This window comes from Strix aluco, chromosome 4 (assembly GCF_031877795.1).
Source record: "Strix aluco isolate bStrAlu1 chromosome 4, bStrAlu1.hap1, whole genome shotgun sequence".
Lineage (NCBI taxonomy): Eukaryota > Metazoa > Chordata > Aves > Strigiformes > Strigidae > Strix > Strix aluco.
In genome coordinates this window covers 92,814,713-92,943,701 of record NC_133934.1, presented here as the reverse complement: position 1 = coordinate 92,943,701, position 128,989 = coordinate 92,814,713, and the positions used below count along the sequence as shown (strand labels likewise).

The following is a 128,989-nucleotide window of genomic DNA, read 5'->3' as shown; positions in this document are numbered from 1 at the left end:
AATTTGCTTGTCTATTTCTGGGAAAACACCTCCACCCTACTGAAACTTAGTAACAAGTATTGCAGAGAACCCTGCAGGGAACTGAAATTTTTCTAGTTCCTTTTTTTTTTTCCCCAAACTTCATAACCTTTACTTCTGACAGACACAAAAATTACCTTGCTAGAAAGAGCTGGTATATTAACAGCCTTATTGTACAAATAAATTAAAGAGCAAAATATAGTTGAGATCAGAACTAATATTTCAATGTGACATTGATGTGTGCTGCAGCACTAGTTTTCAATTGAACTTGTCTAAGAAATGAGCTTTAGATTTTCTCCTGTACCTCTATCTCCTCTTGCCAGTGAGGGCAGAGCTGAGGATGCATCCGCTCCACTACTCTTGTTACTTAAGGGAGTGTTTTCACAATTAGCCTAAGCTTATCCAATATTACGCTGTTGCTGAAAGGGACCTTCCTGCCCCTTGTCACATGCTTGACCCGCTATCCTGATTGCAGCAGTAGTGACTGCAAGGCTGTAGAGTCATTTCGGCTCATTTATCCAACCAAAAGCTAAGTCACCAAGTAAAAGCAGCTAGTTTTCAAACAGCTTTTTAGGTTGTTCTGACTTGTGTTAAGACTGTACACACAGTCATTAAAGGCAGCACAACGTAAGGAAGCAGGGCAGGACAGGTGAAAGGGACAGCAGACCCAGCTCTTTCAGCCACAGCCAGGTTACCTTGTCTTGATCATGAAGCCGAGGGGTAACAAAACAAATAGCTGCATTCATGATTTTTGGAGTTCAAATAATAGATGACCAAGATGAAACCTGAAGGACTTATGTTAATGTTAAGACAGCCTCAGTTGTATGCAATACACTTCTGTCCAATTTTGTTTAGGAAAAAAATTATTTAATTCACACAGTGGGGAATTACTATGCTTTATGTGAATGTTGTGCTTTAAAAGTTGTAATATAGAATTTGAGCGAGACATAAGAAAATACAGGTCTCCTGTCTTTCAGTTGTTTGGCACTTATTTTGATCACTGCTGTAGAGCACTGGTAGGTTTAAAGTAGAGAGTTATATTACCGATGGTGAAAACAATGACTTCTGTAGAGGCTCGGGTTGCCTGCTGTAGTGACCTGCCGAGACAGCACCCTGCCATCTTGTGGAACGCCTTGATATTGAACTACAGAGTCAGATTTACTTCTCAAAGACATCTTGCTTATTTTTTTTCCTCCTTCCCCCTTTTTTTTTTTGCCACCGATGATGCGTTTGTTTCTCCAGAGACGATGTGAGTGGCTCAGGAAGCCCAGAGCAGCCAGTGCCTGGAGCTGGGAGAGTGTTGAAACAAAGAAATTGACTCAACAGTAAAGTTTTTTACTGTTAAGCAGGTATTCTTTATCAGCAGTGCTGGGGTCGCCCTGGGGATTCTCCACCATAAGGGCTCCCCCGAGTTAGTAAGGGACATCAGTTTACATATATAAAAATCATACATATTCATTAGATTTCATGGGAAGGGATGTCTTATGATAATGAGTTCTTGGAAGCTATTTACATAAGTTGACACCCCTTTGAGCATGTGTCCTAAGTTCTATTGGGGGCCTTTGGTGGTTGAGGGAAGAAGTAAGTAGTCTTTCTCACGGTGTTCACTAGTTGACCTTCTCTCCAGAGCATGCGCTGTGAAGTAAAGTCCAGGTGTCTTCTTCCTCAACCAGCACAAATCATCCTCCTCATTACAGGGTCTCTGTATTCAAGTCCCTCCTATCTTAGTTTGCACATTCCAGGAACTGTCCAAGTGTCCACTGAAGGTCTTGAGTCTCCGTTATCAGTGATTTACGTAGGAAGCCTAACGAGTATCTTAATCTTACCTAGACAGAGGCCTAGGGAAACAGTTAGGGAGTCTTGGGGAAGCAAAGATACAAATGAAGCAAAACACAAGCCAAGCTTTCATATATCACAGTTTAGTCCTAATCAAGGTCTGTCATTAATTCATTTGTTTGAGCTCTTTCAGTGTCCAGGGAAATGCTCTGAAGAGCCATCGTAGGATTTTCCCATTCTCACAGACTTCTTTTGGCATCTTTTACCAGCCATGTCAGAGACTGGTTTGTGAATGTAAAGATTTGGCCAGATTGGGAAGGCTGTTCATAGGATCAAGGTAAATAGAAGAGTCAGTAAATTTTAAGTTCATATTTCAGTAACTGGCGAAAGGCAGAAGAAAAGAACATTAAGGACTGCTGCATGCAGTATGTGAAAGATGACATTTTAGCATTTGCAAGATTTTTGAAATGGTACAGGCCTTTCTGGTGAACATATAACCTAAATGCTACCCTGGAGGTTTTTTCCTTATGCATTTTCTAATAAGACTGTATATGTTCCCATTATTATTCAGCAGATCTGAATAATGGGAATTAGATTCTCGTTATAACAGAGCCAGTTCTCAAAGTCTGTATCTGAATACAGACTCAGTGCTTCCCAAAGTTTGGATATAGATTTTGTTATAGTAGGTTTAAAAAGGAAAGTCTAATCTGCAAAATGCAGATGCTACTCAGAATGTAGTTCAAACTTCCTCCAAACTGAGAACTTTGGACCAAGGATTTTAATTCAGGCTCATTTTTGCATTTACATTTAAAAATACCCAACAAATTATCAGACAATAAACAAAAAGACCAGTCTATCCCCAGCCCTTGTTTTAAGAAGCTATGGAAAGTACTCTGCTTATTCAATTCCATTATTCATATACATTTAGGATTATCATCTCAGCTTTTGCCCTGTCTTTTCAAGATGTTTGTGCAGACTACTAAACCAGTACTCTCTCTTTCAATGGACGCCTTTCCTCTCTCTGCACTGGACTTAGCAGCTCTATAACAACATGTTACCACTGTGCCAGTCCATAGTTGTAAATCTACACTGGATATCAAAATGTTGGCACTCCAGGCTCCTAGTCTCTGTGAGAGAAAAAACAGAATGCTAAAAAAAAAAAAGGAAGAGGAATGTCCAGAAAGAAGAAAGAGTACCAGCACAGCCCAACTACACCACAGTACTAGAAAAGCACTGTACTTCCAACTACAGCTACAATGAAAGCACATCTGTACCAGCACAGTAAGAAAGTATAAAAGATTAAGGAGATGCTCCTTGGCACATCTGCTTAGTGCAGCTCATTCCTTTTACATCCCGTGGTAATTTATATTGCATCTTAAATTAGCCCAGCACTAATGCTCTCATTTGGCTTTTATACATTTCAGAGGATATATCTCAGCTGGGTTCCATGGTTATATCTGTGGATATAACCATATACACCACTCCGGAGATGTATCTCGTGCCAGTAGACAGATTTGTTTGATCAATTGATGATAATCTCTCCTCAAACAATATAAGCTTCACTGGCAAATGGATTCTTCTGTCATTATAAATTGCCTCTTTGCATGGCGGTAAAGCCGGACTCTGTTTTTTTCCCCACTTCAGAACAGTACTGCTTTGCCAACATCACTTTATGTAGGCTTGTTCCTCGTGCAGGGGAGAGAGGTAAGCCACTGGCAACAGAAGCTTTATGAACTGTGCTGTGCTAGCTAGGAGGCAGGCTGCGAATCTGGGACTTTAGCATCTAAGTCAGTAAAAGAGAGCGCTCTACTCTGCTTCATAAAATATATATGCTAATCTCCCAGATGGCTATATCTTCTTTCTCCATAGAACAGATGACCTGGAAAATAAAAGAAGACTAAAAACACCGGAGAGTGGAAATTCTGGGCCAAAATCTCAGAGCTTCCAGTAGATTTTACAGACATACTTAGCTTCTAAATTTAGTTTGAATTTATTTTGATAATAAAATATAGCAATGATTACGTGACTTATTATTACAGGTCACAGTATAGTTTCACATGTAACACAAAGCATTTATACATTTATCAGCATCCCTATAAGAAAAATAAAACAAAGGAAGACTTTGAAATGAGATTTCTGCCTACACTAAAAGATATACAGCTAACAGAAATAACATTTAACTTTGGCTTAGTAATGACTACCATTTGCATACTGTATATTATCTCAATCCAAGCCACATTTATAGCTCTTGTTCAATTTGTCATTGGGTGAGTTCCTGTAGCAGAACACCAGAATGGCACTGCCACACTGGCAACACTGTGCCACAGTTTTGCAAGTGTGTGGAACAAAAGTTTAACTTATCTGAACCACGGAACTGAGATTAGTGCAATGCAAATGCTCCCACCAGAGTTCAGCTAAGACACTGCAGCAAACTGTGCCAATTGAGGCACAGACTCTCCATTGAAGTGCAGAAGAAAAGTCCTTTATTATTACAATGGTACATACTCATGCTCTCGCTACCTTAGCTCTTACTTCACGATAAGCAAGTCACCAAATAGACAATCATCAACCCTCTCTCCCAGAAACTGCTCCATGCTTTCTCCAAGCTGACTTATCTTTCTTCCGAGGCCTGCTTCTCCTCTAAGCCTTGCTGTTTCTCCAGGCCGGCGCAGAGCATGGCTAACACTTCTCCAAGCCAGCACAGGACAGAACCCCTGCTGGGCTTGCCGAGCAAAGCTCTCCACCTTTGCTAAGCTCCCCAAACAGAACTCCTTTACTGATGTCGATTTGGCTCTTAAGTATTGAATCTCCCACAGCTGTGCAGAGCTGACAGGCCAATGCCGACTTGCCTCTTAATCATTTACCAGTAGCACATGATTTGACTCAACATCTTGAATATCCCACAGCTGTGCAGAGCTGACACTCCCACAGCAAACCTTTTAGGTTCCTGAAATCTTTATAAATGCTGGTGGCCTTGATCTTCCTCTTTATGTTTCAGGTGAAAAACAAAGAAGCAGTATGGTACTTTTCAATACCACAACCAGCATATGGTTCAGCACTCGTTCAGAGAGTTCCACACTGCCTGTGGCACCTTGGCTCCCATTCGAGGCCTTCTGCCCCAGGAATGACCAAGTCTCCCTAGTTTGTGAGGGCAATGAGGTTTTGTTTGGAAATAACAAAAACAAGACAGAAAAGAAGGTATTAGCTAGTCTGTGGTTTTGTTTAGGTTTTCAGTTTGTCAAACAAAGCCTTTGGGGCAGTTTTCAGGTCGCTAAAGCCACCCTTGAATAGCTTCAGAAACACAACACAAAAATGAAGAACCCTGCATCTGAACTCAAACCATAGGAGACAGATGCAAACTTTATTCCTACAACATACAGAGGAATACAATGTCCATCAGATACCAGAACTCATATCCAAATCCTAGCTTTATACCCAAATCGTAACTCTGCTAAATCTGTCATTACAAAGTTACGGACATAAAATAGATAGCCTTTTCATTTGGAGTAAAATAATGCTTTTGTTGATTGATGCTGATGTCTTTTTTTCTCTAATTTGTATTTAGTAAGTTCACTTACTACTCAGAATAATAAACCTCAGTCTAAAATACGACCAACTAGGTCAGTGCAGTAGTAATTTTTTTCTTCCACGTTGTCTTGAGGGAATAGGCAACATTTGCCTGCTGTCTCCTTTTATTTGCAATCTCAGTTTAAATCCTTAATAGAATTAGTTAGAGAAGCCTCTTTCAAAAAATGTATGACTCTCTACTGGAAAATCTTCTGTCTTGATTTTCCCATGTAGCGTCTACCCTCTGCCTGGTGACTAAGCTCAAATACGATACTGTATTCATTTGATATTTCATAAGGCAACTGGAAGGGGATTTCCTTGTACTTACATGGAAATGGACCTAACTCTGTTTTGATCTTTTAGTTAAGTGTGGGCAGAGAGATACATCATGTTTTTATCGTGATGCCATCTCTCAGTACTGGCAGCACCGGGTCCATAGGCAGCCAGAGATACCACCCCATTGAGCAGGGATTTCACATTACGCTGATGCAACCACCTCAAGGAGTCTGCCTTTACACTCCAGAATTAATTTGCATTATCTATTTACTTTTCTTTTTTCCTTTCCCTAATTGGTGGTCGTAATTGGTGGGCTCTGGTCCTGCACACCGTTGAGGCACTGCACGGTTCACTGTACAGCTGAAGCTTTTGTGGAATGAGGGAAGCATGATTCACGGAGTCAGCCTACACAGATCAGTCCCAGACTACAGACTGTTGTGTGTCTTTGACTCTAATTGGTACCTGAGTAGTTTTCAAAAGATAACATTAAACATAATTAACTTCTGAACGATACATACCTCCTTCTTTCTCAGAAGAATGAGTGTGAAATTTTCCCTCCACATTACGCCTCCGAAAGGGCCTGTAAGAGTAAGATTTGTTAGTGTATGAATGACAGACTTCCTGTATATATTACTTAAGCATAAGTCTTCCTGCTCCACTGCTGGTAGAATCTGAAGTTTTGTATCACTGGGAAGCAGAGAGTCTCAGCTTCAATCCCCAAAGGTCTCAGGTAAGACTCTACCTACAATGTTTACGGACAGACAAGCAATAATCCGATCTTTCTTGAAGTCAGCTTTGACCCTTGTACTCAAAGCGAGTAAGACACTTGGCTTTACAGGAAGAGGGAATTTGAAAAAGAGTCACAATAAAAGGTTTTGCAGTTCTCAGATTTTTTCAGTATCTATTTTTCTGTAACTTTATACAGATAACGGGGAACAGGGTAATGATGAACCAGCACTGGAAAGAATGAGCTACCATAATTCACTGACAGCTTTAATGCTCATTAGGTGTTCAACTCAAATTCATGCCAGCAGAGCCCTTCCCTCAGTCCACAACAGTACCTGCTCCCGTGAGACTCCATGGTGCTCCTCGGGGAGTCTGCAAGGGCTGAGCCTGTGCCGCCAGCCAGCAGACAGGTGCCCAGTGGGACTGAAACACTGCACGGAGCGCACCATTTTCTGATCGGCTTCAGGAACACCTAGCGTGCTATTTGCCTATATTATTTTGAATAAAATATGTAAAATATGTTACGATGAGACTGTTCCATTTCCCCATTTTCACACAATTATCTCATCCCTTCTAGTACAGCGTAGCTGCTTCACCACCAGCAAAGAAATACGCTTCCTTTCTGTCCAATTTTGATGTATGAGTGGTTTTGCCCACTTAACCCTGGTAGAAGGTATCCATCCTTAAACTGTCGACACTGCGCCGGAATTTCTCTACGTGGATAATAAAAAGGAAAAGTTGAGGAACTCCGGAGCTGCCTGGGGCGGAGGATCCCTGAGGAGGCAGGTCTCTCTCAGCATGGGGGAGCCCGGGGAATGTCGCCCAGGCAGAGGAGGAGCCGCGGTGCCACCCCTGGGCAGTCTCTCTCCCTCTCCCCCTCCCTCTCCCCCGCCAGCCGTGGGGTGACATTTCCGGGAATCTCCCAGCACTTTTTTTGGGTCATTCTAACCGCTGCAGCAGAGCCGAGACCCCGCCAGCGGCGGGACCCGTGACTAACCTCGCCGCTCCCGCCTAACGCAGCGGAAGGGTGACACCTCTGCCTGGAGGCAGGTAGAAATCCCGCCTCCCTCGGGCGGATGGCGGGGAAGCCCCGGCGGGAGGCGGTGGCGGCGGCGGCGGGCGGGGCCCCGGAGGAGCGCGGGGTCCCGCCGCTCGGCCCGGCCCGGCCGCGGGCGGCCCGGCGGCCCGTGCTGCCGGGAACAATGGAGGCGTTCTCGGCCGGGCTATTCCTGGTCCCGCCGGAGCCGCACGCCGCTCCCTCAGGGCTCCCAGCTCATTGTTTGTGTTCGTTTCGGTGAAACAATCGCGGCCTACGTCGGACGCGTTTGTTTGGCCGTTCCTCCTGCCATTATCACCTTTTCCTGTTCCCCTGGAGAAAATGGACCTTTGATACCCTGCCAGGTTGCATTACTGAATTCCCTGCCCGTTTCAGGGTGCAGTCATGACAAAGGCAGGCGCTTTTACTGAAGGGGAAAAAAAAAAAAAAAATCACAGAAAGAATGTGGAAGAAAACCTTACTCTGGAAAAAAAGCAAGTTGCGTAATAGTGAAGGAATGAGGTAGGGTGAGTCATCCCGCTGCTGAGCACTGCATCTGGTCGAGTTCTCACCCACCCAGGAGCGAGTTTGCCAGGCCCCGCTTACATCCCACAGCCAGTCAGCCCAGCCAGGGTATAGCCCCGAAAATAGAACTGTATCTAGTCACCTCCGAGCACACACAAGAAGCGAACTCACGGTTGCCCTCAGCAGAAGCATAAACTCTCTTTACCTAAATTTTATTACGAACGACACCACTGATCCCAGCCTCATCTAGGTCTGCAAGGAGGTTTGGGAGACTTAGGTCCAGAGGCTCCCCTAAACACGCAGTTCCTCCGTGGAAGACCTCTTCTCATGGTCTGTGCTTCATACTCCTCTTACCATACTTTTCCTCCAGCTTCCCCCTCAGAACAACTGCTTTTATCCTCTGATACTGAAACTGATTTCAGTTCTTTCCTGTTTGCTCTCCACTTTTTAATCTTCTATGGGACTCATGTGTGTCCTTACAAATCCTGAGGGTGCTGTAAGAGTGGGAATAAAGAAACACAGGCTTTTTGGATGTAATCTTCTTTCTTTTTCTTAAAAACTGTGCAGTAGGGTGAGGCAGGTTAATTAATTTTTGCTTAAAGTTTGAATTAGTCTTAATTCGAGTGTAGCTGTACATGCACATCTAGGACTCCCGGCTTTTTCCTCAGCTCTGCTACTGACTGATTCAGAGAACACGACAATTTCCACGTTTGTACTCGCAGAGACCAACTAACTCTCAGCACACTTCTACCTTTATTTTGGATAGAGAGTCTTAGAAAGAAAGACGGATCACAAAGACAATGGTTGTTGCTATCTTCTCAGTGGGAAGAAGACAAGGTGTTATTATAAAGGATAAGCTTTCAGTAATGAAATCTCTCTTCTTCCTGTAGACTACACAAGGCCACACACACTGCCTGTGCAGCCACCTCCTACTGAATTTCCTTGAAGGTCACTCTAGCTAACTGAATTTGGTGGATTTTCTGGAGACATCAGTCCCACTCCTACTAAACACTTTTAGCCTGGAGCTGATGTTCTTCCATCACTCCATTAAACTCAGTCCCTCGTAATTTCTCTGTTGTATTTATGAGCAAATCTGACAATTTAAGAACTTATCTCAAAGTTTATGAGATGATGAGGTTCACAAAACCAGGAGATGCAATTAGCTAGTGAGAACAGCATCCAACAGAAGTTCCTACCAGGCCTGCCAATCACATAGAAGTCTTTTTGAAAAGGTATGTGTTGTTTAGATCTGTTGTAAGGAGTAAGGCAGAAGGGAGGCTAGTGAAAAGTTGGATTGTTATAAGCTCTGAACTGTTTGCTTGTAAGACTCAGATCCTACAGACTTTCTGTGTTAAAAAAAATATCAAGTTGTGTGCAGTTTTCCTCATGTCATAGAAGTAATAGTTGTGAATAAAGACACTTTTCAATATATAGCCTGAAAAATTATGCCTGAAACTTTGACTTACATCTCTTTTTTAAAATTTAAAATGTTTTGCTTGTTTTCCATCATATGCCATTTAAGGTTTTACAAGAAAGCATTTAGTTGCATTGCTACCAATGTAACTGTGAAGCAGCAGTGTGTACCAGAAATTCAAAATTTAGTCCAAGAGTCAAAATACTTTGGCCACCTGTGCTTAATTCTGCTGTTACCACAACAAGACTGTTTTTCATATGATTTGTGTAACACTCCGTATTGAATTAAATCTTGGAAGTACATTTTCTACTGCAAAATAGCTTTTTGTGGTTAAAATACTGTTTGCAACAAAACCTCCTCTTTTCGTGACATGTCACATGCTGAAACAATGGCAAAAAGATAAATCACTCCAAATCTAATTTTAACTGCTGCAAATTTTGCAATAGGTTCACTAATTTTTGTAATGTTTAGAACAGTGTATATGACAGCTATAGGCATATAGCATACAGATTTCTGATGCAACCTTCACTGGCATTTCTGGGTACTATAAGCAGCACGAAGCAGAGTACAAATCTCCCCAAAAGGGTTGCTTACTCCACCCTTCCTTTGTTTCAAAGTCGTTTCTGATTTTTTGCCTTTAGGGTTATTTTTAATGTTAGATCATTTCCATTGTTTATCTTCAGAAAAGTGTTTCCAGGCCATTTTGCAGTCATCACTGTTCTGGGAAGGCCTACAAAAAGGTGAAGGTTATATGTTTTTCTGGCTGATGTGGTCAGAAATATATGACTGTCATCAGCATCATACACCTATATCTAATTCCTTGGCTAACAGTTTTCTCTCTGTTCATTTTCATTGCTTAATCCATCAAAGATTTCCCAAGGGGCTGAATATATCTTTCCATGCTGCAGGCTGATAAAGAATGCACCAATGTAATAAATAGACTAATGCTATTAATATGGACAGTGCTCTGGAGCCAAACCTGGGGCCAAGAACCTAGCAGCTGCACAAGGCATCTATGCAAGTGGCCTTGGGAAACACAGATGCCTCTGGGTGTCTGAAGATCCCTAAGAATCTGCCATGAGGGATTTACAGGCTGGTCCATGATGGGCAAAATCCCTCATTCCTGAGCAAAAGATCAGGAAGAAACTCTGCAAAGGGTTGCTCATGAATCCACCCTCTCAGAGTGTCTCCTGTGGGTTTTTCCACAGAAGGCACGGACCAACAAGCAGTGTTTATAGAAAAACCTTTAGGCTGGCTGAGAGTTGGAATGAATCTGCCTGGGGTTTTCTGATCTGTGAACTCCACCGCTACTGTGCTGCTCAGTATCTGCTCATGATAGGAAGTGGGGAACAATCTCACATGATAAATAAATATAGAGGAATGAATAGCCTTAGTTTTATCCCACTGCCTTGTCTCTGAACCAAGAAAAAGCTCACTTGTACTGACTCTGCAGAAGCTGTGACAGTTTGTCCAGATGCTCTTCATGTTAAACATCACTCCATTTAATGAATCAGGACCTAGGAGATTTGGATGCTGGCTTTGTCAATGGTTTACATCATGAACCAGAGTAAATCACTCGATTTGCAACAGTTTTAACACCTGTACAAAGGAATTACGGATGCCTCCTTTGCAAGTTGCTTTCATCTACGGATAAAAACCCCCCTATATCTAACACATACTTAACAGATAACATGGAGTTGCATCTATTTTTAAGTCCAATTTTCTTGGCTGCACATCGTTCCCTACTCAATATGGTGCCACCGTGCCCCTGCTGTTGTTGAGGACTGTCAGACCTTACCTGTACAAATGAGGGCAAATAATTCTGACGACAGACCTCATGGACACAAGGATAAACGTAAAAAGTGAAACACAGTCTGATGTAAAAACAGGCTGAAGACTATCAGCTAATGAAGCTGAAAGAATATTTGCATGAAAAGTTATGCTGTTTCAGAACCTGTGGTGTATCTATATATGTGCATGAACACATCGGTCTATGTATATGCATATGTGTGCTCCGTGTTCACAGTGACTGTCTTACTGGGTTATAGCTAAGAGCTAGTTGAAAGTAGGGGCCACAAGGAGAGGCTGAGTTGAATGTGTGCATGTATTTCTGTATAGCTATGGGTTTCTTTTACAGTAAGAGCTTCCTCCTAAATCAGTTTAACGTGAAATGCAGTTTACGGAGGGTAGACCGAAATCAGTTGCCCACTGAATGGCTGCAACAAATCTATTCAGCCAGCAGGGGAGGAAGAAGATCTTTGTAGCTGCTGCTGTTTTCCTGATGAATAATTATGCCACCTCCAGCTGGCTGCCAAAGACCCTTTCTTTAAAAGCCATATGTCCTCTCTAATAAAGCTCTCATCACACCTCCTTCAGGCTTCCCTCATTCTGCTGTACTTATGCCTGATTTCATTTGGTTCATGCAGTTGTATGGCTGTAGGATGATGGCTTCCTTAAGCTAGTGCTTAGAGAAAGCAGGGCCTAGAGAAAAAGGAAGGATTGTCTGGGACATCCTGGGTCTGTGCCTCTGTGATTCCTGGAACGTTACTCACTGGGTAGCTCATATGGGTTTTCTTTTTAAATAGCTCTTTAAAGGGTTGCTGGAATCCATGTTACTTTAGATCTGCCATAAAGTGGCAGTGTTTCAGGGCACTCCCCCCCCCGATTAATCATTTTCACATTCTGAAATCTGTCAACTGTACCTTCAGGCACTGCCAATTCAAGCAAATACAAAAATAGTAGTTACAACACCTCAGGGCATGATTTCGTCAGATCTTCTACACTAAGCAGGTCTGACCTGCTCGATATTTATCTGAGAGACCTCCAGAGAACAGAAAGAAGAATACAGGAAGGGGCAGATCTTGTGAGGCAGCTGAGATTTCTTGCCAGTATAAATCATACAACATCTCTGGGAATTCAAACCTTGGTTGTTTAAAAAATAGCACTGCTTCTGCTGCGACCGACCTATATTGGTGCTGAAGCAGCGTGTGACTAGAGATGCTACCTTCCAAAAGGGATTTAAAAATGAGATTCTGCAGTTCTTTTCTCGAATTCAGGTTGTTAACTATGGCCACATTCCATCTCAAGGCAATGAATTACATACTGTTTCCCATAGTCTTGAATGTCAAAATTATTCTTCACACCTCCTACTAAAGCACACAGTCACTGCCATATTCCACTTCAGACAAGGCTGTATTCAACAAGGAGTCTTACATGCACAGTTAGCAAAGGAGTTGAAATCAGACAGAAATATAAAGTTAGTCTTCTGTTTATTCAGAAAGAAGCTGAAATCCAAGAAAGATCTAGGGAAACTACCAAGGCCTGCAGGGCCTCTCAGCTACTCTGCCCGAGCGGACTCTTGTGCTAGTATGAAATACAATCATGTGAAATTGTGACTTATAGCCCCTACAACATTGTGGTCTTGCAATGCTGCTAGTTATTCCACAGATTTCCACAGTCCTGCTGTGGAAATGATGCCGTCACAGTTTTCTTGCAAGAAACACTACAACAACCATCTTTAGGAAGAATGCACATTGCTCTCAACTTCTTCACTGTGGCCATCACCTCAATGTCATAGCTTCCTCCATAGTTCCCCGCAATAATCTCCCCAAACCATGTTTCCTGTGTACACATTTTTGGCCTGCTAACTGTGCAAGACATGGTCCGTACTGTGGATAATATGAAATCACATCCCTGTTGATAAGCCAGCTGGTTTAAGACTATTCTTCAGATTCTGCTCACATTTCCCCTTTGGGAATCCTAATGTCGGCCTCTTTTCATTACCCTGAAATTGGAAGGCATTTAATATTTAAATTCTGCCTCTGACAATGTACTTGAAACAGAAACCCTCTCCTAGACAGGGACTTACCAATTCAAAATTTCTTAGAAGAAATGGCTAAAAAGAACCACAAGAGAGAGGAAATCCTTTAAAATGGAGAAGATGGTCTTGGGGACTCATTCGCATGCTATGGGAACTTTGTACTTCAGACAGAGAGTTTTAACTGTGAACAAAGATCTTAAATAGGAATTTATCCCAGTGGCATCATGAATCATTGTTTGGTAAAAATTTCTTACAGTGAGGCACCACTGTGCTGTACTTTAAAGAATGCGGTATAAATGCTGCTAAAATACTGTCAGCTTGGTGTTTGGATATTCTAATTTTAGCCTTGTTTATTATGTTTCATCTCCATGGTGTTTTTAGGCAATTCTTGTACCAGCAATGCTAGAAAATTCCTCTTTTTCAGAGAGAGCTTGTGGTCACTGGGACACTGATGATGCTTCTCTGTGTGATTTCTGTATGGACACGTTCACACAATTAGGTCCTGTAATATGAAAGTGGATGATGCCGTCACAGTTTTCTTGCAAGAAATGCTACCAGAACCATCTTTAGGAGGAAAGTTCATCTTTAAACTGCACTCTGTCTCTAGCAATGGGAGCATCAAGCCATTCCAACTGATTTTTCAGCCATGGTGAAGCAGCTGCAAAAGTTTAGTATAGTGAGACTGGGGCCCACGTAGCTACTAAAAATGTACATCAGAAAGCTGTATAGAGACAATTCCTAGACAACAAAGAAAAGGAGTGGAGTTGAAGATGCTGTTGTTCTAATGGCAATTTACAGGAGGTTGCTATCAACAAGTTGGTAAGATTTCTTTTTTCTTAGCTGTCATGGGACTTCTTTGTCTGCATGGATCTATTTTAAACAGTTTTCCCCTTTCAGCACTCCCTGGTAATAAGAAACTTATGTAAGTGCTCTTCTTCAGGGAGAATCTCGTTTTGGTCTGGTTGTTTTGCCTTGTGAAAACCACAGGGCTTAGAGAGCATACAAAAAGAGCTTACATACTCAAAAGGTGCAGCAGGCAACTGAGACAAACTGCAAGGGCAGGATTAATGGGACTGTGAGCTTCATGGTTCAGATGTTTGCAGATCAGTAATTAGCATCCTCCACCCAGTGAATTGATCTCTGCCTAAGTAGCACTGTGTAGAACTATGGAGAGCTGTATTAGACATAGGGATAGTTGAAAAAAATATAAAAAAATACAACCAAAACTCAAACCTTTCTTCCCCTTTCTTGGTTTGTGAGGGCAAGAACTATGTTCTCCCATGCTGGGAGAGAGGGAATAGTTTGGCCCACCCCACAAGCTGTTGGGCAGGGTGCATCCTGAAAGGGCAGGTGGATCTGGGAGTGCATTTGGTGCCATGGCAGTGATAAAGGTGGGTGCGGGCTGTATTGAGTGCTCTGAGCAGTGAGCCTGCCAGCACAGCAGGAAGAGGAGGTCTCTTGCTACATAACCCTCCTGCTAGTAAATTCATGCCTGGTCTGTACTGAAACCCTAAACAACAGGCGTTTTTTTTCTTGTTGTTTCTAACGGCTATATTCCAGTTGGGAGTAGGGGTAATATACAGGACTGGATTTCACAGAGTAACTTCGTAGCAATCTCTTAGTGTACAAGGCTGAATCTGGTGTAACTTCTCTGCTAGAAAGGGAGTGTGGTCTGTGAAAGGGCCTGGCCCTTGTTTAGAAGTGTGTTTAAAAGCTGTGCAAATAGCAGGTAAGTTGCTATCAGATGCTAATGTGATGGCAACATGTTCAGTAGAGTCCTGCAGTTGTCAAAAAACACTCTACTGTAATTAAAAGCAAATCTAGAACAACTTCCTGACAGGTTTTATAAGAAAATTAGCTATCTTACAGTGAAACCAGGCTAACAAATATCATTGCAGAATGACTTTCTGCTTTGTCTCACCCTTGTAAATAAGCCTAGTTCTTAATTCTCATATGAGATAATAAAATGCATTTGTCATCATTTATGACAATAAATAAAATTAAATATATGAATAAATATATTAATAAGTAAGTGAAACAAATCCTTTTTTAACTAGGTTGTGACTACAGGGGAAGGGTGGGGGGGAAAAAAGTCAAGATTTAAAATTATGTAAAGACTCTTAATGCCCAAGTAGTAAGTATATATTATAACTATTCCTTCTTCAGGAAATCAAAGGTAGGTATACTTCTCTCCTAGGCTGATCAATTATATAGAAACTTGACTTTTGTCTTTTTCTTTCTTTTTGGAGACAAAGTTGCTGCTTTTGAGACTGTATCCAATCCACCGAAAGTAGTATGTGTCAGCAGGATCCAAAAGTTGGGGTTGAAATGCTGCTGCTAATTATAGATCCTGAGACAAGAAATCAATACGAAGAAGTAAATAGAAGTTGGTAGTGAGCCACCAAGGCCTAGTTTGTCAGTCTTTGTCTGAAAACAAATGCAGCATGGAGAAAGAAGTGCTAACCCTCATATCTGTAAAGTAAGTAAATCAGTGTTTTCCTTATTTTCTGCTGTTTGTTTCATTAGCTACTTACAGCTTGGTATCATACTGTGATTACTGTAATGAAAAATTACAAGGATGTGCCAATCATAAGCTTGTTTCTGGACATAATAAACTTCACCCAATTTAGGCAAAATATTCTTTTAAACTTTCTGTTTCACCTCCTGTCCTAATTATCTAAGTTATGTTCTCATAAAACTTAGGAATTCTTTTGATAACTAATTTAAAAATGATAATTTTGGGTATCCCGCAAAAGATGTCTGGAGGGAAAGTGTAGAACTTCATTCTGAAGATAAGAGGCACAAAAGTAGTACCAATGCAGCAAAACATGCTGCAATATTAATCTTAGAAATGGCAACAGGTGGAAGAATTTTTGTGGCAGGTTTCAATGTTTTGTTACTGTTTTGATTAACTTCCTCTTCTTGTTATATCACAAATCAGAAGCAGTGTGCTCACAAGGCTGGTGAAAAAACTGTGATTAGTTTTAACCACCTGAGTATTTGGTATAGCCTACGTTCCACTGTGTACCACAGATAGCGCTGCCCTGATTTTGCAAATGCTCTTTCAGCCCACTGGAGTGTGGCATGAAGTAAAGAAAAATGTTTCTCAATATGATTACAAGATAATTCTTCCTTGGCCAACTCCAAGTCAAAACAGCCATATCTTTAATATGATGGCATACCTGAGAGAGTCAGTAATACTAATTTGCTGCAGAAGTGTCCCCAATAGCCTGCAGTTGTAAGGAGGGCACCTGACTTGTACATATATAAAGAACATGAAGAAAAATGGAATTGAAGTATTGTCTGGCCAAAATAAAAAAGTTACAGTTTTGAGTTGGTCTCCTCCTGTGTAACACTAGCTTATGTGGCAAATTACTTCTTTGCCTTAGTCTTGGCATACTAAATTATAAGAGAAATAAATGCTGAAGAAAATTAGGGTGATCTCCAATCATTTGATTTAATGCCCCCTCTCTTAAATATTTTATCTAAAAATTGTTCAGTCTTCACTGGTGTCATGCTCTGTTCTTCCTAGAGCACATTCTTTTCCTTACAGAGAGTAGTACCCATCCTAAAGCAGAACTGTAAGGCTAAAGTAGAACACAGAAGATAAGCTAGTTATTTGTTGGATTGCAGAGGTTTGATGCATAGGTTGAGTCTACAGCTGTTACTTTCTATCTGGATATGGATTGTTTGTTTGTTTCCGTTAAAAGCTAAAACTGATTTTTTTTTCTTACTTTGTTAATGATGCCTATGACTGGGCTTGTTATCAATTTTACCTTCAGGCATGGATGGATTCCAGTAATATTATTTCCCCATCTTGTGTCCTAATGTTTTCAGCCTGTCTGCATTTAAATAGCTAAACAATGAAATTTAATTGTCCTCTCAAGCACGTGATATTCTGTCGCTTATTTTACTGGACACAGACTAGATCATGCCATGATGAAGTGCTCTTGAACAGGGCTATCTGTGCTAAACTAGGTTACGCTGATTTGGATCATGGTTGAGCCTGTAATATTCATGCTTTGTTTCCTCTGTTTGTTTTTTGCTTTAACTGCCCCCCTTCCCCCACCCTCTGAGCCTCTATCACTTCATGGCTGGTCCAGTGACTTCTAGGAGCAGGCTGGGGAAGCAGCCATAAGCTTCCACAGCATCTAGTCTCTCACACCGGGGCACTGTTTAACATGTATCATTATTATGAGACTGAGGCTAAACTGCCCAGATTTAATCAATGGCTCCTAAACAGAAGCATAAAGGTTTTTAAAGCATTTACTGCAGCCTTCAGACATGTTATTTATGAATGTTATCCCTCTTGCCTCCTTTTTTGTGGAGAAGGTGAACAGCTTTTATGTAACATTCATAAAACAGCTTCTGGAAGAACTGCTTCATAATCCTGATCATTACAGTATCATAGTTAGGGATAACACATCCTAAAAGCTTCATCTTTTAACAGCTGTATTTGTAATTTCAGTTTTTAATGGTATTTTGGCAAATGATGTAGTTGAAACAGGCTTAACAGTTTTATTTTTTCTGAGCCTACTGTAACTGGTGAGGCTTGTCATGCTTGGCTTTACCCCAAAAGGATAAAGGGTAATCCCCCTCCCCATCTATGATAATCCTCTGTTGGTTTTTCCCTCTTCTCCCCCCACCTTCTTTTTTTCCTTTCATATCTCAATCCTGTTTGACAGAGTGAAAAAATGCTCCTTTGCAAAATATTGCTAGCATTCCTGTATTTGAAAATGCACTATCCAAAAAAATAAAGTTAAAAATGGTTTATTTGTTTATAGTGGGGGAGTGAGCCATCATGGCTGGGGTTTTCTGTCCATCCCTTCTCCCTACTTTCCCACTGGGGAAACAAAAAATAGATCATCTACATCTGCTTTGAGTCAGTCACTTCTGTCTTCTGGTTTTCCAAGAATAGCCAAATGCTGCCATTGGTTCGCTAACTGTCAGGGAGAAAAACACTGTGGAGACTGTGGCATTAACGCAGCCTCTTGAAAACACCAGCCCAAATGCATGCTCATCATGAGTCATGACGGGGTGCTCGGGTTATTTCATTCCTGCAATTTCTCTGCAGCAGAGCCCCCGAAGGTGCTATGCCCCTGTCTCGTATCTGCTGGAGTTCCCAATAACTTGTTTTCAGGCTAGAACCTATATGGGATCCTTCTGCCACCACAGAGACAGTACCATAATGTGCCCTCAAAGCTACTTTTCCCAAATATGACTGGAGAGTTGGGTAACTTAATGGGGGATCCTCAGTGTTACTCATTCGTAGGGTTTGAAGGAAGAGACCTCCCCTTTCCCCTGCTTGACAGCACCCTCAAAACTCCTCTCGTGTCCCTTTCTATCTGACGTGTGACTTGTGGAATGTGATTGTCTAAGGGGAAAGCCTGAAAAGCTGGGGATTGATGAGAACTAGTGAGCTTCTGTATAAATAGGTGTATGGGGAAGTTGAGCCTTAAATTTGTGAGAGACTTGTGGCATACCCATGGCCTGCTGTGCTGTGTTCTCCTTTCTAATAAATCCAAGTGATTCTGCCTTTCTATGTGCTGAAAGCAACAATAAAATAAAGCCCATGGTGGGGACAGGCATGGTAAAATCAGGTATTGACAGTAAATGGAAGGACTCCAAAATCAGCAAGGTTGTTCTCTTGCTTTAATTTTAAAGCATTAAAGCATAGAAGGGACAATGTCCTCCTGCCTTGCCGCAAGAGAAGGACAACGCGCCTGGCCAGGAGCAAGGCCCTCAGAGAGGGGAAGGAAAAGCCCTTGGCGACGGCTGCGTCTCCCTCCATTTTCTAGGCGTATCCTACCAGGCTACGAGCCCCGAGAGGCACCCCGGCCAGGCCGCAGGCACGAGCCCGTCTCGGTGACGGGGGGACACGTTCCGCCCGGTACTCCGGGCGGACCCCGGCCTGCCGCCGCCGCGTAGGTGGGGTCTGGGCCCGGGATGCGGCCCGGGGCTGGCGGCGGCACCAGCAGCTCTCCCAGGCGGCCGGCGCCACCCCAGCCTCCTCCGCGCCGCCAGGGGGCGCTGGCGGCGGCTCTGCCCGGCGGGGGCGGGGGCAGCGGGGAGGCCGCGCGCAGGCGCGGGAGGGGGCGCCCCCGCCGCGTTGTCCCTCCCCGGTGGCAGCGCGCGGGGCGGGCGTCCCCTGCCGCAAGGGCTGCCGGTCTATCGGCGGCGCGGGGGCGGGCGGCCGGCCCGGGGCCCGGACATAAGATGGCGGCGGCGTTGCTGGGGAGGCGGCGGCGGCGGTTGCGGCCGTGCGGGCTGTCGCGGAGCGCGGGAGGTGCGCGGCTCTGCCCGGGCTCGCAGGGCGGATAGAGCGGGGCCGGCTCGGCGGAGCGGGGCCGCCATGGGCTCCCAGGTGCTGCAGATCCTGCGCCAGGGCGTGTGGGCGGCGCTGAGCGGCGGCTGGTACCAGGACCCGCACCAGGGCGCTGGGGTCAACGCGCTGCACCTCTACCTGTGGCTCTTCTTGCTCGGCTTCCCCTTCACCCTCTACATGGTGAGCGCAGGCCGCCGCCGCGCCCGGGAGATCGGTGTCGGCCTGGGCCTCGGGGCGGGCGGGCCTTGCGGGGGGCCGCCCGCCTCAGCGACGGCGGGGAGGCTCGGGAGGGGGGCGGGAAGGGCCGCGGGCCCGCCGCACGCGCGCCCCCTGCCCGCGGCGCTGCCCGCGCGCTGCCGCCGCCGGGTTGCCCCGGGCAGGGGCGCCCCGGGGCCCGCCTGCCGCCGGCGCTCCCCGGTCGGCGCTCGCCACCGCGAGGGGTGGCCCGCGGCGGGCCCGGCAGCCGCCGTCGAGGCGGGTCGGGAGGCGCCCGAGGCTGCGGCGGCTCGGGAGCACGGGCCTGTTACCGGGAAGGTGGGGGTGGGCGCTAGCGGGGCGCACCGGGCGCGGCAGGGCTTCGGTCGCTGGCACTTTGCCATCGTTTTTCTGTTTGCTTTCCTTCAAAATTGGGCATAACTCTGCTAGCTTCCGCTGCAGATCTACGGGTATTGCAGGAAAAAGCGCAGTTTGTGTAGAAGCTGTCAGATCTAGCCAGTGTTTCTGCCTGGCAGCACTGTCACTTTGTCTTCTGACTTTTGAGGCTGGGGAGGGATGTGCTTTAGGGTCCATAGCCTAGAAGTTTATGTGGCCCTAGTGCAGTGTACTGTGTGCTGGCTGGCACCGTCTCTGGACTGTGTGTTACTGATGAGGAGTTACTTATTTTTTGCTCGAGTCCAGACTTTATTGGACTTGGTCTGGGAGAATGCCTGTTGAATATATCTTTGTATCTGACACTTGAATCAAAGCTGTTAAAATACTAGCCTTTAAACCTAGTAATCTTCTTGACATTTGGACTTGGAAACAAGTATAGGAGAGGTATGGTCAGTTATGAGAGAAGGGGGCAGTTTCCTGTTGGCTGGTGCTTTTCTTTCTGTGTAAGTTTTGTGTAATTTGTGATATACTAATATTTCACTTTTCTCAGTAGAAAAGTATGGTCATACTAGGTGTGTTGTGAGCAGTTTTGAGCATATGAGGTAGAAAGTAATTTGCAAGTCTGTCAGGTCCAGATGCTGTGACAACTAAAAGTAGGAACAGCCTTGTGAAAAAATGTTAGTGAATGAAACCTTGGAGGAAAACTGCGTGAGTGCAGTTGCAGAGTCTGAGAGCTCTGGGGTCAGGCATTTGCTTTGTTAAAAAGCAATTTGTAAGATTGTAGTATGAGACACTTCATACTAAGAAACAGGTAATGTGGAAGAGGAGGTTGCAGCCCTGTATGGTTAGTTTTTAATTCATATTACTGTGTCTCAGAAAAGGTAGCTCCAAGGCTTTGTGTTTGAAAACTTTAGACTGCTGGCAAGCAAACCGCAGGCTGAGACAAGCTGGTTTTAAAACCAAAGTTTATGTGACAACAGCTAGATAAAACTTTGAACTAAGCAGATCCTCTCTATAAAAACTGTGAATCTGTTTCTATTTGGAGTTCCACTGAATATGGGAAGAGGAGAGTCCTTTTGGTCTCAAACAAACAACAAAAAAAGCTACATTTAAGTACTGCTCTTCTGCTTTGATAGAATATTTAATTAGTATTGCAGTGCTGAGAAAGCTGTTCATAAAGGTGTGGTGAGCTGTATCCTGCATGTGCAGAAGGCTTTTGGAGGGGGGGCTGATCGATATTGTACATGGGTCTTTTGACAACTGTTAAATCTGGACCAGCATTTGAGTCTCCTGCTGCTCTAAAGCAGCAGTTAAGCTTCAGTTGCCCATACTATGGGGTAAACTTCAGTGTTGCTTAAACTTTTTTCTTTTCCTGTGCAAAGGGAAAAGACAGGCAAAAGCAAGCTGCTTTGGGTTTTGTTGAGGTCAGAGAAATTGTCTTGCTTCATAGCTCTGGACAAGTTAAAGATGCCACAACAAGTGCCAGCTTCCCTGAGAATAAGTAGGGAGATTAGTCACAAGTTAAAGCAGATTGAATCATATTTGGCTGTTTTCCCTCTTTCCACCCTCTGCAGTTTAAGTGTTGTCTAGACATAAACTAAACAGGCAGAACCGTGATGGTCATCTTAGCTCTTTAGCATCTCATAAGCTCATTTTAAGAATAAAAAGTAGTAAATGTTGCATTACTGTAGAACATACGTAAATAAGCAGAACTTGCTTAAAAAGTCTTAGGTAATCGTAATCTGAATTCTGAGCATGGCTCACTGGTGTGTAGGAGGGAGTTTCTAAGCTAGCTTCAAATGACTTGTTGCTGGCAGACAACCCTGTGTGTTTAAAAAAACAAGGTATATAGAAAGTCTTAGAATGCTGTCAGGTTTTATATTACTTATAAAACTTTCTCACATAAGCAATTCTAAGATCATGGTGTTGCTTTGCGTTGGGGCAGCAATAACTGCAGTTATTCCTAAATTGGTTTGTAGCAACAAAGGCGGAAGGATCCCCCAAGAACTTTGCTTGTAGCAAGCTCTCAAGGCTGAATGCATTTTGCAGGAAGCTAATCACTTTTTTCAGATGTTATTTAACCCCCAACAGGAATGGAACACTTAATCGCTTTTGAATATGGTAATTTAGATGCACTTATTGCTTGAAGACTTGGTTTATTGCACCCAAAGTTGCTAATCTTTCATCTGTGCATTCCTTCTATTGATCCTGTATTTTCAGAATGGAATCTGGGAATGGTTGTGGTCAGCGAGTAATACCATAAATCTGTGTGTTTCTTTGCCAGGGTTGTTAGGGTTGGTGGGTTTAACGCATACTGCAAACCAACTGAAGAAATGAGAGAGAATTCAGCTAGCCTTTCTTCCTTGGTCCCTCATCTGCCCTCTGAGCTTAAGCATGTGAAAGTGAGGTCTGTGCCCTGTGTGAAGAAGAGACATACATAAATGTATCTATAATACAGATCCAGATACTTGTCTTTTTCTTGTGTATTTATCACTCAACCTGTCCTTGTCGGAAGTGTGGCAAAAAGAAGAGTGTAGATAATGGAGGAATTGGGGTAGAGGAAGAGAAATGTCTGCTTGAGTGAAGCTGCTTGAGTCTGTGCTCTTGGATCTGTGGCTTGGCAGCATGCATACAAAGATACTGCTTTCTAGACTAGTTAAATCTATCCTGTTTGGATATTTGTATTCAGTAACAGACTCAACTGTGTTTGTTGATCTGCATATCTGTTGTAAGAGCTGATCCCTGTTTTTACTTTAATCCAAAACTCAAGTTGTGAGAAGAAAATATGCTACAATATGGGGAAGCTGTACAACTGGGTTGTAAAATATAGTGGTAGAGTTGGAAAAAATACCATAAATGCAGAGGCCAATGTTATGCATCAGTGTTTCAAGGGGGAGGGGAAGAGCAGAGGCTGCCAAAGCACTTCCCCTGGTCGGAATGCTGTTTCAGCCCCACCACGCGCGCAGGAGGGGGTGAAGTCTTGGCTCCGGCACTCAGGGAACTTTGCCAGTGACTGAAGAGGAGCCAGGACTGTACCTTGCTTGGGGTGATGGGCTTGTATGTACCTACAGAACTTGTCTGTCAAAGTCAAGCTCATTTAGACAACAGTTCACTTAATACGCAGTTGATTTTCTGACTTGTGTACATAGTTATAGAAGTAGGTCATATAAATGTAGCTTCATGTGAATGTCTCTTTCCAGTGAAGTGTCTGAAATAGATTCTGTTTCTTAAACTAAGAGTTTAAGTACTTGAATTTGGATGTATGATGAGAATCCCTGGTATCCCACATTCTCTAAGCCACATCTAGTTTCTTGGCTACTCGAGTTTCATTTGCACAGCTTGAGGTTTCAGTCAAAAACTAGATAACTCATAACTGAATGAGCTTCCTGATAACAGCAGTTCTTAAGGGCTCTGGCTGTTCATAAACAAAAAATGGTGACAAAAATACATCTACTGTTTCTTTATCTTTCCTCGTCTCCTGGATGAATGCTTCTATAAAATACTGGCCTCAAAATGTTTGAACTTGAAGTCATTTTACAAGACAACTGTTACTGCTTAATGAATGTTTGATTGATATCACTTTTACGTAAGGGCTTGCAAATCTGATTTGGGTTGGGAGACTTTCCTGTGGATGTTCTCAACAGGTAACACCTACACATCTCTTTTTGAAAAGAATCTGGAAACCTCATTGCATCTGTAGTGTCTAGCTAAAGCTAGATATGATTAGCTAAGATCCATATAATCTTTGGTTCTTAGTAAGTATGCAGCACAGCCTGTGATCAGTGAAATTCCCTCTGATTCCTGGCGTTTAGGTATTTGAAATGGTGAATCAAGATAGAGTGACCTTTGTAGTTCAAATGGGAATATTGTAGTCCTGTAACTAGTGGTCTGAAATTTCTTTTCTGTTCTAGGTTGACCACTGGAATCTAGGAATGCTTAAAGCTTTCTCTACCCACTCTTTCACAAAAGATGTGCTGTGATACAACTGAAATTACCTAAACCCAATATGACCTAATAGCCAGCAGCTTCCAGAAGGGACAGTCCCACTCATCAGCTGTGCATTCCTGCATCTTACCTTTGCTGTGTGTATAGTATGGATTTCATATGCTGTCTTGAAAGGTATAAATTTAGAAAGTAACCCCTGAGGGGAAGGTGGTAGAAAAATCAATGTCCTTCCCCTCTCTCTATCTTGGAGTACTACTTCACTTTAAGGTTTAGGGAAATACTTGTAGTGAAGAGTTTATCTAATGATTGGGTTTGTTCACCATTAGATGACTGAAGTTTTCAACAGAATGTAATTAAAGCAGGCAGTTTTTGTATGGTCATGTCTAGCTCTTTCTTCTACAAGAGCTTCAGTTTTGACTACTGCTGTTCAGTGTGTTTTCTTTTGGTGTTAATGGAAGTGACTGGAGATGTGCAGTTAAATGGGATGTTGTCTGAAATGTTGTTGCAACTACAGACTTGTAGCCAGCTGGTGTCTGCTAACAAGCTCTAACCTGAGGTTTTTCATCTGTTGTGCCCAATAAAAATGCTTTAGTATTTGTGAAGAGAACTGAAACGAGATCTAACTGCAAATTTGTAGGACTTAGATTTGTATTCCAATCTTGAAAATGGTAATGTATAGGATACTCAGTTATGCTGGTGAGAGACCTGTCTCCCCTCAAATGTGGTAAAATGTCAAGCACAGTTTAAAGTACTAATTTCACTTGAATTTGCCTTGGCTTGTGGAGAGAAGACCCCAAATGGAAGTTGAATGCTTCTAAGTTTGGCAAAGAAAAATAGAGAAGGCAGCAGTGGTTTAGGTTAGATTGCAGTAACTATTCCTCTTGAGGCTGGAATGCAGACAAGTTGCAGGTACCATGGGTAGCACTGCTGTGCCACAGCATGGGACTTAGTATAAAGTATCATCAGACAGCAGAGTATGCAGACATGCTAGAATTTCTTCTATTCCCAGAATATATGCCCTATCCACAGAGGAGCAACTACTAATGAATATGAGGAATAAAAAGTAGTGAGTTAACTTATTTTTAGCTTTCTGCAATCCTGTGGAAACAGGACGTGAAGAAAAAGCACTCTTTAATTCTTTATTGGATTTGCTGCAAGTTACATGAGGTGTTTCACCTTTTTCCCCACTTGTTCTCAAAGCTTTCCTTTGCAGAACAGGATGTGTAGATTTCACCTTCCATAAGATAAACTGGATACACTGTGTGACCTCACTGCTGAGGGAGTGGAAGGGACAAATTGAAGAGCTCTCTAGTCAGAAGAGTATAGGCTTGCCTTTTATACACTTAACTCTAGCTTTTGTCATCTAGTGTTAAAGTGACTCTTCTGGTAATGGCTTCTGAACACTGGGTGCTTGTAAAGGAGAAGGTAGTTGTAGTTGTGTTTGTGATTGGGTAGCAGACTGCTTAGCAGGTACAGGAAGCTCACCTATTTTGCCAAAGTTAACGGGCTTGCCCTTGCCTGCAGGGAGCTAGCTGCCTCTGAAGTTCTTGGACGGGAAGTGTGGTATTTCTTGAGGAAACCTTTGTAGCATTACTTCAGGGGTTGTGTGGATGCCATTAGCATCATTGTGGCTCCTGGTTGCTTACTGATGCTGTTTTTAAATAGCTTTGTTTCCTCTTTGTCCTCCTGAGGTGGTGCTTGGTAAGTGAATCTCCGTGTCCATTAGGGTCTTGTCCAGCTCAGCATGCAAAATCTAAGTGAACATACCTCAGCTTAGTTTGCCTGTCCTACTTCAAATGTTATGTTAGGTGTTGACTTAACTTGTTTTGGTGGAAAAGGTAGGTTAAGCTTGATCTCTTTAAGAAAATAATCCTAATAAGTAAGCTGCCTCCTGATTGATTCCAGACTCAATTATTTATACCTGTTCGGCTTTAGAAATGTTACATTGATTATTTGTTTTTTGCTTACTGCCAGAAAGCAGCCAGATTAAAGATTGGTTTTGTTCTGAAATCAACAGTCAATACAATATTCAGAAATGTTTATTCTTTTATCACCCATATTAGTCCAATATTTTGTATTTGGAGATCTCTTAAAATGGTGTTTTTGCTAAACTCATGGATTAAATTGTGTGACAAGCACTTCCAGTTCTTCTAGGACTAATAAGCTCTTGTATATGTAGAAATATTAATGTTGTAATCAGATCTCTTTTTAAATGACTAAAACTAGCTTTATGTGCAGAACAGAGAGGGCTCTCTGTTTTATTCTCCAGTCATGTTCCCTTTCTAATTCTGCAAAATGTGCATGGTACTTTTATCACCATAAAGACTCTTCTCTTGCAATGGTCTGTATAGGGAGGGAGAACTAGGTGTATGAGTCAAGCTGGAGTTTAACTTAGGCTAGGAGGTCTAAAAAGACAGTTCATTTATTCTCATCTGCTAAATTAATGTTTGCTGGGCAACAAATGCTGTTTAATTCTGACTGTCCTATGTCTGTGTGTGTGTGTATATATATGGCTGTTGGAATTTGGTATCAAAGTACACCATGAGTGGAGTAAAAGTAATGCAGCAAGATATTTGAGAACAGACTCTTACTGCTTTTATGAAGAAAGTGGTCTATTTGTGGATGAAGACTAAGAGTTAATATTTCATTTTGTTTAGTGACTACTTAAGGAAATGGCAAAATTATGAATAAAAGGTGAATTAGAAGGGTGAAAGCCTTGAAATGAAATCTGAAGTTTAACTAGTACTCCGAACACTTCTTTTAAATAGCTGTTAGGCCACACTTAATATCTGTTGCTGAAGTGATCGATCTCTAAAATCATTATGGGCCTTGGCAAAAGTTGCATGAGAAGTCTGAACTCTGAGTGGAATTTCAAAAGTTGGATTCAGTGAGGTTTTTCACATGGCTTCTGGCCCCCTTTGACACAGCTGAAAAATTCTCTTTGGAACATCTGCATTGGCTGCCTTTCCATGGGCATGTAATAGTGTAGCACAAATAATCTTTGCAGTGTGTGGTCTTGCAGGTTATTGTGGACTACTGCTCAAATGTGTAGCAACAAATGTAAACAGCCTTTTTTTTTTTGTATGCAGGTAGGGAAAAGTTTGACTTTTGACTGATCACTATTTTGTTATGCAGGAGTAGCTGTTGGAAGCTGACAAGCTAAGTCAAAATGTCTATGTTGGGTAGTTGAGCAGGTTTTCTCCCATCCACCATGCCGTCAAACTCAAGTCGATCTTTCCAAAGTGGACTTGGTGCTGTGTACCAGTCCTGAAATAAGGTCATACCCTGTGCTTGGTTTAGTTTTCAAGTTGCATAAAATCTTCCCATCTTTTTTTCTTCATAACAACTAATCAAAAATATTGGGTGTGACACACAAAATCATGCTAGCTCTAGTTTTCCTAGTCTAGGTCTTGCATTCCAATAGCCTGGAAAAAGAGAACAAGAGTTGAATTTGGATCTCGAGCTTCAGTGATAGGTCTGCTTAGCATGCTGCTGCGGTGTTTTGGTATCTTGTCGTTCCACTGTTCCTTTTTTTCTAGGTTGCTAGATTTCTAACAATCTCCACACAAAGTTTGACTGTAGGGGATGTGTGTTTAACCTTCGTTTTCAGTATGATCAATATTTTCTGTATGAAAGAAACAGTTGAACTCTAGATAGCTTTATGTACTCTAATGGACATTTGACCTTGTGTTCATTAACTCTTTCTTACTCTCTTTTGAAAGGCTCTTCCTTCTTCCATGATGATAGTAGCTGTCTACTGCCCGGTGATAGCAGCTCTCTTTATCGTTTTGAAGATGGTGAATTACCGTTTGCACAGGGCACTGGATGAGGGAGAAATTGTGGAGAGGAATGCCAGTGAGCATATGGACAGAGGTGCAAAACCAGAACAAAGCAATGTTTCAGCCAAGAGGAAAGACAGCAATGGGCCCAGGTAAGGTGTCTGCTGGTGCTTGTCTTCTGCTTCAGATGATAAACAGTCTTGTTTTCATCAGATGTATAACTGGAATGGTGGTTGAAATAAGAGCTGAGGAATATAGATGCAGTCCTCTGTAGTGCTGACAGACTGTTTCAGTCTGGTCTTTAAAAGCAGACTTATTTATGTATTTGGTTTGAAATGATGGATTCATGTTAATTTCCTGGTTCCTTCCCCAGAGGAGTTCCAGGACAATGTCGAAAATGCTGGAAGCGCTGAAACAATAGTGTGGAAAATGTGTGCTGATTAGGTCACTAAATACTTAATGAACACAACCAGTACATGTAATCTTATTTCAGCAGTAGACTTAATTTTAAAAATTTAGCTGTCAAAGACCACATACTACATGCTAAGTCATTTATCTCTAAAAGGATAGCTTTGCAAAAGCAGGAGTCGGATACAATGCTTGACTGCAGTCATAGTCTTACTCCAGGAGAACACTGTCCTGTGAATTTAGAAATTCTGAATTGCTCAGCTCAGTAATGAAGACGACGATTCTGAAGTACTTGAATAGGAGGTGATTTGTTTCCAGAGATCTTTGCTGTCACTAGCATAAAAAAAACCCAGAGGTTTTCCTCCTTTGACCAGACTATTTGGAGAAAGAAGAGCAAAAGATGACTCATCAAGAAGGCCAGCCTAACCAGTCTGATCAGGCTATGGATGTGTTACCAGCTCTATTATCAAAGCCTCTGCCTGGCTCCAGATAATTGAGGCCATCTTGAGAGTTAGACTGCATGAAATAAATCAACCTTGAATTTTTAGCTTTTACAGAAGACCTTTCTCTTGTCTGTGAGTTTCTGGTACTAGTAGCCATGAATAGTTTTCAAAGTGAGGCAGTTAGTATGCTCTCCTGACTCTTAAAAGGTTGTGTGTGTTGTCTTAAAAAAAACTTAAACAAAAACCCCAAACCTGAAACTTCTACATGGACACATATGCTATAAGGAAGTGTAGTTGAAAGAAGCCTCTTAAGTCTGTTTATCAGGATCCTTAAAGAAAGGAAGTGTGAAAGTGATGCTCTTGGAAATGCTGAGCCTGGAAGTAAAAGGACTTCACTGTGCATATGGGGTAGCTTCTTAGGAGATGGGTCTTAAGTTCTTCTGTATCTGCTCTCAGCTCAGGTATTGTTAGCAAAAACAGTGTCTTAGATTCCTTTAAAGTTGATATACAGTAACTTCTTGTATCAATCTTTTATAACCTGACCCTTTTTCCATGTTGTGTTTGGTAACTGAACCTGCTGATTTTAATTGTGACTCCATTTAGATCACCATATACCTTACTAAAACTGTATTGAGCTGTTTTGGCAGAATGCTTGCCTAAATGTATGTTAATGCTTATTCTGCTTAATAAAATTCATGAAAGTAAACTAGTGGTCTGTTCTGTTTCAATGCAACCTTGCTAATGCATGTTTTAGCTGTGATCCTTAGATTCTGTTTTGTTTTGTGGGTTTGTTTTTTTTTTTTTTAGCCATATAGCTTTTGCTTCCAAAACAGTAGCCAAGACTTGGCAAGGGACTTCTTTCGACTGGTATTGTGAATTACTTCTGGATGTTTCAGAAGTTCTGTTTTGTCTAAGGAGCAGCTGACATGGGACAAGTTACTACATTATAAACATTTGTGAGCTCAGAAGTAGAGGTTAGTTTGCTGTGTGTCCTGCTTGCCAACTAAAGTTTCATTAACTTTTATATGATCCTTGTTCCCACTTTCAGGTCTCTTAACTAGAACTGGGAACAAGGTCAATGCAGAAATTACGGAGTTACTTTTTGGTAAGTGGGATGTACAGTATATACTAATCTTTGCCTGGAAGCTTACAAGAACTCTGGGGTAACATTCAAACCAGTAGAGGGGATGTAGAATGAGTGTTTAATATTGAGCTGTCACCTTCTTAGTAAGTTAAATTGGAACACTAATTAAAAAAAACAGTCTTGGAAGAAAGTGTGTATGTGGGGTTTGTTTTTTTTAAACTCTGCTCCCCTAGCATAAGGTGGAGGTAGTATGTCTGCTTAGATCTCCCCTACCTTAAATATTTGCATAATCAGAATATTAATTTCGATAGCTTAGGGTACAGCATGTGGTACCAATAAATATGAATATATAGTATAGTGTGCAAAGCTGACCTAGAGTTTTTACCCTGCCCCACACACCCTTCCTGAGACCACTTTAGATGTGAATATTAGTATTTTTGAAGGATTCAGCAATAGTCTGGTTTCTATTCAAAAGTTATGTTCAGGGTTCTGTTTAGCTTCTAAGAACCGCTGTTCGTTCTTTCTGAGGATGTTTATCTGCAAAGTGGAGCTTTCAGGTATTGGACTAAAATTATGTGCTGTCATTTGTAGGTTTACATGAACTGCTCATTTATCTTTGGTTCACACTAGTTTGTGAATAGGATCCAACTCTGAGGGGTTTTATTCTTTTCATAAAACTTTGGCATGCTTAAGCGAAGAACAACTTACTGTTCCGTAAGAAGTGCCTTATTTTTCCTCATCATCTTTTAAAGCTGAAATTCTCTAGTTAATGTTTTCAAAAGAAGCTAGCCTTAATTTAGAGATAGGAATGTGAGTTGTCTTCTGTAGCTTCTAGTGCAGTTGCTGCTTTCATACTTAAGGGTGTAGTGTTAGTAATGCTTTTGTGAGGTTTCACGAGAACAAGTAATGGGGATTGTCTCCTAATCTCACTTAAAAGGTAGAAGGAACAGTACAAGTGTAATCTTTGTTGGGTATCAGTGGACCCACACAGATACCTTAAAACACTTAAGTCTGTCTTGCTTTTGGCAGTATGAATATGGCTTCTTTCTTGTGTCAGTGACAACTATGGTTCAAAGTGTCATAAAGCATTAACCTAGTGACACTGCTGTCCCTGATCTTCATCAGCATGGGGGACCTGTAATCATGATGCTATGTGAATTTCACATGTACTTCTACAAAATAAAACTGACAGTTGGGCAATGTTACATCTTTGAGTTATGTACAGTCTACTGAAACAAGTATGAGCTAGAGAAATTAAAGAAGTAATCTCTGCAACTCATGCCCTGCCTTTGCTATTTCTTCTTGCAGTTTTCTGTGGCTGGCAGATGTGTCCTTGAGCTTGGAGTTGTTTTGCCTATTTGACTCTATAATTAGTGATTCAGGCTTTAACGAAAACTTCTCTTGATACTTGAAACCGTCATGGTCTAGTATTTGCAGTATGTGCTGTAGTTCTGCTGTGTTTTGAGAGCAGCCTCCTGACTAGTTATCCTGCTATTTTAGTTGGAAATTAAGGACAGAAGAAGGTATTCAAAAGAAAATAATAAAATGCTTCCTCTGCTTTATCCTGACATCAGAATTGCTCATTCCAAATTATCTCTAGAAGTTCTACTCTGAATATCAGATTGCTTTAGTCAATCAGTGTAAGTCAGGTTTTAAACTTCTGAATTCATGTAGGCTTACAGCCTCTTCAGACTTTTGGTTAGTCTCTGACACACTGATGTAATATAGCTGCAGATAATAATTTCAGATAGGACAGTTACTAATAATTAGAAATATTAGTTTTAATTTGTTTTGTGCGGTCTCTGAATGCCTCTTCCACAGCAATCTCCATTTCAGGTAGCTGGACATAATTTATTCAAGTCTTCTCAATTTGTGTAGTAACTTCAGGTTTTTTTGCTTCCAAACTGAAAAGCATAGCACTTGCTCTAGGGTATGAAGTCAGTAAACTGTAAGAAACTGATTGTGGAACTTAATAGCAGAAAGGAATGGCCACAACACTAGCAGAAAATAGCTCCTAAAGGATTCTACATGCTGTTGTAGTGCAGGTTCTTATGCATACAATGATTAATCCTAGAAATCTATACTTCCCGCTTGTTCCTGCAGACTTTATTTGTTATTGTTTGTTATTAGCTTTTGTTAATCCATTAGTTTGTGTGTGCTGTCACAAAATATAGCAGCTGTGAGTAGAGTGGTGGTGTTGGGTTGTATTGTTGCTTATGCTGATATATGTTGGTTCACTTCTAGACAAAATTGCCTCTTTCTCCAACCATGGCTAACTACCCAGTTCTCTGTGTGAGAGCTTATTCGCATTGACTTATTTTTCTACTTCATAGGACATACTTTAATCATATGCAGTGTCTCTCAACGAATTATTCAAACAGGAAAGGAATTTCATTTTTCTGTGAAAGGTATTCTTTGTTATATCTTCAGTTGTCATCATAATGTATGCTGAACTTAAACATTAAGTGAGAATTTTTCAGTTTAGTCTTTAACTTCATTTTACGTCCTTATGTGTTCTTGAAGTGCTTACATAAGGAATACTTTGGCTAAAGCTGATGGAAGTTATTGAAGATAAATTTTTTTTCTTCTCCTTACCTGGTTGTGCCTTAGAATAATTGATAATATCAGGTCAGAGAAGGCTCTGTAAACAGCCATCAATAAGAGCATGCTTATGTGTCACTGCTGTACCAAAATGATGGCTTTTCACTTCTTTCTTCAATTTGCTGGAGTCAGACCACAATTGTTCTGCTAACTCATGATGGATTTGTCTCTTAAGTTAACTTATTTTTACTGAAGTAATATATTCCTAACTTCAAATAGTCTTTTTTGTCATCTCTTTGATGTAGGAAGGTTCAGGGGCCTTTTGTATGATCTAGAATGGTTCCCAAGGCTGTACCTTTATGCCTCTCTGAGATGACAAGAGCTTGAAATGTCAAGCTGCAGAATGAATGATATTTCAGGTCCTTTAGTCTACTGACAGCTTGTTTATAATATCCTAGATCAATGTCCCTATATAAAAAACATTATTAGGTGTAGGTCTTATTGCATGAGACTTTTCTATGAGACTGTCTGTTTCTATGAGACAGTACTTCTGTCCACTTCTGTTCCCTTCTCCAGAGAGGCTTCATCTTTAGTTTTAGTCCAGCTGGAGAAGGATTGTGCATATGTTCTTTCTCCAGTAAAATGTTGGAGTGGACTTGCCACAGCTCTGAATCATTGATTGTTGGGAGGGAGTTGTTTATCTTTGGGAAGGAACAGAGAGGGTCAGTGTCAAATTAGACTGCAGTTACTTCTGTTCACAAGTCTCCTGGATCACGATGGTTGAAGAGAACTGTATTGGGAGAGGAAAAAGGATGCCTCAACTTCTCGCTCTTTGCAATGAACAAACAGTGCTAGGTTGGATCTCTGAATTGTAGTCCACAACTCATTTCACAGCCTGTTGTCCTAATGGACAACTCCAACTTGCTATTCCATAAATATCTGCCTTTGACCAGCTGAATTATGTTGAATTACAATTTGGTGATGTTGATCGAGAAAATACTTTCAAACCAATACTTATGAAAGGGTGAAATCACTAGGACATAATATAGATGTTTTACCTCAAAATATTTCTTGGTAGGGCCTGTAAATTGACTGAAGGGAAGTTATTTTCTGGTAGAAAGAAGTGGTTTGCATCCCTGGGAGAGATACCATGTCCCTGTATGTCTCTGCCATTCTGGTAACTTTTACTGACAGTGTGTGGCTTTCTTGGTTAACCCATCCTTTCTCTTGCTCCTAGATCCAGTCTAAGGGAAAGATCTGGAGTCCTTTCCTTGCTCTTTGAAAGAGATTCTATTTAGTACTTTTTCTGTTGATTGATTTCTGGGTATTGTAGTTGAACAGATGATCTGAAAGTTACATGTGTCTACACACAGACAGAGAATTTCGTATGTGAGCATTTCAAAATGCTTTGTAGTTCCTAAGTCTTCAGGGTTTGTTGGCTGGTGACAGTGGACTTCACAAGGCAGCAGCTTCTGTGGCAGTATATAGGGTGCTCCTGCTCTGACCGAGCTTCCTGTGTCAAATGGGCAGAGTTCATCTGAGATACTGGACTATACTTGAGCCCCTGATATTTGAAAAAGGAAAAATTGTTTTGAATCTGTGCTCAATGAAGACAGACAAACTTCCTTTTAACTGGTAGGTTAATGTTTTGGGTTTTTTCCTTGTATGTTTCTCTCAGTGACCCTGGTGGAGGGATTGAGATGTCAGAGTTCATACGAGAAGCAACTCCCCCTGTTGGCTGCAGTTCACGCAATTCTTATGCTGGGGTAGATCCAAACAACCAGGTAAGAATTAAAGCTACTGCAGTTGTTCCCTTAGTACTGCTGGCTTTGCAATCTGTGGAGTAATCTTTGATATATTTTTTTCTTGTTATTTTAATTGTTTATCCTAATACAATTAAAAAACCCTAACAACTTACCTTTCTGTGTTTAACTGCCTTATTAGGGTGGCATTGCACTCTCCCAGCTGCATAGCTCTTGCTCTTCCCATCTTGTGTTCATTTTAGGAATGGCTGAATTTTATAAGGGAACCCACTGTCCCATCAGAAAGTATTCCCTTTTGCTCAGGTAGTTTCCTTCTGATTTAGTAAATCAAAATGGCTCTGAGCATGGTCAGGTAAGTACTAAGACCCACTGTGGTGGGCTTCCTTCTTTCTTGTGACATCAGTGAGCCATTAGATAGCTCAAGCTGTAACTTCATCCTTATGTTCCAACTTCGGTTTCCTCACTTAGTTTTGTGTGATCTGTCATTTAAATGCTTAACTGGCAAACTTCAGTTGTCCTGAGTTTGGGGAGGCTTCTGTTAAGTCTTCTTAGAATGTATCTGCTGATGGTGATCTTTTGCAATGCTTAAATGGCTTTCTGAAAGTTGTTATTCCTGACAGTTCAGACTCTGCAGTCAGAAATGTTAATTTGCTAAGGTCCAAAGCAAGATAAACTGGTAGAAATGGAAAGACTAAACCGGTTTATTTTTGGATGACCTCTGCAAGATCTTCACTATTTTGACACTTCAGTAGGGGTGGGAAGAAAGCAATAAATAGGGGCTGCTGTGCACCAGATGGAAGTGCTGAAGAACTTGGCTTTATTAGAATTTAATGCAACTTCATTATGCTTTACTTGCATTGTGATTTCACTGGGGAGGTTGTTCCGTTTCCTTACGATGTCTGCTAGATTTATGCTTTCACCTTCTGTAGTGCTGTATGTGCTGTTCCTTCTGTTTGGCTTGTTTCGTTTAGCCAGTTGTGGCATACTACTTCTACTAACTCTTCATGAGGACGAGTAGATTGATTGTATGGTTACGTTAACAGTGAGCAATGCAGCATCATATTAAAGATACAGAAGCTATGTTTGAATGATGTGGAAATCTGTGGTGTTGTATTACAATATCAAGTCCTTATTAGCTCTCTGAGCAAGCAGTATATAATGTAGTGCAGTGTTACGGTAATGTTGTTGGTTTAGCTGAAAAATGCTTCATTATGCAGCATAAATAAGAGATTTTCTTTGAAGAGAGCAGGTATTTGGTAGTGTTCAGAGGAATAGGAAGCAATGGTCCATGTAGGAAGACAGAACTAGACTGGGAATCATGTTTCTTTGGATTTTGGAAAAAAAAAAAATCCCAAACTATTCCAAACGTACTCATAACAGTTTCAGTGTTAAAGCATGTGAAGAAACTCTTGTGCTCTTTCCTGTGTGCTTTAATGCTGACACTAAAACACAGTTAAAGCTACTGTGAAAGCTAGTATAGTGCTTAAAATGTGTTTATGCTGATAAAATTAGTGCTCACTAGTCCTCTGTAATTGAATTTGCAGCATCAAAAGGGTACGTGAACAATAAGCATGGGAGTTCTGTTCAGTTTTTTGTGTGAAATAGCTTTCCTATGCTGATGCATTTGCATTCAGCTACAGTATTCAGCAAAGCATGTTACTGAAGGGGAAAAAAAAGTTGAAACATGACAAAATTACTAAGTAAAAGTGTGCATGACAGTGTAGTAAAGAAAATGTATTAAACAAGTTCTGACTGCTTTTTTTGCATTACACATAGCAAAGCTATTGTTCTTCTGTAGTATGGCTGAATAAAATCTGCACACATCTTCAGATTGCTTTAGATCTGCTGTGCTTACAGAGAAGAATTAATAGAATTATGTTTTCTTTTCCCCAGAGTTGTCTGAACTAGGGGATTTTTGAAAAACAGTATCCCAATAAGTATACAATAAAGTCAAATTGCCATCATTTTTTGTATCTTGGGTTCAGATTTTGCCTTTGAGTGCTCTTCTGTCTTATTTCTGAGTGGTTTAATTATTTGACACATGCATTTTCGTGTGCTATTCGAAGCTCTTAGAGAGGTGGTATTGGAAATATTATAGAAGGAAAGACTAAATTCTCTTTAGCACCTCTGTAAAATAATCTGCTACAGATTACAGGACACATAAAGGCAGACTGCAGACCTAAATTGTGAGTGTGTTTTTGTATGAGGAAGTACATGCCTGCTGGTTGGTCATTGAACATGGCTGAAAAGCAGATACTATAAATTTGAAATGTGAGTGTAACTAATACCTAAGAATAGATGAAGCAATACTGCAGTCTTCCACTAACCAGTTTACTTGCTTTGAGGTAACTATTATCTGTGTACTTGGAAACTGTCTTCAAAAGAAAAATTGCATTTGTAGGAATGAGAGGGAGGAATAAGATACAGTAAAATGATTAGGTTTAATTGATTGAAGTTTATTCAGCTGCCAGCAGGGATCATCCTGCCGTATTCCCTGGTCATGCTGCTGCCACTTTCCATGTACCAACACTTAGTTCTTGTGGTTACCCAGTCATTGGATCAACTCTGAGACAGACCTGAAAACTAATCCTGGTAAAAATATGTATCTTTTCCAATGGGAACAGTTTCTGGTTTTAGTTTGGTGTTTACTATGTTGAACAGAAGAGTTTTATATTAACATGGTGTTGTCTTTAAGCATTTCAGACAACCATGATCACTGTGTTAAACAGTTAGCTTTACAACAGCAGTTATTACTATACCATCACACTAGTAGTTTGTTTCCACATTAGGTATTTTCAAGGAAAATTCCTAGAATAGAAACTGGTTTTAAAAGCAGCATAGTAAAATCTCCAAGTACATTTGCTATAAAACAGAATAATTCAGTGATATAGTTGGATGCATAATTAGATGGCTTGTCATTTCTGTTTGCAGTAGAAACTCTTTTGAGTTAGAAAGGATTTTACAGCACTATGCTGTTAGATGGTTTTGTGCCTTTGAAAATCTCTCCTAAATATGTAGGCAAGTGCATGCATTGCAGTAATAGTAAACAACAGTTGGGTAATTCCTGAAAGTTTACATCTTTTTACATAATTCCCTGTTTCTAGGTTGGATCTGGGTTATCTCGTCTGGGAACAGCAGCAACCATCAAAGGTGAGATTTTTTTGACTATTTCTTAAAATTACCTTGCAGTAGCACTTCAGATCACTATAGTTTACTATGTTGTTTCCAAATACTGTCTACCTTGTTCATTTTCAAAACTTTTTTGTGAGCTATGTACAGCATACAGAAGAAATCTTCCTTGGAGTTACAAATTATATGCCTAAAATACGAGGAGAGAATATCCTGGAATCCTGCTCTGTTTTCTATGTCAGAACAGGTTTTTCTTTGGCTTGTGAATGCAGAGCCAAGGGATTGGTTTCAGTGGACTTTTCCTTATTATTTTGAGTTCTGTGCAACCAGTCACCCTTGCGGTATTGTATTTCAATGACTGGATTATTTCTAGTTGCTTGGCATCTAGTGAAAGTATTGTCCAGGACAGCCCTTGAGAACTGCCCCAAGGCAAAAATAAATTATTTGTAATATGAAAAGTTGCTATCTTGTAAATTTGTTAAGCCAATAAGACAACAAAAGAAAATGAGATGTGAATTGTTGTCACCTTCCTGATTTTTCCTTAGCTATCTTTACACGTATTTTGTTACAGTCTACCCCTCATTTTTATTGGCATGTAGGCAAAAAGGAATAGTCAAATAAATATATCTTGAAGGAAAAAAAAGGAATTTTTTCCATTGGGTTCTGTGTAACATGCTTTTCCAATTCTTCATGGCAGATCTGTTCAGTTGAATGAAAACTTTCTTATATATGTAATAAAAGAAATAGAGCAGACAATGCTTATCTCTAAAAGATAAGATAAATCTTGTGTTACTTGTAATTATTATTTACCTTCAAATGAATAAATAAAAGCAACAGTCTTTCATGACAGGCGAGAAATTTGCGTGTATGTTGATGTATGTGTTAATACTTTGAGCACTAGTACTCTTCTTTCTTTAAATTCACAGGAGATACTGACACTGCCAAGACCTCTGATGATATCAGTTTAAGTCTTGGCCAGAGTTCTAGCCTATGTAAAGAAGGGAGTGAAGAACAAGGTAAAATTTCTTCTTCTGCATATTAAACATGGTATTTTGTTACCAAAGATCCTTTGCTTAACATGCTAAATAAATTCATGCAATTTGTTGATAGACTCTTAAGAAAGGGTATCTTGAAGCTCTCTGTTTCCTTTCTTAATTAATCCAAGTTCCTGGGATGCATAGCTTGAATACTATAACTTTATTCTTGGGCTGTGTGTTTCTTGTTCTGGCATCTTCCAGCAGGTAATAAATATTTACTGTCTCCTTACTGCTGAAAGATCGCTAGCTTACATGTTTCTAGATAATCTCTCTCATACTGTAAGTGGCTTGGGTTTCATGGACTTAATTATAGACCAATTTGCTTTGCTTTCCAGTACAGCCAAATGAATTTTTTTAAATCAGGCATGCTTTTACGTAAATAATCCCATACAGAGTTCTGTGTTTCTGGAGCTATAGACTACTTCTAATACGCAAGCTATCAGAGTTCTGTAATTGTTTTTTCCTAGTATGTAAGGAAACTGCTAGCTTGTATTCTTTAGTTATCCAGTTTTGTTTCAGATCACATTTTTCATTTAGCTTTGTTGCCAGGAAAAAGTCTGCTCAGACTAAAGCACCATAAAAGTTAAGGGAAATCTCTTGTTTACTGTTTTTAAAGTATGTGGTGATTAGCAGGAAGTTAACTCTGGGAATACTGTAGTTCATTTTGGCCAGTCTAATCAGACTGATGGGTTCCTTTCAGTCCTTAGTGTGATTCAGTGCAGAAAATATGTTTAAAATAGAAGATTACAGGTGGTTGTGCTGTTGTAATAGGCAGCAGGGTTCTACTACTTTCAGCTGAGTAATGGAACTGTTTGTGAAGTCTCTTAAGTTACACATGTGCAAATACCCTGTACAAAAACCCAGTAATTGTAGTAACTTAACTTGGCCTCCAGATCTTCTATTTTTAGTGACAGTACCAAAAAGTAGCCTGACTTGCAATACTGCCTGCAGGTGGACACTTCTATAGGAGGCCACTTGTGATGGATACAGAAACAGTTGTTCTGACCAAGAACTAACAGCAAATCCTCATGATTTTCTTTAACAACATCAGTTTTAGAGGTAGTAAAACTCAGTAACTTCATATGGATTTCATTATAGTACCAGTAGACTTGTGTCAGTGCCTGCATCCTTGCTAACTGTGAGCTTACTTGGTATCTGGTAGGAAAGGTGGTTTTTTTTTTTTGTAGGTTTTTGGACTGCAAAGTTAGTGGGGTTTACTCTGTTTTCTTTAATAACTTTAAAGTTTATGTGAAACAATTTACTGCAAGTAGGAAATAAAACAAAAGGCAGGGTACCCTTTTATAATGAAAGAACTTTGGGATACATAAAAAACATTAAGTCTGAGAGGCATGAACAATAGAGGAGGCTGACGACTTGTCAGAATCATGTTGTCTTTTATTAGCTGCTAAGATTAAGCTGGTGTTCATTGTTTCTTTTTTACAAAAAACCAGTCTCTGTCAGGTTTGCCCAGATGCTAGGAATTCTTTTAAATGGTAATGTGATGCATAGTACTTGCAAATGGATTTGTCAGTTTATTTACTTTATCTGACATAAACAAGCAGTTGTAAAAGCAGATTGTGTAACTTACATGAACATTCTACATGAATATTTTTAAATATGTACTTAAACAGATTTGGCAACTGATCGGAAGCTTTTTCGTCTGGTGTCGAATGACTCCTTTGTCTCCATCCAACCTTCATTATCCTCTGGACAGGATTTGCCAAGAGACAACAGTGACAAAGTGTGCCTCTCGAACAACCAGCTTGTGGACCAGTCTAAAACCAGTGCATGTGACACAGAAGTAGCTTCGCTTGTAACTCTGCATTCTCACTCCTATAGGAAGGATCATAGACCACGAGGTGTACCAAGGACTTCTAGCTCTGCTGTTGCTTTTCCAGATGCTTCACTAAATGACTTCCCTCTCTATCAGCAAAAACGAGGACTAGATCCTGTCAGTGAGCTAGAAGCTTCCAAGCCCCCTTCTGGATCCAGAGAGTCCTTGGCTGAGAACTCTTGCATTTCAGGAGTTTTTCAATTAGATGACATTCTGAAAAGTAGCAGCCCTCAACCATTGGCTAAGAGCGGGAAGAGCAAATCCCTGAAAGCAGACAAAAGTGTGGACAGTCTGAGAAGCCTGAGTACTAGAAGCAGTGGTTCAACAGAAAGCTACTGCAGTGGGACTGATCGCGACACTAACAGTACCATCAGTAGCTATAAAAGTGAACATACGAGCTCGACACATATAGAAAGTGTGTTGTCGGAGCATGAGGAGGAGTCTCCTAGAGAAGAGAAAAAGGATGGTAAGAAAAAAGACTGTGGTATTGACTCAGAGGAGGACAGTAGTTCTACTACTGACAAAAGGACTAGTAGCGAAAGGACTGCTGTGGAAGTGAGCACTACCAGTGGTGTTCAAGAGGTGAAGGGTTCAAATGTGTCTGATGAGGGGCACAGCCAGAAAGGTCTGGGTGCCTCTGCTTCAGAAGAGGCCAATAAGAACCCACATGCCAATGAATTGACTACGCAAGCTGACAGGCCACCGGGGAAGGCTGCTGAACAAAGAGATGAGCAGAGTGAGAAGCTGGCTGTGTTAGTAGATTCAAGAACTTCTAAAGAAACAAGTGGAAAACAAAAAGAAGGAGATGTTCGACCAAAATCTTCTAGCTTAATACATCGAACAGCCTCTACCCACAAGTCCAGCCGGAGAAGGACAGGAAAAAAACGGGCTAGTAGTTTTGATTCAAGTCGGCACAGGGAATATGTTTCCTTCCGAGGTGTATCTGGTACTAAACCTCACAGTGCTGTGTTTTGTCACGATGAGGACTCCAGTGATCAAAGTGACTTGAGCAGGACATCAAGTATGCAGTCAGCTCACCAGTTCAGCAGTGATAGCTCTTCCAGCACCACTTCCCATTCATGCCAGTCTCCTGAGGGGAAGTACAGTGCTCTAAAGACCAAATACGTTTCTAAGGAACGTGGGGGCACAGACCCTGAAAATGCTCACAAAACCCATGTAAGCTCTGAAGGAATTAGCAAAAAACGATCTACACGTCGGACTTCTAGCACAAACAGTGCCAAGAATCGTGCCAGAGTATTAAGCCTGGACAGTGGTACTGTAGCTTGTTTAAATGACCCAAATAGTTTAATGGCACCAGGTAACATAAAACAGTTAACCACTTCAAAATCTGATTTGGAAGCCAAAGAAGGAGAGGTGCTAGATGAGCTATCTCTGTTGGGAAGGGCTTCACACTTAGAGTCAGTCACTCGTTCTAGGAATAGCTTACCAAGCCAGGCTACATTTCCTGAAGGGGAAGAGCAAGAATCAGCAAGTGGAGGTAAGTAAATGACCTACCAGAAGTACCTTGCTGTTAATGAGTCTGGTATCTATGACTGAAGTTACTATACTTAAGCGGCTTCCTGTTTCTTCATTCTTGCCTAGTAAAACTGACAAAGCATTTCCTTCATAATCTCTTGGAAGATCTACAGAAGTAGGAGTTGAATTCAAACAAATGTTACGAAATCTATGGGTAGAGGTGTTACGGGTGTGACTGGCAGTCTTTGTTAACCAGAGCTGTATCTTAAAATTGTTATTTGTGACCAGATCAGACCTGCTCCAAGCTTTAAATTGTGTGTACTATTTTAAATTATCTGTACTATTTCAAATCATGTGTACTATTTAAAAAGTTAATAATAATAAGAGAGGCTGTTGGGGTTTCTTTCTGAAAAATTGTGCAGTTTAGAAAATTTGGAACCTGGAAGTGATTGATTGTTACTGCTGCTTCTTAGATGAACTCTCTGGCATGGCTTGAGGTGGTATAAAAAAAAATCACAACAAACAACCCTTACCATGCTGCCTTGAATTGTGCATTCTTACAATGGTCTAGTTACTAAGCTGAATTCTCCTGGGGATTTGATTTTGCTTAGCCTTGCCATTGTTGGCTAGACAGTGTTGTTTACTTTGGTTTTGTTTTGGTTTGTGGTTTTTTTTCCTTCATTATGAGAACACAATAACCTTCCTGTGCTGGAGAGAGGAAGGTAGTTTCCTCTTACTTTCTATAACTGTTGCTTTGCTTGGTGTAATGTGAGTACTAAGCTTACCTGTAGTAGCTGGTATTAATATAGGTTAATAGGGGCTTTCAAGAAAAGAATTTGGAGCTCTTAATCATGTTTTGTTTATCACTTCTTATGGCGTTTCAGTCTCTTTTCTTGGTTAGCCATATTGACTGCATTAACTGGAAGGCTTTTTGTGTCATGGAAGATAAGTGGGTGTAAAATATGTTTTCAGAGCAGTATGGGATTGCTGATTACCTCAGTCTGATTTCTGGGATTGAGGGGAATACCTACCAGATAATCTGGATCTTGTTAGCTAAGCACACAAATGATTCATAAAATTGTGTTTTAGATCAAGGCATAGATATTTTAAAGAAATTGTAGCAAATTTACTGTCCTTGTTATTTAGATTGCCTAAGCAAAGTAGTAACTTCCATCTTAAAAGGAGAGACTTCCAGCTCACAGTGAGATGAAATATGACCAATAGTTCTTTCTTTTTTCCCCTGACACTGACATAAGAACAAAGTCAAAAACCAGTACAGTTAATTTTGGGAGGAGGGAGAGAGTGTGCTACACTCAAGTTCAGCTGTGTATGGATTACTGATCAAATTTGGCTGGTTTACAATTAGTTCAGACATATTTAGATGCCTTCTTAAAAAAAAAGAAAAACCTGCATATTTTGGTAATTTCTGTCTTAGTTATTGCTAGCAACAGGGTTCTGCAGTAGCTTTAATGAAAGAGTCCAGGTTGCTTTTTTAGTACTAACTCTGCAAGCTAAACACTTAACATACATTCTTAACATGCCTTGTAAAAGTGACAGCTCTTCTTTATGTCTACTGAGAGTAATTTGACAAATAAAAGTTCTGCTTTATGTATTTACTGTTTTGACTCTGTGCTCTCCTTAGCACAAGATTTAATTTAATTTTGGTACAACTTTAAAACTGTTAAGGTTCTCTCCTTACGTGCAAAGGAGACTTAATATACCTTACGTTACAGAACATGTCAGACTTTGTATGTGCTCACCAGTCATTGGTGGTCTGAAAGAATCGGTGCATTACTGGTGCTGTATATTGCCAAATATTTTGACTGCTCTTTTAAAGAGTGAAATGGTGGGGAAGACTAAACCTAATGCATTTAAAAGCAATCTTAAAGATCCAAGTCTGTAGCAGCTTAAGCAGGAAGTCTTGTCATTCTTGCTGGACTATTCTCTTCAGTTTCCCTTTGAAACTTTGTTTAGATAATGATCATTTTGAAGTTGATAGTATTTCTAATAAATGGCTTGCACCCAAGTATTACTTGCCCATGGGTTTCTAGCTGACTTTAAGAAGCAATCTGGATTCAGGTTCTCCAGATTTGATGACATCATAGGATTAATAACACTCGCCATATCTTATGTTTCTTATTACCAATAGAATAGGAAATACTTCCTTTATGATTGTAAGAAATTAATGTTATTCTGCTTTTTTGGAAAACAGAACAAAAACAAAACTTACTTTTCTTTTAGCATTGCAGAAGTATTTATGCAGTCATTTCTAGCATCAAGCCATTTTGAATTTATCTGTTCATGATCAATCTGAATAATTCCTTTGTGTTGTCCTCCTTTTCTACTGGTTTTTCTTTTGTGTGTGGTGTTGTGGGTTTTTTTCCCCAGATTTATAGTGTATATTACAAGTTTTGTAACAGCTATGTATTTAACTGTGGCTTTGTTCTTTGGGCTTACCTGTGACTAATAATAATCAGAGAAAATGTTTTAACTTTCTAGAATCTGAGTTGCTTTATATTCAGTATTTCTCAGTATTGACTTGTTTTTACCTTTTGGGAGTGTTTCTAAAGACATGTGTAATACACAGCATACATTTGTATGTGTATAGAAATTATTTGAGAGGATTAGGAAGTTATTTACATGTAGCAAATGAATTGCAGAATAAACTTGGTTGAGATTTTCATAAGATCAGAGGATATTGGTTGGATGAGACTTTTAGAAGTTGTCTGGTCCAACCTCCTGCTAAATGATTATTTTATAGTTTTATGTAAATATTTTTTAATTTCTGTGATTGCTTATGACAACTTTCTGAAACAATTAACAGATGCATGCTGGGATAACTAAAAGACTCGATAGTAATACTGCCTCTTTTTCAGTCAGTAGCTTTCAGTTCCTATTTTTCAAATACGACTTAAATCAGTAATTTTAACTCGATTTTATCTTTAAGTCTTCAGGGAGTAAACTAAAAAGTACATTCTTACTTGTTCATGTAATCACTAAAATGTGTTTCATAATGCATAGGGCCTTTAGTAAACTTTTACGAAGTAGGATGCTATACAAACCTGTATATCTTGTACTTCAGCAGATACAATGTAGCAGTTTCATTTCTCTTTTTATGCCAGGAAGTGGTGAATGACTCACTCTTTACAAGATAACTTGTGCATTTGAATAGAAATTGCAGTTCATTTAAAATGCAGACAAACAACACTTGAAAATTCTGTAATTAAATACATGTGGTGGATGTATAATAAAAAAATGGAGGATGTCTTACAATAGTTATCTTTAACTACTCAGCCTCTAAAAGTAGCTAGTGAAATGATGGATTATGGGTTAGATGAAGTTGTTTAGATGTCTAAAGTTTGCCTAGATGTCTAATGGTATTTTGGAAATACCACCATAATATTCTCCTGTGCCTGGTTTCTGTCAAATGTACGCTGTTTCTGGATTGCTGTTTGTAAAGATTTAAAGAACCAACACGCTGTATATGACAGAGTGACGTTTTGTAAAACTTGAGCTGACCTGAAAAGTCAAGTGTTCTCCCCCAATTTCATATTAAGTATAAAAGAAGTACCCTTTAAGTTGCTACTCTTTTACAGATTGCTGTAAGTTAAGATTCATTTATTTACTTTAAGTTCTTGAGTTACATACCCTTTTGTAAATAAAACTGCATGCATGTAATGTAATGCATTTTTCCTTCTGTGCATTGTATAGTGATATCGAAGTAGTAGCTCATTCTGTCCTTCTGTGTTTTGTGGTCTGCAGTACATCTCTACAGGCAGGCAAAATAGGGTTTTGTGTTTAGATTAGAATCTTGTGTTTCATATGGCATATGGAAACCTGTTAATCTCTTCAGTCTGCCTGTATTTGTACATTTATGCTTAGCATATCTGTCTGTAATCATTAGACAGTATCCTCTCCAAAATGAAAAATACAATTCAGTTCTCTGCTAAGCAGCCTGTGGTCATGTCAGCTCTTACCATTATACCACGTTTTCCCTACTATGCTTATGTCGTGTATGGCCTACAGTCATTACTTTTTTTGCCTGTGTTGTAGAGCTGTCCATGCTTCTGATGGCTTTAGTTTGATACGTTTTCTGCAGGTGGAATTAATACAGTTACAGAAGATGGGGCTTCTGGTCTGTTTTCTGGGAGTCTATCCAGTTCACATTCAGACTGCTAAATGAAACAGTTTTGCATGAGAAATCAAACTCTGAAAGAGTTTAGAAATGGTAGAAACTGAAAAACCTGTCAAGTTACTGTAATCTGGTTGCGTGTATGTTGGCTATCTCTATTCATGTGTTCAGTAGGAGTCCTCCTGTAACTGGATCAGATTAAGCAGATTAGCCAGTATAAGGGGCTCTCTTCCATATCGGGTTCTTCATTGGAACCAAAGGACTGTATTCCATTACTTGATTGTTATGCATCAGCTAGCAGTGTCATAATGTACACAGCATTTGGTTCAAGGATGACATAGAAGTTTTGATGTTAGCTCTCCCCAATATCTGACGTTCTGTCCCAGCTTTGGTGTGTAAAGGTTGAGTTTTACAGAATTACCTCTAATTTTGGATGTCTTGTCATCTCAGCAGAGGTGGGATGTTGCCATTCAACACTTAAAGATGTAAACAGTGTTCAGGGTGATGTGAGGCTGAAACGGAGTTAGTTCTGCAGTTTTGGAACTTAACAGGGAAATAACACTTGGCATGAATCTTGCATCTGCTGATTCTTCATCACTACCTACTAAGGCAACGTAACGTTGCGTGGGGATTCCTTCCTGCCTGTGTTGTCCCCTTTCTGGTTTTTATGGATAAAAAGGGGCTTCCATTAGATGACTTAAGACCAGAATAACTACCACCTTCCTGATACTTTGTGGTTCCATAAATATGGGAATGGGGAACATTCAAACAAACAAAAACCTCAGGTTTTGTCCAACTTGCAGCAGTGGCTGTTGAGAGCCAGGAATGTGTGTAACGGCTTGGCAAAAGCCCAGAGAACTACTGGTAAGGGGCTTCCTGTCACCTGGTAGAAACATGCTCCTTTTAGTGTGTCACCTACAGAGTAGTAGGTATTTTACCTAAAGTTCTGCAGGGCTCCATAAGGGAAATTAGGATACTTGATGAGAAATGTAAGCCACAGCATTACAGCATATACCAAAAGTTAAAAATGAAGCAAAATACACTTCATATAATTTTTTTGTTTGTTTTTTCCCTGGGAATATAATTTATAAAACTTAATCCTGGTTAAATTCTCTCAAACATCCCAAAGAAACCAGGAGTAGTAGTTCTTTTAAAATACTTTGCATTGCTGTGGAAGAGAGTTATTTCAATGTCTTAGATTGGTAGTGTTTGTGCAACTACTTCTCGCAATAATTTTTACTTGATTTGGAAAGAATGGTTCCATTTTGTTGACAAAATAGCATGTGTTGTTCATAAACTTGCCAAGTATTCATCTCAAACAGGAGTTGAATAAGAATTTTTGATGCTTGGTATAAATGAAGCTGCATCTACTAACTTAAGTTTATAAGCCACATTTTTCATGCTCCTTTGTAGATGTAACTGGATTTGTTGTTACGCATACAGCTGAGAAAGTTCTGAGAGCTGTCTGAACTGTAATGGAAATGCTCACATTGCTGCTAGAGGTAGCTATGAGATGTAATTCCAGGATATATTGAGGTTGGCTACTAATTAACATTTGGTGTTATAGTTAATAGAAGCCCATTCAAAGCAAACATGACTTTCTGTGTATGATACAGTAATATGGAATACCACTTATGCTGGAAGGGCTGTGTGTTCTAAAGATTTAAAGCATCTTTTTCTTTAAGGTGAATAAATGCAAATACAAAGTCGTAATTACGTTTCATAAAGATCAGTGTAGGTTATGAACATATGTCTGCTGCATGAACATACTACCAATTATTGATACCCAAATCCCTGGATATAGGGACTCTGTTGGGCAGGGGATCAGATTAGGTCATAGCTTTTGCTCTTTGACTCCAAGTCCATCAACGTTATATTCAAAAAGTATGTGTGAGTAACACCTAATGTTTTTAAAAATGGAATAATTCAAGTGGGAAATACAGTGAAGTAGAATAACTGAGACTCCTAGTTTTATCTTTGGCATTAATATAGAAATTTGTCTGTCAAGCTGATCTGTAAAAGTGTTTGTTCAGAATTCAAAACAAATGGTTTCATTGTCCTGGTTATTTCCTGCTTGACAGTGTTTTGCTTTACAGATTGTTGTAGTGGCTGGTTTGATGTAATAGTAGATATTCCCCTGGCCTAGGCTCAAACTTTTTTTTTTCTCCATACATTCAACCACAACACAGAAGTTTTGGGCTTTACTTCCCTTGTTTATCTTTCAATTTTCTCTCCTTTTCTTTGATGACAAGCTTTCCTTCCTAAATTGTGTGTTCTTTTTTCTCTGTCCTATTTTCTAGTAAAAGTTTGTATCTTAGAGATGTCCCTTCTGTTCTTCATTGTTTTTCTGCCCACATCTTGATTCTTCAGAAATTAGCAGTAGTGATATTTTTCATTAAATGTCCACAGTAAGTTATAATACTATAAGCCAATACTTTTGCTTTTTCATCAGATAAGAAATCCCTGCAGTTGTAGATTTTACAATGGTGCATAATCCATGGTGATTAGTAACAGTATACTGAAGATACAGACTGAATGGACTCCTTTGTACTTGGGTATCTTACAAGTATGGTTTTTAAAATAGTGTTAGGGCACATGAGAATAAACTATGAATGCCTCAACTGTGAGGAGAGTGGTGGTGTTAATCCATAAACACATGAGAGAAGTGTGGCTTTTCTTAGGTTTTGAACACAAATGAGATACAGAAGAGCAAGATTTCAGCTATTTGGTTCGGCAAAGTAAGTTTGGTCTTAGAAGACAGATTTCATTGCTTATGAGAATGCATGAGCCACAAACTATTCATTTTGTGTCTCATTGAGAATTTGTAGGGTTGGTCATTACATGTCTTTGAAAATAGATCACAATTTTCAGTTTGATAGGGAGAGAAATGGCATGTCAAAGCATCGCTCTGGTTCCCTGCACACGTTTAACCACGCTTAACCTGACTAATGTTCCAAACCATCTAGGCTTCAAGTGCTGTATTTTTTTTTTCTTTCCTTAGAAGACTGAGTGACACTATGCTTCCATTGCTTGTGGGTTTTTTGGTATTTTGTTTTCTTTCCAGTCAGACTGATGTATGCAGTTTTCATCCTGAGAACTCTGTGTCCACACGGATACTTTACCTCCATACCGCATCTTTCCAGGAGTATTCTTACTTGAGAAGAATTTATCTGTATTTGAGAATTTCTGAGGCACTGGGTTTAGTGTTTTTGCCTAGCAAAAATGAAATGGCACTTGTTGATGCAATAAAAGTTGAAAATTCTACTTTTTCATCTCATGCTTCTTCAGTTTACATCTTCCAAGTTTGGGTTAGAAGCAGTGGTACCTACATGCAGAGTGATGTTGTAAATGTTTTGGCCTGTATGTGTAAATGTTCCTGCTTGAAAGAAAATATTTGTGTATTACATTTCTTCAAACTAGTTGTATTGTACAAAAATTGTATAGTTTTCCTGTAAAACTTAGTCTTCAGTTCTGTTTAAAACTTTGAGAAACTATAGAGGTTTACATCAAAAATACTTGTGTAGTATAGAACAAGAAGTTTTGGGAAGGCATACCCTGCAGGCATGGTGGTTCAACCTATGTTCAGATATTCCCAGCTGTTTGGCAAAGGGATGTGAATTATTTGTTACTCTAGAATTTTCTCTACAATAAATTTTAGTCCTTTTATTGGGAAAGTATCTTTCCGAATGTATGATGATGAAATAATACCCTCATGACTTTCTAAGTGTGTAACTGCTAATGTGGCTTTTTTCCAATCAGAAATGTAATGAAAGAAAAAAAGGATGAATTTTAATAAATATATGTTCATATGCACAGTTGCATTAACAAATACAAAAGTCAAATTATTTCCTCTTTGAAATCAGATGTATTACAGTTGGGAATAGGTGTGGGAGGGTTAGGTTTGCTACAGAGTTGCCATTAGGTCTTCACCTCTTATTTTATTGATCTCTGGCATGTAAGTTTGTATTTCTAACTTCTGCACTTTGAACTTCAAACCTGATTTTTCTGTTCTTGAGAACAGATAATGTTGGGGGCTCAAATTCATATGACAACATGCAGAAGAAAATTCTACTTAATTTTTTTGACATTTCTGTTAAAACACTACACTGAAGTTTAGAATAAAACAGAAAAATAGAACAGGCTTCAACAATAAATGCTATAACCTGAAAGGCTAGTCTTCCTTTACTGATTCACTTTAAGCAGGAACTGTAAAAGAAGAGCCTATGTTATTTCTTCATGTTATATCTAGATTTTGTACGTGAGTGTGGATGTTGGATCTTACCTTTCTGGAATGTAGAGTGAGTGAGTGTAAGTAACAGCATCAGAGAAGAGTGAGCGATGTTCTAAAGATGTATTTTTTTAAAAAAAGTTGTCTTACAGGGTATTTTTATTTAGTTTTGTTTTCAACATGAAAACATAATGTTACTTTGTAAATATTGAAGGAAGCTTATTTATGTTAAAACAAAGCAATCTCTCTCAAATTGTTGTCAGAGCATGATAGAGGATAATTTAGGAGCTTTATCTTGCATCCTACTGGTGAACTCAAAAGCAGCTGTACTGCTTGTCATTAAAGACAAGTAGAAACACAAATAATACATATTAACATCAGTAGCTTTCCATGCTGGTATATATTTTTTTAATCCTGTGTGTTATGTAAAATAAGGGGTTTGTGTTTTGTTTTTTAAAAGAACCAAAACAACCAAAACCAAACTTCACTCAGTTTGGCTTTCCACATGTCAAACTGTAATCCCTTTTTTCTCAACTATTTTTTTTTTACTTTCTTAGTCATGGTTTCAACATGTAGCTTCTTGAGATCTTGCGTAATGTTAGTAGACTTGGAGCTTGTTGGCCTTTTTGAAAAGCTCTGCAGTCTTTTCAAAAGAACGTATAGACTTGCTTAGTGATCCTGAATGTTACCACCTACATTCAGGAAGAGTGTATATAGAAGATATGCATTGAACGTAAGTTTCAAGATAAATCAAAAATTCCTTGGTAGATAAGTAGAAAGCTACACCAAAACCTATTTTGATTTTTTAAAAGTTAAAAGTGAAATAATAAAAAGTTAGCAAATGTCAGAACTGTTTGTGCAGCTTGGAATCTAACCCCCAAGTACATACGAATTTTGATTTTAAATTTCTTTTAATTTTCAAACATGTCTATATCTCTATTTTTCTCACAGGACATGGCCTCAGTGAGTGCCTGAGGTAGACTTGCTTTAGTAATAAATTGGAGCTGTGTAGGAAGGACCTCTAGTGTTTCCATAATCCGGGTTTCAGTTATTGCAGAAGGTGATGTTTAGTGAATAAAGGATATGAAAAGAAAACCAGATGTTGTCAGTGTTAAGTATGCTGCCTTGAAGAATTGCACTTGAATACTGCTTTTGCTAAGTAGTTGCAAATGGTAATTAAGATGTAATGCTGATGTTTACCATCTTAATGGTAATTAGGATGTTTACATTTCAGTTAAGACTAGTCACTGTTCTTTATTTCGTGGTGATTAACTATGGCCTGATTAGCAGAAACGTATGGAATTGCTCTTGCATCTCAAGTCAGTGGAAACTGTGTTGTGAATATATGAGTTTTCATATGCTCATGTATACACTGGAAAAATTAGAGCTTTACAAATTGGCACCCAAAATTAGTGGACAGTTTTGAACTCTTGTGTGTTAACTTAATCCACCAGAAAAAAAGTCAGGATTCATACTATCTTGTTTAGTGTGTTTGACTTTCCCACTACTTCAAGTATGAGAGCTATAAGGAAATCCTTGGAGAAATTAGGCTGTGTATTAAAATAAAGCGTGAAGCTGTATATTAAACCACAAGAGAAATGTATTGAATTCTTGATGAAATACACTGAAAAAGAATCATCTATTCATGCTTAGAATAATAAAAACAGTTGTGGAGAATGGAGGAGAAAGTGAGCAATCCCACAGTTCTCCTGAAAGTATAGGAAAGGACTGAATTAAGGATGTCCTTAACTTCTGACATTTTGGTAATGAAGTGCTTGTAACTTTAATGTCGGTCTTAAAGTATATCTCTTCATGTAGCTTCTTAGCTTTTAAACCAAGCTACAGATGGAAGTTTCATATACAGGATTCACTTGATAACCTGTGGTTCATGGGTGGAATTATACTCTTGTTCCATGCAGTCTATTGCTTGAGCTATGGCAGTCATACACAGCAGCAATAGTAGTAGGTTGCTACTCTCTGCAGACCAGCATTAGAATCTTTGCTGGTAAGTTTTGAAAGCTTAATGACAGCAATGTTGCAACTTGATACGTGCTTAAGGGAACATGGACTACTCTGCCTGTGATCTTTCTGCCATAAAAAAAACATTGCTCCCTTAGTGTTTTTTCTTTTTTTGTTTTGGCTTGACACAATCCTTGGTTTTCTCACTCTAGTAATAGGCTTCTTGGCTACCAAGTTGTGACTTTCTCTTCGAGATTGTGATTCTCCTCTTGTACTGACTTCATGTCAAGTTGGTTGGTTGGTTGGTTTTTTTCTCCTCCTTCACTTGCCTGCCAAAACCTGTTTTCTCTGTGACCCATTCATTTGAGCTCTCTAGTGCTCAGCATTGAAACTGGTTAGTAGATTCCTTGGTTCAGGAGGAAGACTTGAGACTGTAGACACACCATGAAGTAGTTGAAATCTGAAGTTGTTCAGACTGTGAACCTTAGGGAGCACAGGTGGATTCTGTGGGGTAATCTGGGGAAAAATCTCAGACTCCCATGAGTACATACAAACTGTTTTTACAGGGTTTGTTGCTTTATAAGTGGGCCAAACCTTTTGTTTGTTTGTTTTTGTTTGGGGAGTTGAAATAACAAAACCACCAATCCTTACGAAGAAGTTATTCTCTCACTTAATCTCAACTCCTTGCTTCTCCAAATCATAGTGTAACTAGTCTAAAATGAGCATAACCTTTGGTGCTTATGAGGAAAAATTGAAAAGCAACTTTTTTTTTTCCCCTGAGGAGGTGTGATGAGGTTAACCTCAACCCTACCTGTTTGGCAGAAATTATAAAATTGAGAAAGGTATATTATGGTGAGGAGTGGCAGACAATCCTTCTAGGTTGTCCTTTAGGCTTCTCTTTTAATTATCTGTTAAATGAGATGAAGGGTGAAATCAGTCTTGTCTCTTCCTGCCCTGTGTAAATGGAAGAGATTTGGGATATCCAACTTTTTGCAATCTGGCTATTTGGATCTGGGGGTAAAAAAAACAAAGGCAAGCTGTATATTCAAGAACACACACTCCACCCCCCAAACACCCAATCACCCAAATTTTTACTGATAATTGTGTGTTGTGATCCTTTCTTGAGGCAGGTTATTTGAATAGTCAGTGCATAAGCTACTTTATTGTTGCAAGTCAAGTTCATTAACTTGGGGAGGGTCAGGGGGAAGAAAGGAGTCTTAAGTTACTGTGTACGTAACTAGGATGGGTTCTTATTTGACCTAAAGTCTGTCTTGATGCAGCAGCACAAGCCAGCGAGGAGACTGTCACATTTCGTCGTGAACGCAGCACATTTAGGCGTCAGGCAGTACGACGCCGGCACAATGCAGGGAGTAACCCTACCCCTCCTACATTGCTCATCGGATCACCCCTCAGGTAGGGTATCTAAATGTTCCACCATATTTAGCATGCATGCAGCAGACCACTTCTCCCCACACCCACCAGTGTTGCCAGAAAAGCACTTTTTACTTCCTTCCCCACCATAACCTCCTTGAGCTGTCACTGCATGTCACTGTGGGCTTGTTGAATTGTGCATGTATATGTGGCACTATTTTCAAAATGATCAGGATAGCCAGTCTCTTAACATGTTATAGCTGATTTCAGATTGATAACAAAATGAACTAATGCTAACAAACTTAAACTCAGTGGTTTTTTTATCTGAAACTTTAGAAACTTTTACTTTCAAGCAAGGAGAAAAAACCAAGAAAATACTATTCATGGCTCCTCATTTTGGTTGTCTTTCCTTTAAAAAAGTAAGCATTAGGGACTAGTACTGTAATCACTTTTCATGTCTGTAGATAGAGAGAGATAAGCATAATAACAAAATGGCGGAACATTATAAAGAGCTAAATCATAAGGGCAAAGGTTCTAAGTCTAAAATACAGGTAGACCATTGTATGAATATCCTGCAGCTTTTTACAGCAAAAGAAATAATGAAGTAGCAGTGATGCTTTTGTTGCAGAATGCACAGTATTGCTCAGTATTCAGTCTAATTGTGTGGCACTTTGCATGCCTTGGTGATGCTTACAATATAGTACATGGAAGTATCGCAGGAGTCCCCAGCCTCTACTAGGCCATTTGTTAACAATACTGAGCCTAGTGATATGTTACATAGAGCAACTCTGGTCTGTCTACTTGAACAGTAGATGCAGCAACCACAATAAGTTTTTAAACTTGCCTTTTAAATCTTTCAATCCCGTGGCTGCCTATGGTGTTGGAGAATCTGGCAAGCAGAACATTACATGTAGAGGAAGGAACACTCCCCTGTACTTATCAAAGTAATTCTTCCTCCAGTTATATGATAAATATGCAGGAATAATTGTATATGTTGTATATTCTTAATGGTCTTTATTCGTATGCTAAGGTACCTTTTAATAATAGGAGCAGTCTGCTTTTGTGTTTCATGAATACTTGTGTAGTTTTTTTAAGTGGAAAAAGCTATAGAAACTGAGCAAATAAAACCAAAATACTTTATAATAGAGGATGGCGAAGGAATTGTGCCATCTTTCTGGCATCACTGAAATAATCCAGGTCTAAGTTTATACATTTTCCTCAGGCAGGAGGATTGCAAAAATGGTAAAATCTAACAAATGAAGGATTGGCATCTGCTACATCAAGGACTGAAACTAGTTAGATGTGGTTTTAGTGGCTAGTGCAGTATGTAGCAGTAATCACATCATTTCAGATGATTTTTTTTTGTTGTTGAGCTGCTTCTTGTCTTGCTGAACATGGCTTGTTCGACTTCTAGTGATTTTCTTCATAGTGAGGCATACTGAAACTTTGCATTCCCTTAGATCACTTTTGCTTTACTCTTCCATTGCATTCACTTGCTTCTGGTATTTTTTTGTATGTGTTTTCCTTTATTTTTTTTAAAAGAAGGGTGGTATAGTTTTGTGTATTGGCTCCTAAGAGGCTGTGCAGACTAATCAGCACCTTAACTGTGCATCAGCCAGGAAACTGAGTTTTCTTTCTTTTAGACAGGTAGAAAGTAGGGCAAAAGGACTCTGTTTTAAACTGGGACTGACAGCTGCCTCATTTTCTCATGCTAGTGCAGTCATTAAGGTTCCCATGGTTTAAGCTGGACTTCAGTGAGATATCATGAGAAAACGGAAGTTGGTGGAAGTAACTTTTTAATCAGACGAGATGTTCATGGGTGAAAAAGCGGATCAAATATTCTAGCCTTGTATTTCCTCCAAGCATCTTTGAGTTATCTAAATTTGTTCCTCTCTAAATAAAAAAAACCCCAAAACTCTGTTCTTTCTTAAAGAATGTTATTAAAACCACTTGTCTTACAAACATGTTCAGAATTGAATACTTAGTGAGGTTACTTTGCTCAAGGCATTGTTTGTGATGCTAAATGACTGTCCCTTGGAGTGGAGTTAAATTGCCTTAATTCAACCAAACACCGAAGTGCTTTCAGAGATGTTTGACATAAATTCCATTTGAATTACCAACTGTGGAAGATATCTGAAAAATTGTATTTATTACTATTCTGATTTCTAGATGAATAGGCTGAAAAAACTTTCTTTTGTATGGGTAGCTTAATTTTAGTGTAACTTCTATGTGTTGCTGGAAGAAGAAACCCTTAAGAAAGATTAAAAAAAGAAAATTTTGCATAAGGAAGAAATGTGAAGAAATGCAGATTTTTTTTTTTTTTCAGCCAGTCACCACCTAGTTCTTTTCAAAATATCACTGCAACTGTACTGGCATTACTTGTATATACTAGTGGTCAGCTGCCCCAGTCTAGTTCCTGATACTGCTAATCTGTATGACTTCAGATGTTAAACTTCTAACAGTATTAGATTTACTAATCTTTAGTTGCCCTGATGTTACTTCTTTCTTATTCTTGCCAGCAAACTTTAATCTCCTAATCTTCTAACTCTGGCATAAAATTGGATGTCGTGGGGATGTTCCCTTTGAACCTGTTGAGTTCAGCCTGATTATGTTTTTAAAAATTCTTGTCATTATTGCAATTGCTTTTCACTTCCTCTGTGAAATGTTTAGTAAAAGAGACAATGGCATTACATATGTATGTGTTTGGTAATAGTAGATACTTAAGTAAAACCCGGTCTAGTAAATTCTGCTGGATTGATGTTAAATTAGACACAAGAGTATGTTGCCTGGTAACTTAAAACAAAACAAAACCACCAAACCCCGAAACCCACCACAAAACAACCAACCACCCCTGCTTTTGTCCTGCCTAAATGTCAACAATGTTTTGGGTACTTTAAGCATAAGTATGCACTGACATCCTATGTACTCAGTGCTGTATGCATGTATGTCTGATACAAGATCGTAAGTGACTGTCTTGAGCAGAATTTTATTTTTTGTAATTATTACTTAGGCAGAGAATAAATCTATCTTTATCTGTGTAATCTGTTAATGTCAATGTTTTGTTTTGGTTTTTATTGTGATGGAGATGGATAACCACTGAAAGGGCAACTTTGTATATGCCTTTTGATAGTAGCTACCACTTAAGGGAAAGCAGTATTGTTTAGCAGTGTTTTGGTGATGCTGATAATACTTAAGGGAAACAATGAAGGCTGGCACATCTGTGAGCTTCCTTAGGGTTCTTGTTGCCATGTAGCTCACTGAAAGCCTTGTGTACAGCAGCAAAACACCAAATTTATAGTTCAGATTAAAATATGTTAGAATACGATAAATAATGAGTTGCTGTTTTTACCTTATGAGCTGTGTGCATGTCTGCTTTATTTTGCATGAGCATTTCTTAACACCTATTTTTATACTTATATCCATATTTTGTTTTCCAGTGGTGCTCTAACAAAAGATGAAAAGTAGATGTTCTAGAAAATACTGTTAAAAGCAAGTACATCAGATCTAAGTCCTCAACTCTTAGTAAGATCTTGCTTTTTCAGTTGCCTCACTTGCCAACTATAGCATCACACTGTAAACAGTGAAATGTTAAAAGCAACAGGTGATAAAGACTGTTTTCAACAGTGTTTAAGGTACTTTCTGTAATCTTTAAAATATAAATTCTTATATTTGTCTAAAAATAATTTCTTAATTTTATCACGTCTCACAACTAATGACTGTGACATCTTTGAATGCACAAAATAAAGGGCTATAAAAGCTAATTTCACAAAGTAGGTGTGATATACAAGTGCAAACAACTATTCTGACACTTTACCATGTTTAATATTAAACAAGCTATTAAAAATATCTACCTTTGTTAAATAGCTTTATAAAATAATTTTGCAATAAGAAGGCTGTGAAGAGGAGAACTAACATCTTCAAGCACTGTCTACTCATGGCTGTAAACTTACAAATTTCTCTGAAGCCCAAGTTGACTTTTAAAACCTGTGTTTTGGTGCAGGTATGTGTCTGGGTATAGGAAAATTTCTTTGAGTAATAAAGTTTTTGCTGTACTGTCAAAATAATTTCAAAACAGACTTAAAAATTTTGCCAATTAATAATTTGTTATAAGCATTCTTAATACATTAAAAAAAAAAAAAATCTGAATCCAAGCATTTAACTACAGTTATCTAGAAGGTCTGTGGTAGGGTATGGCTACTAATAAAGCTACTAGGAAAACTTTTCTAGTAGATTAATAGCAAGAAAGGTGGTGTTATTGTGACCAAAAAAACCCCAAATGGCCAACTAAACAGTTGATCGAGTGATCTCAATGAACAAAAAGGGCTCTAACTATCGTGAGAAGACTGGAATAGTCACTACTGTATGTTGGTGATACCTCAGGTTAGTCTAATTGTAGACTAACCACTAATAATTAGCTTTCGCACCCACAAATTAAGGCTTATAAGAATATACTTGAGGGAGACTTGGGGAGATTTTAGAAAGCAATACTACTTCTAAGAAGTGGGACAGGAACTGTATCTCTAGATTACTGAGGAAACTAGTGTCCAAATATGCCATTATACAGAACTCAAGGGTTATCTTAACCCTAGTACGTGGCTTCTTAATGCTGTACGCTTTAAAGTTTTCCTCTTTAAACTAAAAAGTCTTGTTTTGCTTCACTTCTAGCTATTTTTCTCTTCTTCCTGGTAATGTGTCCCCAATCCATGTTTTCTCGTAGCCTTCAAGATGGTCAGCAAGGCCAGCAGTGCTCCTCCCAGGTCAGAGTGCAGTCCCGCCCCCCTTCCCAGGCAGCTGTGCTCGGCGCTAGCGCCTCCTTGCTGGTGAGAAATGGGAGTGTCCACTTAGAAGCATCACATGCCACTGCATCTGCTGTAGGCGGTAGCAGTTTGCACGATGAACTTGGTATGCAGGCCTTATGTAACCTTGGTGACATGGAAGTTTTAATACGGCAGATATATCGGTAATAATGCGGTGAAAAGCAGCTAACTTTAGCTTTGTTTCTGAATCTTGTAGGTGCGTTTCTTAGAAGGCCATGGTGCTCATAAATTCCTTGCCTTTCACAGTTGCCTTTCCTGGCACTTTCTCTAACAAATGCACGATGGGAAACACTCTAAGAGCGCATAGATACAAGTGATGTGTGAGAGTGCATAGCTACAAGTGATGGTGTGGGAGAGCTTTCATGACTTCAACAATGTAACACTTGTAATGAATAAGTTTTCTCCCATTGTCACCAGTAGTTGTGCAGAGATTGAGACCAACTTTGGGGATCTGCTGTTTCCTGAAAAAAATACTTGTTATGGTCCTTAGGAATTCTTGATCTTACTTTTTTTAGATGAGTCTTGCTTAGCTGCTGTTCAAAAAATAAATCCTTGTGTAAATGAAAGTGCTTTACTTTTTATGTACGTCTTAATTTAGGAGCTTGATATTGGAAGAAAATCTGGAATCTTATATCAAATGTCATATCATTTCATGGAGCCTTATAGTGCCTTTTAGTTCTTCATGGTCCATTTTATTTAGTATTCTTAACTATTCATTAACTTCTATGCAGCTAATAAAATTACTCGGGAGAAGGAAGTTAAGATGGTCATAGTAAGTGACTGATCTCCTGTGACACAGTAATGCAGAGGCAGAAGAATTCCTGGCAGGGATCTTTGCAGCTATCTATACATGGCCTGAATGACTTATGACTTTAGCATTAATATGGAATTCTTCCTTGAATTATTAAAATGGGCATCTTTAGAACTGACAATTATTTTTGACAGTATTTTGAGCAGCTGTCAGTTGTAATAACCTAAAAGTACAGGTTAGCTCAGAGCACTGACAAAACACTTGTTTCAGATCTTACTGTAACCCAGTACTAAAAGATAAGTGAATTGTCATCTTGTTCCACTAATGGGGAAGACTTCAGGAGTTGCCAGGCTGTGGTACCCCTTTAAAAATGAGTTTGGCTAACAAGTTGCCATTTTTTTTGCACCATCTAGCTGCAATATAAGGAAAACTTGAATATAAGCAAAACTGAAAACAACCCTGACGTTCTCTGAGATGTTCTATAAAATTTAAAGACAGATGTGCTAAATACACACAATCTACTTACCTGATAATTTTGTTTTAGCTTCTGTGGCTCTACTAGTTTCTAGATAGAAAAATTGAGACTTCTGTCTCACCGCTTGTATGTGTCTCTGAACTATGAAAGCTTATCACATGAAACTACAGATTTCTTTAGTTTGGACTCTTATTTCTTGTTTGAAAAAATATTGGAATATAACTGAAATTCAGGGGTGCTGGTGGTATCAGTCCAAGGTTAAAGTTGATATTTAATCTTAAAGCCACCATTATTGTATTTGAAGGATTGGGTTCGTCTTACCCAAAATAATACAATTAAGTTGTATAGAACTCAAGATTTAATACACATTCTAGATAAATCTGAGTTATTTAAGAACTTTGTCTACTACAACATAGTAATATAAGAGGATCATTTCAGAAATAAAACATTGCATTCAGGCATTCTAAAAAGGCAAGTTCGTTGCACTTGGCATGTATTGGAATCTTCTGAAATGTATATAGCTAAGTTCTTTTGAAATTGTCTGTACTGTGCTTACAGTTGTATGGGCCAGCACATTGCCTTTGGGAGGCACAAAACTTCCAGGATCCGCTCAGTTAAAAATCTGATGTACAGTAGGGATTTATTCCTGATTTAAAAATCTGAGCATCTGTTCAAAAACCTTCTATGAGTGAAAGCTGCTATTATAGGCAAAATCTGGTTTTATTATTTTAGGAAAATCAAATTTTCCAGTTTGCATAGCAGGCTTTGTGTGACAGGTGCTATCTTTTGATAGAGTAAAATAGTTGGCAAAATGGTGCAAGCTCTCCCATGCGTGATTCCTTTATCAGCCCTGACAAAAAAGGAGACTATCTTTCCTTATAACTGGTACATGGTTTGTTTGGTGTTTTTGTTTTGGTTTTATCCTCAGTCATGGATGAAGTAACACGACTGCTCTGTTCCCCTTAACTCTAAGGCTGTTGGTTTTTCTCTGTTGTCCCAAGATACCTTACAGTGAAAGATGACCCTGTTACTTTAGATTATGTATGGTTTGGGGGTGAGAGAGTATAGTAGTTTGTTTTTTCCTTAACTTTTATTCTGATGCTGATCAAAGCAATGCAGGTGATATAACCAACTCTTTGTCACTGTGGAAATCACTGTGACTGTCCAGGACAGAATAAATATTAAAAATAGAGGCTGGGGAAGAGCTATGGAAACAAAACTTGATTTACAGGAACTGGACATATAAGTGACAAATTCAGTAGATGTGGTTGTATTGTCTCTGTACAATGCATGTAAGAATTGATTTTCTTACTGAAATTCTATTAACATATTCCAGCTAGTCTGGAAGACAAACAGAGCATGTGTTAATTTACATTAAAAGCCCCCACATTTAGGACTCCTGTTTTTGTGTACCAATGCAGTATCTGCTTCTGCATTTTTTTCCACTTGTGTGTTGATGTCAAACTGCAGCTTTTAACAAGACACCCAATTTTTTTTTTTTTTTTTTTTTTTTGCTTTAAAGATTCATGTCTGTTAGCTTGATTCTGGTGGCTTATTTTATGAAGGGTCAACCTTGCTGTATTATAGCTAGCCTACATCTAGTCTGGTAACTATAGCCATCTTTAACTGGGCATTGTCCTGAGAGTAAGGGAAGAGATGCTTTGAGGCATTATCTTTAGTCTTCCAGATTTGAAGTAGAAAGATTTATATCAATTATGTTGTTGTTTCATGAGGGGTTGGGGGAAAGAACTTGAAAGGATGGAAAAGGAGCTTAGTGTGGAGCAGTAAACGTGAGGTAAATCGTAGGTGGAATGCAGGACAGAAAAGAAAGGTGGCAGACCAAATGCCATGATTATAGTCAGGATTAATATAATAGGAATCCAAAAAAGCAACGGAACATGTACCATGACTTAAGCGAATGACAGTCTTCAGAGCACAGTGTGGCAGGACTGATGCCTTTTATTCTCACCAATGTCTGATTCTTGAGACATGTAGGTGATGGGTAGGATTCTTCAGTCCTTGCTGTGAAGGCTGTAGGTGTTACAATTTGTGAAGCAGTTAAGCAGTTAAGAATCCAAGTACTGAGTTACTAGAACAGTTGCCCAGTTTCTGAAACTGGGGTGAAATAACAACCTCTTGTCCTCTGCTAGATGATTTTTATTATTTTTTGAAAGGAATATTTCTTTTGTGATTTAAAGGGAAGTGGTCATCTGGAGCTTTACAATACAGTTACACTGCAATGTTGGACTTCTGGTTGTATCATATGTGCAAGTGATGATCTTTCAGATTTATTGGAGTACTTTATGAAGGCAGTTGGATGCTCTTGAAGATCAACTTCTCTAAAGATAAACAAATGCACTGATTACTTATTTGATTAAAACCAATTTAGAATCAGTTCCTCAGTACCTTTTTATAATTAAGTAGACATAATTTATTCGGGATGGATGGGGGAGTATTTTCAAAGGTACAGGTAGAAAATAAATATTCTTTTCCCATTGTTCCTATTGAAAATACCCTTCTTGTAGTCTGTGGAATAATAGGTAAGTTACTCTTCTGACAAACTTCATGTAGAAATAAGAAATGAACCACTTATGAACTGTTCTAACTGAAAAATTATAAGTTTTCATACTGGAGCTGAAGGTAAAATTTTGACGTTTGGAAATAACTCCTTGCACACTACAGAGTATTCAAATTCTGGTGGCTTTGGTTTTGCTGACTAGGTTTAAAAATACTGTCAAGTAGTAGATGAATGTACCTTGATCTAATGATGGTATAGACTTCAACATGTCAAAAGGTGTTAGCAATACTCAGAACTAGTTTATGAGAAGTTTGAAACAAAGTAATTATTTATTAGATGGAGAACCAGGAAATGGGCTGAAAATAATTTAGCTAAAGAAACCATCAGAGTACCATTGTAGCTGGGACCTGAGCAACTTGAAGTCTTCCAGGTTTCATCTGTGTAAGCTCGTCAGGCTGTTGCTTTCACCGATTCCCAAAACTGGGAACACCAGTTCATACAATGTGAACTGTTACGTGGTTGTCTCTGGATTTGGTGATGAAATATTTTTGTCTTTTGAAACAAGGAAGCTTGTTTCAAAGGAGTGCATTCATCTTTTCCTCTCCATGTCAGAGTGAAGATGTATTTTGGATTTGTGTGCCTGAGTATCAATGACTTGGTTTTGTTATTTTTGTAACCTGGTCCAAATAGAATATTGTTTGAGTGACTTTAATTTGCTAAGAACTCACAGCTCTCCCGTTGAGGGGTGGGGTAGAAGTTACAAGCGTTTCTGTTTAGTGGGCAAACATGCCATTTGCTGTATTTCTTGATTTGTAAAATAAGTTTTTAAGTCTGCTATTTGTTCACAACTTGATGAAACTACAGTCCTTAGAGAAAGAAAAAATCTTCAGCTTCTTCAGTGTGATGCTATAAAAATATTTCAGAGAATGCTGTGGCAGAGCTAGGAATGGGAGAGAAAATTACTAGGGTAACTGAAAATGCTAGGTATATCCATAGATACTGAATCTTGTGAGCACTGAAATCCTTCATTAGAGTTTGAATGTGCTGAGAGGAAGCTGCTGTTATCTCACACAGTTTAAAAAGTGGGATTTTGGTGCTTGGTCATAGATTCTCCAGTCACACCTTGAGGTTTGTGTCCTCAACAGCACTGAATAGTCCTGTCATTTTTTTCTGTTTTGGCTGAGTTGAGACTTTTCTGGAGAGCTTTTTGATTTAAAACAACTAAACAAAAAAAACCTTCCAACAAAACAAAACAAACAAACAAAAAAAAAGGGCAGACAACTTGGTTTTACTGAGAAGCCATGCTTTTCTTGACAGAGAGCTAACTTTCAATAGCAAGTCTAGATAAGTAGGGGGATAAATTGCAAGTATGGCAAAGCGTGAGTCCAGTTTGTAGTTTGTGTGTAAACAATTGGAATTAAGTGTTCTGTTTGCTGCCTCTCTATTAAGCATGTTTATTTTATCTCACCACACCCATGTACTTATATCAACAATACAAATACAGTAAATTTTGACAGATTCAAAGGTGAGTTGGATGTGAGGGAACTGTAGATGTTTTCTAATGTGAAGTGGTCTATGCTACATGTTTTCGTAGTTTGAGGCCCTTTTCAGACATTTCACATGAGTGTAACAGTTAATAAACTTCTTCTGAAACTGTATCTGACATTTTATCACAGCCCAAGAGAATGGGAAGTTATATCTTGCAAGTAGTATATTCTAATTTCTGTGACTAGAATTTCATTAATTTAGAAATCAAAAAGTTTAATTTTCAGGCTCCCATTTCAGTAGTGCAAAATCATGAAGAATTTAACCTCAACTTCCTTGTCTCTCTTAAGGATTGGTTTCCCATAAGTTTTTTTCCATAATAAGTTATGCATAATTTTGTCCTGACTAGAACCTGAAGTGTATTATCTAATACTTTCATGTTTGCTGTTGAAATTTTTTTTTACTGATGCAGTTAAGAAATAGACCTGTGTAACTAAGGTTATTTATTAGTTGTGGGAATGAAGATCCCTAATGTCTTGTGCTAGTTTAAATTTTAAACTTCAGTAACAACTGTTTACTACGCTATGCATTAAAAAACAAAGGGTATTTAACAGAAACTTTCATTAAATCTTAACCATTGAGGAAAAAACCCTAACAAGTGAACTTTCTACTTGTATTTCCTTACAAATGTGTATAGCGACTGTAATTAAATATTGAGGGAGAGCTGTTGCATTGCTGAGCTCTGACACATGCTGTACTTGACTCCTGAATTATGTAGCTGATTGTCTTGTCAGAATGGTTGGTCTTACCATGGCTGCAGTATGTGCCTAGTTGGTCTGAAGTGCCCCCTCTGAGGATAGAAAGCTTTATGAAGATATTTTCAATATGCCAGTATTGTTCCTTAGTTTCGCTGGTTTTAATCGTCCAGCTTGATGTTTTTAACCTTCTTGCTTTCAGACACTTCTAAATTGAACTTAATTGTCTGTGGGTCTGAAGAAAAGTTGGAGCAGGATCATAGTGTGGTTTTTTAAAATAAAATATATCAAAAAACACTATCAGAAGCAGGTTATGTTCTCAAAGAGAGGGAAGAGAATGGAGAATGTTAGGCATTTCTCCTGGGACTGCTTGTTACTCTGTATCAACAGAAGAAAGCTGCAAGACCTGCAGTAGAGAGGTGTATACAGTTTTTGCTTCAGATGCTCCAAAGTAGGATACTTTTTTTTGTTTTGCATAAGCAGATACTAAAATAGTGCATGCTTTGCATCATGGCTTAAGAAGAGTTTTGAGCTAGAAGAGATGGAGAAGTTGGCAGAACACTTCATATGAGATCACAATTTCAAAATCAGCTTCCTGTATTCAGAGCTGAAATATATTGAACCTAGCCTTCGGGGGAAATTACAATGCTTATCTCTCTGATTGGACTATTGTGGGAGAAGGGCACTGTAAAAACATCATATTGTGAGTAAGGTAGTTTATAATTTGAGTTATAATCTCTAGCTACTTTTTTCTTATTTATATATATAGGAATAACTTGATATTGTTCATTCACAATGTTTTTAATAACAACTTTAGGAAATTATGTTTAATGGAGTTCCGGTAACTCCAAATGGCTTGCTTGAGAAGTTAGTTTGCAGTCTTCTGTTCTCACACTAAAGTGTTGGCTTCTGACTTGTAGAATAAAGCTGCCTGCCATTCCTTTTTTAGTTTTTCTAGAGGTATGACTTACAAAGCATCTCTGGCCACTTCTTTCACTCTTTGTGTTTCTTTTGAAATAGACATGTGCCTCTCAAAAGAATTTTATTCAGGGCCCTTGAGGAATCTCTGCCTTAGTTAAATGCCATGGTTCTTAGATGCTGATAGGGAATGATGTACTGATTGTTCTCCTGGGGGTGGGGAAGAACTGAAGAAGCTGGTCATGGCAAGTTGTTTGCCTGGTTATTCTAAAAGGGGGGGGGGGCGGGGAAGGGCTTACATTGTGCTGCTGTTGTGTTAATGGTGACATCTTGTAAACACAAACTCTTAAAATTTAATTCAGTATTGCGGTTTACTGTATATATGTCATATAAAATGGTATGGAAGAGGACTGAGTAGCTAATGTCTTGTCTGCACTGGTGACACATTAATGTGTAATCACATTTTATATTTTGACACTGATGTAAATTTAGATGTCTAACTTGATCTCAGTAGTAAGTTAAATAGAAAGTAGTGCCAGTGGGATGAAACATGATGAAATCTTGACCTGCTTTTGACCTTTTCTTTAATAGGTAAGTTCAGTTCTACACTCTACGAGACAGGGGGCTGCGACATGTCGCTTGTGAACTTTGAGCCAGCTGCAAGAAGAGCATCCAACATCTGGTGTGTGTGAAGGCCAGTCAAGAGTGATGATTCTTGTCTTACTGCAAACAAATCTTTGATTTTAATTTTAAAAGGTTATTTAGTATGGACTACAAAAAATCATTATAAAATACTATCCATATACTTCTACTTTTGAAACCTAAGTGATTTTTACTAGAAAATGACACTAACTGCATAAATTATCTTCTCCACTTAAATCTCAAAAAATGAAGACTACTGTTAGCTTAAGTAATAATTTTTTAAAGTAATAGATGTCCAAACCAAGAACTTGACAAAATGCATTTTTGATTGGCTTATAGAAAGTCTTTCTTAAATGATTTAACCCAGGTTTTGGGAAAGTAGGTGGCTATTGACCGTAATGGCTATTAACTTATTTACAAATGAACTTCCAATTGTGAAGCAAATGTAAACTGATAAATTTATTCTCAAGTTCATAGATGGCATGAAACAATACATGGAAGTGTTAACATGCCTGAGGTTTAAATTTGACTTAGAATTGAAATGGCCAGCTACATACTGGATAGTTCCTCTGCTGTTGGAAAGATGCCCTTTCTTTCTCTGAAGGGACAGGAGGCAGAAGAAAGAAAAATAACCGAAAACCTTCCACCCCCCCACCCCCCCAATCCACTCCACTACATAGAGGTGCTCTGAAGCTATTGCGTCATGCTGAATGCTACAAACTCCCACCACGTGTAGGTGGAACAGCTATTGGAATTATGGAGTAACGAATATAAAAGCTCCCATCTTCTAATCTTTCTTGTGAAAGTGTGCAAGTGCCTTTTGTAGAGTTGAACTTTGATAAAAAGTTCTGTATTCCTTGCACAAAGCTGCCAGTGCCTGCCTCTACAGCTTGCATGTTCCAGATGCAATGGCTTTGCTGATGGCTGCTGTGATGAAGTTATATGTGCTAGTGGAAGGAACAAACTGGCCACATCCAAATAATCTGACCTCAGCTTTAAAGAATACTTGAGTTTCAGTGAAGTAAAATTGATAACAAAGAATGTTTTTATCTTAAGGCAAGGAACTGAAGGAAAGTTGCATAAATTTGATACAAGTCTTACAGCCATGTGATTTACATAGAAAACAAACATCCAAAAGCAATCCAAAATTGGGGAAAAAAGCAATGGTTGGATATGGACTCTCATACAGTAAGAGAAATTTCTCGTCATCTCTAAAGAATGGAAATCGCCAAGTAATTTTGCTCTTCTTACCAGAGGTTTAAGTTTATGTAACGTTAAGTTTTTCAAAAGCAATTTGAGATTAAGTAACTCAGTATACTTGTGTTATGTGTGTACTATTTTTGGCAGTTTTGGGACCTTGGTAAAAACAGTATAGAATTAACAAAAACTCTGTATGTGAACACAAAGCGGACTCTGCGCTCCTGTAGAGATGTGATGTGTGTTTACCCATCAGTAGGTAACAGATAATAAAACATCTTTGTTTTCTCAAGTGGAATAATTACTATCATGATAATCCGTGTTACACAATTTAAGGACTAGGTGTTGAAAATTATACCAAGGATAAGGGTAAAGAGTCTTCTGACATACTATAGCTACAGAATTTACTATAGCACACAAGACTAAGTGGATACTTGTATTTAACGTATGTGATCAATGGAGAAACTTAAAGATTTTTAGATAAAATTTGCAAGGAGTCAAAATTAATTTGGGATGCTAGAAAATTAGAGGGGCCTGTTGAAGTAAAATGTAGTTTTATAATCTGAAGTCTTTCCCCTGTTCTTATAGTGACACGGACTCTCACGTATCGAGTTCTACCTCAGTTCGCTTTTATCCACATGATCTAGTAAGTTTTTCTTATTTATTTTTAAAGCATGCAAAAAATCAGAAGACTTTCCAATTTTATAGCACTGATTAATCATCCTATGTGGTAGTTCTTAAAAAGGATTTTTGCCTGGGTTTAAATGACGATAAAGTATTTCTTTATTGTTGCAGTGTCTTTATATATACATACAAATTCATTTTTCTGCATAGCGCTTTAAATATAAATGGTTTCCTCTGATCTAAAGCATAGTGATTTTCTAAACCACGTGGAAATTGGATGTTCTGAGATACCTTGTAAAGGTTTCCAGAGATGACTGGACAACTTGGACAGTTTTCCTTCCGTGCATTACTAAGATTAGCAGGCAGCAGAAAGAATAAATTTTGTGTTCTGACCAAGAGAAGCTTCAGTAATTTCCCTGAAAGGAGTTTAAAAATCTGTTGTTGGAATCTGTTGTACAAAAATTGAATTCATATGTGAGGAGTGACTGGGGAAAAAAGGCAGAGGCTTATGCTATTTAATTCTGCAAACAGCTTTAGAATTCCTTAGTTTTGTGATCTCAAACCTTTTATATTGTTGTCAAGTCCAGACATATCTGCACTCTTAATTCTGAAGTCTTATATTGCTGTGTCATGAAAACAGTGCAAATGGTCATGATTCTTAAGTTAGGAAACCAAAGTAAGGTATATTGAAGTACCTAATGACCTAATCAAGAGGGTAAAATGAAATATGGTTTCAGCATTTGGCAGCGGAGCAAGAGACCTCCATTTGCTGACCATGCTTTTGATCGGGAATGTGCTTTTCAAACATGGTGTCTGCTAGAGGAAATTTCTTTGCTTTCCACCATCCCCCTCAAAAACCTTCAAAAAGGAGGCTGCATTACCTGTTATGTGCTGTTGGTTTGCCATTGTGATCCCATTGGACGGAGGGATTCTGTTTAAGGCAGACTTGTATTTGTAAAAGCTTAGCAGGTGTGCCTAGATGGAAGCTTCCACTGAAGTTTATTATTAATGAGATAAATGTTATGTTATGATGATGCTACCTTTTAAGAAATAAAGTTCTTAAAAAGCTGTCAAAAAAGCACCTGTTTTCTGACACAGCTTATCTGAGGTAGTATGGTTTGTATTTTTGAAATGCCTTTAGAAAAGGAGTGTTCCTGCTTGTTGTTTTTATTAGTATTTTTCTAGGAAAGAAAAGCTGGCTGAGAATAGTTACAGTAAACTGCTTTAAGGAGTCATGAAAAAAATTTTTAAAAACAAGAAATCGAATGTTAAACTTCAAGGCAATTGTAAAAACAAAACCAGCAAAGCAAAACAAAAGGGCAAACAAAACCACCTATAACTTTGACACTTATAGTAACAACATGAGTATTTAAATTTTACTCTTTGCCTTAAAAGATTGTAAAGATTTTTTTCATTAAATGTCATTTTAACGATCATATTGTTTAAGAATAAAGGGCAGTGTATTAAGATGTTTCTTGGCCTGTTAATGAAATATATAGGGTGGGTTAGACAACACATACACACTGTAGTAACTTTTTAACCTTCTGAGTACTCTCCTTAAATGTCCTTTATGGTTGTTAATATTACCGTGATTTCAAGAGCGCTCTAGAGTGACAAACTACAAAACAAGTGGGAAATGTAGTCAGTCATAAATAGTACTTGACTAGTTAGGACAGAGCTTTTTTTTTAGTTTGTCTCTGAGTGTATTCTTAATGTAGTGAGCTTGAATTTGACCAGTGACGCATGCATATGTTGCTTTGTCATGCAAAAGCAACCATTTGGCATGGATGTGCATGCAGAGTAGCTGACTAGAAGAAAAGTGGTGTAGTTTATTTAAATTCACTGTTGGATTATTCTTGTAGTATATGTTATTCCTGTTCACATATCAGTTTACTTGTCTTCAAATTTGAAGTTTTCAGAGTAAATGGGATAATGTGCGTGGAAGACATGTTCATACTTCATTTGAAATAAGGCATATGCTAAAATGCCAAACAGATGTGTTGTATGCAAATTATTATTAGGTCAGGAAAAGTAAGTAGAAGCCTGAGAACTGGCAGTGTTTAACATATAACTTCTCAAATGAAACTAAATAATTCTAGCAATTTTTTCCAAAGCTGTTTTTGGTAGAATACAGTAATACAGTAAAAAATGAGCTTTTGTTAATACTGACTTTCTTTTAGCTTTCTCTTCCTCAGATCAGGTTGAACAGGCTGCTAACCATGGATACAGATCTACTGGAGCAGCAAGATATTGACCTGAGCCCTGACCTTCAGGATCACATGCAACCTCAAGAGGAAGCAGCTCAAAAAGTCAAGCAGTACTATCGCTTTTGGATCCTGCCTAAGCTTTGGATTAGCATCAATTTTGATAGATTAACTCTTCTGGCTTTATTTGATAGGTGAGATCCTCATATATTACTAGACCTCAGAAAGTAATGATTAAGAACTGTACAATTAGAGAATTGTACCTATTTACTGTACTCTGAAAGATGAAAGAATAATACAAAGTGCAGATTTTCTAAAATAATGAACGCTACTCTCCCTTTTTCTTTGGCAATGCTAAAAAAGAAAAAAAAACACTTCATGTGAGTGGGGTGATAATGTATTTGAGTGGTCAAAGAGAGAGATTGTTGCTACTCTTTAAAGCTAGAAAATAACCTTCTTCAGAAAATTAATTGAAAGGGTCTAGAATCTGGCATACACTTAATTTTTTCAGCAAGCAGAGAGAATTTACCTGCTGTTTTTCCAAGGGTCCTCTAATACTGTAATCTGTTGTCCCTACTGCATTTACTTAGTGAAATAAAAATGAAGGTGACTCCCCACAGTTACCAGCTTTTGGAATATGTAGAGTATTTAAATTTTGGTAGTGAACTTCTTTGAGATAAACAATCCAGTAGTGATTCTGACCAGGCAGAAATACTATTAATTCTGCACTACCAATATCACGGAATTCTCTTTACTCCACTTGACCTATTTTAGCCAAGTGAGAGTATTTTTTGTTTCTTCATTACAAAATCATGAATGACAAATTATATACAGATAAGCTATCATGCATGTATTTTTTCACAGGCTTGTAATCATCCTGTGTGAACCTTGAATATAGATTTGTGTTATAGACCATGCTTCTGGTTGAGCATTTGATTTATTTCTGAAACTGTGTTCTGTTTAAAGTTCAATTTCAGCTATCATTGAAATGGTAGCTTCTGGCTTTGCTAAAAGACAGTGTGCTAGTATAGTCTGTGCAGGTTCAAATCTTAACGACTTTGCTACCAGCAGCATAATTCTTGTTAACTTCTCACCCTAACTGTTCCTTTGCAGCCTTTTTTTAGACATAGTTAGCTTTTAATACTACTTTTTTTAAAAAAAAAAATTTTCTCTCCCTCTAATACAGGAATCGTGAGATCCTTGAAAACGTGTTAGCTGTCATCCTAGCTATTCTAGTTGCATTTCTGGGCTCTGTACTTCTTATAGAGGGCTTTTTCAAGGATATTTGGGTCTTCCAGTTCTGCCTGGTAATAGCCAGTTGTCAGTACTCGCTGTTGAAGGTATTTTCATTTCTATCTTCCCTTTCTATAAACAATAGAATTAACTTTGGGGGTTGCAGGTTGGTTAGAGCCTTAAGGAAAAAACTGCATGTTTATCATTTAAAAACAAATGAGGAAATTTCAGCTTCATGGAAAGTTTGATAGATGGTCATACAAGGTCACTTCACTAGAATGGTTCTGTGTATGTTTGTTAAACAACCCTTTATTTGTTGTTCTCATGCACTACTTGTTTTCCCAAAGAGGAGCAAATTCTTACTGGTTGAAAACAGCCTACAGAAGGAACTTGAAGTTTTATTGTTTTGTTTTGGTCTTGCTTAGTTGGGTGCACCTCAGTGCATTCATACAAAGCAATTAGCATCTAAGCATACTTAGTTTTTATTAGACAGTTGTTAACGGTATTTTTGTAATTTAAGAATGATTGCTTATTTCCTTATGATTAGACTACTAGGGTGGAAATTAGATTTAAAATTAAAGTGCATAACACATTTCATGGTTAAAAAGGTAAAAGTTCTAAAAATCGGGGTTTTTTAAAACTTTGGCTGTAGACATATTCTTTGAACAGATTTTATGGTTTAATACATTGTGCTATTTAAAGACTGTAGAGTGGCTTGACAATTGTAGGTAATTATAGATATTATTAAAAGAACTTTAATCAAGAAATTGTGGGGGGTGGGAGGTAAACGCACTTATCTGTAGATGGGGTAACTTTTTCCATTTTGGTTTCAGAGCGTTCAGCCAGATTCTTCTTCCCCTCGACATGTAAGTCATGGGCATGTAACCCTGCAGATGTAGAACTTACACAGACATTCGATCTTTTTGGCATTTCTCTTACGTGCCTTCTCATAAGGCACAAGAGGCTTATGTTGTCTTAGTGTGTGAGAAGGGAACTGATACTCTTTTTCCCCCCCATAGGCTTTGTTTCTATTCAGTAAATCATGTCTTCCTTGTTTTAAGCCTAGCTTTTGCTATAGAGCCATATCACGATAGGTTTTTTGATTCATCTTTAGTATTCAAGCAATTATACTGAGAAGTATTCTTAATATTGTCATTTGCCATACTGATATGAACTGACACAGCTTTGTTCTATTCTGGTCTTGTAGATCATTCAGTTGTCCTAGTGTGTGCACAGCCTTATTTTTTTTACTCTGTTAAGCTGAGTATGCAATGCTCTAGTGAGCATTAATGTTTGAGTATGGAAATGTTAATGTGCTAGTGTTGCACAATATGTCTATATTCTATTGTGCATCTGCTAGATTGCCAAGACAAAATATTTCTGTTGTGTCCTAAATAAGAAATGAAAAACCATTATTCCTCTGCAGCAAGTCAATCATATTATTTTAGGTAATAAGTTGTATGTTTTAATGAACACACAAATTGTTTTTTTTAATTCTAGCAGGAGCAGTATCTGAGTAATAAACTTGATTTGCCTTTTCTTCAAAATTAATATATTCTGTCTTGCTTATGAAACCTAGTCAGAGTTTCTCTGGCATTTAGTATTACAAGAAATGTACTTTAAAGCTTAATAGACAGTAAAGGTAAATATAGTTTAGGCTACCTTAATTTAACTGTTGTGTCCTTGTTATATCAAAGCCACAAAAAAACTTATATCACTGCAAGGCAATGCATTAAGGATTTCATGAATAAAACTTAAGTATGTGCTGAGGTGACAGTATGTTATTTGATGAACAATGATTAATTTTAGTTATGAAATTGTTTGTAACAGAAGAATAACAATTACTTTTTCTGCTAATAATGAAACAAATGTTGGTTTGTTGTTTGGTTTTTTTTGAACAGGGTCATAATCGTATCATAGCCTATAGTAGGCCTGTATATTTCTGTTTATGTTGTGGTCTTATTTGGCTGTTGGATTATGGCAGCAGAAACATATCTACAACAAGATTCAGGTTGTATGGAATGGCTTTCACCAACCCATTGCTGCTGCTGTCAGCCAGGGACTTAGTTATAGGTGAGTGATTCTCATGGATTTTAATTGTTTTCTTCACCTCGGTAGAAATTTTTTTTTTTAATCACTCTGTATCTTGTTACGACTGTTGCATCATCGCCTTCTAAATGCAGTTCATTTAGTTTCCTTTGGAAAGAGTAGTTCTAGCTTTGCTGAAGTTTATGGGAAAATTTCCCCCCTTCTGTAGATTTGAAACAAACTGCAGAGATGTCAACTAATATGGTGTCACAGGAAAAAAAATGTTTTTAGCTTTTTAATTATTTAGTATCTTAGTCCCCATAGCTGAACCTTCTGTTCTTCTGTCTTAACTTAGACCAGATATGATACCCTGTGCTTGGATCTAGCTGCTCAGTAGTTAAAAAAACTTTTTGATTTGGACTTTTTTGTGCTCTCTAGAGGGGCGTGTGGCAAGTGAATGGAGTTCTCATAAATCAGGTTATTTTTGTTTAGCCATCAGGTAGAACAGTACAGACACAATTTTTAGAAACATCATAGACAGATTAAATCTAATTTAATATGTCTCTTCTCAGAACAGGCCTATCAGCAATACCAAAAATGTATTTTTAGGCAGTATAAGGTACTTTGATTATATTCTGAGCAGTACAGTGCATTCACAATTCTGCTGGCATTTAACACCCCCTCACCCTCCCCCTGCAAAAAACCCATCCCAAAGAACAAATAACACCCCCACCCCCCCATCCTCCAGCAAACCTTTCCCCTGTTTACTTAAAAAATTTATTGAAAATAGTAACAGCTACGTAAACTCAGGCAGAGCCCATGGAGAGGAGAGAGAGAGAATGTAAATGTTTGAAGACCATCTTCTCATGGGAACTTCGTGCATATTCTTTAATGGGGCAAAGTTATTTGGGTGATCGTCTCTGGAGGGGGAAGAAAATCTGTAAGAACTTGTCTAAATTGAACACACTTGTTCTTCAGTTGTAGCAAAATATCTATGCATGAAGTACTACAGCAGTTAAACGTTACCACTGCACACCTCCTGTTCTTGGACAGTCTTCTGTCCAAGAAAAATGAAAACTTGATCTTGGTTTTGATTTTTTTTATTTTATTTTTGACTTTTAATTGATTAGTAAGAATTACTGACTCAGGCATTTTGGGAATTAGTTTTTATTACTTGATTTTAGGAACATCCTGAATTTTATACCTCATACTGTTTCCCCTTTTGACTTTCTGGTAGCAAATCTGTATTTAAATGTCCAGAGGGAAGAGGTCTAAGCCACTTATTTACAAACAGAGTGTTGTCCAGGCATTTCCAAAGGTGCTTTTCTACAGATTCTGTGGATCTATTAATGCACTGGCATACTTCATTCTGTAGCTGTGATGAAAGAAAAAGTTAACACAGAAGATAATTTTAACTTACTCAAGATACAAAGTTAGCTTCATTTCCCCTTGGTTATGCTCTGTCAGTCTCTGAAGTCTTTTCTTCTGTTTCTGGTCACCTTGAGTCATTGCTGTAATGTATACCTATATCCCCATAAGTAATACATAAATGTATGTGTAGGTGGTGTGTTGTTTTGTGAAAGTGACCTACTTTTTTAAAGTACTTAACAGTCTTTTCCACGTTTAAAGACATACTGGCATCTTCACCAGGCTGTGTCCAGTTTGGGATTCATTTTTAAAACTTCTCAGTTCAAGAGTTCTGAATGCTTTTTCATCCTTTATGTTTTACTGTTCTTCTCAATTATCTTGCATCAGCTTATGTGGTTCATATTTCTTAGCAGTTCTACCAAAAAAAATCGGATTGCCAGAACAGCTCTCACTTCTTAATAAAAACCTACCCTGCTCCACCCCACACAAATACACACCCTTGACTTTGCAGCAACTCTTAATGTTGCTGAAGAACTGTTTCAAAAAGCTTTGTGTGTATCGCAAAGCAAGCTGACTGCTAGCAAACATACTTTGTTAACACAAAGTAAAAAGCTTGGTTGCCATTTTTTCCCATTCCCAGGCTTCTAGAACAACACAGGTGCAGGGCAAGGCAAACTTTGTGTTTAGATAACGCAATTGCTGAGTCCTTGCCAACAGACAAGTGAGGACTGGTATAAATTTTTTATTTATTTATGTCCCACATACTGGACTTGATCAACTGGTTTAACTCTGCTCCACATTTGTAACAATTATTTTCTGTTTTCACCGAGGTGGTCCCAATTAGAGAGCAATTCTGCTACAGACTTTAAAAGCCATCAGAAATGTTGGCTTTTTGCTGGACTGCACTTTTAAAATTGTATATTCCCAGATCTATTTTGTTTTCAGTGGACTCAAGATAGTTCAACTTGCAGGCCTTCACAACAACTGACAACTTTTTAACCTGTCAGCGAGAGAACACTTTATTTGTCTCCTATGTAGGCTTCCTTGAGTAATGAATTGAGATAAGGTTTGGCTTGAGAACTCTGAAAAGTATTTTCTTCAGGTCCTGAGTAGCTGGTCCTTAGTGTTGTATTTCCTAATTCATATCAGTAAAAAGATGCAGAACTCATTGTTTTTCTCAAGCCCTGAACCTCCATGCTTTTAAACAATGTTTCGTTATTTAACAAGGAGTAGGAAAAAAAAAAAATCAGATTCTCAGTACCTACCTCACTGTAAATATTTCTAATGTGATATCCTTTAGTATCCAACCATTCTGTGAATATAAAGTTGGAAACTTAAAGTTGAGACTTGTGATTCTTTACAGGGTACTTGAAAATTGGTTTCTTCTTTTGGTCACTGAAGCTACAAGTCAATAAGGTTATAGAAAATCTTCCCAAACTGTCAGATTTTGTCTGCTAGGGATATTTTCATGGTTTGATCCTTCTGTCCCTCAGAACCTAGAACTTACGGTATATTGCCGCTTGTGAGTCGTATCTGAACTACTTAACAGTTGTGTAAAAAATAGTTATTTATGCATCTTTTATGAAGATGGAAAGTAAATTATATGTATGGGTTGGGATGTACCATTCTCTGTATTAACATTAAGTGGCATTCGTTTATCTTTGCATTGCTGTAGTTTGCAGAGGTTTTAATGGTTCATAGTTACCCATTTTCATTTAGAAAAGTCATTTAGTATCAGAACTTTTCAGAAGTAGTGTGGGAAAATGAGTAAAATCGTCAGACACTAGTGGCAGAAAACCCGGAGGTGAAATGCTTGGCCTCTTCTACATCAGTGTGGCTGGTGTTAGCTTGCTCCTGTAACTCCAGACAGGCAGTTAGGCTCAGATAAGCCTTATTTACAATGAATGAAAACTTACAAATCTTCTAATCTGTAAACACTCTTGGCTGATCTTTGCTAAATAAAAATGGAAAGCATGAATTGGCCTATGTCCATTTCTACAGCAATTAAAACAGAAGTACAAGAAATCTTCTGACTATTGGTCTATAACTTCTAAATTCAGTCACTTCTGAGTCATTGAAGTAGAGCTTTACATAGCGGGTATTTTCCTTAGCAATAATAGTAGAAACACTTCAGTGATGTTGAGTTAAATGGTGTGTGTGATACCCTAGAACTTAAAACTGAAGAGTACATTACCATATATATTTTTCATATTCACCACTCTTTCAACTATTTTTTTTTCTCCGTAGTGTTTACACTATGTTTCCCCATAGTATTCTTCATTGGTCTCCTGCCTCAGGTGAATACATTTGTGATGTATCTCTGTGAACAGCTGGATATTCATGTCTTCGGTGGCAATGGTAAGCATTGCTTTTTGTGTCAGCGGCAAAAGCATTACATTAGGAGCAGCCATCAGATCAGTAAGCTAGTTAAAAAATTTAGTGATTACACTATTTGTATTCCTACCCTCTAAACACAGAATACTAACTGTATTTTTAGAAAAGCTAAAGGTCTTCTGATTGGTTATTGAGAAAAAGAGTTACTGTCCTTGTAAGTCTGTCAAAAATATACTTTCTTTCTCAACTAGTTTCTGTTGCAGTTGTTAACCATTCCCATGGTAATGCTGTTGAATAAATGAGGAGGTAAATCAAGTCACATAAATGGCTCTTTAAAAAATAATTTGTAGGGGAAAATATAAGTAGTTGCTGTGGGTTGGCTTTTTTCTTATATCAGAGGGGTGTTGCAGCTGGGGGGCTGATATCTTTCTTAATCTGAAGTATGTTGTATTCTAACCTAATTACATAACAAATGTTTAATTTTTCTTTCTTTTCTATGATATTCAGCTACCACAAGCCTGCTTGCAGCACTTTACAGTTTTATCTGTAGTATTGTGGCAGTAGCATTGTTGTATGGACTGTGCTATGGTGCCCTGAAGGTGAGCAAAATTTTAGGCACAGCATACATTAATGTTTTGGGTTTTGTTCTCTGCTTCCTTGTATCTTAGATACTTAAATATGCAGAAAGTGAATTAGAAATATTAGTCTGATTTGGTAGGGTTTTATACTTGCTCAGCTGTGATGTCAATAAAGGAGATGCAATGGAGGAACAGAGCAGATTTTTTGCTTTTGAAAGGTATGATTTGTGCCTGCATTAACAGGCTCTCTTTTTGGCTGAAAACACATGACACTTACCATCAGTTCCATTTTACATTGGTTTTTTGAAAAAAATCACATAAGTGGCTTGTTTTCTCGCACAGTCTTGATGTATTTGCTTATTAACCTTGCAAAATGGCTCATGTGAGTACTTTTTCCAGTGCTGCACAAGAAAGTCTTTTCAAATTAATCTTTACTTGAAAAGAAACCAGGAAATAGTTTGTAGTGTCAAAGTGAAGATGTGTGCCCATCTAAAAGGTAGAGTTAGCTGTCAAAGAGGGGGGGGAAAAACACCCCAAACCCAACAGCTTTTTGTTTCTTGAAATGCAGTTCTGTTTGAAAACAGTGTGGTGTTGGTTCTGTTTGTTGGTTTCAGGCGTGTGTCAATAATCAAATGCTCTTGGTTCACAATTAATTGTAGCATGTGCACCTTCCAACTCAGAGTTGCCTGGCTTTTTTCCATTCTGTCACAGAGAGTAAAAAGTTGTTAGAGGAAATACTCTTATGGTGCTATTGCCCACAGAAGATCATTAGCTTTCTGTGAATTTGTACATTTGTCTCATTAGCCTTTTGTAAACACATCTGTTCAAGATAAACAAGCTTTAGTAAAGAATCACTGTATAATCTTTGCAGATCCAGTATAGATCATGAAAATGAAAATAAACCCACTGGTTTAATCTGAATTCAGCACTTTAAAAAAAATAAGTCTGAGTAAAAAACATGTAACTTTCAAAATTTAGAAGTGGTTAAATGCAACTCAGGAATCTGTGGTCTCAAGGAATGCAGGAAATTCTTCATAAGGGTTATGAAAACTGATGACTAATGATTAAGATGGTGTAGGCTTAAGGGATGTATACACTATGTCAGAGTTTCTGATCTATAGTTAGACACAGTTAAATACTGAACAATATTTTTGTACTAATAGTCCTGTGTCATTTTTGTGGAATTGTAGTTAATGTTTCCATTCTCTTATTATGATATACATAGTTCTTGCATGTCAGATAAGTGTTATATACTTCGTCTCCTTTTTATTAACATTTAATTTCTGTCTCCAGGATTCTTGGGATGGGCAGCATATTCCAGTTCTCTTCTCCATATTTTGTGGTTTGTTAGTGGCAATATCGTATCATCTCAGCAGACAAAGTAGTGACCCTTCTGTACTTTTGTAAGTAACTCAATTTGTGTCCCTTCCCCAAGGAAGAAGCAAGTCACAAGGGGGCATTATTTATAATGTTAGATGTTAGTACTGTTTGAACTGGTAGTCACCAGCATTATGAAAAATAGTACAATATTGGTTCAGTAGCTGGAGAGAAATTCTCAAATTTTGCACCTAGTTCCTTCTCTAACAATAACCTTTCTTTGTGACTTCTGGCAAATCGCTTATATGCCAGAATCTGATTTAACTGCCTGCTGGTGTTCTCCAAAATGCCAGTCAGGTGCCATCTTTCTGCTGGTGTGTGTGTGCTGAACAACCTGCACCCATTCTGTGTGTAGAGAGGTGCTCAAAGCTGAAGGCCACATGTGGATTTTTTGAAATGTTTCTCTCAGTCTGTTACTGTGTTCTTATCTTGACTTGTACGTTCAAAGCAGTTGTTCAAATTATTTCACCTCGGATGCAAAACAAAAGGGATCTGTTTCAGTGATGAGTGTTCCCGTCTAGCATGGGGGAACATGTATTCATGTTGCTATTCTGAGTTGGAGTATTGATCTGATGGTGAGAGTATTTCCGATTCAGTTAATAATTATGTGTGTAAAACAAAATAGTTCCAGTAGGAGAAACACCTCCCACGGAATAGCCAATAGAAGCTCAGTCACATACCTGGGTTAGGCAGAGCTTGAACTCGGATTTATATTTAGCCATAATGTTGGATGAATTTGATAAGCAGTAGTCTGGGGTAGGTAGTGAGGGGCCTCTTCTGTTAACAGGGAGATTAATGATTCTTGAGTGTTCACCCAGAAGGAAAATTCTTATCTTTGGGTTGACAGCTAAACCTTGTCCTGCTACTCTTAGTTCAGGTGACTTTACTTGATAGGAGGTCCTTGTGCCTAGATACCTGTTCTTTTGTTCTTTCCAAGTACTATAGTCTCGATGCTTCAGTTTGGTCTGCAGGTTCATCTGTTTAGCCAGATGCAGAACAGTTAAGAATTGCAATACATTGCAATATGTAATTGCCTTTGAATATCTAGGGCTCTTTTTGTAGCGAGCTTCCTGTCCGTAAAATGAAGTATTATGTATTTCTATACCACACAGGGTATTGTAAGAAAAATCACCTTGAGGGGTTGTGAGACACTTATGCAGCACTGCTAGCCATAGCTAGTGTCTTCTAAAAGCTTCAGCATAAGTTTTTTGGGCTTTAGTGCCAGCAAGGTCTGCTAAGAATTTAGTAGTTTGGTCAGCATGGCTAATTGATTAATTAATCAGGGTAGTACAGATTTTTTTTTTTTGTTGAAGCTTAAATTAAACCAAAATTGGTGTTGACAAATAGACTGCTTCTAAACTTTGCATCAAGTTAATTTCCTGTGCATTTATTTATGAACTAGAGTTTTGTTTCACGAGTACTAAGAATTCCACTTAAAATTCAGTATTTGTTCAGTTACTCCTGTTTGGTACTAGAGAAACTGCTGTTCGAATAACATCTGGCTACTTGACTTTAATGGTGGTCATCGTGTGCAACCAGAGAACTAATTCTTTTATAAAGTTGAGATCTCATCTTTATAAACTTGCTCAGTCATATCAAAGCAGGATTATTTTTTCTTGTAATAGAACTTTTGACTTTGTTATTCTTCTAAAAACCACATAGAAAAATACATACTTTTCAGTGGGTTCTTTTTTTGTCTGTCTTTAAGCTCTTTAGTGCAATCAAAATTTTTTCCTAATTCTGAAGACAAAAACCCTGAGGATCCTCTGTCTGAAGTAAAAGATCCTTTACCTGAAAAGCTTAGAAATTCTGTGGTAAGTAAGCTTTTCATTTTTTTTAAATTCAATCTAAGCATTTACTTTATGTTAGTTTGTATAGCATCAGTCTGTATCTTACTTAGATCACAACACTTGTTAATTACCATGGTGTTGATTAGCAGGCATGTCAGAGTGATTCCTTCATCTGCAGATGAACCAATGTACTACACTAAGAGTATAATGCTGATACTGCAATTTAAGTTATTTCAAAGGAGGCACGTGAGAGTATTGGAAGTCCCTAGTGTGAATTCAGCGAAGTAGTATTGAGGATTTTCTTCTAGCTCATAATGATAACAATAAAGACTTGCTTTTATGCAGAGGTCAGTGGGAAAGAGTTAATGGTGGCAAAACTATACTAACTCAGTATTTCTAGTAATTGTGAGCAAGAGGTTTGTGTGTGCTGTTCCAGAAGCAGAAAATAAAAATGGTGGAAAGTGTTGTGGGTTTTTTTGTGGTTGGTTTGCCTTGTTTTTTAAAGAGCAGATATAACCTGTTCCATTTACTTTAGCACATACTTTGAAATTTTAGGACAAAGTAGTAATATTTAAGCATTACTCTTTTTCACACAGTGGAGCAGTAAGTAAAAGACTTAAGAAACTTAGTATGTTTGATTTGTACAGAAGTAGGTTGAACATTTAATCTAGTGTAGGGAAATAGTATAGATGGGGTTTCTTCTAGTACAGCAGGCACAAGTGTGACAAGGTGCAGTGTGTGGAAACATCAAGTAAATATTTAGAGCAGAGAATCTTCAATTCTTTTAAGGTTTAACGCAAACTGTTTTGTTAGTCACCAAGGGGACAGGGGAACTGAGAACTATGATACACTTCTTTCTTTCTGTGTTTTTTAAATCGGGCCTTACTGATTTTAAGAAAGTAAGCTGTATCACAAGAAGTTAAGGCCTTGCAGTGATAATTGCTGTGTGTAATGATTTGGCCGATTTTGGAGTAGTTAATCCTTTAATGATTTTCTGGGCTGAAAATATTAATACTGTATTTACAGAGTAGGGAACAGGTCTAAACTTGGAGACTCTGAGTTTTGGTGGCCTTAAGTACATATTGCCCCCTTGTGACTGAGCCTGGCATTACTCGTTTTGGGGTTTTTTTTTTGCCCATTATCAACAGCTTGTCTTTATTTTTTTTTTTTAGAGGTAACAGAAAAATTCCTCAGGGTCTTTCCAAAGCTATCTTTTACCTTCTGCAAAGGAGGGGGAAAAAGGGTTGAAGAGACTAGTTGTTCCACCTGGTCATTAGCTTTGTCTCGGCAGCTGTCTTCCAGAGCTCTTAATTGCTCCATAGTCTAAGCTGTTCTTAGATCATAAATAGGAAATTTGGTTAGCCCTTCCAGCTCTTTTGGCAGTGCTGTAGGGGGGGTTCCTTATACCTCCTCACAGTCCAGAATGAGAGAGAATATATTGGGTATATTAATTTCTCCTACCCCACTTTGGGTATGCGTCTTTCCACTTAACCCATTTGAACTAATGCTCTTAGCTCTAAGATTTATCTTGTGAAATTTCTGATCATTTCAATGAAAATAATTAACACTGGCATAATTTGAAAATCTTTAATCAGTTTTAGTGTTACTGCTGGTGGGCATTAAGAATCTGAAGAGGACAACCAAAGCTGCTATTTTCTAAAATTACTTTGTTTTGACTCCCCAGAGTGAGCGACTGCAGTCTGACCTGATTGTGTGTATAGTCATTGGTGTGCTCTATTTTGCAATTCACGTCAGTACAGTATTTACAGTTTTACAGGTAAGGTGTTCCATCATGTCTGCCATTTGTCTTCTATATACAAATACTCTAATGTGATATAATGCTTATTCTGGTAGTGCACTGAGTCTCCTGACTAGATTTAGATGGTCTTTTATAGTGAGAGAAGTACATGACTGAAGGTCTTCACATTCCAGTTTTATGTGCTCAAAAGCTCTTCTTCCCCTGCTCTTTCCTAGTTACTTCTTACATTTTGGATTTTTATTGTAGTCTCTGACACAAGATGCCCTCTTTCACGTCATCTATCTTGGTTGAATAGTATCAGGATCATTCTGGAGTAAGGGAAAATGAAACATTTTTTTGTTTAAAAAAAAGTTTAAAAGGTTTGATTCTTAAAGATTGCGGGGCTGAACCTTGACTCAGCAATTGCATGCTAGCGTGGCTGTTTATAGATTATAGTATAGGGGAGTACCCCTTTACTGGAATGGTTATTTACAGGTCTTCAAAGAGCCTTTGAGTTCCAAGTTCTTTTACTTGTCAATCTAGCTAATATTACTGCTTCGGATACTTTTAATGTGTATATATGACTCTTACTTGATGATGATGACATGGAACCAGATCCTGTGCTTGAATTCAAGTAAAGGCATTTGCCTAAAGCATTGAAGTTACTGAATTTCTTATTTTGGTATTCCTGTAATGGAACCATTGGTTAGTTTATGAACAGCCTTATGTCAGGCAAATGAAAGTTTCTTGCATGTATTTTAGAAGGATTTTACCCTCCTGTTGCTGCCTACAGTTAAAGTAAGAAACTAATTTTAAAAAGTATATGTGTTTAGGTAGCTTGAGGTTTTCAGGTGAAGTGTCCTAGTGAAGCATGTGTACTATTTTTTTCTAAGGAAAATCTCTTCTATTGTATGGCTGGACTTCAGCACTCCTTCCAAATGTTGTTTTCTCCCATGTTTGAGAAACATGGCTATATGTTCTTCACCAGTTGTATAGTTCAATAGCTTAGGCTTAGGCTTCACAGGATTTCTGAACCAAGACCTTATAACAAGGTAATTCAATCCTAATTTTGCTGTGACATACCTAGAAATCTAGAGAAAATTTTAAAGTATAGAAAGTGTTACTGTGAAATCCAGTCTCCATACCATGTTAATAATAGTAGTATTTTATGATTTCTGTGAAGGAGTTTAGTCTTGGTGGGAGGCTTCTTATTCACCTTCTTCTCAAGAGAATATAAGATTAATGATTTGGTTTTCCTTATGCTTACACCTCCTTTTATCCAGCAGATTAAAAATGTAAATTGGGTTCAGCTTTTAGAGGATAATAGCTTTGTAATTTATAAAATGAAATGCAGATGGGTCAGAAGCAGTGGACTATGAAGGAAGATTGGTGTACTATTTTTACTTTAAAATATTTCTCAACTTAGTGAAAATTTGTTAGAAATAGATGGTTTGTTCTCTCACAGGCATTTCTTGTTTGATCTTAAAGTTGGTAATACAGCTTCTCATGAAGAAATACATTCCCAATTTACTATTACAGGAGCAGGTGCCTAGATGCTGGAAAAGGTATTATTACTGTATGATTTTAGTTATAAAACACAAACCTTAATTTCTTAAATTCTTCTTTTTAGCCTATTTTAAGTTATGTTCTCTATGCATTGGTGGGTACAGTAGGCTTTGTGACCCATTATGTTCTGCCTCAACTCCGAAAGCAACTTCCTTGGCATTGCTTTTCTCACCCGCTGCTGAAAACCAAGGAATACTATCAGTTTGAAGTCCGAAGTAAGTATCGTTCATGACACTATTTTTAAACTTGCTCTAGTTGCTGACCAACTTGGGTTACCTATTGATATACTTAATCTCTTTTATTATTCTCACCACTGGAGTATTTAATGATGTCTAATCTAGAAATGTCTTTGTTTCCCAGTTCATCAGGCTTTGATTCCATGACATTTTATGTATCTCCTGATGATGATAGTATATTATATGTGCTCATGTTATCTCAGAGCAGTTGCATTAAAGCACAGTCTTCAAAATCTGAAGTTGCAGTTTGTGCTAATGATTGCCTTAATTTTTGTATAGAGTGTGCTTCAGTATGTATTTCTTCAAGATACTAAGTTTTCAAATGTTTTAGAGGATTAAGTATGGTAAATGCTCTTGGAGACTTCGTCTTGGCATGGATTTGATTCTTAATGGTATTGTTGAAATGTTTAACAACAGAAAGTAGTGCAAGTAGCCTACTAATGCAAAAACACACTGAGGAACCAGTCTTGCTAGTTGATCTGCATAGACACACTTGCATCTTGTGCTAAAGTCTGTGTTTCCATGAAATTTTTCCCTGGAGACTGCAGAAAATATGAAGTTAGTTATACTGTTGATCAGTTTTCCGGTATGGATAAATATAGTGGTAGATCGTGAGGAACTGTTGGAACATTTCTGTTAGCAGCAGACTTAAGAAGTGGAGGGGTGGGCTTTTTTTTTTAAGCTCTTTGAAGTATACCTTTAACCCTTTATGTATGCAGTAACGTTAAACATAACTTCTGATGTAGACTCTTCCAGCCTATGTTTGTACTGCCTTGTAAAATAAATTTTCTCCTTATCTTCATTTGCATTAATTTGAAATGTAGAAATCCTGTTACATATTTTGCAATTATTGTAGAAGTTTAAAAGAAGTTCTTAAGTCTCAGACATTTGTGTTGGCAGCTTACATATGCTTCTGTGCATTGTAGTGTCAGAAACCAGAAATCGTTTTGGTTCAAATATGGTTGGAAAACATCCATGAGATAAAATGTGTAATGTCAAACAGCTTCATCAGTATCAATGTTGAAATTATTGAAGAGGTGGCAACCCAGTTTGTTTCCTGCTGTGTGCAGTAAGCAAGTAGCTTGCAAACTGCTTATTGTAATACATTTTGTATAGATGCATAACAGTGCAACAACTCTACTGGGGCTACTGACAGTAGCTTAGAAGGAGCTTCTCTTTATTTCGGCTAGATAAAACTATGACAGTCGAGTATGAGACTGCAGTTAGTGTTTGGCTCTACAAATTACTTGGATCAAAAATCTTTATTCTGTTAGCTGAGTTTGATAGCACAATCTGATTTCTTCTTTTTAATATATCTTGATAGATGCTGCACATGTTATGTGGTTTGAGAAACTTCACATTTGGCTCCTTTTTGTAGAGAAGAATGTTATCTATCCACTGATAGTCCTCAATGAGCTTAGTAGCAGCGCTAAGAATATTGCTAGTCCAAAGAAACTGGATACTGAGTAAGTAGAAAAGGCTATCAGGTAATCTGAGTATGTCAGCTGTGGTGGGAAATTAAATAGTGAGTTCTGGCCTCAATGCGAAGACAATGCTATTGTCTTAAAACTAAGGCAAGGAATAAATAAAGTTTTTCTTTATTTGAAAGCTCTTGCAGAACCAATTCACCTTGCTGGCTTAAACTGAATAGAGTGTTACAGTGTTAAACTAGGAACCCCCACAAAAATCAGTCATTCAATTCATAGCATATACTATAAAGATTGTAGGTTGTGGAATTATCTAGTAGTGTGATATGAATTTCCTTGCTGATCTTCATAGTCTCTAATATGATTATCTGGACTGCAAGTTCAAGATGGTGACAGTACATTCTGGTATTTTGTTAGGTTTAAATTTAAGACTTGTGTAACGATCCCCAAACTGGTGTGCCAGCTTGCAGCCTCTCTACAGCTTTCTGCTCTCATCAAGGAATTCCTCAGGCCTTTCAGCCCCTAAGTATAATCTGTATCCAGATGGAATTGCACATTGCCTTTTAAATTGAGCCTTAGTTATAATCCATCAAGCAGTGTATCTGACTGTCTCAGCAAATGAGAGTTCAGTCATAGGCTCTGCATTTTTTGCCTCCAAGAACAGTGACCAGGTGGCTTTTTTTGATTTGAATTTCTACTGATTTAGAACAGAAGTGTTATAGAGAAAATAAATCTTGAAACAAAATGAAATATGTATTGGGGGGAGGGGGTATGTTAGATTTTTTTGGGGGGTATGGGTTTGGTTTTCTAAGTTTAATAGTCCCTGAATGTAGTAAATTCTTGCTTTAGGTTCATTACTCTTACCACTACAAGATCTTTGGGACGAATATTGTCATTACATTAATTTAATGTTATTTTTGTAACTGGTTCTTAGATCTGTCAGTTACTATCTCTGAAAAAGAATATCACTAAGTGTATCATTAAGGTGCAGTTCCCCTGATATAAGCTAGAACAATATAGTCATGCAGGAAATAATGATAATCCAGTGTTCCATTAACATGCTCTTGCTGATTAATATACAGCACTTCTAGCATTTTGGCATCTCAATATTCATAACGTAAATTAAAGACCCGGTTTCTGTTTGGAGTGCAAGGATATTTCACCTCCGGGGTTTTTTCCTGTATTTTTTTAGTGAGACTCTTACAAATAATGCTGATCCTTGAACATTGATTGGCTTGAGAATACTGATAGAAAGACTGTGATAGTAACATTTGAAAAAAATAATAAATCTGAAGTTGTCTTCAAAAAAACAACCAAACACTCACCACACCCCCCACTGCAAAAGCTAAACCCAAATCTAAACCTTGAGTTTGAAGAGATTGGCATTGCATGACAGCAACAGTTTAGGTGGTCTTTAAACTCCTTTCAGACAGCAGATAAGTAACTGTTTTGTGTGAATTTTTTACACAGGTTGGGTGCTTTAATGATCACAATAGCTGGCTTGAAGTTACTGCGTTCATCATTCAGTAGCCCAACGTGCCAGTATGTCACTGTTATTTTCACAGTGCTCTTCTTTACTTTTGATTACAAAAGTTTTACTGAGACCATGCTGCTAGATCTCTTCTTCATGTCCATACTCTTCAGCAAGGTAACTTTCACTCTCTATTTCTAGGTGTTTCAGGTCATCCAAAAGGGAAAACAGTCTGAACTGATAGGTGATTTTCCAGATTGTCAGTCCTATTGGTGCTGTAATCAATATGTGATAAGACCGCTAAGACTCTCCTTCCCAAAGCACTTATGTTGGCTTGAGAAAGCATGTGTAACTTCCTAAACATCTCATGAGTTTCTGTTAGTAGAACAATGAAGTGCATATTATGTTACTTGCTTCATTGATACATCCTTTTTGTAAGTCTCAAGGCTTCTGGTATACCAGTATGAACTCTAGGGTGACCAGTAAGTTCCTCAGGATATTTGTGTACTGCAAAGTGTGTTGATTCTGAGCCAAATCACTAAAGTTTTCTTCTTTCTTTTTCCTTTTTTTTTCCTGTAGCTTTGGGAACTCTTTTATAAATTGAGATTTGTATATACCTACATTGCTCCCTGGCAGATCACATGGGGATCTGCCTTCCATGCTTTTGCCCAGCCCTTTGCTGTGCCACGTATCCTTTGAAAATGCAGACTTTTTCCTGAAGTCGTGTATTTATAACTTCTGAATGTTGCATTATAATGGATTATGTGTTATGGGCTAAATCTAGTGAATGAAGAGGTTTGTCTAGTGAGTAGTCATGAAAAACTGTGCACACTTTCTGCCTTGCTGCAATGCTACAATGCTACAATTGTACAGTAGGAATAGAATTCTGACATAAAAGAAACATGGAGGAGGAGTTAGTTCATTCTGAAAATGACACAACTTTTCTTCTGACAGTCATTCCTTTCTTTTCCAAGAGTCACTAACTGTGGTTTTTAGTACTTGAGTTTTGCATTTTAAGCTTCCATAGGCTGGTTTGAATGGAGTGTTGTCAGTATTCTCTGTAGAATTTTAAGAAAGAGAATGACCACCATGTCTAGTGCCAATTTTTTGAAATTTTTTTTGTTTTTAAAAACAGAAGTAATCCCCTTATTGCAGGAGATACTGTAAAGATACTTTGTTGCATAAAAAGTCTTAGACATCTTGTTTTGCTTTTAACTGGTGTTGTGTCTATTTCAGGTACTATCACAGAAGCCTGAAAAACAGTAGTTGTTGCTTCGCTTTCCTTAATTCTGTTATCCTACAGATTCTGCAATGTTGTTTGTCCAAGCAGCTGTGTCAGCTTTCTTCTCTACTCCACTGAATCCTTTTCTGGGAAGTGCAATATTCATCACTTCATATGCCAGGCCTGTCAAATTCTGGGAAAGAGACTACAAGTAGGTGAAATAAGACCTTTAAAGTTTGTGTCCTTTGTTTTTAATAATGTAACTGTGGCTAAATGTGTTGGTTTGTTTTTTTCATTGTGGTGGGGGTTTTTTGGGTTGCTTTTCTTTTTTCTTTGGAGTGCTGCTCCCCCCCCCCCCCGGAGAATACTAGTTTATAGCACTGGAAGTTTTCAATGAGCTTGTTTCTGAAATACTGTAGCAACTGTTTTTTATACTAGCAACACTTTAGCTTTTTGGGTAATTTCTAATTAGAGGTATGCCATCCTGGTAATTTTTTTAAAGATAAAAATTCTAGTATTGTGAACTGCAATTTTAATCAGAAAGTGAATTTATGTACAAAAAGGTTTGGGGGGCAGTTCATAACTGTATTTGACCCGTGTTCATTATTGCTCATTTTACAGCTAAAACTGGTTAACCTCAATATAAAAATCTTTAAATATTTTTTGATCAAGGTGGGATCAATAGTAAAAGATCCTTCATGTCGGATTATACCTCCCTTTGTTTTATTTCTCAGAAGTCCACTATTGTTGATGGAGTATCAGACCATCAGAAATGTTAGATAAACAGCATAGGGCAAGATAAGCAAATAGTTCTGGTGTTGATGGAGAATTAATTTTTCAGTTCACTGCTTTATTGCTTCTTTTCTTTCTAACACTAGAACAGTTTAAATAAAATGTTTCAAATCGTATGTTAAAGAATTAAGGTTGTAACTTCAGCCATAATGAATTTCTGAAAATTGCCCTTTCAGTAAAGTCTACTGGAATGTTAGCTGTGCCGATTTAATTGGTTTTAGGTTTGTCACATCTAAAACTTTGATATCTATGTAAGAAAATATATGCACTTATATCTAAAGCTAAAGATTATTCTATGGCTACCTACTGTGGACAAACTTTATTAGGTATTGGATTATAATGCTATTATAGGCAGAAAATACTTTTACACATAGCAGTAAATTTGCATATTAAATTATTTTAAAATAACAAACTATTTCAGTAGGAATATTTTTCTAACAATTTTTATTCTGTTAGTAGTTTCTTCCCTTAGATTTTCTTACAGTAATAAATTTTGTGCTAAGTATGTTTTATTATTTTCAGCACAAAGCGTGTGGATCATTCAAATACAAGACTGGCTTCGCAGCTTGATCGAAATCCAGGTTAGCTGTCTTAGTCTGACATGGGTGGGTTTTTTGGAGTTTTGTTGGGTAGGGTCGGATTTTTTTGTAGAGTGGTGGTTTTGTCAAATGGCTTTCGTAGGATTCAAGATCAGTTTGCCCTCTGATCTTCTCCAGCCTACCCAAACTTTCTGTTGTTCTGTCTACTGTTTTCTCCTCCATCATCTCTCACTTGCTTTATTCCTTAGTCTCTCCTATCAGTTTATCTTTTTTGCCCCCTACCTTTATGTGTGTCTGCGTTACTTCTTTATTTATAATCATAGTATGCATTAAGCTGTTGTGATTTTTATTCTTCTTAAGTAATTAAAGTAAGCCAAACATTATGCGAGGGTGTCTCAATGTCATGGTGATGAGACTGGTACAACAGTCATTACTGGGATACTTCTGTGCTCATTGGCTTTTGCACTTTATTATGTGGAACAGATTGATGGGAGATGCATGACTGGAACTGAAGGAATAATTTGGAAAGTGGAGGAGTGACTAAGAAGGGAAAAAAAGTTGATCAAAAATACTAAAAGTCTCCTAGCATACTTTTGGAGTAGTTGTCCCTTAAAAATGGGAGGGGGTGGAGAATGACCTTGAAACAACATTGCTGTTAAGAAAAGCGTACGATTTAATGTGAAGTGATAATTGACATTCAAGCTTGATGTTTTTCTGCTGCAGATTCAGATAATAACCCAAATTCAATCTTCTTGCAGGTTCAGATGATAACAACCTGAATTCAATCTTCTATGAACATTTAACCCGTTCCCTTCAGCACAGCCTATGTGGAGACTTGTTGTTGGGTCGGTGGGGAAACTATAGTACTGGGGACTGCTTCATCCTAGCCTCTGACTACCTCAATGCACTTGTACACCTTATAGAGATAGGAAATGGCTTGGTCACCTTCCAGCTGAGGGGGCTTGAATTCAGAGGTGAGTGTGTTACACCCTCTTAACTGTCTGTACTAAAAAGTAGACTTGTGCTTTGGAAACTTAAGTTATTTTCAGTTCCATACTGTAAATTAATTGCTTTGAAAATGGGCTTCAGGGCCTCTTTATGCCCCCATCACTTGTGAGAAAAATAGCTTGCTCTAGCAGAGTTGATGCTAAGTCTCTTTTTCCATTTTAGTGCGACATGGCTACCACAATGGATTCTTACAGACACCAAACTAAAATGTGATCCTAGAGTGGTAAATTAAGCTATCCAAATCTTTTGTGTTCATTGGCAGATAGTTCACTTTGCAATACAGAAACATAACTGGAGATGCATTGGATTCTAAACCCTTCTTAAACACAAGTCAACATTAAAGCAATCATATAAAGTGTTCAACTCTTTCTTCTTTTCTCTATTTTCTCCAAAGGAACTTATTGCCAGCAACGAGAAGTAGAGGCCATCACTGAAGGTGTAGAGGAAGATGAAGGTTTTTGTTGCTGTGAACCAGGCCACCTTCCTCACATGCTTTCCTTTAATGCTGCCTTTGGGCAGCGTTGGCTGGCTTGGGAAGTGCTCGTGACAAAGTATGTTCTGGAGGGTTATAGTATCACTGACAACAGTGCGGCTTCCATGCTTCAAGTCTTTGATCTCCGGAAAATTCTCACCACTTATTATGTGAAGGTATGATCTGGATCAGTACAACCCTTGGGGGCAGCTGGGCTGGATTACATTTAGGAACTGCGTAATGTCTTGAATGTCTAACGTCTTCCGCATGAGGATCATAGACTGTGATACAAACAATAGACGTATGAACACCTTCAGCAAAGGAGGACAGAGTTTGCTGTACTGATGATCACTTGATACTCTGATGCATGAGCAGGATGATGACCCTGTAGTGTAGAACAGAGAGAGGACACTTCCTAGCTGAAGCTGGTGTAGAAACTTGAAAGCTGTTACCCAAATGTAATAGCTCTGTTGTAAATGAAAAGTTAAATAAATAGTGTGTTTCTCTTGGAGACAGTCAAGCTGTTTCAGTCTTCAAAAGCTGTCCAAACCCATCCTTGTTTTTAAATAAATAAATAAATAAAAAGCCCTGCCCTTCAGTTGTAGGAGGACTCAAGGCCTCAGAATCCCTTCAGATAATCAGTTTACTAACTGAGATCATTCATAAGCTACTCTCCTTTAGAGAGGTGAAAATTTTCATGTTGAAATATTTCCAAGATACTTATTCACACACAAGTTGTTGTGTGGTTCCCCCCTTCCCCCCTCCAAACACAAGGGTGTTAAACTGTCTTGCCTTTTATTAGCATTTGAACTCTTTAGAAATTCAGTATCTAGGCCTCCATGTTAACTACATAAAAATTCCTATGTATTTGTCTGTTTTCCTGCAAAATTACAGTGAGAGTCCTGTCCCATCCTTTTTTTCCTTTCTTTATTCATTCAGTGCATGCTTCAGAAATCTTGACAGTCTTTGAAAAATATGCCTGTATACAAACTTGTATTGTGGCTTCTGTGCAAATTTGTTGCCTCTGAGCTAAATAAATGCTACCGTGTATCAGTTTTGTTCATTACTGGAAAATAATGCAAATGAGTTGAAACAATCGACACTGCTGACTTTTTTTTATTGCAAAATACTGACTCATATTTTTAATGACTACTGTTTCAGGGGATCATTTATTATGTCACAACATCTCCCAAGCTAGAGGAATGGTTAGCTAATGAGACCATGCAGGAAGGACTGCGGTTGTGCACAGACCGCAATTATGTTGATGTAGACCCAACATTTAACCCCAATATTGATGAGGATTATGACCACCGTCTAGCAGGGATCTCAAGAGAGAGTTTCTGTATGATATATTTGAACTGGATAGAATACTGCTGCTCTCGAAGAGAAAAGGTAAGTATGATCATGTGGGGAAAGCCATTTGCTATTCTAGAATGGTCTCATTTTTTTTCCCCTGTTGGTTTGACTTACAGGCTGGTTTATTTTTAAAATATTTATATTTGAAATATTAACTTATAGTTTACAGGTTTTGATCTTCTGCTCTAGAAATATGAATTTAAATAAATTCTCTAAGTAGTGTATGATTTAACCTGTTCATAAATGAATCATCATTTACCAACTCAGATGAATCGAATCTTAGTCAGGCATTTATCTACATACAAAAGGGTAGGTTTATAGAATTGATGTTTTGTGCTTAGATGTCAGTGTTTACAAATCAACCTAAACTAAAACCCCCCAAAACCAAATACCTGTTGCCAGCTTATAAGACTGACCACTTCTTTCTTAGTGGTCATACTCTACCACTCCTTTGGACCACTGTGAAAAAGATCATCCCATATTCAACTCTTTTCCTCTCTCTAAATCCTTCCATCTTTTGAATAGAAACATTAATATGTTTGTAGAGGAATGCCTTCACTTCTTACTGTTTATGAAAAAACTGTATGTTGTGTAGTCAAAATAGTGTTGCCTTTGAGAATAAGCAGAAATTGATTGAGATTAAAGAGACAGGAGTATAACTGGAATGTATGGGTTTAATGAAGGATCTGACACTTCAGAGTTCAGTTTTACTTTGGAGGTAAAAGATTAATTAGAAGCTCATTTTAATGGGTGTAAGATTTAGTGTTCTGCAGTCAAATGATTCTCTCCAAGTCACAGTCTTGTGAAATATTTTGTGTAGGTATTGAAAATTGAGTTTAATCACTTGAATGAATGATACTATTGCTTAGGGTATTATATACCCTAATAAAGCTACTACTGGCTTTGAGCTGAGGATGAGTTTCTCCCAAATAAAGCTGTAGTCCAGAACTCAGAATTATATAATCCTAACCAGTAAATGAGAATTCACTTTATTCAGTAAAAGTATTTTTGTCTTAACCCCATAATTTTGCTAATCAACAGTTTGCATACAAGATACACAGTATCCATGAGTAATGTTGCATGCATCTGTTTAGTTTACAGTTTACTACAAATAGAGTATGTGTGTGTCTGCCTTTACAAGTATTCTACGTACTTGCAAAACTTTTAAAAAAGAATTCCTATTGAAAGTCTGAGCAAGGATAACTAGTGTGGTAGGTACATAAGCATGCTTGAATTTGTGTACCTGTGTATGCGTTTGGGTCTTCTTATTCCTCCCAGCAGAACAGTTTTTCTGTGGTGACTTCTTTAGTCTGTTCACCTGAATATTCTTTTCTTTTTTCTTATTACAAGCCACTGGATTCAAGTAAAGATTCACCCCTGGTGACATTGTGTTATGGACTGTGTGTTCTGGGGCGGAGAGCGTTGGGAACAGCTTCACATCATATGTCTAGGTAATAAAATACTGTTGTTGTAAGCTTCCCTTCCTCAAAATCCCTCTGGGTTCCTAGGTTAGGTATTAGATGAGTACCTCTTCATGAAAGAAACAGGTATTTAATGTCATCTCTCCTTAAACTGCACAAATATGCATTGTAACTTGTCTTCATTATAACAGCCAGTGAAACGTAACCAAAGAACAGCAAATGAGGGAGAACTTGAATTTGAGCATTTTGTTTTATCGAACTAATGCAAGGAGAGAATTCTGGTAAGGATCAATTATAACTGGTGAAAAAAACCAAGAATGGGTTGAGTTCTATAAGTAAGCTCCATTTCCTGCTCTGCATATGTGCCCTATATGGAAAAAGGGGAAGAGGACAGCTTCTTAAAATGAAGAATATACATGTCTTAATGGAAGTCAGATCAGACCATTATAATTAGTTTCACAGTTTAGCTGGCTCTGTGGCAAGCAGTTGTGTTTTGTGCAAATCTCCTTCAGCTCAACTCTGTCATCATACGGCAACCTCTTTCTCACAGGCTGACAACCTCAACTTACTTTAGAAAGCCAATGTGAAATATGGTTGTATGTTTCAGGAAATCACAAGGTGATTAAAAAGAAAATAAAAAGAAGCTTAATTGGATGTGGAAGCTATTGGTCAGCTGGGTGCCAACTGTAAAACTTGTTTTACTTCACTTTCAGGGAAACTGTTGACTAATTCTGAGTACCAGCCAATTGACCCCTGAAGGTCCTGCGGATATGCAGTCACAAGAGTGATCAGAGCATATTTGATTTTTTCACTCTTAAGTTAGCTTTGTAAAAGGAAACAATGCCTTTAAGCATGAGGAAATTGTCAAGATTTTTATTCTGTACTCAAACGTGCACAATTGAAGCTACATGTCTTCCTTAACTGGTCCATTGTGGTGTTATATTTCCTGAAAAGTATTCTGGAGATTTTTAAAGAGAAGCAAGTCAGGCATTCCTCACAGTGTTCCTGTTTACTTTAGTCTGTGTAAATAGTCTGTTGCACATGTGGTTTATTCATTACCTGTTCAATGCATGTAGACATCTTGTGTCCAAGCTTTGCTTACACACACATTGTTACTCATATGTTCTGTTCTCCCTGTCTTATCTTGTAAGTTATCTTTATAGAGAAGAATTGTCTGCCTTTCTGTACAGCTCAGTATTTTCTCCTCTTGTCAGTCGTGATAATTGTAGATATGTTTGTATTTCTGTTAATATTTGGGCTGTTTTCTTTTTTTTTTTTTTTCCTCCTTAACAGTAATCTGGAATCTTTCTTATATGGCCTGCATGCCCTATTTAAGGGTGACTTCCGTATATCTTCAATTAGAGATGAATGGATCTTTGCTGACATGGAATTGCTGAGGAAAGTAGTGGTTCCTGGAATACGGATGTCACTGAAGCTACATCAGGTGAGAGATTACCCAGGAGGATGCGTCCAGTTCTTTTTATTTCTGTGCGTTTGTTCTTTTAAAAATAAGTGGCTTGGAGACAGCAAAAAGAGGAAAAGAATAAAAAGCCATGTGATAGAGATGGACAGCTGAAAATGAGGGGGTATCATGTCTTGTCTTTTGTTTTATTATAGCTCGTGTGGAAGGTAATACAGAGGAAAAGGGAATGGAGTTGATGCTTAGAGCTTGAAAATTGCATCAGATGTAGATCAGAGAACATGTCAAGCCCTGTTTCATATCCATCTAGAGATAATTCCCTTATGAGCAGCCTCTCTGATAGTTTCCCTCCCTCTTCCACTCCCCACATATATGTAATTGGTTATCATGCCATTCAAAGTTGCACACCCCTCTCCTTCAGTGGGAGTTGTTTTTCTTGTTCGTTTTTTTTCTTTGAAGTATTGTAGTCACAGAGACTTTGGCATTAATCATTGATCCCATCAGTAAGGTTTCAGGTGAGTATGAGGTTGCCTTTCAATAAGCTGAAATTGGGGTTGATCTTTATAGTGAAGTGGGGGGTGAAGATAAACAATCTCAAATTCTGTCCGGTGCATCTATTAACTAAGCTCAGCAAGTACAAGAAAGTATGTACCAAGTGATAAGCGCTCTGAGAGGGGGGGTAAAGTGTTGGTGCTCTAGAAGAACAGATTGCTTGAAAATCATATTAGATAGGCAGATCTTAGTTGAACTTTTTTGATAATAATTAAAGTTTCTTTTTTGTCTTCATTGCAGAGTCTAGAAGTCCCCCAAAGCTAGCAGTGGTTGAATAAATGCCTTCATGTAACACAAACTGCCTAAACTTAGCAGAATGCATATGTTAGGAGTACATGTAGCAAAGCAGAATAATTACAAAATCATTGTTGAAACCAGCAGAGATACCACTTCAGCAATTCTGAAGTGTTCTCAGTATATTTGGGTTACTGTGTGCAATGGGCTTGAATTCATTCAGAGAATGAAAAGTGACAAAAATCCAAATATCTCTAACAATAAAATATGGTTTTTTTCTGAACATTATTGTATTAATCAGTAAAGGGTGACTTTATTCACTTGAAGTGCAGTAGCATATCAAGGGTTCAGCCAGTGTTGGAAATTTAGCTATTAATGACTATCCTTTTTTAACCAGAAAGTAGTGTGACCTAGTACTGAATTGAACTTACAAATTTTGTGTGTATTTGACTGGCAGAAATGTAAGTTGTCTGATAGTATCTGATGCTGAAATAGTCTGTCATCAAGTACTAATGTGAACTTTTTAATACAAAGTACAGATAAATCTTACTGGTTTTCTTCCTATTGCTATTTTAATATAATATAATACAGTCTCAGTGAACGATCAGTGCTTTACTTAAGTGGTTTTTACAGTTGAAGACTTGTGAATAAGCAAAGAAGCTAAAACTAAAATGCTTCTGCAGGCAATATAAATATATAAATCTAGTGTAAAATTCAACTAGAATCAATAATAGGCATGTCATTCAAATCATTTTGATTTTAAGTTAAAGAAGGCAAACACAAGCAAACAACTAGTCTGTTGGAAAAGCAGTCATCTTTACCTATGTTCTTTAGTAGGTATCTGATGTTTTTTGATGTCTTTGTAATGCACTGAGCCTTTCAAGAGTTTGAAGTGTAAAATATTTGATTTTTAGATGTAGTTACATCTGAAATGTTAATCATATCTTACTGAACATGTGTTCTTGGAAATAGGATCACTTCACTTCTCCAGATGAATATGATGATCCCTCTGTCCTTTATGAAGCCATAACAACCCATGAAGAAAATCTGGTTATAGCACACGAAGGGGACCCTGCTTGGCGGAGTGCAGTTCTTTCCAATTCTCCCTCTCTCCTTGCTCTGCGTCATGTGATGGATGATGGCACCAATGAATATAAAATCATTATGCTGAATAAACGGTATCTCAGTTTCAGGGTCATTAAGGTGAGCTTTGTGCACGTTCTACAATGCGACAATATGTTGTAGTGTATTTGAGTAGTTATACCGAACTGCCACTTCAAATTGTTACTTATTTATTACTGATCTGTCATTGCTAGGGCTGATTCTTCTCATATAGTAGAAGTATTTAATCAGAAGACCAGGTCTCATCCCATTCTTAGATTTGCTTTATTCGCACTGTTGCAGCCTGTGTCCCTAAGTTCAGCCTTTTAAAGAAGCGGATATGAATGCTTGCCATTCTGCAGTGCGGTATTGCGTACACTCACAAAGGCCTAGCTATAGCAAAGCAGTCATCACACTCTCTCATTGTTTCACTTTCTGACACAGCCCTTTCTGCTTGGTTTTGCAGGTGAATAAGGAGTGTGTGCGTGGCCTGTGGGCAGGACAGCAGCAGGAGCTTGTCTTCCTGCGTAATCGTAATCCAGAAAGAGGAAGTATCCAAAATGCAAAACAAGCTCTGAGGAACATGATCAACTCCTCTTGTGACCAGCCAATTGGATACCCAATCTACGTGTCACCTTTGACTACTTCCTATTCAGATAGTCATGAACAGCTGAAGGAGATTCTTGGGGGAGCTATCAGCTTAGGAAACATCAGAAACTTCATAGTGTCTACATGGCACAGGTGAGCTGAGGAAATGAGCTCTTATTAGTATGTGTTAATGCTCTCATAACCTGTTAACTAGCCTTGTACATGCCCAACACAGCATAATTTATAATATTCAGTCACATAAAAATAAATAAGCCTTGACTTTTATTTCAGGCACATCTGTAGCATATGGCAGTTGGTTTGATACAGGAATAATCTTCAAGGCATGTAAGTAACATGCCACAAACAATGTAAATGAGAGCTCAGAAAAAACAGGACAAAATCTAGATGCAGGGACTACAACTTCAGTTCTCATGTCAGCTCTGATAATAAGAGACAATACAACTTCTGTATCTTTTTCAGTACCATCACTTTTGCAGTCTGTAATACCATTTTACAGATTCAGGACTATTTCATAGGGTTCCTGTCTGTCAAATATTTAGCATGCAAGTGCTGATACTAATGTTATTAGGGTATGCTCACACACAGTAACACAATCTTTAGCTGTTGTTCAGAATTTCATGAGTGCTTATAAATACTCTGTATGTCAGAGCCAGAACAAGTAACTGGAGTGATAATAATATAATCCTCCCTCCACTTGACCCCTCAGTAACCCAGTACAAACTCTTGCTGTGCTGTGTTTTAACAGGCCATGAGAACTTCTACTGCACTTCTGGCCCCCTTATGACTGTGGCTCCAAAAGCAACAGTGGCAGCTGTGTGTGGCATTCAGACATGTATGTCCCAATTCTTACTAGTTTCAGGAGCTGGTGCCACAGTTGGAACAGTCCTGTAGCTGTTCTGATGGTCATATTTACACTTAAACATCTACAGCACATCAAACCAGAATGTGCTTCACCCCAGAATATGCCACACTTAACTACAGTCTGTGTGATTGTCTTCTGTTGCCATTTGCTTGTCCGACATGTGGATAGAATAACAGGTGAAAGTATGACACAGAACAGTATTTGGATCCAAGCTGTGTATGCTTCAGGATTCTGGATCCCAGGGGCAGATGAAATTAGGAAGGGAGTACTCAGTGTATTTGAGTGCAACAGAAAGAAAGGAATAGTAAAAAGTAGCAATTGAAGGGAGGAGGAATGTGTTGTGTTTTTTGCATCCATCTGAAGTTTATTAATGCAGACAATGTGGTGAAAAGCCTGTATGGTTATATACACTGGAAAATGTTGGCTAAGCTACTGTCTGAATGTTCAAACTTCACACTAGAATTTATGATTCAAATAATTGCAATACATGCTTCAAACAACCATGAGTAGGTTACTGAAGGTAACAAGAAACCAAATACATGAAAAAAAACCCAAACAAAACACCATGCTCTCTTCCTGCTCATCTGAATAGACAACGATTTTACAGTATAAGAATACATGTACAAAGGTGTGTTAAGGAGCATAAATTTTACTAAACTATTACAAAAGAACCAGAATGTTCTACCAACATTTTATATTTAGAATTTTATCACTTTGTTGTGCTTCAGAGGTGGCTTGATTTTTTTCAAAAGCTATTTTGTATGAGCATTTGGCTTATTATAAGTAACTGTTACTTAAATAGCTGTCATGAAGAAAATTGTAATCTCTTAGAAAACAGCATTTGTATTTGCAAAGCGTGTTCTGAGAAAATAAAGTCAAGTTTTATCTGATTTTTAGGGAATGCTCTAGGTTGTGCTGAGTAAAGCCTGTCATCATAAGGCATTTCTTAGAATCCCGGTGATTTGGAGGCCTGACTTAGTGTGTCAATTGCATGTGTTTTCAGACTAAGGAAAGGCTGTGGAGCTGGCTGCAATAGCGGTGGAAATATTGAAGATTCAGACGCTGGAGGTGGAACTTCTTGCACAAGTAACAATCCAACTATCAATGAGTCACAGGGCAGCATGTCACAAGGAGGAGGGAATGCAACTACAGGGCAGGGACCTGGAGCAGTACAGCACCCTCCTGTTGCAGCTCATCCCACAACTCTTCCTGCAGCTCATCCACCAACTCATCCCTCCACTCTGGGTAAAGTTAAAATAAAACAAAGCAACCATTTTATACAAGTACAATCCTGTAGCCAGAACTGGCTTTTCAGGTCTTTGAATCAGGGCTAAGTTAAAGTAAACAAAAGTGACTTGGTTATGTAGTGTTAACACCTGCTGGATTCATCTCAAACTACAGTGCTGTTTTATGCAACGCAAGGTTTCCAAACAGAGATTTGAGCAATAGGGGTATAGTTGTGCTGGCAAAATAGATTAAGTAACTTTTCATAACACCTCTTTTCACTTCTGTTGTATTGCCTGCAAATGCTAAACTTACCATATTTTGTGAGTGTCTTTATATTTCTTATTTATACAGTGGAATGGATTCTCTATTTCCATAGTATTTTAGCTGAATCCTATCCAAGAGTCCATAGTGATCTGTAGTTAGGGAGGTGATAAACAATAAAGCTGAGAAAGGTTTCCAAACACTGCCTTTCCTCACAAAGAATACAGAAGTTTACGTAATTGAATGAACTTTTTTTTAATGCAGCATAATTAGGTCTGTCAGCTATGGAGAGGTATCTACAAGTACTTAGTATAGGAAAAGCAGTGACACCAGTGCTCATAAACTGCAATTCCTGCTTTTCACTTTAAGTGTATTAAATATTTTTGAACTTGTTTAAGAACAGCTTTGGCTCTAACAAATTTTCTGACTCAATCTCTGAACATCCAGTCAAGCATATTAAGAAAGAATATTTAGCAGTTTGAAACACGGACATATCTACCTGCCTTAATGCCTTAAGTATGGGAAACTTAAGTGTTAATATTAAGAAGCAAATTGTTAATGTGGGAAGAGCAATTGAAGCATTTTTCAAGATACTTGTCTTGCAGGGATTGTGAATTGAACAGAGTATGAAATTCCAAGATGAGATGAATGGAATGTATTCAAATGCCCTGCTATATGAAATGCAATGGAGATCATCTGCAGTGCAGCTGTTTCAGATGATGTTGATTAGACCCACCAGTTTTGTATCTAGGCGCTAAAACGTTTGTGTGTTGGCAATCTAATGTGTGTGGGAGGCTTTACCAAACTCTCCTGATTCTGTATCTTTTACTTTTAGGCACCAGTCACAGCTCTCACTCTGTGCAGTCAAGCCTTGTCAGACATTCCCCTGCCCGTGCCTCAGTAGCTAGCCATTCATCTTATTGCTACGGCAGTCGTCATTCATCTCTTCGCACATCCACAACAGGCTTTGTGCCTTGTCGGCGCTCTTCCACCAGTCAGATATCCCTTCGTAACCTCCCATCATCCATCCAGTCCCGCCTATCTATGGTGAACCAAATGGAACCTACTGGCCAGACTGGGGTCAGCGCGCAGCATGGACTGCCCTCTTCTAGCAGCTCCAGCCAAAGCATCCCAGCCTGTAAACAGCATGCCCTTGTGGGCTTTCTAGGGACAGAAGGAGGGAGTAATGCAACTGAAACTCAGTCAGGTGGTAATGCAAGCCCTGCAAATCAAATGCAAGCCAAAAAGGATGACGTTATTTACAGAATCCAGGTGAATAGTCCAGAAAAACAAGTTAACCTACGCTTCCACGTGCTTTGTTAGTGTTACCTTGTATGTTGTTCAAATCACTACTTTTGAATGCACACACACAGTCTGGAATGTCTCAGCATACAACTATTGTGCAGTTACATTGGGAAAACTAATGTGAGGAAAAGGTTTTCTGGACAACCAGCCTTCCTGCATGCTTAGACATCCTTGTTTACATTACTTACATGTCTTGCTGTAGTGCAGCTTTGAGAGTGTCAGCTGAACTTGGGTTCCACTCATACTTAGTTTGCCTTTATTCATTACAATGTGTAAAGCTAAACAGCTTAATTTGCAGGCCAGAAAGCAACTAGTTTTTTTCTTTTAAACCAGGTAGATTTTCCATAAAAGTAAGTGTAAAAATACTTTCATATGTATTTATTCATTTTCATATGTATTCTCTGGTTATTGCCCCAAGTCTGGGTTTACTGACCAGCAAACAGTACACCATTGACTAAGTTAAATCATAGCAGCCTTACTTGTTTTGTGAAAACCCAGAAATTTGTATTCTTGATCTTCCAGCTTTTATTAGTCCCACATACATGTCTGGCAGGATCTTAGTGGGAAACATCAAGAAAGGTATTTAATAGGATAGATCATAACAAACGTGATTTCATTGCTGATATCACCTCATTTTAGAGTAATCCTAAGTAAACTTAGTAAACTGCACCATAGTGGGAAAGTTAACAAATAAATTTTGCAGGTGTGTGCTTAGTAGCTTTTGTTTACAGGCAAGGACCATTTTATGAAACCGTGTAATTCCTCTGTGTAAGGAGGATACAGGATATCCATGTGCCCTTGGATAGTGGACATTACGCAGTTGTCTCCTTAAATAGGAAGAAGTTTTCAGGAGTTTTCTCCTGCTGCCCCTGTGGAAAGGCCAGTTTACTCCAAAACACGGGGTGGGTCTCAACTAACCATGCTAGTAGATAAGTAATTCTTCAGCCTAACAGCAAATTCTCCAAGACCATGTTTCTTAGAGATGTTCTGTAAGAAGTGATGAGCCAGTTTTAAGAGCTTATCATCCCTTAACTTTTCCCTGCTACTGGACCATGATGTGCCAGCTCCTCAGACCCTGCCATGAGCCAGTGTAACAACTGAAAGAAGGGGTGGGAAAGGAAACCAGAGCTGCTGCTTCAGACAGCAGTGAACTGGTATATTGTCAGCTGTGTCTGAAACCACAGTCTAACTTCCAAATTCTGTGCTGCTCAGGCTTTTTCCTAGCCTGGAGCTTGAGTTTCCAATATTGGAATTGGTCAGAAATCGATTTCTGTGGGTTTAAGCCAGTTCTCTGGAAGTATGCAAAAGGTTGCAGTTTATCTGTTTCTTTTAAATTTTGGCTGAACTAACAGTCAAAACTCAATTCCTACTTATAGTTAATGGATCCCAGTCAAGTACTGGAAGGGATCAACGTGTCAAAAAGGAAAGAGCTGCAGTGGCCAGATGAGGTGATACGGCTAAAAGCTGGAAGAAACAGCTGGAAAGACTGGAGTCCTCAGGAAGGCATGGAAGGCCATGTAAGTTTTACTTAGCTGACAAGCTACTTCTAAAAAAGGCAGTGTCTTGATTCTATGGCAGTCTGCCTAGATGTCAAGGCCAAAGACACATGCAGTAGTGAGTTGGATCAGCAGCTGTCCTCCAAGTCACTGTTGCTGGAAGAGCAGGTCTAGAATCCTAATTTGAAGCAGAGGAATGTTTCTGCAACTGTATCCAAAAGATTTGGGATGGTGATTCAGATGTTGTCGACCACCTCTCCTTCCTTGCCTTCTTCCAGCTCTTGTCATGAACTCTCAGGCATTGTGCTCATTCATCCAACCTTCATTTTCCTTTCATTAAACTGAATCCTTGAGCAAATATGGAAGGTCAATTTACCAACGAGTCCGTAATTGAATGGGTAACAGCATTTGTTTTTAAATTATTCTGATAAAAATAGAGCCAAGTAAGATTGTCTTTAGATGTCTCTATTATATAATAGGTACGTGATAGGTGTTTACTTTCATTTAAGAAGGAAATCTGCTGTAAGTAAAACTTGCGAAAGCCTGTGACTTGAAAGTCCATCCCCCTTTTTCCTAGGGGTGTTATATCTGCATTTTATAAAAATTCACTGCATTAGTTAGAAAACTTACCTCCCAATTTAGGCTCTCCTTAGAAGGAAAAACCACAGCTCTGTCTTGAGACTTCTTGGATATTACCAAGGCATATGTTTTGTTTTGTTTTTTTTTTTTTTAGACCTTTGTGTCTAAAAGGATGCTCCAGTGAGTATTCTTTCAGTGATAAATAGTGAAAGGGAAGAATCACTGACATTGTGTCTGCATTGGTTCATTGATATAATTGTATTTGCATTTGGAATATGTCAGTTCTGACAGTTCATAAGAATTTGCTTTGACTGCTTACCACAGTTGGAGGTGTTAGTTATAAATTGGATTCAGGGGCTGGATTTTGCTGTCTGAAAGTCCACATCACTGTGGATGTATGTGCAAACTTCAGGTAAGAAATGGCAATATGCTGATAACACAGTGTATGCTAAAACTACTTTGATGTTATGTGTATGTGAAGGAAGGGCCCTGGAAATAAATTCCTTCCACAAATAATTTTATCATAGTTGACAGTCCACTCTTAAGATAGTAGGGTTACCTTGTAGGTAACACCTAGGAGTAGAATGCTGTTGTAAACATTCATAGTTATGTTGGGTTTAGACATTATAGTTTTGGCGCTTCCTTATTAACTATTGCAGATCAAGAATGTCGTAAAGATGGTGAATGTAAAGGGTTATATCAGAATGCGTTTTGTTGCCTGGTATCATTGGACACATTTTTCTCAGGAGTTCATGAGTGTGTTTTGCAAATTGCAGCATGCTGACGTGTACAGTGATTGATGTTACACAAACATTAAAATGAGGATTTGAAGGTCAGAGTAAGCTACTGTTCTGAATGCGCCAGATTATTCTTGCATTCTGAAAGCACCAGGTTATCTTATGTGTGATTAGGAGGAGAGGATTTAACTTGATGACATAGTTTCTGCTGCCTGTGGTTAAACTAATATCAGTAAAGCCATTAGCTCTTAGGACAGTCTTCCCTTACTGATCCTGTAGCAGGCAGAAGTGATTCTTACCTCCTGAGATGCTGCTTGTCAAGCAGTTTAGCAGCCAAAGCCTTATGTCAGTGCTCTCAGTATGAAGTTCAGCATTTTTCCTAACTTTGCTTTTTATTTTGCTGAGTGTACAATACAGTATATATAATACGCAAAGACATTATAGGGTTTCTTCAAAAAAATTAAATTTAGCAATCCTCTTTGTATTGTAGCTACTTCTTCCAGGACTTTGAGATTAAGGTATACTCTGCACTGTCTTTCTGTGATACCTGACACTGGCATGCAGAAGAACCCTTTTCCCCCCAAGAAATTCTTATCACCTCTTAACTATCTAATGACATCATTTTGCATGTTAGCAGTCATTTATGGGCATCAAATAAATGTCAATCATGATAGAAGAGATGTTAAAACTGAGTGTGGGGGCATGGTTGCAGTGAGTTATAATCTATGTGCAACTTCTGCATATACACAGCTTTTAAGGAGCCACGATACTGATGCCTTGGAGTCAGCCCTCATCTACCTCAAAGGCACCAGTTGTAAGTTGGACAACAAGGATGTAGTACTTCCTTGTACATGGTTTATGTGTCTGGGGATAGAATATTCCTGGCCTCACTCGATACAGCAGCATAAAAAGTTTATCTGGACAGGCTTTGATGAAGACAGATTTGAACAGACCGCTTAAATATCATGCTGTGGCATCAAGCAAAGGGGAACTAAGGATGCCGTGCTTCCCTGGCTGAAATGCTCTCCCTGTGGATTATCTGTGGGTGTTTTGTCCTTTTTTCCCCACCTGTATCATTAGAACTCTTGAAAACTGTACTGTCCTGGGTTTTGTAAAAATTAACTTTATTTGCTTTTTACCTTACCTTGTCTTGAATTTAGGGTTCTTGTCCCACAACTGGCAAATTTGAGATAGTTCTGTGGAGCTGGCAATACTTAAAACCATGTTACTGGAGCATCCTTGTGGTTCCTTTGGGGTACCCAGAGGTTAAGGGTGTATTTTTATAGAGGCAGCTGAGCAGACACATACAAGGTCATGCAAGGGCCTGTATGGAAAAGGGACCTTCTGGTGGTCAATATCAGGCAGGATCCTTGGAAGCAGCATCAAAGTACCCTGAATTCTGTAGATCCAAGTGAGTATGGGACAGTAGTTTGTGGCACTGTTTCTGAAACCCTTCCTCTTTCTAGTATTTTTTCATTTAAAATTATCTTTGAACAGTTTAATTTAAAAGATCAACCGTGAATTCAGAGTAGGGAACAAAATTAGGGGAAGGAATTTGACTTAGAGGAGATAGTATAGTAGTTTACACCTAACTCCTGATGAACTACAGTTCTGTGCTATTATGTGCTGCGCAGCACTGAGGCAATTTAAGACTCTTACAGCTAGACCATCAAAATATCCCAAATCTGTACCTCTACACTTTTTTCAATTGTTATTCACTTTGCATGAACTGTTTAGTTCTGATTTGGGTCAAATTATTTGCTCCTGCTGAAATTCACATCAAAGGCTGGCTATTCACAGGTAAGCTGCAAGACTTCAATGATTAGCTTAGCTGTGGGTATGCTGTCACTGAAAAATGAGCAACTAAGTCAGTGTAGCACTTGTTATTGCTCTTTTTGCCCTGTAAGTGTCTTGAATTATCAGCCATAACTTTGATATGGCAGCTTTCCCTATGGAACTTACGTTTTATTTTACTTTTGTTTCCCTCCAGGTGATTCACCGCTGGGTGCCTTGCAGCAGAGATCCAAGTAGTCGGTCCCATATAGATAAAACCATCCTGCTGGTTCAAATCGAAGATAAATACGTTGCTGTTGTTGAAACTGGAGTCCTTGAACTTGGGGCTGAAGTGTAAATCTCTTTGAGACTGAAACTTCCCCTTCTGCAACGGTTCAGAAGAGAGAAGGGTCCAGAAGAAGCAGCTCCCAGGACATGAAACTTTGGTCCAGTTGTAGGAAAGGACTTGAAACACAGATTTGTCTAAGTCCCTTTCCCCCAAATAAACAAGTGTAAGAAATTTTTTTTTAAGTTGTTAGCTGCTGAAGAAACATTTGCATGAAGGATAGATTTGTTGAGACATATCTTTTTGTTTATAAATTTTGTTTATGCATTGCGTAATGCTTTAAATCAACAAACTTTTCAGTTCTAAGATCAGAGCACCTCATATTTTTCTAATTGTTTTGCCAAAAATTGCCATGTCTTGTCACAGAGTGTGTGGAATTCATCCACCTTATTTTAAAGAAATTGACTACAAACCTTCAGTTTGGTGAAACAGTGTAAGGGTTTCAGGTGTGGCAAGAAGAGACTGAACAGATGTATAGATTCTTATTCCTTATGAGCTAAACATTAATGAGAACTGCACTAATTTTTTTACAGCAATGCACTAAAAACAACCCTGAGATTGCTGAGAACATTTATTTATATATATAAATATAAGTATATAAAATACCATTATTTAAATTGCCTTTGGGATTAATCCCCTCCCTCTCCATATACATGTTGATGGTAAGGGCTGTGCCATGGGTTTGGTTCTATGTTCTGTATTTCGTACAAGTGCATTTGCTGCATCCTCTTCACAATAAATGGTAAAATAACAAATATGTAGAAAAGCACCTGAGTATCCCTGTACTACATCAGACTCTACTGTGGTGGCAGTGGTACCTCAAATCTGTACAACATGTCTAGCTTTAAAGTAGACCCAAATATACTACCTTTCATCTGTCCTCCCTTCACTAGCCATGGCTACTTTGCTTCTTTACACCCAGAGCTGGCTATGTTGTTTCATTGGCTCTTCTCTGGCAGAGACAGTTTGAGTTTTGTAGGGGGAGGTGCTGGTCCGTGATTACTTCATGGATGCTTGAAGGTTTTTGTGATTCCATCCAATTTAAAAAGAAGAAACAGCAACAACAAAACCCAGAAAAACCAAAACAGAAAAAACCCTAACAAAAAGTTGAGTTCAGCTTTTAAAGAGCTTTTATAGAAGGCACAGCCCTAAACTTCTATCACTTTTACCACCTTGCCTTTTCTTTCCCTTTAGTCTTCATTCTTTTCTATGACTTGAATTTTATTTTCTGTGATTATATATTCTATGTAAGTATAATTTGAGTATTTATAACTGTGAAGTTGAATTATTCATGTGTTACATATCCTAGGTTTTATTGTATTTTTTTAAAAAGTGTGTATTCAGGGAAACAAGTAACTCAGAACTATCATGGGAGTGTGAGAGGGAAACTGGTTTGTTCTTGACTTGCAGTTCCTATGACTCACTTCTCTTAATCCGTAAGAAAGAAATGTACCTGTTGTGATTGTTTCCTGTTTCTGACCTGTAATTATGTAGGACTCTGTGGGGAAACTGCACACAGTCCTAGCTTTTGGGAGCAGCCATCTTCTTCCCAGTCACCTCCGTTTCTTTATATGTAACGTAACCAGAAGAGACTTCTGATACACCACGAGAGGTTATTGTAATTATTTCTCTGACATCAGAGAAACTTTGTCCATTATGTACCTAATGTAAGTGTAAAATTATATGGGATAAGACAAAACAAAGGAAGAAACAGCTACCTAAGAAATACTGATATTCTGACTCAAGTCACCGTATGCCATCTAGCCGTGTAAGGGTAAGTCTGTGTGCCTGGCAGCTAGTCAGTTCTTGATATTGTTCCCAGTGAATTATACTGGGACCTTGCTTACATCATAGACTATGCAAACTTGTACTCAAAGTACTGTGCATCTTACAGTTGCATATTGCTATTTGGTTTATGCATATGTAGTCCCATTTAATCCTGGTATAAGTGCACAGTTCTGGATCTGCCACCATTGAAACAATTTTGCTGTTCCACGTAGGTTATCACATGTGCACATTATAGTATAGTTGAATTCATCTCCTGCATATCTGAAAATGTAGTACAGTAGATGAACCTTCTTCAGCAGTCTGGTAACGTTGCTGTTGGGAACAAAGAAAATCTGTAAGTTTTGAATTGAAGGTGTTTTCGTTAAGGTTTTATTCTGTGTCCCTCCCATCAGGTAATTACAGGGTTTCCTGTATCACTAGGAATATTGCTTCGTCTTAGAAAGAGGAATTTGTTTGAAAATAGGCCCCCATTGATACTAGTTGCATGAGGTTTTTTTCCTGTACTGAAGCCTTGAGGTAAACAAATGACTGAAAAACAGAAGACCTAGTGGGTTTTGATTTTGTTGGTTTTACTTTTTAAACTTGACTGAAGCAACTTTCAGTATGTTAACCCTGGCTCTTGAACAGTCTCTTTCACTCTCTTCAGGGCAAGATAATGATAATGTCCATTGCTGGTAATAGACATGATGGGAATTAATGGCTTGTTAACATAAAAATTCTAGAGAATATGTAACTGCCTGGAATTAGATCAGCAAACAACACATGAGGAAAAAGAAAGGCTTTTTTTAGGGGCAAAGAGAATTGATGGATCTTTTTTTAATCTTAAGGCTTTTGGTGTGTTTCCTTCAGGAGATGGATTTTCATGTGTCCAGTTACCAGGTTAATACCTTCTTTCAGATACTCAGCAAACACCTGTTTGAAGCCATTCACATGGTGCTCGTACCTATTCCAGATTTGTTCCAGAAACCACCTAGTTGAAATTTCACTCTTGCATAAGGTTTTGGAAAACTAACTTTTTCAAAAAAGCTTTTCCTGCATTCAGAACTCATATATGATTTTACGTTGGTTTGTGCAAAGTTTGTCTTGGTTTCCACTGTGCAAGTGACAAAACCGTGTTTGTTTTCTTCTAACTCCCCACAGGATAGATCTGTCTGTGGAAACCTCTGTTCCCGATGGAGATAATTTCATCTTTTGTTATCTTTTATTTGGCCTTTGTCTTGATGCATAATATTTTTCTCCTGCTTTGAGTATGGAAAAGATGGGTATTTTCAAATTAGTTCTGTCAGTCCAGATTGAGCTCAGCATAGAGCAGGGGTTTGGTTGTGGTTTGGTTTGGTTTTTTTTTTAAGATCTTTCTAGGCTTTCATGAAAACCCTTTATAGATGAGTGCTTTAACTCTGTCCACTTGCATTGTGTGATATCCTTTTGTCATAAGAACATTCCAGTTGAGTCCCATTGTTTTAGCTTCCAGGTAGATCCCAATCTATTTTGTTTCTTTCAGATTTCTTGAAAGGTGGTATCTGTGTGTACATATGTCCGAACTTACTGCTCCCTAGAACAAATACTCAGTTACAGAAAACTGCTGAAAATCCTGCTAATCAGATTATGTTCATTAGTAAAAATGGCTGCTACTTAATTTTTTTAAACCTCTTCCCATTTTACCTCCCTGTGAAATCTTTTAAAATGTTCTGATTAAAACAAACAAAACCCTAAAATATTATGTGACACCTCTGAGATGTCTGTGCCACTTGCACTGCGTGATACTTGTGATGAATTCTGGAGATCTCTCTTGTGATTCAGCATTTATGACATTATTTCAGAGCTGGGGGTAGAGCGAGGGGGAAGATGATGATGATTATTTTTTTAAGGTAATTCCATGTAGGTTGGATGGTCCTACAGGCACTTTGCCTGGGACATGTGGCATGTGTCTGAGTGGTGATCTCAGTTTTCCAGTCCGCTGTGTAGTTCGTCACCAAGCATTCCTTACCCCCATGTTCACAGCCCCCACGGGAACTAAAGAACTCTTAGGAGAAGCCTAGATGACTGGTGAGGTGAAAGTTGACGACTCGTGGCACAGGTCCATGCTCGTGGCTGTTTGGCGAGTGGCCATAAAGCTTGGTCCAGACTAGGATGTGAGGGCTGAGGCGGGAGAAGAGATGCCTTACAATTGGATTCAACTTCAGATCGTTTCTCTGATAATGCACACACCACCATACGATCTAGGACTGTAGATACAAAGACACTGCTTTCATGATCTTTCTCAATTACAGAATTCTTCACAAAATGGAGCAGGATAGATTGCATTTCTTACCGTTAACAATATTATTCAAATATTATTCAACTTATATTGGATTTGGGGTTAAACCACCACAGGTTTTATGTACTTGATTTTATTAAGGAATTTTATACCTATTATATAGGCATCTATTCTTTTCTTGTCTGGCTTGCTGTTTGATAATCTAATGCAGTACATTCAGTGGCGCTGGACTCTTTCAGAAACTATACTGGTAATTACTGGTGCCTTAGTAAAAAAGTGGGTGCATAACTCCTTGGTGGAAAGTAAAGCATGTGTCTTGTTTCACCCCAGCATGATATGCATATTTCCAAAAAGGAGATTAAGATGGCTGCTCCAAAAGATTTCAGGAGTGTACATATATCACTCGGTCACAAACATCTGAATTTGAGCAATTTTTATTACTTCTGGTATGTACAGTTTGAATAGATAATCCCAGTACACCTAGTCCACAACTCTGAAAGATGGCGATCAAATAGCTGGATGTGTTAAGTTGTCACACAGACGCCCCCAAAAGCTTGACGATAAGCTGCTGGCTAGGAAATGGAGGGAGAGGGGAGTAGAGCGTAAATGAGAGAATGGCTTTGTTTTTTAACGGATGATGAAAATATATATTGCCTCTACCAGCAAACGAATACCTTGCCAGGGATAGGGATATATGTATCTGCGTGTCTGTGAGTGTGTATGTGTCTGCGTGTGTTACTGGAAACAGCCTGTAAATATTGTAGCTGTTTAAAATGGAAAAGGCAGAGAGTTTTTTGCAACATGTTGCAGCAAAAGGACAGTGTTGACAGTGGAGAAACACTGAGAAATAAAAAAACCTTTTTTCACTTGTTGTCATTTATTGCGCTATTACATTCTCTTAAGATATCATTCTCACAAATTCCCTGTAAGAACTGTTTTACGTTTACTCAAATCACCTGTTAATGAAGGATTCTCTTATTTTAAAATCTTTTCTCTTATGTAGCTGTAGTAGTAGAAATAAGAACCTCAGCTATTCCTAATTTACTGCCAGCATCATACCTGTTTTCATGCTTTTACATAAATACAAGTGCCACATGCCCTCTCTTCTACAGTTAAAATGTTGTTCTCTGGTCTTTGTTGAAGCATTTTTTTTCTGTGTTTATCATAGATTTCCCTTCTCTCTGCATCTTTTTCAAAGCCCAGAATGCTATTGTATTGTCTTCACGCTCAGTGATTTTTCCATTCTTCATACTTTGCAGGGAGATATTTTACCCAGTGTGGTTTAATCAGTGGTTTCTAACTTTCTGCCGTCCTTGAGCTGGTAGCCCAGTGCAAGTATTGTGTAAAGCCCTGATGAATGCTACGCTTGCATGTACTTGTTGATACACTGATACTAACTTAAAAATATTCAGCTGCTGTCTGTACACTCTCAGATTTCTTCATGCTAGTACAGAGTGTTACAACATCTTGTCCTGAGTTAGAAGTGAACTTTTCAGATGTAAAAATGATGGTGATTTATTCATTGGACAGCTCTGGGTGTTTCAGACTGAAGATTGGATATTTCCTTTTTTTAAAATCAAACCAAAACATTATCCATCTCCTGGAACTTGCTTCTCTTTGCCTCTACTGGACAAGGTGGTTTGACCAACAGCTGCTTCGGGCCTTAACTTGTGAATGAAGGAGGTGAGTACAAATACAACAAGTGTTCTTAAGGAAAAACAAGTACTTTTTAATAAAAGGTAGTGAGTCTCATTGAAAAGATCAAAAGGTCTGTAACTGATATGCTTACAAAAAGCAGCTGAGATTTCAGCTGTATTTTTAACAATGACCATATTAAAAAAAAAAAAAGACACAAGCACCACTTAAAGCATGATTAAGGGGTGGGAAAGAAGATGGGTTTATGCTGTATTCCACTCTTTCTTGCTGTTGGTGTCAGCCTAAGGACTGCAACTGGTAAAAAATGGCGGACTGGAGTCCCAGTTAGTGGTTGGAGTCTATTTACTGGTTTAGTTTTGCCTGAGAGGCATCCAGTTCACATCCTCCAAGACTGTGTAACTATGTGAGCCAAGGTCTTGAAGATGGGAGCAGGACCTTTTCTTCAAAAACACCTAGTCTATGCAAGTGTCATGCCAATCACATGGCTTCCCTGTAAGGCCAAAGGTGATCCTGGGTTGTGTTTTTAATAGGCCTTCTGGAAAATTATTCTTGTGTAGAAAGAGGATACTTGGGTTCCAGCAGAACATGGCTACACCTACCTTTGAGTATCGCTTAAGAGAGTTTTCTCCTTTGGTTGGATCGGCTTAAATGGATTTTGCTCTGAGTTGTCAGCGGTTTGGGTGTTTTTCCTAGATATGGGTGCACCACCCCTTGGCCTGTGGCGGTGCTAAGGGCATGTAGCGCTGATGATGCAGGGCTGCCACCGTGCTTTTGGTGGAAACTCAAGTTACTCGAGAAATGAACCCACATAGTTAAACTGCTTGTGCAAGAGCTCTGTTTTAACTTTATCCTGGTGCTTCAGCCTTCTGGGCTTTGCTACATGAATGGAAAGAGCGCCAGGTTGTGCTGTGGCTGTAAGTAAGGGAAAACTCTGGACGGACAAATGTCACTGAAAAATCAGGTGGTTTTGGGCCTTCTTCAGCCTACTAAAAAAGGCTGAAGACGTGTGTGTCCAAAGTCTGAAATGGGTAGAGCAGGTGTCTGTTAATGCCAGGTTTTTAGGTTTAGTAAAGTAAATGAGCATGCCTCATGAGGTGGGGTGGTGAAACTTGATGATGTTTAGGAAGAGAGGAAAAAATCAAAATAGCAGTCTTTGACTTCTGGAGTGTTAAGAGAGAAATGGTCACCCTCGCAAGGGGGCCCAGGCCCTGGCGGTGGGTAGCCGGGTGGAGGGGCCTCCCCCTCTCCTCGCGGAAGCGGCGCTTCCCGGGTGGCGGCAGGCCTGCCGCACCCAGCCGGGGGCTGCGGGGGCCCTTCCGCTGCTGCTCCCGGTGCCGCCGCCCCGGGCAGCCCCGCGGCAGCTCGGCGACCCCCACCCCAGCCCCGCCGCTGCCGCCGTGCCGGCCGTGGGTCGCGGGGGGCGGCCGGCAGGGGGCGGCAGGAGCCCGCCGCGCGCCCGGCCCCGCCCCCGGCAGCCGGCGCGGGCTCGTCTGAGGGCGGGCAGAGCCCCGCTCCGCGCCTGCGGCCGGGCCCGGGGCCGGGGGCAGCGCCGGCGGCGGGCGGGAGGGCAGCGGGCAAGGAGCCCAGGGGCTGCCGGAGAGGAGCTGGGGAGGCACGATGGCTGTGACTGCGGAGAGCGGGGTTTGAAATCCCCACCTGGCTTTCAGCTCGCTCATCTGACCCAGCCGGCCTTCGGGGGTCGTTTTCTTTCAGCGTTGTCATTTCGATCTCCACCCTTTCCCACAGCATCCAGGTGTTTCCGCGAAGCCTATAGCGGCGTTCACACGCGATAGGTTAGCGCTGATCCCACCACCCTTAATCCCGCAGGAAGAGGACCCCCAGCCCTTCCCTGTGGGGCCGGGGGGCTCCGGCCGGAGCACCGACAGTAGAAAGCCCCTGCTAGTTCATCCCTTGGGCTGGGGCTGCTGCCTCTCCCTCACCTCGTCAGGGAACGGACCTTGCTTTAAAAACGTCAGCCTTTCCTGCCTGGCTCTGGTGGGGAACGCAGCCCTGCAGCGGGAACGTGCCGAGGGGCAGGGGCGAGCCAAGGGCAGAGCAACGCTCCCTCTGCCAGCGCAGAGGCCGAACGCTTCATTTAAGGATGCTGCAGTCTGAAATAAGGCGCCTGGGACCTTGCTGGACCCCACCACCTATTCATATTGACTAGCCTCCCGCTCCTGTCAACGAAAACTGCTGAGAAAGTGTTTTCAGTGGCGTGGGAGAGAGCAGAGTAGCCTGTATCCCGCCAGTTGGGGCACGGCACATCGCTGCTCTCCGTCCCGTGCCCCTGAGACACCGATGTACTGGGATTGCTGGGGCTGGCTCCAGACCCGCGCTCGTCAGGCACGCCGAGGGCAATAGCAACATGTGCCCAACCACTGCCACAGCCTGGCGTGACCTCGGGGTGGTTTTCGAGGAGCCCTTCGCCCCCATCAGCTCTGCTGCCTTTGGCTTTGTTTGGGTCCGTGCCCTTCCCTTTGCGGACCAGGTCAGGGATGAATGAGTTCGGTTGTTTGATTTGGGGGTTTTTGGCATTGTTTTATAATGTCCTTTTGGATGTCAAAAAGAAAGGAAAAAACCCACCCAACTAGTAATTTTCTTTGACTGTCAGTGATCCATGGCTGGGAACAAAGTAGAAGAGAAGAGCAAACAGCAAGAAAAAGGAAGACAAATGTATTGGGGAAAGGACATGTGAGGAAAGAGAGTACCTTCATCGTTCTGGAAGCTGCAAGAGACGAAGTCAGGAGCTTCAATATAATTGCTCAGCCTCTTTCCAGTAATTCCCCTGTGTTTAAATTAACCAGAGGTGAATTCCACAGAAGTACAAAGTAATTTTCAATACACTTCTAATTTAGCAAACACCAGTCTTGGGAACTCTAAGGTCATAACAGGCCACTTCACTGCAATGTTTTATGTATATTATGGTGCATTATCATTGTCTTGCAAAATTACAGATTAAACCTTGGTTTAAGAGCACAGTGTCCCTGCCCCTCTGCGATGCTGGGAATGAAATGGCTGCTGTTTCCACATGCAGTTCTTGGAAACACACGCTAACTCTTGCAACCTAAACACATATCTGTACTGCAGTTGCTTGAAATGCGGGCTGCTTGTTCGGACCCTGCATCCCTTCCGCTGGCATGGCAGGTCTTGCAGGATGGCTCGGAGAGGCGTACCGTCAACCTGCTCGGAGTTCAATACCTCTTTTTCGCTCCTGCTGCGGAAAGAAATCCTTAGGACCTGTGCCCTTGTGAATCTCTCCGGCAAGCCTACCTGCTCCATCTGATGCAGTGCCAGAAAACGCAGGCAGGAGATTGTTGCTGGTAAGTCAACGCTGTCTTTTTAGAAAACAATTTCCTCCTTTGTCAGTGGAGCATGTTTTACATGTCCTGGCAGCAGCTGCCGGGGATGCAGAGGCTGTAGTGATGTTCCCCAGCAACAGGAACCATTCCAGCCCTCCTCCTTTTTCACTGTGGGAACATCAGGGGTTTGGAGCACACCGGCTCCCCCTCCCCTGCGCTGTGATCGCCACAGTACATTAATTTTTTTCTCTCTTGTGCACTTCATATTTACCAGCGCTTTGAGCAATCGGCCCTCGGTGTTGCCTGACACTCTCTGAGAGAGGAAGCCAATGCCATTCATAATGTCTTTCTTTTCTGATGCAGTCACAAGCCCCGTCCTTCAGATATGTGGAGAGCAAAATCAGTAGCAGCTCATCTGTCTGCGGGTTACAAGATGGCAGCTGCCTCTGGAAGAACAAGTGCTCTAACACAGTAGGAGCAATTGCAAACTACACCTTCCCCTCTTCTTGTCATTCTTGTTTGCTATTAATGGAGCGTTTTGTTCCATCAATGTATCTTGTGTACATCTAAAGCGAGACTGGGGCTGCTTCGTCTCCTGGAGCTGCAAAGAAGTTAGCCCAGTGGGGCTAGTGATAACTCATGGCCCAGCCATGTCCAGGCTCTCTTGTCTAGCCACGGTAGAACCCAGCACTTGTATTTCTTGGCTTCCCAGGATCTTTTCTATGAAGGTAACTTGCTTGCTGCACCCTGGTTTTAATGCTCTTCTCTCACCTTTGCCTAAGGCTTGGGAACCTCTGGGCTGCAGCTTCCTGCCACAGTCTTGTCACTTAACCTGTGAGAATGATCCCTGAAAATGATTCCTGGCTGTGGTCTGGGTGATCTGCTTTATGGGTGCCTCAACTGATTAAAAAAAAAATATATATTTGAAAAATGCCTCATGCTTCAAGGTAGGTTAGTCTGTTGCTGTCAGAGAAGTACCTGGGTAAGGTTCCCCTGGCCGGCCAGGGCTGCTTGCTGCCATCCAGGGAATCTGGACATGCCCCTGGAGCTGCAGCCACTCTCCCCCCAGCTCCCCCAACGCATCCCGCTGGCACCGATCACTTCCAGGGCAAACAGTGCCAGCCCAGTGCTGCCGCAGGGCCAGCTAGGCAGAGAGGGGGTGACAGTAAGGGCAGCAGCACCGATGCGCTCACCGGCAGCGTCTGCACAGAGCCTTCCCCCATCCCACCCCATAGCTACACGTGCTGCGTCCACTCCCCGGCTGGCCCCTCCACTCGTGCTGCCCGCCGGCAGACCCACCACCCTGCCTGCCAGACCCTTTGCCTGCTGCCAGCTCACAGAGAGCTGCGACTGAGGTCTTGAGAGCTGATTTGCCATTTCCACCTCTTTTCTTTTTCAGTTTGGCCCGATGCAGAGTCGAGGAAACCAGCATCTGTGAGAAGGGACAGCCCTAACATCCTCTGGAAGTGCTACTGCTTGGGATCCCTGAGTCAAGTGGGCACCCTGTGCGTGGGGAGGACTTTCATCTGCTGTGCAAACCCACCAGGCTAGGTAATGATTGGCTGCTGCCAGGGAGCTTGTGCCTGGGTAATAAGTGTGCTGGGTGCGTACCTGCGTGGGGTAGCAGAGGAAGGTTTGGGCTGGAAGGGACCTTCAAAGATCATCTGGTTTCAACCCCCTGCCATGGGCAGGGATACCTTCCACTACATCAGCTTGCTCAAAGCCCTGTCCCCCTTCCAGGGGAGGGGCAGCCACAACCTCTCTGGGCAACCTGTGCCAGTGTCTCACCACCCTCACAATGAAGAATTTCTTCCTTATGTCCAATCTTAAACCCATCCTCTTTCAGTTTAAAGCTGTTGCCTATTCTCCTGTCACTACATGCCATGGTAAAATGTCTGTCTTTCCTATAAGCCCCTTTTATATACTGAAAGGCAATGTAGTTGCTGGGTGTGAGAAGTTGGGAGCTCCAAACAGCAGAAAGTGTTACCCACTGCAAAGCTGATAAACAGCTAAGATTGATGTGAAACAACCGAGCGGGACCAACCCAAGGGGTGATAAGGTGAAAGCCCTGTACATTTCTGCCTGGGCCTCGCCGCCGCTCTGGCTTTGCTCTTGCAGCAGAGGTTGGAGGCCTTTGGAGCCCCACGCTCATGCTGGGGGATGGCTGCGAGCAGCCAGCTGCTCCCCTCCCTCGCCTGGCGCTGTAAAACCCCCCTCACAGATAATAATGGGTGGAAGTGACCTGTGTAATGAATAATTGGCTTGGAGCGCGGCGCTGGCCGCAATTACGAGTTCATCTGTACGTGATGTTACGCTGCACGGCTCCCTAACTATTTTCAAGACAATTGGTTTTCATTATGGAAAATGCGTTCCCTGAAGGAGACGGCAGCGGTGCTGGTGGAGCTGGGCTTCGTCTCGAGCACGAAACACACCACACAAACACGAATAACTGACAAGTCTGGGGGAAGTGGTGCTTTTTCCGCTCCTATGCCAAGCCCAAAACACATGCTCACCGTTCCCCATGGCCAAGGAGCTGTCAGCACCAAGGGGGTGGAGGGAGGGGAGCACCCCCTCCCCTCTCTCACCCCTGGCCACCGCAGCTCCTCTGGGGAGGGAGCAGACAGGCTTCCCCCGAGCTCCCCGTCACCCCTCGCTGCCCCTGCTCCCCCTGCTGCGGGAAGGGGGCAAATGCCACGGCGCTGCTGCCGGGAGGCCTTGGCAAGGACATGGCTGGAAAACTGTATGGGGGCCATCTCCAGCTGCCAGCTCAGGCTTTAGAGGCATGCCATGACTTACTGCGAAGTTATTCTGTTTTATTAAATACTTAGCAGCGACTGTTCTAGAGATTAGTGGTGAATGATAGGAAAAAAAACCCAAACCACACAGATGACTTTTACAGTCGGGTTTGGTGTACCAGTACTCCTACGCCCGCGTTTCTCTCCCAACAGGAGCCAAATTGCACAGCTTTATGTAACCAGCTATATAAAGAGTGCTTTGAAGGAAGGTGAAAACACCGCCCACCCCCCCCGCCTCACCCCCCAGCACCCCCTGCCCTCTTCAAGGTGTGTGGGCTACTCACGGACCGGCCGCCCCCCCAAAGTCTCCGGCAGCCCAAGTGCTGTTGCTTAAAGATGCCCCAGTGCCATTCAAAGATGCCCAAGTGCCAGCTACGTGCCCGATGTGTACCCAAATACCTGAGGTGCATTGGACCCTGTCTGCACCCCAGGAAGCTGCTTCTCACTCTGGCGTGTCACTGCCTGAGGTGTTTCCATGGTCAGGGGTGGGGGGATGAAGGAAGAGGAGGGGGAGTTTATAGGCACCATTCAAAGCATAACCTAGGCAGTGCATTCAGGCTGAGAGCCTTCATCCACCCAGCTGCAGATGCCATTTGGGCAGGGCGAGCAATGGCTCAGCCCTGTGGCTTGTCTCTGGGCCTTTCAGGGTAGTGCAGGGGCAGTCCCTGGTTTGCTAAAGAGATCCCAGGACATATTATTCTATGTGTGTGTGTGTGTATATATATACACACACACACACACATATATATATACACACTAGCTTCTGAAGTTAAGGCTGCCTTACAGAGCCATGTCCTGGGATGTCTGCAGCAAAGCAGGCATCGCACGAGGATTTAGGCAGAAAGCGCGTGGGTCGTGTGAGCTGGAAACTCAGAGAAAGCTGTAGCTGTAGCTCAGCATTCCTGCCTTAGCCCAGCTCGGGAATTTGCTACAGGGTGCTCGCATCTGTGACTGCAAATGCATTTTCATTTTCATCCTGCAGATGATTTATAAAAAATGCCTGGGGACAAGCATGGCTTTACCGGCTCGCACTCTCATTCATAAACATGCAGATGCTCACCTTTCCTAACTCTTCTCTAAATGCGTTCCTTGCCGGTTTTAAATGACGCTTGGGAGGATGCAAAGGGCGGTAGTGAATGGAACTATGCCTCCGTTGTGCACATAATTACAAAACAGTCATGTAAAATACATAATTGCTTGAGCGAGAGCTGCTTAAAATATGAATTCTGACTCAGCTGGCAGCTGCTGTACCAGGGGCCAAGGATGCTGTGGGAGAAGGTGTCTGTGCAGAGGTTACAGCTGAGCAGCGAGGCACGGGGGTCTGGGTTGCAGTCAAAACTCTGCTGCTATGCTGACTTTTGGATCATTTTAATTCTATCCACCTCCCTTTTCATACCTTCTTATAGGTGAAAACAGTTTTATTCATCTCATGGGAGAGAAGTGTTGTGGGAAGCAATTTTTATATATATATATATATATATATGTCATGCTATAAAGGTTTTTGTAATACTGATGTAGATGTGAGCTTCAGATTTTCTCATTTTTGGGGGGAGGCAAGGTTTCTGAATCAACTCATTCCACACACAGCTCAAAGCCAGCTAAGAAGCAACCCAGCTCCATGAGCACTGTCATGCACAGGGGTGTTAGAAATACAAACTCTCACCCTTGAATTTTGCAGTCATAGCCCCTTCTTCTGCAACAGCCAGAGCCACAGCTCTGAGGAGGTTTCTCTGCAGCCACTGCGCTTCCCGGGGGTCAGGAGAAAAGCCTTTGACATGATAGAAACACACCATGCACCAGTGTAAGTCCAGTTGCCCGTGATGGGGCTGGAGGCTAGAAAAGCATTTTCTGTGAGAAATACCTGCCCAGGGGAAGGGCATCTGCTTAGGCTGGTTCCACCATGAGAGCAGTGCGTCTCAGGAACTCTTGTCTCTGGACCTCTGTCCCTGTATCACTGCTTCTCATTTTTCCCTTCATCTCCCTTATTGTACCTTACCATAAGCTAGATTTGGTGCACAGATCTGGTCTTTTATGTTTGTGCAGCTCCTTAGACAATCTGGCCTTTGAGTGCTTATCATAACACCATTATTTCAGGGCATTGGCAGCTGTTCAGATTTCCTGGGCATGGTTATAATATTGTTTAGATCCTTTTTCTTCAAATGTGAAAGTATCACTAATGCAGGCTGTGCTGGTAATGCAGACTAAAGCCAGTTTATTTCAGTATGCATGAGATTTCTTCCTATGCAATAGGGGAACCTTCCTGAAGTCGAACACGAAATGAGTCATTACTCCCTTATAAACCCGCTGCAGACAGTCCCCTCCGCCGGCATTAGCTCAGTGCCATCTCCTCATTATGCCACTTGCAGAGAAATGGCTCTGTGTGTGTGTCTGTGTCTTTCTTCCTCTCTCCCTGCTGCCCCTGGCTTTCCACAGTAATTGCCATTCTCCTCCATTCCCACAAGTACAGGGAGATCTACAGGAAATTATATTGCTAATTAAGCTATGGAAGAGAGTACAAAAGCCCTAAACTATAAATACTCCATCTGTGTTAAAAACTAGTGACATGTATTGTCATTGCTGGTTGGAAGCCAGCGCAGCCAAGGAGGTAGACAGAAACTTTGGGGAGCAGGCAGAGCGCTCTCCAAGGGCCTCTCACTGCTGCCCCCCGACTCAAGTCACTGCAGCAAGAAATCAGGATTGCAAACAAACCCACAATTCCTCAATTATCTGGCTTTTCTAAATACAAACTGTGTCAAATTACAGGTGATGGCTGTAAGATTTTTATATAGTGTCACACTTAAAGTAGCTTTCTAGCAGCAGTGTGGTATGTGGTGATGGATGAAGCCAAAACGCTGCTCACAGCCACTGCGACAGCATCCCAGGCGACAGCAGGCACTGGTGTGTTAGTTCACCCTAGATCCCCCGCCCTGTACCCCACTTACACACCCTCTGCAGCTGCCTGGAGCGTTGGCCCAGGGCAAAACCTGCAGCCAGCAAGTGCCAGTAGCAGCTGTTTGGTGCCCAGCTCACCTGCACCCCCCCAACCCACGGGTCCTGCCCGGCTGTGGGGGCCTTCCCCAAGGACGTGTCCTCAGGGTATGGGTGTGGGACAGGCTGTGTCCCACTCCTGTCACCCAACCACTCACCGGCTGACCATTCCCCCTGAACACCCACCTTCTGCCTGGTGCTGTCATGCCACAGTGTGCCTGCACAAAGCTGTACTTCATGTTGTCATCAGAGTTTCTGCCTGTAAAATCCTGAATTGTGTGCAGAGGAGTTAAAACCACTTTTTGTTATTTTGTACTGAGGCAAGTGACTGAAGAGGGAGAGCGGGGGCTGGGAATGATACCTGCAGCTGAGCAGCCCTGGCAAGGTTTGCCCTCTGCTCTGGCACCTACAGACTGTGCCTGGGCTACAAGTTCTTCTTTTCAACCAGAATAATCAAAACTTTTTCCTTTTTGATGGAATTTAAGATTTTCACATTCTTCACAGGTAAGAGATTTAAGAAAAAACCCAAGTATTCAGACAGACACAGTAAACTTTGAGCCTTAGCACTGCTGTGTATGCGGAAAAAATATCATTTCTAGGTCATGGAAATAGGTTAATTCAGCACTTACAGGAGTTGAAATTGAGTCCACAAAAGTACTTGGACAGAAAATGCTGCTGGTCACTACAGGTGCTTCAGTTCAAGGTTTTGATCCTCAAGACCAGTGTGGGGATGCTGAGATGACAAACTTGAAGAAAGAAGTTCTGGCCCATTAACCAGAGCTACAAGAAATGCCAGCAGTGCTCCTTCCCCCTAAAATGATCCAAGCAGCACGAGATCAATTAGCTAAAAGACCCAACTGTTTCTTACGCCAGAGGGGGCTGTGGCCACGCACTCTCCAATAAGCTTGTGCCCAGCTGGGCATTACTTCGGTTTGGTACATCAGTCTGTTGGATACAGTTGCTTTATCATTACAAAAATAGGAAGTCCTATGCTAAAAGCTACATGTAAAAGGACACATTTCCTGATGGAAGCACTAGGAATTAAGGCATTTACAAAATAAAGCTGTGCTTCCCTCCTTTGTTATTCAGAGTCTTTTTGTTACAGTGCTGCTTCATTACTTAATTATATGTTTCTTTGGCATATGGTTCTCGCCAGACATGCTGGGTGTTGTGCAGTGAATGAATCCGAGTATTGGATGGCCCATCCTGCCTAGTGAATGAGGCAGGTGTCCTGCAGGAAAATAATGCTATCATCAGCTTCTACTGTTGTTTGGGTGTGCCAAGAAGCCAGATCAAGGTGTTTCAAGCAGATTTCATCTCACCTCTGTTTAGCACCAAAGGGCAATTTGCACTTTGCAGCTGATGTGATCTAGCAGCTCTTTGCTCCCTTCCCTCTCCCAGGCTCCCAAGCAAGGGGTCCTCCCGCTCCTGCCTTCACCTCCCCTGGGATCTGGGGAGGTTGCCTCTGCCAGCTCAGGGAGCAGAGCCAGCTCTGAGGGCTGCCAGGGCTGCTGTCGATGCAGGGAGGGAGAAGTGGGACTTTTCCTTTCCTTGGCAGCAAGCTGTTAGATCAGCTCAAGCCATAAGTAATACCAAAGGACGGTCTTTATCCAACAAGTACATTGCCCCAGGAAAACTGCTCTCCGTTCTTTATTAACTGCCCAAGCTACAACACACAAACTCACTTCTGGGCAAAATAAAGTCCCGGCAAAATGAACTTCCCTGCTTATCACATCCTATCCTGTTTGCCCGCAGGGTTCCCTGTGCAGACCCTGTGCAGCAGGATAAGCACACACCAGACACTGAGGAAGAGCAGAAAAATCTGCTCAGTGGGGGGGTCGTTTCTCACTGGACACCCTCTCCCTCCCCAGGGAAGGGGCAGCTACAGAAGGCTTTCAAAACCCAAACCTTTAGAGGAAAGTCTGTGACTGCATTGAATACTGCAGGATCTGCCTCTTTCCCCCCCGTTGCATGAGAGGGACGCATCATCCCATCTTCCCCTGCACACTGCAGGTACCCAACACCTTATTTCTGATTAGCAGTAGCTGGTTATCTGGTTACCAGCAAGGCTCAAAGCTCACATGAGCCACTAGATTGCTGCAGCAAGTGATCTGTAGTCCTGCAGGATCCCTCTACAGTCAGTGGAGGGGGATAAGCGGAGCAGAGTCATAGAATAGTTTGAGTTGGAAGAGACCTTTACAGGTCGTATAGTCCAACCCCCCTGCCATGGGAGGGACATCTTCAACCAGATCAGGTTGCTCAAAGCCCCATCCAACCTGGCCTTGAAAGTTTCTTGGGATGGAGCATCTACCACCTCTCTGGGCAGTCTGTTCCAGTGTTTTACCGCCCTCATCATAAAAAATTCTTCCTTATGTCTGGTTTGAATATGCCCTCTTTTAGTTTAAAACCACTACTCCTTGTCCTATTGCAAGAGGCCCTGCTAAAAATCTGTCCCCAAACCCCCTTTTAGTACTGGAAGGCTGCTCTAAGGTCTCCCCAGAGCCTTCTCTTCTCCAGGATGAACACCCCCAACTCTCTCAGCCTGTCCTCAGAGGGCAGGTGCTCCAGCCTCCTGATCATCTTCATGGCCTCCTCTGGACGCACTCAAGCAGGTCCATGTCCTTCCTGTGTTGGGGGCCCCAGAGCTGAACACAGCACTGCAGCGGGGGATCTCATGAGAGCAGAGTAGAGGGGGAGAATCACCTCCCTCAAACTGCTGACCACACTTCTCTTGATGCAGCCCAGGATACGGTTGGCTTTCTGGGCTTCTGGAATATGCCCAGTATTTCCTTAGTGTAGTGCTGTAACATACTTTAACTTTTTTATTTGATGACTTAGAAGTAAGCTTTAACAAAGCTGAATATAAGAGGATGGGTGTTGAGTCTCAGCAGCCTCTGTGCTCAGGGTGCCTTCACTTTTGGTACAAATCTTTCTTGTGATTTTTCTCTTTGAGAAGCTCCCAGCTGTGCTGTGGAAGGACAAACAAGCCCTCATCTGCTGCACACGATTCCACTTTGGTAGACTGAGCTTGTTAACTGTTTCCCTGCTTTTCTTTGCATAACTTAGAAAAATGATGGTCTCCTACAAAAGAAATAACCAGATGTGCTTCCCAATGGTAGAGAAATGTCCTCCCTAAAGCAAGTGCTGCACATGCTGGCAGGGAAAACCAGGGGTTCCTAATGCAATTGTTAAAGCTTTCTCCTCTCTCTGGAGCAGCACAGCATCAGGAGCTCAAACCCCAACCTACCATGAGCTCAGTGCTGAACAGAAAGCATGTCAAGATGAGCAACTTCATCGGTCAGAGTCCTGCTCAGCAGTCTCCTGCGAGTCAATTCGAGGGACCAACCTGCATCGCGACAGCCATCAGCATCAGCAGGCGAGGATGAGGATGGTTCCCATCACCACCCTTCAAGAGCTCCTTCTCTCTGAGGGAACTGCTTTTGGCTGTTGGGTAACACAGCTTTTCTTACAAGGCACATGGTGTTAGTCCAGGCTGAATAGGACTGGATTAGACATGTGTGTGCACCGAGACATCACCTTTTTAATGGCATAGTTAGAGACTCTTTCTTTTCATTAGATTTCTGCTTCATTAAGAGTCCACTAGACACACACTAGGAGAAAGAATTATGGCAACACAGAAAACTGTCAATTAGACCTTGTGCAATTTTCAGATGCACGCACCCTCTGTTAACTGACCTGCATCAGCTATGCCGTTACACGGTGCATGTGCACATACATTTATGTGCATACGTATTGCATAAGGTGCTTATATTGCAAGGCAAAGATTGGAAAAAATGTTCTTCATGTGTTTGAGAATACTCATATCATTCTGCTAATGGAGAAAGTAAATTTGCATGAGTTTGGACATGCAGTTGTATTAAGATTTGTAAATTATGTGCATTTTGTCAACAACTTTAAATACTATATCTAATATCTTATAGTTGAAGTTGCTAGGCTTTATAAGGCTAGTTCAAACATGATTTAGGTATAATGCAAGCTGTACAACAAAATAAGGACTCCTGTTCCCTCAAACTGGGCTGTAAACGGAATTTAGGCAAGCATGCATTTGTTTCACCTGATGGAAAAATTTAAGCCTATTCAAATGGCTTTGGTCCAGGTACAAGGGGAAGAAAGATCTTTTATCCTTGTTGTTGTGCTTTGTAATAAAACAAAGTACTAATGAGGAAGAAAAAAAGGCTATTTTGCCATGTCAGGTATCAATACCTTTAATGAGTAAGTCTGTACGTCTGTTAGTCTGGGTGTGAGAGCTTTTTTTTTCCCTTGCTCCAAGGTGACAGCTATTTCAGAAAGCTGGGCTAGTGTCTTCCATGCAGATAAATGCTGAAGGTGGCATTTCACAGCTGTTCTCTCCCGAGAGCTGAGGTCAGAAAGGGATGATTTATTTCCACCTGTGAAATTCCTGGGTTTGCTACCTGAGATTGCTTTTTCTCACCGGTACCTGAAGTAATTGTGCCACTTGTGGGTGAGATAATGATGAAACCACACATACCTGTGGGGTTTATATCTGGAATCATACAAAAATCCTTCCAAATCTCCAGAAGAATAACTTGTCAGGCTGAATATTCAGTCCAGGTCTCTTAGAGGGACGCACAAGGTTGGATTGAATGCTATTTCCACTTTCTGAGAAAGGGTGTTTATAACATGTTAATGCTAAGAGAAAAGGAAAGCCTTGAGCAATAAATATTTTTGGAAAGGAGGGGTGGTAACACGTTGGCATAATTTATGCCACAAAGTGCAGGGAGAAGCGCAGGACCAAAACCTATATATTCATTGCCCCACATGACCAACCTGCCAGAGCTGCAGAGATGAGCTGGAACTGCACCAGCACAGCCTGGGACGGGGCACCCCAGGAGCTGCGTGGCACCAGGTGGGATCTGCCCTGCTGCAGGGCCAGCTTCGCCCCATGGATTATTTTGTACAGGAATGGCAGAACGTGCTCTGTTCTCCTTGCAAAGAGCAAAGTTTTCCTTGTTGAGGGTAGGGTCTAATGAGTTTTTGTCATAAGCTTATCAACTAGCTTCCTACCCAATTTAAGGTTGTCCCACAAAATGACAAATTTGTGAATGGATGGGGATGCTGGCCTGATTTTTTCCAAAGTAATTGCTCTAATGTGGAAACTGTCTGTTCTCTGGCCAGGGTGACATTATTAAAATGTGTTGACCTTCATGAAAATCTTGCTGATGAACTGAAATGGGCAGAAACCAGGCAAAAGTGCAGCATTCCCAGTGTTGCTGGCCAGTTTTTGTCAGATATACTTCCTTTATTGCTCTGAAGTGGTGCAAGGAAATAGATTTTTTTTTTTTTTTTATGCTTTAGATATCCATCCATCACCTGAATTTTTCTTGATATCATTGCATTGCTCTGGGGGGCATCTGGCATCTGTTTGCTTGTGCTCTGAGAGCTTGCCTAAATGAATTGCTGATGGAAGCATTCGGCATTTCTCTGCTCATCAGAGCTGTTTTATTTGTTTAATCAGCAGCTCTGTGCTCTTGGTTGTCTGTACCCTGTTAGGCAGTGACTGTGCCTCCGTGTTAGTATTAGATGAGGATTACATTGCAATTCAGCTTGATCTTTCCATTCAACATGCAGCTATGCTTACTTTTATATTTGCATTAGGCCAACATATCACATTGCAACTGAGCTACATCAGTTTATGCCTGGTGAAGGGCCCTGCAAATGCAGCATTCTTCAAAATGCTGCAAAAAGCAGACACTGATAGATTAATTGCCCACACCACTAGCAATGATCAAAGCAATCACTCTCAGGTGAGGCTGTGAAGAGAAACAGAGGGAAGTCATGATGATCACACCATTGCTTGCAGGAGTAATGTGTGTGTCTCTTTCCCTGTACCTCTCTGAACTCTTTGGGGTAAGCACTCATCCCCAGAGAGTTATTTTTGTAATGGCAGAAAGTTGGAAAAGAGGTGTGAGGAGATTTGCTATCTGCCTCCCCTTGCCTACTTGGTGTATTTTTCAGAAGTCATAGCAGCAGATGATGGCAAAGAGGAATATTAAGATAAGATGAAGAAATAGATCTGTTACTGTTAGCGAGGGTGTGGTTTTTAATTGGCCTTGTAGCAGGCATATTAAAGTACATATATAAAAAAAAAAACCCAAACCTAGTACCTGCTGTTTTCTCATTGCAGAAGGGATAGGAAAAAAATTATTTTCAAGAGGGATTTAAATGCAGTTTGTAAAAGTCCTAAGAGGGCATTTCAGACAGGACTGGTAATGCCATGTAACCACAACAGATATACCCTTCCAGACAAAAATAAATGCTTTGTGCTTCCTTATCAAGTTTCACACAAATATCTGATGTCTGATTGTTTGTGCTGATATTTTACTAATTCTTTTTGCACCTAATTGAGGCTTGCTGTTATCCTAGAGGAAGGCTAGAGGACATGGCATGACTAACAGACTGATCCACTGGGTTTTATGTATTCATGAGGCTCCACTTCCATAAAGAGAAACTGGAAATCCTTTTCACTGGGGAATAATGTACGAGGCTCAGAGTGGATGAAGTTTGTGTGCTCTTTTTAATAAGCGCTGCTTTTCTTTCTACAGACACTCAAGCTCCCTGAATTAGAGTGCTGCCTGAAGGGACAGGTATTATGAAAAGAGCTGCCAAAGACTTTGTGTGTCAGTGGGAAGCCCCTGATTATCACAAGAGGATCTAAATGGAAAGGTGACATTCAAAAGACCATTAAGATAAAAGCCAGGATGAATTTCTTTCCAACCTCACTTAATAGAAACTTTTGTTTAAAATCACCTTTCCTGAGAGAAGGAAGGAAAGTCCGACCTATGTGATTTGATATACACAGCTTACTCCTTAATTGGGTACAGTCAGCTGCTTAAGAAAGCAATAGCTTAGCCAGGAGAGGTAATGAGATTAATGGCAGAGGTAATAAGAATGTCAATATATATGACAAATACGTATTTCTAATCTTTCAGCCATGAAAGCCCCATGGAGTACATAGTACCAGCTACTTCCAGATGGTCTTCCAGGACAATAGGCACAGATATGGTACAGACAAAATTGCCTCTACCAGGAAAGCCAGATTTCCTTGTGCATGCTTTTGTGGAGCTTCAGGAAATTGAAATAGGGGGTTTTTTTATGGCTAATTTTTGAGTTTCAGTTTGCTTGTCCTCTGGAGTCCCTGCAAGATTGCTGCCTGCAGCATACTCTCCAATGCTCTTGGTAGCCTAGTTTTGAATGAAGTATGAGACTGGGCTGTGTCCTTTCTGCCTGAAAATTGTCTCACAGTTTAACAGTTCTCCCTGCTCGGCCAGGGTTTGCAGCCAAGAAATGTTTCAGTTTTGTCCCATTTTTCCTGTTATAACCTTGTGACTTTTCCCAGAAAAATACATAGCAGGGTGTGTGTGCGTGACTGGTTCTCCCTTGTGAGCATTAAACAGATTGCAATGTAAGCTTGAGACTTGAAAGTGTGGACTGAGGAAAAAGTGATCACAATCACTGTTAATAGTGATATTTGCAAAGCATAAAATATATTAGGCCTGATTTCCATCTGGCCAGTCCTTCCCTTGTACAGGTGGTGATGCTGTCAGCCTCGCTGGTCCCTGGGAGCTGCTGCTGTTCAAAGTTATACTACAACTTGAGATGATTCTGGCCAAGATCTCAAGACCCAGACTAGTATCTAAACAATGCTTCTCTCTGCTGTGATAACAGATATTGGCAGCCGCACAAATCTAACTTGCTGTGTCTTTGCTCTCCCCTCATATACTACCCATGTGCAAGTCTCAGTAGTAGCAGAAATAGGCAGTAAAAGGATTGCTTAATTTGCTAAAGTCAGATCTATAGGCATCCAATTGGCTGTACAATGATGTGTTGCGCTGCACAGCTGGGCCTTATAGTTCCCAGCTATTGTTGAAGGAAATACATTAAATGAGTAGGTCATTTTTATTATGTAGTATCTGTGCCAGTTCAAAGCTGCCTGCTGCCTTCATGAGTTACAGCAGGGTTTTCCCACAACTTCCTTTTTTCCTGAAGGGTTGTGTCTCTCTCTTGCAATGCTGGATCAGAGGTCCTAGAGCCCCTCCACCAAACCTGCAAACAGGCACAGAGTCAGATCCACAGTGTATCACATCGTGCCTTGCAGTGGATGGTTGCAGAGAGCTGCC

The 128,989-nt window shown here is 39.8% G+C and overlaps 1 protein-coding gene across 9 annotated transcripts; it reads left to right on the top strand.

The window, feature by feature from the left end:
- Window positions 1-18,797: 18,797 nt before the first annotated feature.
- PCNX1 (pecanex 1) lies at window positions 18,798-110,958 on the top strand. Of its 9 annotated transcripts, none has more exons than XM_074824303.1 (36): window positions 18,798-19,663; window positions 27,742-27,950; window positions 33,953-34,058; window positions 37,142-37,187; window positions 38,093-38,182; window positions 39,835-41,535; window positions 53,116-53,245; window positions 57,921-58,105; window positions 65,514-65,604; window positions 67,350-67,407; window positions 69,566-69,783; window positions 70,776-70,929; window positions 71,656-71,688; window positions 72,724-72,895; window positions 76,466-76,576; window positions 77,060-77,151; window positions 78,424-78,533; window positions 80,216-80,321; window positions 81,982-82,074; window positions 83,666-83,816; window positions 85,162-85,303; window positions 86,735-86,912; window positions 87,315-87,423; window positions 88,039-88,168; window positions 89,272-89,330; window positions 90,047-90,262; window positions 90,691-90,944; window positions 91,930-92,160; window positions 93,475-93,575; window positions 94,839-94,989; window positions 96,724-96,954; window positions 97,319-97,593; window positions 99,327-99,568; window positions 100,647-101,083; window positions 102,493-102,633; window positions 105,919-110,958. In XM_074824303.1, the coding sequence occupies exons 1-36, from the start codon at window positions 19,511-19,513 to the stop codon at window positions 106,057-106,059; spliced, it is 7,047 nt and encodes a 2,348-aa protein (XP_074680404.1). In that variant the 5' UTR covers window positions 18,798-19,510; the 3' UTR covers window positions 106,060-110,958. The 9 variants fall into 9 exon arrangements, with proteins under 9 accessions (XP_074680404.1, XP_074680405.1, XP_074680403.1 ...); XM_074824304.1 differs by having other exon boundaries at window positions 53,113-53,245; window positions 69,581-69,783; XM_074824302.1 differs by having other exon boundaries at window positions 53,113-53,245.
- Window positions 110,959-128,989: the final 18,031 nt, after the last annotated feature.

Coding starts and splice junctions, on each gene's coding strand:
- PCNX1 (XM_074824302.1), top strand. CDS start 19,511: ATGGGCTCCCAGGTGCTGCAGATCCTGCGCCAGGGCGTGTGGGCGGCG. Junction 34,059..37,141: donor GGGTAGATCCAAACAACCAG/GTAAGAATTAAA, acceptor CCCTGTTTCTAG/GTTGGATCTGGGTTATCTCG. Junction 80,322..81,981: donor AAAAGCTTAGAAATTCTGTG/GTAAGTAAGCTT, acceptor TTGACTCCCCAG/AGTGAGCGACTGCAGTCTGA.